The sequence below is a fragment of the Tachyglossus aculeatus genome, chromosome 26 (assembly GCF_015852505.1).
Source record: "Tachyglossus aculeatus isolate mTacAcu1 chromosome 26, mTacAcu1.pri, whole genome shotgun sequence".
NCBI lineage: Eukaryota > Metazoa > Chordata > Mammalia > Monotremata > Tachyglossidae > Tachyglossus > Tachyglossus aculeatus.
Genome location: NC_052091.1, coordinates 17,795,887 through 17,940,065, shown reverse-complemented (window position 1 = coordinate 17,940,065; position 144,179 = coordinate 17,795,887). Strand labels below are relative to the sequence as shown.

Genomic DNA, 144,179 nt, shown 5'->3' with positions numbered 1-144,179 from the left:
CACTGTTCTAAGCACTGGGGAGGTTACAAGGCGATCGGGTTGTCCCACGGGGGGCTCACAGTCTTCATCCCCATTTTACAAATGAGGTCACAGAGGCCCAGAGAAGTGAAGTGACGTGCCTAAAGTCACACAGCTAAGTGGCGGAGCTGGGATTTGAACCCATGACCTCTGACTCCAAATGATGATGATGATGATGATGGCATTTGTTAAGCGCTTACTATGTGCAAAGCACTGTTCTAAGCGCTGGGGAGGTTACAAGGCGATCGGGTTGTCCCACGGGGGGCTCACAGTCTTCATCCCCATTTTACAGATGAGGTCACTGAGGCCCAGAGAAGTCAAGTGACTTGCCCAAATTCACACAGCTGACATATCTATTCTGTTTACTTTATTTTGTTAATATGTTTGGTTTTGTTCTCTGTCTCCCCTTTCTAAACTGTGAGCCCGCTGTTGGGTAGGGACTGTCTCTATATATTGCCAACTTGGACTTCCTAAGCGCTTAGTCCAGTGCTCTGCACACAGTAAGCGCTCAATAAATACGATTGATTGATTGATTGAAGTGGCAGAGCCGGGATTTGAACCCATGACCTCTGACTCCAAAGCCCGGGCTCCTTCCACTGAGCCACGCTGCTTCTGGGAACTAACCGGTTAATTCAAGCACCCATAACTGCCCCTTTCCATCCCCCCCGGCCTTACCTCCTTCCCTTCCCCACAGCACCTGTATATATGTATATATGTTTGTACGGATTTATTACTCTATTTATTTATTTATTTTACTTGTACATATCCATTCTATTTATTGCATTTTGTTAATATGTTTTGTTTCATTCTCTGTCTCTCCCTTCTAGACTGTGAGCCCACTGTTGGGTAGGGACCGTCTCTATATGTTGCCAACTTGGACTTCCCAAGCGTTTAGTACAGTGCTCTGCACACAGTAAGTGCTCAATAAATACGATTGATTGATTGATTGATTGATTCAGCAGTTTTAGAAAGACACACAGAGCAGGACAGGGTAAAAATAAAACCATTTACCAATTGTGCAGGACACGTAGTAGACCGAAGAAGAACCAGTCTGGACATCAAATCTCCGACAATAGGCAACCAACAAGCCTTCAAAACAACAAACAACCACAACTCCAAATGACTTTTTTTGAGAAAATGCAAGTTTGGGGGTTGCAAGTGAGATCGTGGTGTGTGCTTTCAATAGCCCTTTCCCAAAGTTCTTGGGATTTGTCCTAAAAGGGTCACAGGATTAAATAACTTCCACGCAGGATCGCTTAGACTCAACGCACCTCAGACTAACGCAGTTTAAATTGACTTTTATTTATAGAAACCAATCACCACCCCATACCTCGTGATGTTCTGCCTTCCTACGGGCATTAAAGAGGATTTCAGTTTAATTAAAAAGCCACCCGCCGACGCAATGTCAAACCCACCCAGTTACAAATGCGCAGAAACCGAATTCCTCGAACAGAGGCTTAAGCTTTCCACATCTTATTAAAAACATTTTTGGTTCTTTATTCCTTTGAACAGTCTTTGGTAATTTGCGCATTAGTTCACTTTATTGGAAGGGGGACAAAAAAAAATCCTACAAGCAGGTCCTGTTTTCTCTCATTATTTTAACTGGTCCAAGAAACCAATTCACCTTACTGTCAGTTTGACTAATCTCGGTCTCTGGGTGAGTAAAAAAAATAAAACCACAAACCTTAACCTTTCCCTTTGGTTTAGGTTGTTTATTCTGAAATAATAATAATGAGGGAATGTGTTAAGTGCTTACTATGTGCAAAGCACCATTCTAAGTGCTGGGGTAATCAGTTGTCCCACGGAGGGTTCACGGCCTTAATTGCCGTTTTACAGACAAGGGAACTGAGGCACAGAGAAGTGAAGTACCTTGCCCAAGGTCACACAGCAGACATGTGGCAGGGCAGGAATTCGAACCCATGACCCCCCAAGCCGGTGCTCTTGCCACTGAGCCACACTGCTTCTCATAGCTGTACAGTGAGAGAGAATCATCCACGGGGTTTGTCCCACAGGGAAGAGCCCTTGCCACGTTTCTTTACAGCCCAAACCCTTCTTTGGCGGGGCAGGAGGGGAGCTATTTATTGAGCGCTTTTTACATTCTGGGCGCTGTACTACGCACTGGCGTAGACACGACTTAGGCTGGACACAGTCTCTTTCCCACATGAGGCTCACGGTCTTTATCCTGGTTCTAATCCTGGCTCCATCACTTGTCCGCTGTGTGACTTCGGGCAAGTCACTTCACTTCTCTGGGCCTCAGTTCCCTCATCTGGAAAATGGGGATGAAGACTGTGAGCCCCACGGGGGACAACCTGATCACCTTGTATCATCATCATCATCAATCGTATTTATTGAGCGCTCGCTGTGTGCAGAGCACTGTACTAAGCGCTTGGGAAGTACAAATTGGCAACATATAGAGACAGTCCCTACCCAACAGTGGGTTCACAGTCTAAAAGCGGGAGACAGAGAACAAAACCAAACGTACTAACAAAATAAAATAAATAGAATAGATATGCACAAATAAAATAGAGTAATAAATATGTACAAACATATATACAATATACATATATTGTATCTCCCCCAGTGCTTAGAAGAGTGCTTGGCACATAGTAAGCATTTAGCAAATACCATCATCATCATCATCATCATCATTATTATTATTATTATTATTATTATGCACTTAGTATCTCTGGATGTGGAACTTCACTTCTGAACCTGCTATTTTCTCTTTCTGAGAGAACTAAACTGTGGTTTATATGTGGTATATATGTTGCCGGTTTGTAATTCCCAAGCACAGTAAGCGCCCTCATTACCTTGTATCTCCCCCAGAGCTTCGAAGAGTGCTTGGCACATAGTAAGCATTTAACAAATACTATTATTATTATTATTATTATTATTATTATTACTATGTACTTAAATACATCCGGATGTGGAACTTCACTTTTGACCCTGCTATTTTCTCTTTCTGAGAAAACTAAACTGCGGTTTATACGTGGTATATATGTTGCCGGTTTGTACTTCCCAAGCGCTCAGTCCAGTGCTCTGCACACAGTAAGCGCTCAATAAATACAATTGAATGAACGAATGAATCCCCATTTCCCGGATGAGGAAACTGGGGCCCAGAGAAGTGAAGTGACACATCCAGGGTCACACACTGGACAGGTGGCGGAGCCGGGATTAGAACCCAGGTCCTCCCGACCCCCAGGCCCAGGCTCCAGCCACTAAGCCACGCTGCTTGTCTCGCTGCAACTACAGAAACGGGCCGGACTGATTCAGTCAATCAATCAATCGTATTTATTGAGCGCTTCCTGTGTGCAGAGCACTGTACTGAGCGCTTGGGAAGTACAAGTTGGCAACATAGAGAGACGGTCCCGACCCAACAGTGGGCTCACAGTCTGCGGCCACCCCCTCCCCTTTGTTTAAGGGATTCCTCTGGACTGGGCCACGGGGGCTCGGTGGGGAGTGGGGGAGATGCCAACATACTGGACTGTGAGCCCGCTGTTGGGTAGGGACTGTCTCTATATGTTGCCAATTTGTACTTCCCAAGCGCTTAGTACAGGGCTCTGCACATAGTAAGCGCTCAATAAATACGATTGATGATGATGATGATACTGGAGGGCTTGTGCTCTCTTTGCTCCATCCCTCGCATTCCCCTTCACCCCGGAATGCCACCTCTGAACCCACGCCCTGAGGGTCCTGGCAGATAGAGTCCCACGTATAACACTACGAATTGTGGTATTTGTTAAGCGCTTACTGTGTGCCAGGCACTGTATTAAGCGCTCGTGTGGTTCCAAGCAAATCGGGTTGGACGCAATCCCCGTCCCACATGGGGCTCGCGGTCTTAATCCCTATTTTACAGACGAGGGAACTGAGGCCCGGAGAAGTGAAGTGACTTGCCCAGCGCCCCAGAGAGGACAAGAGGAGGGGCCGGGATTAATGATGATGATGATGGTGGCATCTGTTAAGCACTTACTATGTGCAAAGCGCTGTTCTAAGCGCTGGGGAGGACACAAGGTGATCAGGTTGTCCCTCGTGGGGCTCGCAGTCTTAATCCCCATTTTCCAGATGAGGGAACTGAAGCACGGAGGAAGCGAAGTGACTTGCCCAAGGTCACACAGCTAACACGTGGCGGAGCCGGGATTCGAACCCACGACCTCTGACTCCCAAGCCCGGGCTCTTTCCACTCTCGTTAGAACATAGGTCCTTCCGGTTCCCAGGCCCACGCTCTCCCCACTAGGCCATGCTGCTTCTTCATATTTTATAGTACTTTTTTACGGCTTTTAAGTGCTTACTCCGTGCCCGGCACTGTACTGAGCGCTGAGGGCGATATGAAGGGGGATGCAATCCACGTCCCGTGTGGGGCTCGCGGCCTTAATCCCCCTTTTACAGACGAGGGGACCGAGGCCCAGAGACCGACCACCGCTGTCGGGGCGGGAGGAGGGTGACGCCCGCCCGGGTGCTCGAAAGGGTCAGCACGCGACGGGCTAAGGGGAGACGTCCGCTTACCCGGCACGATGATGTCGCCAAAGCCCAGTAACGAGAAGGGAATGACACACAGGGTTTGCGCGGAGAACACCAGCCTCGGCACCCTGATGACCACCGGCAACTGAAAGACAGAAGCCCACCGTCAGCCCCATCGGCCTCTCTCAGGCACGTCGCTCGGGAGAAGACGGGCCGACGCTGAACGCTAGTGCTCTGCACACAGTAAGCGCTCAATAAATACGACTGATGATGACTTTGACCCGTCCGAAGGGCACCGTGAGGCATTTGAAATTAGAGGACACGAACTACGTGCAGACACACACACACGGGCACATTCCCACACAAACACACCCACGGAGAGTAACCAGAGAGCTCACGAGGGCTCGGACGTGTAGCTTCGGGAAAACTCGGAGCCAACGGGGGCTCACAGAAACGGATCCGACATTCCCGCTGTCTAGCCTCAGACCCCGAAACGACCGAGTGGCTTTTTGGAACCCTTGGAGAACAGCTTCGCCTTAGAGGGTGCGATATTTTTTTTTTTTCCAAAAAAAATCCAGTGAACGTATCGGAAACACAATCCTTACTTTCTCATGGGGAGCTGAGGGCTGAGCTGTGGCATCCACCAAGTTTCCATCATTCTAGGATGAAACCCAAGTCAATAGGGATTTAATAAAGTAACTAGGAAAAAGTGGCTGTATTTGTGAGAACAACAACAACTACTAAAAAAAAATTACGCCTCAATATGCACCACGTGGAAAGACAATACTACCGACTGTGCAGGTACGTCCCCAACGGAAACGTCGGCCTGGACGCAGCCCGTGCCTACCTTTTCGCTGTTCCCGAAAGGTCCGGCCGCGACTTCAACCATGATACTCTCCCCGTTCTAACAGTCGAAGCATACGAGAGATGAGCGTCATATTTAGCGATTCGATAGGCACCGCTTAAGACCAATAACCTCTCTACGGAGGAACTCCGGAATGGAAGTACGTTACGGTCGGTTCGCAGTCAAAATATTTTTTTTTCTTTTTAAAAAAAGGGTATTTAAGTGCTTACTATGTGCCAGACAGCTCTCTTCCTCCCTTCAAAGCCCTGCTGAGAGCTCACCTCCTCCAGAAGGCCTCCCCAGACTGAGCCCCTTCCTTCCTCTCCCCCTCGTCCCCCTCTCCATCCCCCCATCTTACCTCCCTCCCTTCCCCACAGCACCTGTATATATGTATATGTTTGTACATATTTTTTTACTCTATTTATTTATTTATTTAATTTATTTGTACATATCTATTCTATTTTATTTTGTTAGTATGTTTGGTTTTGTTCTCTGTCTCCCCCTTTTAGACTGTGAGCCCACTGTTGGGTAGGGACTGTCTCTATATGTTGCCAATTTGTACTTCCCAAGCGCTTAGTACAGTGCTCTGCACATAGTAAGCGCTCAATAAATACGATTGATGATGATGATGATGACGCTTAGGCACTGCAGTAGATATGAGATAGGATCGACACGGTCTACGTCCCACGTTTGTACAGATTTATGACTCTATTTATTTTACTTGTACGTATTTACTATTTGATTTATTTTAACGATGTGCATCTAGCCTTAATTCTATTCCTTCTGACGTCTTGACACCCGTCCACTTGTTTTGTCGGCTGTCTCCCCCTTCTAGACTGTGAGCCCGTTGTTGGGTAGGAAATGTTACGTTGCCAACTTGTACTTCCCAAGCGCTTAGTACAGTGCTCTGCACACAGTAAGCGCTCAATAAATACGATTGAATGAATGAATGAACATGGGGCTCACGGTTTTCATCCCCGTTTTACAGGTGAGGGAACTGAGGGAACTCATTTGTTAAGTGCTCACTGTGTGTCAGGCACTGTACTAAGCGCTGGGGGAGATCATCAGATAAATAATAATCATGATGGCATCTGTTAAGCGCTTACTATGTGCAAAGCACTGTACTAGGCGCTGGGGAGGGTATAAGGTGATCAGGTTGCCCCACTTGGGGCTCACGGTCTTAATCCCCATTTTACAGATGAGGTAACTGAGGTACAGAGAAGTGACTTGCCCAAAGTCACACAGCTGACAACAGGCAGAGCCGGGATTCGAACCCGTGGCCTCCGACTTCCAAGCTCTTTCCACTGAGCCACGTGGCTTCTCTAGATCCCAACTAGGGCTCGCCGTCCGTGTAGGAGGGAGAACGGGGACCGAATCCCCATTCTGCAGACGAAAGAATGGAGGCCCGGGGAAGACAAGTGACTTGCCCAGGGTCACGCATCCAGCAGACAAGTGGATTAAAACTGAAGTCCTCTGATAATAATAATAATAATGATGGCATTTATTAAGCGCTTACTATGTGCAAAGCACTGTTCTAAGCGCTGGGGTAGATACAAGGTAATCAAGTTGTCCCACGTGGGGCTCACAGACTTAATCCCCATTTTCCAGATGAGGGAACTGAGGCCCAGAGAAGTGAAGCGACTTGCCCCGAGTCACCCAGCTGACAAGTGGCGGAGCCGGGATTCGAACCCACGACCTCCGACTCCAAAGCCCGGGCTCTTTCCACTGAGCCACGCTGCTTCTCTAATTCCCAAGGCCGGGCTCTTCCCACTGGGCCCCAGCGACTCCAATAAAATGGACTTGGCGGAAAGAGGCGTCCTCCTCACATAAGCCCCCTAGATGAACGAAGAAACCCGTTAAAGCATTTTTTTTTCTTATTTAGCAGCTGAAACGGCTAACTGAGGATCCCCGGAATGTCCCTGAGCTGAGTGGCTTCCCCGGGCCCACGTAGAAGATGGTGGCGGAGCCGGAATTAGAACCCAGGTCCACTTGACTCCTGGGCCCGTGCTCTTTTCACCACGCCGCTTCTCAGCCGAACACACGAATGCGGGCTAAGCTCAGAGTCTGAAAGAAACTAATTGGGGTCACCATGCCCAAAGCCCCCCGGGGAAAAAAATTAAACTGTGAAATCCCAACCCGAAGCGTTAACTCCGCGTGATTTCAGGCAGCCGTCGGGCGGAACCGAAGCGGGAGTTCCCGTGGCCGGTGTCACGGGGTGCGGATCGAAGGGAGTTTGGGCGCCTGCTTGGCATTCCCCGAAACGCTTCCGCTCTATCCCAATTCTTCGTCCCTGCCGATTTCTGCGCCGTTTCAGAGATGACGGGTAGGTAGAAGTGAGGGACCGAGGGCCGGGTGGGTGACATCGGTGGCTGGGGTAAAGTGGGAGCAGGCGGCGGGCCAAGGTGGGAAGGGAGGTGGGGCGGTAGTGCCGGGAAAATGAGGCCTAGCAAGGGAGAGGAAGAGTGGGGAGATGCGGCAAAGTCGGGGCGAAAGGAGTGGGGCAAACAGGTGGTGTTCTCTAGCGGAGAAACTATGGGCTTGGAAGTCAGAGGACCTGGGTTCTAATCCCGCGTCCGCCCCTTGTCTTCTGGGTGATCCCGAGCAAGTCACTTCCCTTCTCTGGGCCTCCGTTCCCTCACCTGCAACATGGGGATTAAGACCGGGAGCCCCACGTGGGACACGGACTGTATCCAACCCCATTAGACTGTGAGCCCACTGTTGGGTAGGGACTGCCTCTATATGTTGCCAACTTGGACTTCCCAAGCGCTTAGTACAGTGCTCTGCACACAGTAAGCGCTCAATGAATACGACTGATGATGATGATGATTAGCTTGTATCCGCCCCAGCGCTAAGTACAGTGTCTGGCACATAGTAAGCACATAAATACCATTAAAAAAAAAATCCCAGGTTTTCCTTTTCCCTTCCCTCTCTGGGAGATTTGGAGACGAAGGGAGAAAAAACCTAAACTGGTGCAACTGTAGATTGGTCCCCTGATTTCCCCAAAACATGGAACAAATGCCTTAAGCCTAAAGAGATTAAAAGAGAGGGGAAATGGAAAAACCCAGGATTTCTGAGAAATGACCTCCACTGCCTAGCGGAAAGAGCACGGGCCTGGGAATCCGAGGACCTGGGTTCCAATCCAGGCTCTTCCACACGCCTGCTGTGTTACCTTGGCAAGTCACTTCACTTCTCCGGGCCTCAGTTACCTCATCTGTAAAACGGGGATTTAATCCTACTCTCGGGTGGGACGGGCTGGCTCCAACCTGATTTACGTGTCTCTTACCCCAGTGCTCAGAACAGTGCTTGGCACACGGCAAGTGCTTAACTAGTACCGTAATTATTATTATTATTATTACCATAAAGCATTTCCATCTGGGGGCGGGGGTAGCAACCGAAAACGTGAACTAGCCGTGGGCCGGTATCAGCACTTTCCCCCGGGGTCGAAAGATCGGGGCCGTACCTTTGTGATGAATGGTGTTATGAAAACGAAAAACACATCATAGATGAGGAGAAGGCCTAGCAGAATCACGCATGACTGTGAAAAAGAAAAGCCCAAATTAAAGGCCGCATTTCCAAACCCACGAGAAGAAGTAACGGAGCGGTGACGGTGCAAATCAACTGCGGGCAAGCGTACACTGGGCATGATTTAAAGGATGTTTTTTGGGTCGTATTTGCAATATTATCCGATAAACGGAATCAATCCCTCATAGCCTTTATTGGGACCATGACGGTGAAAGAAAAAAGCCAAAATTAAAGGCCGCATTTCCAAACCCACGAGAAGAAGTAACGGAACGGTGACGGTGCAAATCAACTGCTGGCAAGCGTACACCAGGCATGATTTAAAGGATGTTTTTTGGGTCGTATTTGCAATATTATCCAATAAATGGAATCAATCCCTCATAGCCTTTATTGGGACCATGACTGTGGAAAAAAAAAAAGCCCAAATTAAAGGCGGCATTTCCAAACCCACGGGAAGAAGTAACGGAGTGGTGACGGTGCAAATCAACTGCTGGCAAGCATACACTGGGGGTGATTTAAAGGATGTTTTTTGGGTTGTATTTGCAATATTATCCGATAAACTGAATCAATCCCTCATAGCCTATATTGGGACCATGACTGTGGAAAGAAAAAGCCAACATTAAAGGCCGCATTTCCAAGCCCACGGGAAGAAGTAACGGAGCGGTGACGGTGCAAATCAACTGCTGGCAAGCATACACCGGGCATGATTTAAAGGATGTTTTCTGGGTCGTATTTGCAATATTATCCGATAAACGGAATCAATCCCTCATAGCCTTTATTGGGACCATGACTGTGGAAAGAAAAAGCCAAAATTAAAGGCCGCATTTCCAAGCCCACGAGAAGAAGTAACGGAACGGTGACAGTACAAATCAACTGCTGGCAAGCGTACACTGGGCATGATTTAAAGGATGTTTTTTGGGTCGTATCTGCAATATTATCCGCTAAACGGAATCAATCCCTCATAGCCTTTAAAGGGACCAAATAAAAGCCACTTCCTTCCTTTCGCATTTAGTCTCCCTCAGTGGGTAGCTTGAAACAATGAGATTAAAAAGCAACATACTCTACCTTAAAGTTGGGCATTTTCAGGGTTTTGATGAAATTGAGGCAGAATGCGATGCCCAGGATGTCTTGTAATACCCAAGCCCACCTGGAATAGAGATGAAAAAAAGATCCTGTTTGGAGCAACTGCGATTTTTAAAATGGTTCTGAATACATAAAACAGGCCGTGGCTAGGAATACGTGCTAACCGCTGGGAATTGGTAATTTGACAATCTACGGGCGTTTTAATGGAAAAAGAAAAAAAAGATTAAAAAAAGAGAAGTAGAAGTGATATGGACAACTGGTCTCCTTGAGAACAAAGAGCTGCAGGGGAACGCTGGTTTTGGGAGGAAGGGAACATGTCTACCGGCTCTGTTGTACTGTACTCTCCCAAGGGCTTAGTACAGTGCTCAGCGCACAGTAAGAGCTCACTGATGACGCCGACTGATTGAGCGCTTACGGTGTGGAGGGCACGGTACTAGGAGCTTGGGAGAGTACAGTACAAAACACCACAGCAGAGCAGGCCAACACAATCTCTGCCCACAAGGAGCTTACAATCTAGCGGGGAAAATGGACATTAAAATAAATGAGAGTAGAACTTTCCCCGAGAGTTCACTGCAAGTGCCAAAGATCTCCAGGGAGAGACAAAATACACTCCAAAAGCACTGCAAAATGGACTTTAAAATAAATTAAGAGTAGAACTTTCCCCAAGAGTTCACTGCAAGTGCCAAAGATCTCCAGGGAGAGACAAAATACACTCCAAAAGCACTGGAAAATGGACATTAAAATAAATTAAGAGTAGAACTTTCCCCGAGAGTTCACTGCAAGTGCCAAAGATCTCCAGGGACAGACGAAATACATTCCAAAAGCACTGGAAAATGGACATTAAAATAAATTAAGAGTAGAACTTTCCCCAAGAGTTCACTGCAAGTGCCAAAGATCTCCAGGGATAGACAAAATACATTCCAAAAGCACTGGAAAATGGACTTTAAAATAAATTAGAGTAGAACTTTCCCCGAGAGTTCACTGCAAGTGCCAAAGATCTCCAGGGATAGACAAAATACATTCCAAAAGCACTGGAAAATGGACATTAAAATAAATTAGAGTAGAACTTTCCCCGAGAGTTCACTGCAAGTGCCAAAGATCTCCAGGGAGAGACAAAATACATTCCAGAAGCACTGGAAAATAGACTTTAAAATAAATTAGAGTAGAACTTTCCCCGAGAGTTCACTGCAAGTGCCAAAGATCTCCAGGGATAGACAAAATACATTCCAAAAGCACTGGAAAATGGACATTAAAATAAATTAGAGTAGAACTTTTCCCGAGAGTTCACCGCAAGTGCCAAAGATCTCCAGGGATAGACAAAATACATTCCAAAAGCACTGGAAAACGGACTTTAAAATAAATTAGAGTAGAACTTTCCCCGAGAGTTCACTGCAAGTGCCAAAGATCTCCAGGGATAGACAAAATACATTCCAAAAGCACTGGAAAATGGACTTTAAAATAAATTAAGAGTAGAGCTTTCCCCGAGAGTTCACTGCAAGTGCCAAAGATCTCCAGGGATAGACAAAATACATTCCAAAAGCACTGGAAAACGGACTTTAAAATAAATTAGAGTAGAACTTTCCCCGAGAGTTCACTGCAAGTGCCCAAGATCTCCAGGGATGGACAAAATACATTCCAAAAGCACTGGAAAATGGACATTAAAATAAATTAAGAGTAGAACTTTCCCCGAGAGTTCACTGCAAGTGCCAGAGATCTCCAGGGATGGACAAAATACATTCCAAAAGCACTGGAAAATGGACATTAAAATAAATTAGAGTAGAACTTTTCCCGAGAGTTCACTGCAAGTGCCAAAGATCTCCAGGGAGAGACAAAATACATTCCAAAAGCACTGGAGAGGAAAACAGAGTGAGACTTGCGAAATAAATTCACTTCCCTTCCACACAAAGGGCCCCGTTCTCATATTCCCCAAGTTGGTCCCACGGGTTCAAATCGTCAGGTTTAGAATATTTTCCTCGTAGGCTAAGGGATAGACCGTTAACAGAAAGTCGGTTTACAAAGTTGGAATCCAGGGACCGTAGTTCCAAATTGATTTGATAGAGAATTCCCAGAAGGTTACACCATTTCAGAATTCCGGGGCTCTGGAATTGCTTCCCTAAACCCTTGAGTGATGGCGGGATTTATGGGAGACTTACGCGAGAAATGGATTTCACCTACCCGTTTTCATTCCGAAACACAGCCCAAACGACAGCTACAGCTATGCAAAACCCAGCGAGGATAATAAGCCTCACTTCAAGGTGTTTGTTGCAGCATGGAATTCTTTAAAAAAAAAAAAAGAAAAAGCAAGACAGAGATTTGGTTTAGCTAGAACGGCAACATGTGAGAAATTAGAAAGGCAAATGAATGATGTTAAAACAGTCGTCACCATGAAGTTCTCCATTCAAATTCATCCTCATTAAATTGTTTGAAGGTGAAGAGCACACATTGGAGTTATGGGGAGCAAAAACTTATACACAAGTCAGATCCAGGCTCGGCAAAGCCTAACACCTCCAATTGCAACGGTGCTCGTAACCCACCCCAATCTTATTGATAACATTGCTTGAAAACTAACACTTTATGATGTAAGTCCAACATCGGCCAAATATTCTTCAGAGAACTCGGGTACTGGCACCAGAGTGACAGGTGCATTCCCTGCACTGGAAACCTGGTTACCTTTTCAGGCTCGAAGTGCTCGGGTAAGATAAAATATAAGAACAGTAAAATATAAGAAAAGCAGAGCAAGGAGAAAATAAACCCAACTAACATAACCACCTTGATGGTTCTTTTAAAAGGCAGAAGTCTGCTGGAACCCCGGAGAATTTTATATTATAACCGTCCAATGTGTCATCTTTGGAAAGCTCCAGGTTTGAAACCTTTTAATCGACCTAACCCCAGATTGAGCCCCCTCCTTCCTCTCCCCTTCCTCCCCCTCCCCACAGCACCTGTATATATGTTGGTACATATTTATTACTCCATTTATTTATTTTACTTGTAAATATTTATTCTATTTATTTTATTTGGTCTATATGTTTTGTTTTATTGCCTGTCTCCCCCTTCTAGACTGTGAGCCCGCTGTTGGGTAGGGGCCGTCTCTAGATGTTGCCAACTGGTATTTCCCAAGTGTTTAGTACAGTGCTCTGCACACAGTACGCGCTCACTACAGCTGAATGAATGAATGAACCGTTGGGTCTGCCCTGCTGAAACATACCTGCATTGTCCAAACGGTACTTGTCTAATTAATGCAGCAAGGCAGTTGTACAGGCTCATCGCGGAGGCCAAGCAGAAAACGGATATGATCACGTACACTACAGGGAGGAACAGGAAACCGTGTCAAGATGTGGAAGAGGAAAGGAGAGAAGTGATGGAGAAAGAAGTGATGGGGAAACACCGCAGAGGACGATTAAGGTAACCACGGGTCGGTAACAGAGCTGTAATTTATTTAGGGATGTTAACTTCCATCTCCCCCTCTAGACTGCAAGCCCGTTGTGGGCCACCAACTCTGCTACCCTGCTCCTCTGGACTCTCCCAAGCGCTTAGCACAGTGCTCTGCACACAGTAAGCACTTAATACGACTGATTGTTAGCTCAGGAGGTGGTTTCTTAGGCCTGACCTGGGGCTGCCTTGTTTGGAATAATCAGTGTGGTGTAGTGGATACAGCACGGGCTAGGAAATCAGGAGGTCAAAAGTTTTCATCTTGGCTCTGCCACTTCATCATCATCATCATCAATCGTATTTATTGAGCGTTTACTGTGTGCAGAGCACAGTACTAAGCGCTTGGGAAGTACAAATTGTCTTCTGTGTGACCTTGGGCAAGTCAGTTCGCTCCTCTGAGCCTCAGTTATCTCAACTCTAAAATGGGGATGGAAACTGTGAGCCCCACGTGGGATAAGGACTGCGTCCAACCCTATTTGCTTGTATCCACCCCAGTGCTTTGTACAGTGCCTGGCAGATAGTAAGCGCCTTAGCAAATGCCACAGTTATTATCTACCGGTGCCCCTCTAAAATTAGGAACAGCATAGCATGGAAATGAAGACTGGACATTGCTCTAAGAAGGGGTAGAAAAAGCTAAATGCTTCCAATGCTTCCAAATACCATGATTATTATCGATCGGTGCCCCTCTAAAATTAGGAAGAGCATAGCATGGAAATGAAGACTGGACATTGCTCTAAGAAGGGGTAGAAAAAGCTAAATGCTTCCAATGCTTCAACCCCATTTCCAGATGAGGGAACTGAGGCCCAGAGAAGTGAAGGCCCTACTGAGAGCTCACCTCCTCCAGGAGGCCTTCCCAGATTGAGCCCCTTCCTTCCTCTCCCCCTCATCCCCCTCTCCATCCCCCCCATCTTACCTCCTTCCCTTCCCCACAGCACCTGTATATATGTTTGTACATATTTATTACTCTATTTTACTTGTACATATCTATTCTATTTATTTTGTTACTATGTTTGGTTTTGTTCTCTGTCTCCCCCTTTTAGACTGTGAGCCCACTGTTGGGTAGGGACTGTCTCTATGTGATGCCAACTTGTACTTCCCAAGCGCTTAGTACAGTGCTCTGCACACAGTAAGCGCTCAATAAATACGGCTGATTGATTGATTGATTGGAGTGACTTGCCCCAGGCCACCCAGCAGACTGGAAACCCCACGTCCTTCCGACCGCGGGCTCGATCCAGTAGGCCCCGTGGGGGGAGGTATCATTGTTGCATGCGGCGTCTACATGAAATATCCGCAGATAATAATAATAATAATAATAAATAATAATAATAACGTTGGCATTTGTTAAGTGCTTACTATGTGCAAAGCACTGTTCTAAGAGCTTGGGGGATACAAAGTGATCAGGTTGTCCCACGTGGGGCTCACAGTCTTAATCCCCATTTTACAGATGAGGTAACAGGCTCAGAGAAGTTAAGTGACTTGCCCAAGGTTACACAGCAGACATGTGGTAGAGCCAGGATTCGAACCCATGACCTCTGACTCCAAAGCCCGGGCTCTTTCCGCTGAGCCACGCTGCTTAAAATCACTCAGGGACCTCCTCTTTCACGACCCTGGATGGGGTCCTTTGGGGAAACTTTAAGGAAGACCCTCGCTTTGGGCCTCGGGCTACTCCAGACCGGTCACCTGGTCTCCTTCCCGGTCTTTTTTAATCTATCTCTGCATCACTAACCCAGGGTGGGAGGGCTGATGATAATAATAATGATGATAATGGCATTTATGAAGCGCTTACTATGTGCAAAGCACTGCTCTGAGTGCCGGGGAGGTGACAAGGTGATCAGGTTGTCCCACAGGGGCCCGGGGGGGGATCCAAGGAGGAGACAGTTTTCCCCCGCGTTTCCCCACGGGGAGGAGAGTGGAGGATCCTTTTCCTTACCCAACCATTTGTAGAAGAAATAAAGTAAGACCAGCATCACACAACAGATGACCACAAATATCACAACCGTGAGCGGCGTGAAAGTCACGTTTTCTTCCTTCTTTCGCCTCGTCTCTCTTTCTTCGGGGTCGGTCGCGGCTTTCATTTCCTCACTGCACAAACACACACGAGACGTCCCGGTGACGACCGAGTATAATGTTTCCTGCTTCAAATTCCCCCAAACAGCGCTGACTTTTCAACAGATATTGGAAGGGCCCCAAGTAAATGATAATTATATATATATATATATATATATATATATATATATATATATATATATATATATATATATATATATATGTACAAATAATACAAGTACAATAAATAAATTTATAATAATAGATAAATCTAGATAATAGATAAATAAATAAATAAGTACAATAAATAGAATAAGTACAAATAATATATATATGTGTGTGTATATATATATATATTTTTTTTTTTGTACTTATTCTATTTATTTTATTTTGTTAATATGTTTTGTTTTGTTGACTGTCTCCCCCTTCTAGACTGTGAGCCCACTGTTGGGTAGGGACCGTCTCTATATGTTGCCAACTTGGACTTCCCAAGCGCTTAGTACAGTGCTCTGCACACAGTAAGCGCTCAATAAATATGATTGAATGAATGATGGCATTTATTAAGTGCTTACTATGTGCCAAGCACTGGAGAGGTTACAAGGCGATCAGGTTGTCCCATGGGGGGGGCTCACAGTCTTAATCCCCATTTTACAGATGAGGTCACTGAGGCCCAGAGAAGTGAAGTGACTTGCCCACAGTCACATAGCTGACAATTGGCGGAGCCGCGATTTGAATCCAGGACCTCCAAAGCCGGGGCTCTTTCCACTGAGCCACGCTGCTTCTCGTCAGTCCATGTCCCTCGTGGGGCTCACAGTCTTAATCCCCCTTTTACAGATGAGGTAACTGAGGCACAGAGAAGTTAAGTGGCTTGCCCAAGGTCACCCTTAGTACAGTGCTCTGCACACAGTAAGTGCTCAATAAATACGACTGAATGAACGAATGAATGAATGAAAACCAGAATTTGAAAAGGCACCGGGCGGACACCCTTAGTTTCGGGGTCGCCATTCCGAAGAAAAGGCTACAAAGTAGAAGAAACCCCTGCTTCTGGTTTGCTGGTGCTGTATTTCCCCCATCAAACCGATTTCTATGCCGCAATAGGGGCTGTTTGCATAGATGTATCTGACTTCTACTTTCAATCAATCAATCAATCGTATTTATTGAGCGCTTACTGTGTGCAGAGCAGTGTACTAAGCGCATGGGAAGTACAAGTTGGCAACATATAGAGACGGTCCCTACCCAACAGTGGGCTCACAGTCTAGAAGGGGGAGACAGAGAACAAAACCAAACATATTAACAAAATAAAATAAATATAATAGACATGTACAAGTAAAATAGAGTAATAAATATGTACAATCATATATACACATATACAGGTGCTGTGGGGAAGGGAAGGAGGCAAGATGGGGGGATGGAGAGGGGGACGAGGGGGAGAGGAAGGAGGGGGTTCAGTCTGGGAAGGCCTCCTGGAGGAGGTGAGCTCTCAGTAGGGCCTTGAAGGGAGGAAGAGAGCTAGCTTAGAGGATATAGTAAGCGCTCAATAAAAATCATTGATTGATTGATTGAGAAAAATCACTAGTTAACTGAATGTGTGCACGCACGTAGACACATACACGATTTTTAAAGGCTTCCTTAGCAAACACTGCCTACGAAACATTAGGTCTCCAGGACGCGCTTAGGTCGGTCAAACTTACAATTCTGAGACGCCACTCCAATAACCTCCTAAGGCCACGGTCAGTACAGCAATTAGAAAGATGACCACCATACTGTAGTCAAATTCAGGCAACGGTGGTGAGTAAAGTTTCACGGAGATGTTATTTCCAAAAGTCTGAAAGAGATAAACCAATTAAACGGGGGCCGGGGTGGGGGGAAACGGACGGGCTTCTCTCAGCAATCGGCTGCAGATTTTGAAGGGTTTTGTTTTCCGGCTTTGTGCGAAAGACTCATTCTTCCCGATCACCTACAGAGCCCGAATTTTGGGTGCACAAACGCGCCGCTTCAAATAACTCGGTGCCCTACTTCTAACGCCAGTAAGATGCCTGTGGGTGGGAGGTTGGAATGATGATTTTTAGTACAGAAATTGCTTTAAGGGCCACTCGGGCCGTTTGGTACGGAAATTCGGTTTCGAGGAAGAAGCCGTGGAAGTCGAAATTCCCGGTGAACCGGTCACGGCGCCGGCGACAGAGGGGATTTCCGTAACAGTGTGAGGAGCAGTTGTTAGAGCTGAACGAACGGATGAGAGGCCAGAAGGAGAAAGACAGATCAGTTCGCGGAGCGACAGACCTTTCTGAGTGAATGAGCTCGGAATTAGCCGTCAGGGCAAACCAACGGGGCGAGTAAATGCCAGAATGGCAAAAACTAATACAAATAATTATAATAATTACCATTATTATTATTACGGTACTTGTTAAAAGCCATGTGCCAAGCACTGGGGTAGACACACGTTCATCAAATTGGACACAGGCCCTGTCCCCTGTCCCCCTCTCCATCCCCCCATCTTGCCTCCTTCCCTTCCCCACAGCACCTGCATATGTGGATATATGTTTGTACATATTTATTACTCTATTTCTTTATTTATTTAACTTGTACATATCTATTCTATTTATTTTATTTTGTTGGTACGTTTGGTTTTGTTCTCTGTCTCCCCCTTTTAGACTGTGAGCCCACTGTTGGGTAGGGACTGTCTCTATATGTTGCCAACTTGGACTTCCCAAGCGCTTAGTACAGTGCTCTGCACACAGTAAGTGCTCAATAAATACGATTGATGATGATGATTTTACAAATGAGGTACCTGAGGCACAGAGCAGTTAAGTGACTTGCCCAAGATCACACAGCAGACAAGTGACGGAGCCGGGATCAGAACTCCGTGACTTGCCCGAAGCCACACAGCAGGAAAGAGGCGGAGTTGGGATTAGAACCCAAGTTCTCTGACTCCATGCCCTTGTTTTTATCAATAGGCCATGACTCTATATAATAATAATAATAATAATAATGATGATGGCATTTATTAAGCACTATGTGCAAAGCACTGTTCTAAGCGCTTGGGAAGGTTACAAGGTGATCAGGTTGTCCCACGGGAGGCTCACAGTCTTAATCCCCATTTTACAGATGAGGTCACTGAGGCACAGAGAAGTTGAGCGACTTGCCCAAAGTCACACAGCTGACAGTTGGCAGAGCCGGGATTTGAACCCATGACCTCTGACTCCAAAGCCCGGGCTCTTTTCCACTGAGCCACACTGCTTCTCTATATGAATTTTAAACAGTTCTTTGCCAGGGCAACTCCAGGTTCTTCTGCTAATATAGTAACAGAGCAAAGGAATCCCAGGGTAAAGGGTTCCTTAAAATTCATTTTTTTTTTTGATGGTATTTATTCAGCGCTTACTAATGTGCAAAGCACTGTTCTAAGCGCTGGGGAGCTTATAAGGTGATCAATCAATCATATTTATTGAGCGCTTACTGTGTGCAGAGCACTGTACTAAGTGCTTGGGAAGTACAAGTTGGCAACATATAGAGACAGTCCCTGCCCAACAGTGGGCTCACAGTCTAGAAATCAGGTTGTCCCAAGGGGGGCTCACAGTCTTAATCTCCATTTTCCAGATGAGGGAACTGAGGCCCAGAGAAGTGAAGTGACTTGCCCAAAGTCACACAGCTGACAGTTGGCGGAGCCGGGATTTGAACCCATGACCTCTGACTCCAAAGCCTGGGCTCTTTTCCCCTGAACCACGCGGCTTCTCTATATGAATTTTAAACAGTTCTTTCCCAGGGCAACTCCAGGTTCTTCTGCTAATATAGTAACAGAGCAAAGGAATCCCAGGGTAAAGGGTTTCTTAAAATTCATTTTTTTTTGATGGTATTTATTAAGCACTTACTACGTGCAAAGCACTGTTCTAAGTGCTGGGGAGCTTACAAGGTGATCAATCAATCAATCATATTTATTGAGCGCTTACTGTGTGCAGAGCACTGTACTAAGCGCTTGGGAAGTACAAGTTGGCAACACATAGAGACAGTCCCTGCCCAACAGTGGGCTCACAGTCTAGAAATCAGGTTGTCCCAAGGGGGGCTCACAGTCTTAATCCCCATTTTACAGATGAGGTCACTGAGGCACAGAGAAGTTGAGCGACTTGCCCAAAGTCACACAGCTGACAGTAGGCGGAGCGGGGATTTGAACCCATGACATCTGACTCCAAAGCCCGGGCTCTTTTCCACTGAGCCACGCTGCTTCTCTATATGAATTTTAAACAGTTCTTTCCCAGGGCAACTCCAGGTCCTTCTGCTAATATAGTAACAACAGCAAAGGAATCCCAGGGTAAAGGGTTTCTTAAAATTCATTTTTTTTTTTATGGTATTTTTAAGCGCTTACTATGTGCAAAGCACTGTTTTAAGTGCTGGGGAGGTTACAAAGTGATCAGGTTGTCCCACGGGGGGCTCACAGTCTTAATCCCCATTTTACAGATGAGGTAACTGAGGCACAGAGAATAATAATAATAATAATGATGGCATTTGTTAAGTGCTTACTATGTGCAAAGCACTGTTCTAAGCGCTGGGGAGGGTACAAGCTGATCACATTGTCCCACGTGGGGCTCACTGTCTTAATCCCCATTTTACAGATGAGGTAACTGAGGCACAGAGAAGTTAAGTGACTTGCCCAAGGTCATACAGCAGATATGTGGGGGAGCTGGGATTAGAACCCATGACCTCTGAATCCCAAGCCCGTGCTCTTCCCACTGAGCCACCCAGCTTCTCTAAGTGACTTGCCCAAAGTCACCCAGCTGACAAGTGGTGGAGCCGGGATTTGAACCCATGACCTCTGACTCCAAAGCCCGGGCTCTTTCCACTGAGCCACGCTGCTTCTCCATTCTGGGCTCCCTAGCCACAGAGACCTGGGAAGTGTCTTTTAGGGGTGGGGGTATTTTTTAGCAGCCGGGAGCCCTCCCCCCGAGAAAGTCAGGGCCGCAGACACAGGAGAAGACATCAGATTAATGTCCGTCTCCTGTTCTAGACTGTAAGCTCGTTGCGGTAAAGGAAGGCGTTTGTTATACTGTTCTATTATACTCTTCCCAAGCGCTTAGTACGGCGCTCTGCACACAGCAAGCGCTCAATAAATACGGACTGAACGAATGAATGAAAGGAGAAGGCGCCTGCTGACAGCAATGTAGTCTGGGCTTCATTCTGGGCTGGGGAAAGAAGCGTGGCTCGGTGGAAAAGAGCCCGGGCTTTGGAGTCAGAGGTCATCGGTTCAAATCCCGGCTCCGCGGCTTTGGGCAAGTCACTTCACTTCTCTGGGCCTCGGTTACCTCAGCCTTAAAATTCGTCTACTGTCATTCTCTATCGGTTACTTACCTGCTGCATGTTTTCAACATCTCCGTATCTTACGAGTGCGATGGGTATCGTCACATCACTAAATTCAGTTTTGTTACCTGAGGGAGGAGACTGAGACAGAAAATTGACTTGCAACCAAAAGCCCCGTCTTCAGAACTGAAGCGCCATGTAAACACCTTTGCAAAATTCCACATTTTGAAAGTAACGAAACGATTTAAGACCAGCAACTGAAGAGAACTTGGTGAGCTGGAAAGATCATCCCCAGAAAAGTCAAAGTATATTTAAGTCAGAAAATCGTGGGATTTCATCTTTTCGCACACAAGAGGGATCGCCAAGTGCTGGCTGCCCTCTGAATTATAACTTTTTGTCTAAATGACTTTCCAGAAATGAACGGCTTTGGACACTACAAACGCAGATGGGGAAGAATTTTCTAAAAATAAGGTGGAAAAAAGGAAATGAGGGAGAAGCGGGGAAATCCATCTTACTCCAGATAAAGTCTCTTGTGTAGTGCTGATCTTGGACTACATTCTTGGAATTTCAGATTTGCCTTGTTCCCCAACAGAGGCCTTGTCTATGCAGAGCCACGGGCATGAAAGCCCCAACTGTTTTCCCATCTTGATTCCCAGAATGAAAAAGAATTCCTTTCAAACTCTGACATTCAACTCTCCAAGTCCTTAAGCACCACTCCAGGAGGGGAAAAGAAAAAAGGGGGGAAAAACTGCCCTCGTTTCCCAAGGCTCAACTATCTTATCTCCGGCAAATGTTCACTAATTATTCGGAACATTTCTCCTACAAACTTACTAGTGCGGTGTTGCTCGCAATCAGCAAGACTTTAGCTCCTCTGCTTTGGGCGATCCTTGCTTTTTCCAGAAAGAGGCAGCTCCCTCTCATTACCACCACCGCTTTGTCTTTGATGCTACCGGGAGGAACGGCGGAGGAGTTGCAGAGCTGTGTGGCCGTCAGGTTCTCCAAAGCGAAGGACGTCTGGAAAAAAGGAAACGGGATACGGTTAACTCGCTCTTTTTCAAAGACGGCACCTCACCTCTGCGGGAAACCGGCACCGATCTGACTCGACGTTCTGGCAGATCCCACCTCCGGGAAAGAGTCAGGTTTAGGGATTAGGAGCCCAACTTACGGGGCTTTAAGGCCTGGCAGCCAGGCCTTCGTCTTAAACCAAGCTGTCTTTCCCTACGGGAATAACGTTACACTCGTGTCACCCCGGAATGAGCGAATTCCAAAAAGGATCTCGAGGCTGGTCTGCTGTCAGCAGCAACAACCTTGTGTTCGTTGCCCACTTTGTCAAACGCAGTCAGTCCACCGTATTTATGGAGCCCTTACTGGGTGCAGAGCACAGAGAAGCGGCGCGGCTCAGCGGGCTTGGGAGCCGGAGGTCATGGGTTCTAATCCCGACTCCTCCACTTGTCAGCTGTGTGACTTGGGGCAAGTCACAACTTCTCTGTGTCTCAGTTACCTCATCTGCAAAATGGGGATTGAGACTGTGAGCCCCACGTGGGACAATCTGATCACCCTGTATCCCTCCCAGCACTTCGCACATAGTCAGTGCTTAACAAGTGCCATCGTCACCATTTTTACTAAGCGCCTGGGAGAGGACAATAGAATAACACAACAGATCCATGCCCTGCCCACAATGAGCTTACAAGCTAGGTACATGAAAAAATTACAAATGACAGCCTGAATCCCCACTCAAAAGGAGAATAATAATAATAATTTTGGTATTTGTTAAGCGCTTACTATGTGCAAAGCACCGTTCTAAGCGCTGGGGAGGATACAAAGTGATCAGGTTGCCCCCCGTGGGGCTCACAATCTTAATCCCCATTCTCCAGCTGAGGTAACTGAGGCCCAGAGAAGCGAAGCGGCTTGCACCAAGCCACACAGCAGACAAGCGGCAGAGCCGGGATTTGAACCCATGACCTCTGACTCCCAAGCCCATGCTCTTTCCACTGAGCCAGGCTGCTTCTATATGCTGAACTGGAATGCTAATAATCATGACGGCATTTATTAAGCGCCCACCATGTGCAAAGCACTGTTCTAAACCCTGGGGAGGACACAAGGCGGTCAGATTGTCCCACGTGGGGCTCACAGTCTTAATAATAAGTAAAATAACCCAGTTATGGCCCATTTCAATTTAACAGATTTAATAATGGCAATTAACTCCCCAAAACAGCGCTGCCAGAGCCTCTATGAAGCAGCCCCCGAGGTCCTTTCCCCACACCCAAATTATAATCCTTTATAGTGCTTCAAAAGTCCAAATTTTGAATGGCCTATTTCTGCTCCCTTTCCTGACAGGCGGGCAAAACATCCAGCAGGAGTTCATCAGTCACTGGTATTTATTGAGCGCTTGCTGTGTGCACGGCACGCTCCCTTAGGACGGGTGGGCAAAAGTGAACTCGGTGCTTGACGCCGCCAACGACAAACACGACGGCACGGCCGTTGACGATCTTTGTGAGCTCGTGGTGTGTTGTTGGAACCACAGTGACCATTTCAGACTCCTAGACTGGGTAGGGACCGTCTCTAGATGTTGCCAACTTGGACTTCCCAAGCGCTTAGTCCAGTGCTCTGCACACAGTAAGCGCTCAATAAATACGACAATGAATTTCAGTTACACCCACACACACAGGTGAATTTTACCATCACTGGATCTTCGTCAAGGACCAACGAGACAGACCTCCGTACTGGTCTTCCACCTCCAGTCGGCACTTCACACTGCTGCTTCTTGCTCACCCCACAACTACATATAGAGACGGTTCCTATTCATTCATTCAATTGCATTTATTGAGCGCTTACTGTGTGCAGAGCACTGGACTAAGTGCTTGGGAAGTACAAGTCGGCAACATATAGAGACGGTTCCTATTCATTCATTCATTCAATCGTATTTATTGAGTGCTTACAGTGTGCAGAGCACTGGACTAAGCGCTTGGGAAGTACAAGTCGGCAACATATAGAGACGGTTCCTATTCATTCATTCAATTGCATTTATTGAGCACTTACTGTGTGCAGAGCACTGTACTAAGTGCTTGGGAAGTACAAGTCGGCAACATATAGAGATGGTTCCTATTCATTCATTCAATCGTATTTATTGAGTGCTTACAGTGTGCAGAGCACTGGACTAAGCGCTTGGGAAGTACAAGTCGGCAACGTATAGAGACGGTTCCTATTCATTCATTCAATTGCATTTATTGAGCGCTTACTGTGTGCAGAGCACTGGACTAAGTGCTTGGGAAGTACAAGTCGGCAACATATAGAGACGGTTCCTATTCATTCATTCATTCAATCGTATTTATTGAGTGCTTACTGTGTGCAGAGCACTGGACTAAGCGCTTGGGAAGTACAAGTCGGCAACATATAGAGACGGTTCCTATTCATTCATTCAATTGAATTTATTGAGCGCTTACTGTGTGCAGAGCACTGGACTAAGTGCTTGGGAAGTACAAGTCGGCAACATATAGAGATGGTTCCTATTCATTCATTCAATCGTATTTATTGAGTGCTTACAGTGTGCAGAGCACTGGACTAAGCGCTTGGGAAGTACAAGTTGGCAACGTATAGAGACGGTTCCTATTCATTCATTCAATTGCATTTATTGAGCGCTTACTGTGTGCAGAGCACTGTACTAAGTGCTTGGGAAGTACAAGTCGGCAACATATAGAGATGGTTCCTATTCATTCATTCAATCGTATTTATTGAGTGCTTATAGTGTGCAGAGCACTGGACTAAGCGCTTGGGAAGTACAAGTTGGCAACGTATAGAGACGGTTCCTATTCATTCATTCAATTGCATTTATTGAGCGCTTACTGTGTGCAGAGCACTGGACTAAGTGCTTGGGAAGTCCAAGTCGGCAACATATAGAGACGGTTCCTATTCATTCATTCATTCAATCGTGTTTATTGAGTGCTTACTGTGTGCACAGCACTGGACTAAGCGCTTGGGAAGTACAAGTCGGCAACATATAGAGACAGTTCCTATTCATTCATTCAATCATATTTATTGAGCACTTACTGTGTGCAGAGCACTGTACTAAGTGCTTGGGAAGTACAAGTCGGCAACATATAGAGACGGTTCCTATTCATTCATTCAAGCGTATTTATTGAGCGTTTACTGTGTGCAGAGAACTGTACTAAGCGCTTGGGAAGTCCAAGTTGGCAACATACAGAGACGGTTCCTATTCAATCATTCATTCATTCAATCGTATTTATTGAGCGCTTACTGTGTGCAGAGCACTGTACTAAGTGCTTGGGAAGTACAACTCGGCAATATATAGAGATGGCTCCTATTCATTCATTCAATCGCATTTATTGAGCGCTTACTGTGTGCACAGCACTGTACTAAGCGCCTGGGAAGTACAAGTTTGCAACATAACATTTCCTACGCAACAACGGGCTCACAGTCTAGAAGGGGGAGACGGACGACAAAACAAAATAAGTGGACGGGTGTGAAGACATCAGATCAAACAGAATTAAAGCTAGATGCCCATCATTAACAAAATAAACAGAATAGTAAATAACGTACAAGTAAAATAAATAGAGTAAAAAATCTGTACAAATATATATAGAGGTGCTGTGGGGCGGGGAAGGAGGTAGGGCGGGGGGGATGAGGAGGAGGAGAGGAAAAAGGGGGCTCAGCCTGGGCCCCCTTATCAGCCATTATTCAAAAATCCGTTTTTTTTTTTTTTAATGGCATTTATTAAGCGCTTACTATGTGCAAAGCACTGTTCTAAGCGCTGGACAATCTTACAAGTGGACTTACTGCATTTTCCAGAGAATCGGGGAAAGTTGTCCACTGGGGATTGTAGATCATACAGTAGTTCTTCGACGGCACTGGACTACCACTTCCAAATGCACGAAGGATCCCTTCCTGAGCAGAGACCTGAAACACAAGCATGAATTTTTAGAGCGACCCTGAAATCTCGTTCTTCCAAACATCCACCAAATCAGCCAGGGAACTTTTTCTTTTTTTTTTTTTACCAAATCGTCATCATCATCTCAAGCACGCTGATAATCAAGAATACCACTATTATTATTATTGCTATTACATGATTTTAAATACCTACACAAACATTTTTTTTGAGCGTTCGCTGTGTGCACAGCACTTACATGAAAGCACGTGGGAGAGCACAACGGAACAGAGTTGGTAATAATAATAATAATAATAATGGCATTTATTAAGCGCTTACTATGTGCAAAGCACTGTTTTAAGCGCTGGGGAGGATACAGGGTGATCAGACGTTTTCTTGTCTACAAGAAGCTTACAGTCTAGAGAGGGAAGCAGACAGGTACGTCTCTTCTGGAGTCAGTGGTCATGGGTTCAAATCCTGGCTCCGCCAACTGTCAGTTGTGTGACTCTGGGCAAGTCACTTCAATCAATCAATCAATCAATTGCATTTATTGAGCGCTTACTGTGTGCAGAGCACTGTACTAAGGGCTTAGTACACTTCTCTGGGCCTCAGTTCCCTCATCTGCAAAATGGGGGTTAAGACTGTGAGCCCCATGTGGGACAACTTGATCACCTTGTATCCCCCCCACACAGCGCTTAGAACAGTGCTCCGCACATAGTAAGCACTTAACAAATGCCATCACTATTATTATTATTATTCTCTGGGCCTCAGTTACCTCTCCTGTAAAATGGGGATTGACTGTGAGCCCCCCTTGGGACAACCTGGTCACCTTGTAGCCTCCCCAGCGCTTAGAACAGTGCTCTGCACACAGTAAATGCTTAATAAATGCCATTATTATTATATATCTATAATTCTATTTATGCATATTGATGTCATGGTTGCCTGTCTACTTGTTTTGTTGTCTGTGTTCCCCCTTCTAGACTGTGAGCCTTTAGTCGAGTAGGGATTGTCTCCGTTGTCGAATTGTACTTCCCAAGCGCTTAGTACAGTGCTCTGCACACAGTAAGCGCACAATAAATACGATTGATTGATTGATTAGCTTGTAGATACAGTGCTTAGTACAGTTCCTGGCATATAATAAGAGCTTATTCATTCATTCAATCGTATTTATTGAGCGCTTACTGTGTGGAGAGCACTGGACTGAGCGCTTGGGAAGTCCAAGCTGGCAACATCTAGAGACGGTCCCTACCCAACAGTGGGCTCGCAGTCTAGAAGGGGGAGACAGAGACCAAAACAAAACATATTCACAAAATAAAATAAGCGGTCAGGATATATATAAAATATATAAATAAAATAAGCAGTCAGGATATATATATAAATAATAATAATATATATAAATAAAATAAGTGGTCAGGATATATATAATATATATATATAATAATATATATAAGCCCTTATATATATATCCTGACCACTTATTTTATTTATATATATTATTATTATTTATAAATAAATACAGATATATAGTAAGCTTATTTTATTTATATATATATATATATCACTGATTGACGGAGCTGACCCTCATGTCGCTCAGCTGATTCCAATTACAGCCCATGACTCAACACGGTTGAGGCCAGGCAAATATACAAAATATAATAAGTGGTCAGGATATATATATATATATAATATATATAAATAAAATAAGCAGTCAGGATATATATATTATATATATAATAATGTATATATAAGCCCTTATATATATATATATCCTGACCGCTTATTTTATTTATATATATCTATATCACTGATTGACGGAGCTGACCCTCATGTCACTCAGCTGATTCCAATTACAGCCCATGACTCAACACGGTTGAGGCCAGGCAAATATACAAAATATAATAAGCGGTCAGGATATATATATATATATATATATATATAATATAATATATAAATAAAATAAGCGGTCAGGATATATAGATATTATATATATAATAATATATATAAGCCCTTATATATATATCCTGACCGCTTATTTATATATATTATTATTATTTATAAATAAATACAGATATATAGTAAGCTTATTTTATATATTTATTTATATATAAATTTATATATATATCACTGATTGATGGAGCTGACCCTCATGTCGCTCAGCTGATTCCAATTACAGCCCATGACTCAACACGGTTGAGTCCCGGCAGGAGCCGGGATTGTTGAGCTATTTTTAAGACGACCGCTCTGGCCGAGAGCTCGGAGGAGGGAGAGGTGGGGTTCGATTTCAACCGTGAAATGTCCGGAGCCACAGAGAGCCGCTCTAGATTTTCCCCTCTAGCCTGTACGCTCGTTTTGGGCAGGGAATGTGTCTGTTAATTGTTATATTGTAATAATAATAATAATGATGGGATTTATTAAGCGCTTACTACATGCAAAGCACTGTTCTAAGCGCTGGGGAGGTGACAAGGTAATCAGGTTGTCCCACAGGGGGCTCACAGTCTTAATCCCCATTTTACAGATGAGGGAACTGAGGCTCAGGGAAGTTAAGTGACTTGCCCACGGTCACACAGCAGACACGTGGCGGAGCCGGGATTCGAACCCATGACCTCTGACTCGTGCTCTTTCCACTGAGCCACGTTGCTTCCCTACTGCTTGTACTCTCCCAAGTGTTTAGTACAGTGCTCTGCACACAGTAAGCGCTCACTAAATACGACGGACTGACTTCACCTCCCCACTGCAATTAATAATAATAATAATGATGGTATTTATTAAGTGCTTACTATGTGCAAAGCACTGTTCTAAGCGCTGGGGGGATACAATTCAGTTAGTTACACACCTGCAACTATGCGGCAGTTAATGTCTGCATTAAATCCCGACTCCGCCAATTGAGCTGTGTGACTTGGGGCAAGTCACTTCACTTCTCTGGGCCTCAGTTCCCTCATCTGGAAAATGGGGATGAAGACTGTGAGCCCCCCGTGGGACGACCTGATCACCTTGTATCCTCCCCAGTGCTCAGAACAGTGCTTCACTTCTCCGGGCCTCAGTTCCCTCATCTGTAAAATGGGGATGGAGACTGTGAGCCCCCCAGGGGACAACCTGATCACCTTGTAACCTCCCCAGTGCTCAGAACAGTGCTTTGCACATAGTAAGCGCTTAACAAATACTAACATTATTATACTTTCACATAACTATCTCACAACCTCTCTGTGCCTCAGCTACCTCATCTGTAAAATGGGGATTAAAATTGTGAGCCCACCATGGGACAACCTGATCACTTTGTAACCTCCCCCAGTGCTTAGAACAATGCTTTGCACATAGTAAGCACTTAATAAATGCCATCATTATTATCATTATCATATGAAGGCAAAAGATTGTTACTACAAAATAATCTATTAATAATAATAATAGTAATAATAATGGCATTTGTTAAGGGCTTACTATGTGCGAAGCACTGTTCTAAGCGCTGGGGGGGATACAAGGTCATCAGCTTGTCCCACGTGGGGCTCACAGTCTTCATCCCTATTTTACAGATGAGGGAACTGAGGCCCAGAGAAGTGAAGTGACTTGCCCAAAGTCACACAGCTGACAAGTATCGGAGCCGGAATTAGAACCCATGACCTCTGGCTCCCAAGCCCGGGCTCTTTTCCACTGAGCCACGCTGCTTCTCGAACGAGCCCGGGCAACTTGTACTTCCCAAGCCAACTTGTACTTCCCAAGCGCTTAGTCCAGTGTTCTGCACACAGTAAGCGCTCAATAAATACGACTGAATGAATGAACGAATGAAAGTGGCGGAGCCGGGATTAGAACCCATGATCTATGGCTCCCAAGCCCGGGCTCTTTTCCACTGAGCCACGCTGCTTCTCGAACAAGCCCGGGCAACTTGTACTTCCCAAGCGCTTAGTCCAGTGCTCTGCACACAGTAAGTGCTCAAAAAATATGATTGAATGAATGAATGAAAGTGGCCAAGCCGGGATTAGAACCCATGACCTCTGGCTCCCAAGCCCGGGCTCTTTTCCACTGAGCCACGCTGCTTCTCGAACGAGCCCAGGCAACTTGGCCAACTTGTACTTCCCAAGCGCTTAGTCCAATGCTCTGCACACAGTAAGCGCTCAATAAATACGATTGAATGAATGAATGAATCAATGAAAGTGGCTGAGCCGGGATTAGAACCCATGACCTCTGGCTCCCAAGCCCAGGCTCTTTTCCACTGAGCCACGCTGCTTCTCGAACGAGCCCAGGCAACTTGGCCAACTTGTACTTCCCAAGAGCTTAGTCCAGTGCTCTGCACACAGTAAGCGCTCAAAAAATACGATTGAATGAATGAATGAATGAAAGTGGCGGAGCCGGGATTAGAACCCATGACCTCTGGCTCCCAAGCCCGGGCTCTTTCCACTGAGCCACGAACAGTTTCAGAAATGAGGATCTTTCTTGGCTGGAAGACCCAACTTGAAGGTGAATCTAGAGACGAGGAATCAAAACTACAGTAAGGCTAAGGACTCCTGTATGGCCTTGGGCAATCCACTTCACTTCTCCATTAATCTCATCTGTAATAATAATAATAATAATAATAATGGCATTTATTAAGCGCTTACTATGTGCAAAGCACTGTTCTAAATGCTGGGGAGGTTACAAGGTGATCAGGTTGTCCCACGGGGGGGCTCACAGTCTTCCTCCCCATTTTCCAGATGAGGGAACTGAGGCCCAGAGAAGTTGAGTGACTTGCCCCAAGTCCCACAGCTGACAAGTGGCGGAGCCGGGATTTGAACCCATGACCTCTGACTCCAAAGCCCGGGCTCTTTCCACTGAGCCACGCTGCTGCCCCAAAATGGGGATTAAGACTGTGAGCCCCATCAATAAATCGTATTTATTGAGCGCTTACTGTGTGCAGAGGACTGTACTAAGCGCTTGGGAAGTACAAGTTGGCAACATATAGAGACAGTCCCCACCCAACAGTGGGCTCACAGTCACAGTCCCCATGGGAGACACGGACTGTGTCCCCAGACTGAGCCCCTTCCTTCCTCTCCCCCTCGCCCCCCTCTCCATCCCCCCCATCTTACCTCCTTCCCTTCCCCACAGCACCTGTATATATGTTTGTACATATTTATTACTCTATTTATTTATTTTGTTTGTACATATCTACTCTATTTATTTTATTTTGTTAGTATGTTTGGTTTTGTTCTCTGTCTCCCCCTTTTAGACTGTGAGCCCACTGTTGGGTAGGGACTGTCTCTATATGTTGCCAATTTGTACTTCCCAAGCGCTTAGTACAGTGCTCTGCACATAGTAAGCGCTCAATAAATACTATTGATGATGATGATCTGCTTACCGTATATCTACCCCAGAGCTTAGAACAGTGTCGGGCACATAGCGGGCGCTTAACAAATACCATTTAAAAAAATAATAAAAAAGACAAGGTTTGGTGGAAGAACAGCACCCGCAAATCAAATCCCTAAGGCGATGACTGTTGCGCGTCAACTCCATCCCTTGAATCTCAGATTCCATCTTCTACAACATGAAATGGGGGTTTGATTGCAGTTGAGCTCTAAGTTTCGAGTGTTTGGAAAGCTTCCGATCACACGTGAGTGAATTCCCCTTTTTGAAGAGGGAAAATTTTGCATTAAAGAGCCTGAACGCCAGTCACACGTCTCTCCCACTCCCCCAGACCTTCAGCTGGCTCCACAGTCCTTCAAGGAGAAACTCCTCAAAAAGCGGCTTCACGGCTATCCGCTAGCCTCCTAACAATAATAACGATAATAATAATGATAGCATTTATTAAGCACTTACTACGTGCTTAACCTGGGTCCTTCCGGCTCCTAATTGCTAATAATAATAATAATAATAGACTGTGAGCCCACTGTTGGGTAGGGACCGTCTCTATATGTTGCCAACTTGTACTTTCCAAGCGCTTAGTACAGTGCTCTGCACACAGTAAGCGCTCAATAAATACAATTAATTGATTTATTAAGCGCTTACTATGTGCCAAGCACTGTTCTAAGTGCTGGGGAGGTTACAAGGTGATCAGGTTGTCCCACGGGGGGCTCACAGGCTTAATCCCCATTTTCCAGATGAGGTAACTGAGGCCCAGAGAAGTGAAGTGACTTGCCTAAAGTCACACAGCTGTCAATTGGCAGAGCTGGGATTTGAATCCATCACCTCTGACTCCAAAGCCTGTGCTCTTTCCACTGAGCCACGCTGCTCCTAATGCATATAAATGCACATAAATATCTACACGCTCTGCTCTATCAACTCCCAAGCTAACTTCTAGATTCTCCCACATCCATCCATTCATTCATTCATTAAATTGTACTTATTGAGTGCTTACTGTGTGCAGAGCACTGTACTAAGTGCTTGGGAAGTACAAGTTGGCAACATATCGAGACGGTCCCTACCCAACAGTGGGCTCACAGTCTTTTATAATAATAGCATTTATTAAGCGCTTACTATGTGCAAAGCACTGTTCTAAGTGCTGGGGAGGTTACAAGGTGATCAGGTTGTCCCACATGGGGCTCACAGTCTTTTCATTCATTCATTCAATCGTATTTATTGAGCGCTTACTGTGTGCAGAGCACCGTATTAAGCGCTTGGGAAGTACAAGTTGGCATCATATAGAGACGGTTCCTACTCAACAGCAGGCTCACAGTCTAGAAGGGGGAGACAGACAACAAAACAAAACATATTAACAAAATAAAATAAGTAGAATAAATATGTACAAGTAAAATAAATACGGTAATAAATACGTACAAACATATATGCATATATACAGGTGCTGTGGGGAGGGGAAGGAGGCAAGGCCGGGGGGATGGGGAGGGGGAGGAGGGGGAGAGGAAGGAGAGGGCTCAGTGTGGGAAGGCTTCCTGGAGGAGGTGAGCTCTCAGTGGGGATTTGAAGGGAGGAAGAGAGCTAGCTTGGCGGATGTGCGGAGGGAGGGCATTCCGGGACCGGGGGAGGACGTGGGCCGGGGGTCGACGGCAGGACGGGCGAGAACGAGGTACGGTGAGGAGATTAGCGGCAGAGGAGCGGAGGGTGCGGGCTGGGCTGGAGAAGGACAGAAGGGAGGTGAGGGAGGAGGGGGCGAGGGGATGGACAGCCTTGAAGCCCAGGCTGAGGAGTTTCTGCCCGGTGCGCAGATTGATTGGTAGCCACCGGAGATTTTTGAGGAGGGGAGTAACATGCCCAGAGCGCTTCTGCACAAAGGCAATCCGGGCAGCGGCGTGAGGTATGGATTGAAGAGGGGAGAGACACGAGGATGGGAGATCGGAGAGAAGGCTGATACAGTAATCCAGACGGGATAGGATGAGCGCTTGAACGAGCAGGGTAGCGGTTTGGCTGGAGAGGAAAGGGTTCCCCAATGTCCCTGGGATCTCCCACCCGTTCACACCTGGGGTCCAGTGTGGTGGGAAGGGTCTCTCAAAGGGAAGTCAGAAGGCAGCCAGGGAGGGTCTCCCAGGGGAAGGGACCTCCTTTCACGCACACAGCCTGACGGCGGCAGCTCTCTACAACTGTCCAGTACAGCCCCCGCTGCGGTGGCCCCCGCTGGGACCCTCCCTGCCCCTTCCGTGGGGAAGGTGGCCGTCAGCTCCGAGGTCACCCCCGCGCGCTTCCGTTTCGGAGAAAAGCACGCCCTGGTGTCCCCGCGGCCGGTCGAGGTTCCCTCTTCCCCGGCCGCCACCCCCTGCTCGGGAAGTTCGGGAGCCCAGTCCATCAAGCGCGTGTACTGAGCGCTCACCCCGGGCACAGCACCGGACTGAGTGCTTGGGAGAGCGCGACACAACCGAGTTGGCAGGCACGACCCCGGCCCGCGACGAGCTCGGAGGCCGTTTGAGCTGGTAATTTAAATTGTGAAGAGCGCGGTTCTGTCGTCACCTCGTCTTGAAGGGTTTCGCCCGACAACGCTGTGTAGAGCAAAACGCAGCGGGCTGTTGGGGGACCCTTTCTTCTAGGCACGACCAGTATTCCCAACTGTTTGGAAGCTCAGCCCAAAATGATCAAGCACAAAAACTCGGGAGCAAATTGTTTGCATCTGACCTGAGGGAAAATTCCCAACGAAACATGAGGGCCTGAAAGCGATAGCCGATGGACGCGGCAAAGGACGTAGATTCGGTTCCCACTTCTGCTACCTCTTAAATGTGCGGTTTGGGTAGTTCTCTAAACCATAAGTTTATTGTTGTTTTTCTTTTTAAATGGCATTTATTAAGCGCTTACTATGTGCAAAGCACTGTTCTAAGCGCTGGGGGGATACAAAGTGATCAGGTCGCCCCACGGGGGGCTCACAGTCAATCCCCATTTTACAGATGAGGTAACTGAGGCACAGTTTGTTGTGGGCAGGGATCAGGGAACGTGACTCCCCTAAACTCGGTTGGACTGTGTTCTCCCACGCACTTAGGACCGTGCTCTGATGAGTCCTGGGTTCTAATCCCGGCTCCGCCCGGTGTCTGCTGTGTGACCTCGGACAAGTCACTTCACTTCCCTGGGCCTCGGTTACCTCATCCGTAAAATGGGGATGGTGACTGTGAGCCCCATCGGGGCTCTATTTATTTATTTTACCTGTACATATCTATTCTATTTATTTTGTTAGTATGTTTTGTTTTGTTCTCTGTCTCCCCCTTCTAGACTGTGAGCCCGCTGTTGGGTAGGGACTGTCTCTATATGTTGCCAATTTGTACTTCCCAAGCGCTTAGTACAGTGCTCTGCACATAGTAAGCGCTCAATAAATACGATTGATGATGATGTTGGGTAGGGACCGTCTCTATATGTCTCAGTGAAAAGAGCCCGGGCTTTGGAGTCAGAGGTCACGGGTTCAAATCCGGCTCCACCAACTGTCAGCTGTGTGACTTTGGGCAAGTCACTTCACTTCTCTGAGCCTCAGTTCCCTCATCTGTAAAATGGGGATTAAGACTGTGAGCCCCCCGTGGGACAACCTGATCACCTTGTAACCTCCCCAGAGCTTAGAACAGTGCTTTGCACATAGTAAGCGCTTAATAAATGTCATTATTATTATTATTATATGTTGCCAACTTGTACTTCCCAAGCGCTTAGTACAGTGCTCTGCACACAGTAAGCGCTCAATAAATACGATTGAATGAATTAATTAATGACAGGAACTGTGTCCAACCTGTTTTGCTTGTACCTACCCCCGTGCTTAGTAAAGTGCTTGGCACACAAACAAATACCACAATTATCATCACTATTATTATCATTATAGTAAGCTCTCGAGAAATACCATTTACTGACATCACGATTACCAAGACATAAAGGTTATCACCTTGGCCAGAGTTGCTGTGAATTCTAATTAAAACCTGTGCCCGAAATAACCCTAAATCAGGTCTGGCCTAAAATAGGTGTTATGACAGCCTCAAGAGGCTTTTTGCTTTTTTAGAACAGAACAGTAAGCAGCGTGGCTCAGTGGAAAGAGCCCGGGCTTTGGAGTCAGAGGTCACGGGTTCAAATCCCGGCTCCGCCAATTGTCAGCTGTGTGGCTTTGGGCAAGTCGCTTCACTTCTCTGGGCCTCAGTTCCCTCATCTGGAAAATGGGGATTAAGACTGTGAGCCCCCCGTGGGACAACCTGATCACCTTGTAACCACCCCAGCGCTTAGAACAGTGCTTTGCACATACTAAGCGCTTAATAAATACCATCATTATTATTATTAACAATAACACTAACACCTTGGATTTAAGTAGAGCTTTGTCTCTTGCGTTCTCAAAACACATTCCCTTCTTCTAGCCCGATTACCCCCACCACCACTCGACAGGTCTGTAAGATGAAGTGACCGTCAGTGACATTTACTGAGCGCTTACGGAGTGCAGGGTACTGAACTAAGCGTTTGGGAGAGTACACTATAACTGAATGAACTGTGAGCCCACTGTTGGGTAGGGACTGTCACTATATGTTGCCAACTTGTACTTCCCAAGCGCTTAGTACAGTGCTCTGCACACAGTAAGCGCTCAATAAATACGATTGATGATGATGAATGGATAGACACGTTCCCTGCCCACCATGAGCTTACAATCTGTAGGGGGGCAGGTACAATCAGAGAGCACAGAATAGGCAACGGCCATGGTGAAATCCCAGCGAGAAGCAGCCCGGCCTAATGGTTAGAGCCTGGCCCCGCAATCAATCAATCAGTTGTATTTATTGAGCGTTTACTGTGTGCAGAGCACTGTACTAAGCGCAACTCAGAAGGACCTGGGTTCTAATCCTGCTTTGCCACCTGTCTGTCGGGTGTGACCACTTTCCCCTTTTAGACTGTGAGCCCACTGTTGGGTAGGGACTGTCTCTATCTGCTGCCAACTTGTTCTTCCCAAGCACTTAGTACAGTGCTCTGCCCACAGTAAGCGCTCAATAAATACGACTGATTGATTGATTGCTTCTCTGTACATATGTATATATGCTTGTACGTTTTTATTACTCTATTTGTACATATCTATTCTATTTTATTTTGCTAATATGTTTTGTTTTGTTGTCCGTCTCCCCCTTCTAGACTGTGAGCCCGCTGTTGGGTAGGGACCGTCGCTAGATGTTGCCAACTTGGACTTCCCAAGCGCTTAGTACGGTGCTCTGCACGCAGTAAGCGCTCAATAAATGCGATTGAATGAATGAATGAATGCTTCTCTGCATCTCAGCTACCTCACCTGCAAAGTGGGGATTAAGCCTGGAAGCCCGATGTGGGACAGGGACTGTGTCCAACCTGGTTACCTCACGTCAACCCCGGCGCTTCAAACAGTGCGTGGCACATATTAAGTGCTTAAAAAGACCACAAACTAGAATCCAGGCCTCAGACTTTGGGTCTGTGCTTCCAAAACAGCTCCGGGGCCCTGCCTGGCTCCAAGCTTATGTCCTAGAAATATAAGCCGCGGCCTCCTGGCTGGCACGTCGCGAAGACTGAAAGCAAAACCGTCCAGAAATGATATCGAAAACAACTGATCGCGCCTTCCCAAGGCACACGCTGCGAAGTTTGGGGGCGAGGGAAATAAAACTACCAGCGTTACAAAAATAGGGCCTCGCTTTCCAAACTCCCGTCACGGTCAGACACTTGGAAGTAATAATAATAATAATGGCATTTATTAAGTGCTTACTACGTGCAAAGCACTGTTCTAAGCGCCGGGGTGGTTACAAAGTGATCAGGTTGCCCCTCGTGGGGCTCACAGTCTTAATCCCCATTTTCCAGATGAGGTAACTGAGGCCCAGAGAAGTTAAGTGACTTGCCCAAAGTCACACAGCTGACAATTGGCGGAGGCGGGATTTGAACCCATGACTTCTGACTCCAAAGCCTGGGCTCTTTCCTACTGAGCCACGCTGCTTCTCTAAGACAGGGAAAGACAGGGGATGTTCCCCTGCGCCTGGTGGGACGTCCCCTGTGGGTGCCTGTGATGGGGGTCCCCAGTGTCTCAGGGATTCCTGATTAACTTGTGTCTCCCCCAGAGCTTAGAACAGTGCTTGGCACATAGTAAGCGCTTAAAAAATACCACCAATTAATTAATTAATAATGGCATTTATTGAGTGCTTATGATGTGCCAAGCACTGTTCTAAGCACTGGTGAGGTTACAAAGTGATCAGCTTGTCCCACGGGGGGGGGCTCACAGTCTTAACCCCCATTTTACAGATGACGTAACTGAGGTACAGAGAAGCGAAGTGGCTTGCCCAAAGCCCGAGCTTTGGAGTCAGAGGTCACGTGTTCAAATCCCGGCTCCGCCAACTGTCAGCTGTGTGACTCTGGGCAAGTCACTTCACTTCTCTGGGCCTCAGTTCCCGCATCTGGAAAATGGGGATGAAAACTGTGAGCCCCCAGTGGTGCAACCTGGTCACCTTGTAACCTCCCCAGCACTTAGAACAGTGCTTTGCCCATAGTGAGCGCTTAACAAATGCCATTATTATTATTATTATTCTCTGGGCCTCAGTTCCCTCATCTGGAAAAGGGATGAAGGCTGTGAGCCCCCGAGGGGACAACCTGATCACCTTGTAGCCACCTCCCCAGCGCTTAGAACAGTGCTTTGCACATAGTAAGCGCTTAACAAATACAATCATTATTATTATTCTTCTCTGGGCCTCAGTTCCCTCATCTGGAAAATGGGGATGAAGACTGTAAGCTTCCTGGGGAACAACCTAGTCACCTTGTAACCATCTCCCCAGCACTTAGAACAGTGCTGTGCACATAGTAAGTGCTTAACAAATGCCATTATTATTATTATTATTATTCCCTGGGCCTCAGTTCCCTCATCTGGAAAATGGGGATGAAGACTGTGAGCCCCCCGGGGGACAACCTGGTCACCTTGTAACCTCCTCCCCAGCACTTAGAACAGTGCTTGGCCCATAGTAAGCGCTTAATAAATGCCATCATTACCACTATTATTATTATTTATGAAGTGCTTGCAGTATACAGGGCATTTTACCAAACACTTCATAAACGCTTAACAAATGCCGTCATTATTATTATCATTATTGCACATAGTAAGCACTTAACAAATGCCATTATTATTATTATTCCCTGGGCCTCAGTTACCTCATCTGTAAAATGGGGATGAAGACTGTGAGCCCCCCAGGGGACAACCTGCTCACCTTGTAAACTCCCCAGCGCTTAGAACACTGCTTTGCATATAGTAAGCGCTCAATAAATGCCATTATCACTATTATTATTACTGTTCATTCATTCATTCAATTGTATTTATTGAGCGCTTACTGTGCGCAGAGAACTATACTAAGCGCTTGGGAAGTCCAAGTTGGCGACATATAGAGACGGTCCCTAACCAACAACGGGCTCACAGTCTAGTAGGGGGAGACAGACAACAAAACAAAACATGTGGACAGGTGTCACATCATCAGAACAAATAGAATTAAAGCTAGATTCATTCATTCATTCAATCGCATTTATTGAGCACTGTGTGCAGAGCACTGTACTAAGCTCTTGGGAAGCCCAAGTTGGCAACATATAGAGATGGCCCCTACGCAACAGCGGGCTCACAGCCTAGAAGGGGGAGACAGATGACAAAACAAGTCTAGAAGGGTCACCTTGTCACCTCCCCAGCACTTAGAACAGTGCTTTGCACATAGTAAGTGCTCAATAAATGCCGTTATCACTATTATTATTACTGTAAATACGATTAAATTAATTCATTCATTCACTCAATCGTATTTATTGAACGCTTACTGTGTTCACACTCTAGACGGTCTAGAACGGGGAGACAGACAACATTTTAACAAAATAAAGTAAATAGAATAAATATGTACAAGAAAAATGAATAAATAGAGTAATAAATCCGTACAAACATATATACAAAGATCCAGGTGCTGTGGGGAGGGGAAGGAGATAAGGCGAGGGGATGGGGAGGGGGGTATTTGGTATATTCATTCATTCAATCGTATTTATTGAGCGCTTACTGTGCTCACACTCTAGACGGTCTAGAACGGGGAGACAGACAACAAAATGAAACATATTAACAAAATAAAGTAAACAGAATAAATATGTAAAAGGAAAATAAAGTAACAAATACGTACAAGCGTATACACATAGGTGCTGTGGGGAAGACAGACAACAAAACCAAACATATTGACAAAATAAAGTAAATAGAATAAATATGTACAAGTTAAATACATAGAGTAGTAAGTACGTACAAACGTATATACAGAGATACAGGTGCTGTGGGGAAGACAGACAACAAAACCAAACATATTAACAAAATAAAGTAAATAGAATAAATATGTACAAGTAAAATAGAGTAATAAATCCATACAAAGGTATATACATAGATACAGGTGCTGAGGGGAAGACAGACAACAAAACCAAACATATTAACCAAAAAAAGTAAATAGAATAAATATGTACAAGTAAAATAGAGTAATAAATCCATACAAACGTATATAGACACAGGTGCTGAGGGGAAGACAAACAACAAAACCAAACATATTAAGAAAATAAAGTAAATAGAATAAATATGTACAGGTAAAATAAATAGAATAATAAATCCGTACAAATGTCTATACATAGATACAGGTGCTGAGGGGAAGACAGACAACAAAACCAAACACATCAACAAAATAAAATGAATAGAATAAATATGTACAGGTAAAATAAATAGAATAATAAATCCGTACAAACGTCTATACATAGATACAGGTGCTGAGGGGAAGACAGACAACAAAACCAAACACATCAACAAAATAAAATGAATAGAATAAATATGTACAGGTAAAATAAATAGAATAATAAATCCGTACAAACGTCTATACATAGATACAGGTGCTGAGGGGAAGACAGACAACAAAACCAAAGATACAAACGTCTATACATAAATACAGGTGCTGAGGGGAAGATGGACAACAAAACCAAACATATTAACAAAATAAAGTAAATAAAATAAATATGTACAAATGAAATAGAGTAATAAATCCGTAAAAACGTCTATACACAGATACAGGTGCTGAGGGGAAGACAGACAACAAAACCAAACATATTAACCAAATAAAGTAAATAGAATAAATATGTAGAAGTAAAATAAATAGAGTAATAAATCCGTACAAGCGTCTATACATATACAGGTGCTGAGGGGAAGACAGACAACAAAAACAAACATATTAACCAAATAAAGTAAATAGAATAAATATGTACAAATAAAATAGAGTAATAAATCCGTACAAACGTCTATACACAGATACAGGTGCTGAGAGGAAGACAGACAACAAAACCAAACATATTAACCAAATAAAGTAAATAGAATAAATATGTAGAAGTAAAATAAATAGAGTAATAAATCCGTACAAACGACTATACATAGATACAGGTGCTGAGGGGAAGACAGACAACAAAACTGAACATATTAAGAAAATGAAGCAAATAGAATAAATATGCACAAATAAAATAGAGTAATAAATCTGCACAAACGTCTATACACAGATACAGGTGCTGAGGGGAAGACAGATAACAAAACCAAACATATTAACCAAATAAAGTAAATAGAATAAATATGTAGAAGTAAAATAAATAGAGTAATAAATCCGTACAAACATCTATAAATAGATACAGGTGCTGAGGGGAAGACAGACAACCAAACCAAACATATTAACCAAATAAATAGAATAAATACGTACAAATAAAGTAGAGTAATAAATCAGTACAAACATCTATACACAGATACAGGTGCTGAGGGGCAGACAGACAACTAAACCAAACATATTAACAAAATAAAGTAAATCTAATAAATATTTACAAGTAAAATGGAGTAATAAAATATGTACAAACGTATATACATAGATACAGGTGTTGAGGGGAAGACAGACAACAAAACCAAACATATTAACCAAATAAAGTAAATAGAATAAATATGTAGAAGTAAAAGAAATAGAGTAATAAATCCGTACAAACATCTATACATAGATACAGGTGCTGAGGGGAAAACAGACAACAAAAACAAACATATTAACCAAATAAAGTAAATAGAATAAATATGTAGAAGCAAAATGAATACAGTAATAAATCCGTACAAACATCTGTACATAGATACAGGTGCTGAAGGGAAGACAGACAACAAAACCGAACATATTAAGACTATGAAGCAAATAGAATAAATATGTACAAATAAAATAGAGTAATAAATCCGTACCAACGTCTATACACAGATACAGGTGCTGAGGGGAAGGCAGACAACAAAACCAAACATATTAACCAAATAAAGTAAACAGAATAAATATGTAGAAGTAAAATAAATAGAGTAATAAATCCGTACGAACATCTATAAATAGATACAGGTGCTGAGGGGAAGACAGACAACCAAACCAAACATATTAACCAAATAAATAGAATAAATACGTACAAATAAAACAGAGTAATAAATCAGTACAAACATCTATACACAGATACAGGTGCTGAGGGGAAGACAGACAACAAAACCAAGCATATTAACCAAATAAAGTAAATAGAATAAATATGTACAAGTAAAATAAATAGAGTAATAAGTCCGTACAAATGTCTATACATAGATACAGGTGCTGAGGGGAAGACAGACAACAAAAACAAACATATTAACCAAATAAATAGAATAAATATATACAAATAAAATAGAGTAATAAATCCGTACAAACGTCTATACACAGATACAGGTGCTGAGGGGAAGGCAGACAACAAAACCAAACGTATTAACCAAATAAAGTAAATAAAATAAATATTTACAAGTAAAATGGAGTAATAAAATATGTACAAACGTATATACATAGATACAGGTGTTGAGGGGAAGACAGACAACAAAACCAAACATATTAACCAAATAAAGTAAATAGAATAAATATGTAGAAGCAAAATAAATAGAGTAATAAATCCGTACAAACACCTATACATAGATACAGGTGCTGAGGGGAAGACAGACAACAAAACCAAACATATTAAGAAAGTGAAGTAAATAGAATAAATATGTACAAATAAAATAGAGTAATAAATCCGTGCAAACGCCTATACACAGATACAGGTGCTGAGGGGAAGACAGACAACAAAACCGAACATATTAAGAAAATGCAGTAAATAGAATAAATATGTACAAATAAAATGGAGTAATAAATCCGTACCAACGTCAATACACAGATACAGGTGCTGAGGGGAAGGCAGACAACAAAACCAAACATATTAACCAAATAAATAGAATAAACATGTAGAAGTAAAATAAATAGAGTAATAAATCCGTACAAACATCTATAAATAGATACAGGTGCTGAGGGGAAGACAGACAACCAAACCAAACACATTAACCAAATAAATAGAATAAATACGTACAAATAAAATAGAGTAATAAATCCGTACAAACGCCTATACACAGATATAGGTGCTGAGGGGAAGACAGACAACAAAACCAAACATATTAACCAAATAAAGTAAATAGAATAAATATGTACAAATAAAATAGAGTAATAAACCCGTACCAACGTCTATACACAGATACAGGTGCTGAGGGGAAGGCAGACAACAAAACCAAACATATTAACCAAATAAAGTAAATAGAATAAATATTTACAAATAAAATAGAATAATAAATCCGTACAAACGTCTATACACAGATACAGGTGTTGAGAGGAAGACAGACAACAAAACCAAACGCATTAACCAAATAAAGTAAATAGAATAAATATGTAGAAGTAAAATAAATAGAGCGATAAATCCGTACAAACGTTTATACATGGATACAGGTGCTGAGGGGAAGACAGACAACAAAACCAAACATATTAAGAAAATGAAGCAAATAGAATAAATATGTACAAATAAAATAGAGTAATAAATCCGTACCAACGACTATACACAGATACAGGTGCTGAGGGGAAGGCAGACAACAAAACCAAACATATTAACCAAATAAAGTAAATGGAATAAATATGTACAAGTAAAATAAATAGAGTAATAAATCCGTACAAACGTCTAGATATAGATCCAGGTGCTGTGGGGAGGGGGAGGAGGGAGAATAAATGAATGAATGAATGAATGAATGAGGGTGCTGAGGCGGGGGGTCAAAGGGCACGGGGGTGTTCGCGGCTTACCGGGGTCGCGAGCAGCAAGCCCCACAGCAGCAGCGGTAGCAGCGGTCCCGGCCGCCTCGGGGGCCCCATCGGGGCCGATGGGGGGGGGGGACGGGGGTCCCGGTTTTGGGGGTCCCGATTTTGGGGTCACCTCAGCGCCCACCGACCGGTCCCCGCTTCCTCTTCCGCCGCGGGGAGCAGGCCATGGCCGCCTCACCTCACCCGCTGTCAATCAGCGCCGCCCCCTCCCCCGCGCGCGCCCTGCGTCATGGCGTCACAAGGAGGCGGCGCGCCAACCACGAGACCCGGCCGGCGGCGCCCCGCAACGTCATGACGCCACGCGGGGCGGTGTGCCAGCCACGTGACCTAGCCGCGTGGCCTTCCCCCTTCCGAACGTCATGACGTCACGCGCGTCTCCTGCCCCTCCCATGCAGGGGCGGAGCATCATGGCACCCACGTGACCCGGCCGCGCGGCCTGCGGTTGTCACTCCGCGCCTCCCCACCCCCGCCCTACGTCATGACGTCACGCGGTGCGTCCTGTCAACCACGTAACCCCCTGCTTCTGTCCGCACCGCCCCCCACCCAACGTCCTGACGTCACGCGAGACTTCTGCCCCTCATCCAGGGGCGGGGCGTCCTTCTGACTACGTGACCCGGCCGGCCGCCTGCGGCTGTCACCCCGCACCGCCCCCCCCACAGACGTCATGACGTCACGAAGAGCGCCATGTCAACCACGTGCCCCCCGCGCCTCCCCTTCCCAACGTCTTGACCTCACGGGGGGGGGGGTCCTGTCAACCACGTGACCCCCTGCTTCTGTCCGCACCGCCCCCCACCCAACGTCCTGACGTCACGCGAGACTTCTGCCCCTCATCCAGGGGCGGGGCGTCCTTTCAACCACGTGACCCGGCCGGCCGCCTGCGGCTGTCACCCCGCACCGCCCCCCCAAACGTCATGACGTCACGAAGAGCGTCATGTCAACCAAGTGCCGCCCGCGCCGCCCCCCCAACGTCTTGACGTCCCGGGGGGGGGGTGTCTGTCAACCACGTGATCCCCTGCTTCTGTCCGCACCGCCCCCCACCCAACGTCCTGACGTCACGCGAGGCTTCTGCCCCTCATCCAGGGGCGGGGCGTCCTTTCAAGCACGTGACCCGGCCGGCCGCCTGCGGCTGTCACCCCGCACCGCCCCCCCAAACGTCATGACGTCACGAAGAGCGTCATGTCAACCAAGTGCCGCCCGCGCCGCCCCCCCAACGTCTTGACGTCCCGGGGGGGGGGGGGGGGTCTGTCAACCACGTGATCCCCTGCTTCTGTCCGCACCGCCCCCCACCCAATGTCCTGACGTCACGCGAGACTTCTGCCCCTCATCCAGGGGCGGGGCGTCCTTTCAAGCACGTGACCCGGCCGGCCGCCTGCGGCTGTCACCCCGCACCGCCCCACCACGAGCGTCATGACGTCACGAAGAGCGTCACGTCAACCACGTGCCCCCGCACCGCCCCCCCCAACGTCTTGACGTCACGGGGGGAAACGTCCTGTCGACCACGTGACCCTGCCGGCCGCCCGCTTCTGTCCGCGCCCCCCACGACGTCATGACGTCACGCATAGCGTCACGCCAACCACGTGCTCCGGTCGCTCCGGCCACGCCCACCCCGTGACGTCATTCAGGCCTTGCCCCCCATTCATTCAATCTATTCATTCATTACATTTGTACATATTTATTCTATTTATTTTATTTTGTTAATATGTTTGGTTTTGTTCTCTGTCTCCTCCTTTTAGACTGTGAGCCCACTGTTGGGTAGGGACTGTCTCTCTATGTTGCCAACTTGGACTTCCCAAGCGCTCAGTACAGTGCTCTGCACACTGTAAGCGCTCAATAAATCATCATCATCCATCGTATTTATTGAGCGCTTACTGTGTGCAGAGCACTGTACTAAGCGCTTGGGAAGTCCAAGTTGGCAACATAGAGAGACAGTCCCTACCCGACAGTGGGCTTACAGTCTAAAAGACTGCACACTGTAAGCGCTCAATAAATGCGATTGAATGAACGAAGGTGGGATGTTCTGAAGAGGACCTTGCCAACTTGGACTTCCCCAGCGCTCAGTACAGTGCTCCGCACACAGTAAGCGCTCAATAAATACGATTGAATGAATGAAGGTGGGATGTTCTGAAGAGGACGTTGCCAACTTGGACTTCCCCAGCGCTCAGTACAGTGCTCCGCACACTGTAAGCGCTCAATAAATGCGATTGAATGCACGAAGGTGGGATGTTCTGAAGAGGATGTTGCCCACTTGGACTTCCCCAGCGCTCAGTACAGTGCTCTGCACACAGTAAGCGCTCAATAAATGCGATTGAATGAACGAAGGTGGGATGTTCTGAAGAGGACGTTGCCAACTTGGACTTCCCAAGCGCTCAGTACGGTGCTCCGCACACAGTAAGCGCTCACTAATTGCGATTGAATGAACAAAGGTGGGATGTGCTGAAGAGGACGTTGCCAACTTGGACTTCCCAAGCGCTCAGTACAGTGCTCCGCACACTGTAAGCGCTCAATAAATGCGATTGAATAACGAAGGTGGGATATTCTGAAGAGGACGTTGCCCACTTGGACTTCCCAAGCTCTCAGTACAGTGCTCCGCACACTGTAAGCGCTCAATAAATGTGATTGAATGCACAAAGGTGGGATGTTCTGAGGAAGACGTTGCCAACTTGGACTTCCCAAGCACTCAGTACAGTGCTCTGCACACTGTAAGCGCTCAATAAATGCGATTGAATGAATGAAGGTGGGATGTTCTGAAGAGGACTTTGCCCACTTGGACTTCCCAATCGCTCAGTACAGTGCTCCGCACACTGTAAGCGCTCAATAAATGCGATTGAATGAATAAAGGTGGGATGTTCTGAAGAGGATGTGTCCATGGAATCGCTATGGGTTGGAAATGACTCGACGACATTTGAAGAAAAGAAAACAACAACCGGTAAGAGCACAATAAAACTACTGATCAATTGATATGTATTCTGCATGTGGAACACTTGCAGTAAATATGAGTGAATTATAAATTCTGTATTATAAATTATTTATTCATATTAAAGTCTGCCTCCCCCTCTACGCCATAAGGTCATTGTGGGTAGGGAGCTTGCCCGCTGTGTGACTCTGGGCTACTCACTTAACTTCTCTGTGCCTCAGTTACCTCATCTGTAAAATGGGGATTATTCATTCATTCATTGTCATATTTATTGAGCGCTTACTGTGTGCAGAGCACTGTACTAAGCGCTTGGGAAGTCCAGATCGGCGACATATAGAGACGGTCCCTACCCATCAACGGGCTCACGGTCTAGAAGGGGGAGACAGACAACAAAACACGTGGACAGGTGTCAAGTCACCAGAATAAATAAAAATAAAGCTAGATACACGGCATTAATAAAAGAAATAGAGTAATAAATCTGTGCAAACATATATCCAGGTGCTGTGGGGAGGGGAAGGAGGAGAGGAAAAAGGGGGCTCAGTCTGGGAATTGAATCTGGTTAGGAAGAATAAAGACCAGAGTCAATCAATTAATGGTATTTGAGTATTCGTGGTGTGTAGCAAACTGTGCTAAGCACTTGGGAGAGCCCAGTGCAGGGAATTTGGCAAGCATGATTCTTGGGCTCAACGCGCTTACACTCATTTGCTTAGTCCAGTGCTCTGCACACAGTAAGCGCTCAATAAATACGATTGATTGATTTGTTTTATTGGTATTTGTTAAGTGCTTCCATTGTGCCAGGCACTGTTCTAAGCCCTGATGTAGATACAAGGTAATCAAGTTGGACACAGTCCATGTCCCTTGAGGGGCTCATCTTAATCCTCATTATACAAATGTGGTAAAAGACACAGAGCATCATCATCATCATCATCAATCGTATTTATTGAGCGCTTACTATGTGCAGAGCACTGGACTAAGCGCTTGGGAAGTACAAATTGGCAACATCTAGAGACGGTCCCTACCCAACAGTGGGCTCACAGTCTAAAAGGGGGTGACAGAGAACAAAACCAAACGTACTAACAAAATAAAATAAATAGAATTGATATGTACAAGTAAAATAAATAGAGTAATAAATATGTACAAACATATATACATATATACAGGTGCTGTGGGGAAGGGAAGGAGGTAAGATGGGGGGGTTGGAGAGGGGGACGAGGGGGAGAGGAAGGAAGGGGCTCAGTCTGGGAAGGCCTCCTGGAGGAGGTGAGCTCTCAGTAGGGCCTTGAAGGGCCTTGAAGCATTTGCCCACACAGCAGACAACTGTGTGGAGAAGTGTGTAGGAGAACTATTCATTCATTCATTCATTCATTCATTCATTCAGTCCATTTATTGAGCGCTTAAGGATTAAGACTGTGAGCCCACCTGCTTACCTTGTCTGTACCCCGGTGCTCAGAAAAGTGCTCGGCACATTGTAAGCGCTTAACAAATACCATCATTATTATTATTTATTATTATTGTTGTACAGTGCTCTCTCAAGGGCTTCGTACAAGGCTCTGCATGTGGCAAATGCTCAATAAATGCCATCGATCGATTGAATGATTGAAGGAATGAATGAACGATCAATCAGTCAATCAATCGTATTTATTGAGCGCTTAAGGATTCAGACTGTGAGCCCACCTGCTTCCCTTGCCTGTACCCCAGTGCTCAGAAAAGTGCTCGGCACATTGTAAGCGCTTAACAAATACCATCATTATTATTATTTATTATTATTGTTGTTGTACAGTGTTCTCTCAAGGGCTGTAAGCGCTTAACAAATACCATCATTATTATTATTTATTATTATTGTTGTTGTACAGTGTTCTGTCAAGGGCTGTAAGCGCTTAACAAATACCATCATTATTATTATTTATTATTATTGTTGCTGTACAGTGTTCTCTCAAGGGCTTCGTACAGGGCTCCGCGTGTGGCAAATGCTCAATAAAGGCCATCGATTGATTGAATGATTGAAGGAATGAATGAACGATCAATCAGTCAATCAATCGTATTTATTGAGCGCTTAAGGATTAAGACTGTGAGCCCACCTGCTTACCTTGCCTGTACCCCAGTGCTCAGAAAAGTGCTCGGCACATTGTAAGCGCTTAACAAATATCATCATTATTATTATTTATTGTTGTTGTTGTTGTACAGTGTTCTCTCAAGGGCTGTAAGCGCTTAACAAATACCATCATTATTATTATTTATTATTGTTGTTGTTGTACAGTGTTCTCTCAAGGGCTTCGTACAGGGCTCTGCGTGTGGCAAATGCTCAATAAATGCCATCGATTGAATGATTGAAGGAATGAATGAACGATCAATCAGTTAGTCAATCGTATTTATTGAGCGCTTAAGGATTAAGACTGTGAACCCACCTGCTTCCCTTGCCTGTACCCCAGTGCTCAGAAAAGTGTTCGGCATCTTGTAAGCGCTTAACAAATACCATCATTATTATTATTTATTATTGTTGTTGTTGTTGTACAGTGTTCTCTGAAGGGCTGTAAGCGCTTAACAAATACCATCATTATTATTATTTATTATTATTGTTGTTGTACAGTGTTCTCTCAAGTGCTTCGTACAGGGCTCTGCGTGTGGCATATGCTCAATAAATGCCATCGATTGATTGAATGATTGAAGGAATGAATGAACGATCAATCAGTCAATCAATCGTATTTATTGAGCGCTTAAGGATTAAGACTGTGAGCCCACCTGCTTCCCTTGCCTGTACCCCAGTGCTCAGAAAAGTGCTCGGCACATTGTAAGCGCTTAACAAATACCATCATTATTATTATTTATTATTATTGTTGTTGTACAGTGCTCTCTCAAGGGCTTCGTACAGGGCTCGCATGTGGCAAATGCTCAATAAATGCCATTGATTGAATGATTGAAAGAATGAATGAACGATCAATCGGTCAATCAATCGTATTTATTGAGCGCTTAAGGATTAAGACTGTGAGCCCACCTGCTTACCTTGCCTGTACCCCAGTGCTCAGAAAAGTGCTCGGCACATTGTAAGCGCTTAACAAATACCATCATTATTATTATTTATTATTGTTGTTGTTGTACAGTGTTCTCTCAAGGGCTTCGTACAGGGCTCTGCGTGTGGGAAATGCTCAATAAATGCCATCGATTGAATGATTGAAGGAATGAATGAACGATCAATCAGTCAATCAATCGTATTTATTGAGCGCTTAAGGATTAAGACTGTGAGCCCACCTGCTTCCCTTGTCTGTACCCCAGTGCTCAGAAAAGTGCTCGGCACATTGTAAGCGCTTAACAAATACCATCATTATTATTATTTATTATTATTGTTGTTGTACAGTGTTCTCTCAAGGGCTGTAAGCGCTTAACAAATACCATCATTATTATTATTTATTATTATTGTTGTTGTACAGTGTTCTCTCAAGGGCTTCGTACAGGGCTCTGCGTGTGGCATATGCTCAATAAATGCCATCGATTGATTGAATGATTGAAGGAATGAATGAACGATCAATCAGTCAATCAATCGTATTTATTGAGCGCTTAAGGATTAAGACTGTGAGCCCACCTGCTTCCCTTGCCTGTACCCCAGTGCTCAGAAAAGTGCTCGGCACATTGTAAGCGCTTAACAAATACCATCATTATTATTATTTATTATTATTGTTGTTGTACAGTGCTCTCTCAAGGGCTTCGTACAGGGCTCGCATGTGGCAAATGCTCAATAAATGCCATTGATTGAATGATTGAAAGAATGAATGAACGATCAATCAGTCAATCAATCGTATTTATTGAGCGCTTAAGGATTAAGACTGTGAGCCCACCTGCTTACCTTGCCTGTACCCCAGTGCTCAGAAAAGTGCTCGGCACATTGTAAGCGCTTAACAAATACCATCATTATTATTATTTATTATTGTTGTTGTTGTACAGTGTTCTCTCAAGGGCTGTAAGCGCTTAACAAATACCATCATTATTATTATTTATTATTATTGTTGTTGTACAGTGTTCTCTCAAGGGCTTCGTACAGGGCTCCGCATGTGGCAAACGCTAAATAAATGCCATCGATTGAATGATTGAAAGAATGAATGATCAATCAGTCAATCAATTGTATTTATTGAGCGCTTAAGGATTAAGACTGTGAGTCCACCTGCTTACCTTGTCTGTACCCCAGTGCTCAGAAAAGTGCTCGGCACATTGTAAGCGCTTAACAAATATCATCATTATTATTATTTATTGTTGTTGTTGTTGTACAGTGTTCTCTCAAGGGCTGTAAGCGCTTAACAAATACCATCATTATTATTATTTATTATTGTTGTTGTTGTACAGTGTTCTCTCAAGGGCTTCGTACAGGGCTCTGCGTGTGGCAAATGCTCAATAAATGCCATCGATTGATTGAATGAAGGAATGAATGAACGATCAGTCAGTCAATCAATCGTATTTATTGAGCGCTTACTGTGTGCAGAGCACTGTACTAAGCGCTTGGGAAGTCCAAGTTGGCAACATATAGAGACAGTCCCTACCCAACAGTGGGCTCACAGTCTAGAAGGTGGGCTCACGGTCCATCCAGCAGTGCTATTTATTGGGCTATTTATTGGGCACTTGGGGTTCGGAGGACTACAATAGTGCTTTGCACATAGTAAGCGCTTAATAAATGCCATTATTATTATTATTATTATTATTACAATACAGCAGAATTAGCAGACACGTTCCCAGCCCATGATGATCTCACAGTCTAGAGCGGGAGACAGACATTAATGTGAAGTGATTCATTCATTCAGTCAGTCAATCGCATTTATTGAGCGCTTACTGTGTGCGGAGCACTGGACTAAGCGCTTGGGAAGTCCAAGTTGGCAACATCTAGAGACGGTCCCTACCCAACAGCGGGCTCACAGTCTAGAAGGGGCCGATGTCCCTTCTGGGTCCCTTACCTTCTTATCTGACCAAGAAATAAGCACAATTATCTTCTTATACTTGAGCAAGAGAGGAGCAGGTTTTCCAACAGGCCCCAGCAGGTTTGAGAACACCTGTTTGCTTTCAAATTCATTCATTCAGTCGTATTTATTGAGCGCTTACTGTGTGCGGAGCACTGTACTACTACTACTACTACTAATAATAATAATGGCATTTATTAAGCGCTTACTATCATCATCAATCGTATTTATTGAGCGCTTACTATGTGCAGAGCACTGTACTAAGCGCTTACTATGTGCAAAGCACTGTTCCAAGCGCTGGGGAATTTACAAGGTGATCAGGTTGTCCCACGGGGGGCTCACCGTCTTAGTCCCCATTTTACAGAGGAGGTCACTGAGGCCCAGAGAAGTGAAGTGACTTGCCCAAAGTCCCCCAGCTGACAAGTGGCAGAGCCGAGATTGGAACCGATGGACCTGTGACTTCAAAGCCCGGGCTCTTCCCGCTGAGCCACACTGCTTCCCGACTTCCCAAGCGCTCAGTACAGTGCTCTGCCCACAGTAAGCGCTCCGTAAATACGGCGGAATGAATGAATGAATGAAGCACTGTTCTGGGAAGTCCAAATTGGCAACATATAGAGACGGTCCCTACCCAACAGTGGGTTCACAGTCTAGAATATATATGTATATATGTTTGTATGTATTTATTACTCTATTTTACTTGAACATATTTATTCTATTTATTTTATTTTATTAATATGTTTTGTTTTGTTGCCTGTCTCCCCCTTCTCGACTGTGAGCCCGCTGCTGGGTAGGGACCGTCTCTATATGTTGCCGACTTGGACTCTCCCAAGCGCTTAGTCCAGTGCTCTGCACACAGTAAGCGCTCAATAAATACGATTGATTGATTGATTGATGGACTGTGCTGGGCTGATGTCCTCTCTGGGTCCCTTATCTTCTTATCTGGCCAGGAGAGAAGAACAATTATCTTCTTATACTTGAGCAAGAGAGGAGCAGGTTTTCCAACAGGCCCCAGCACATTTAGGACACCTGTTTGCTTTCAAATATCATCCCCTCGGGTGAAGGAGAAGGAGGAAGAGGAGGAAAACATTAGGCATTTCTCTTCCTTGTATATAGGGGTATATGTATGTATGTATGTATGTATATATATATATATATAAATATATATATATGTGTGTGTGTGTATGTATGTATATGTGTATAAATATATATATATGTATGTATAATAATAATAATAATGGCATTTATTAAGCGTTTACTATGTGCAAAGCACTGTTCTAAGCGCTGGGGAGGTGACAAGGTGATCAGGTTGTCCCACGGGGGGCTCACAATCTTAATCCCCATTTTACAGATGAGGGAACTGAGGCCCAGAGAAGTGAAGTGACTTGCCCAAAGTCACACAGCTGACAATTGGATTAAGACTTGTGAACCCCACAAGGGACAACCTGATCACTCTCTTCCTCCCTTCAAGGCCCTGCTGAGAGCTCACCTCCTCCAGGAGGCCTTCCCAGACTGAGCCCCTTCCTTCCTCTCCCCCTCGCCCCCCTCTCCATCCCCCCATCTTACCTCCTTCCCTTCCCCACAGCACCTGTATATATGTATATATGCTTGTACATATTTATTACTCTATTTCTTTATTTATTTATTTATTTTACTTGTACATTTCTATCCTATTTATTTTATTTTGTTGGTATGTTTGGTTCTGTTCTGTCTCCCCCTTTTAGACTGTGAGCCCACTGTTGGGTAGGGACTGTCTCTATGTGTTGCCAATTTGTACTTCCCAAGCGCTTAGTACAGTGCTCTGCACATAGTGAGCGCTCAATAAATACGATTGATTGATTGATTGATCACCTTGTAGCCTCCCCAGCGCCTAGAACAGTGCTTTGCACATAGTAAGCGCTTAATAAATGCCATCATTATTATTATTACATTATTATTATTGCAGGCCCTTAGAGGAGGAGGGAGTGAAGGAATGGAAGCAGCGTGGCTCAGTGGAAAGAGCGAGGGCTTTGGAGTCAGAGGTCATGGGTTCGAATCCCGGCTCTGCCACTTGTCGGCTGTGTGACCTTGGGCAAGCCACTTAACTTCTCTGTGCCTCAGTTCCCTCATCTGGAAAATGGGGATGAAGACTGTGAGCCCCCCGTGGAACAACCTGATCACCTTGTTGGAGAAGCAGCGTGGCTCAGTGGAAAGAGCCCGGGCTTTGGAGAAAGAGGTCGTGGGTTCAAATCCCAGCTCCGCCGCTTGTCAGCTGGGTGACTTTGGGCAAGTCGCCTCACTTCTCTGGGCCTCAGTTCCCTCATCTGCCCCATGGGACAACCTGATCACCTTGTATCCCCCCCCAGCGCTTAGAACAGTGCTTTGCACATAGTAAGCGCTTAACAAATACCACTATTATTATTATTATTATTGTATCCCCCAGCGCTTAGAACAGTGCTTTGCACATAGTAAGCGTTTAACAAATACCACTATTATTATTATTGTAGCCCCCCAGCGCTTAGAACAGTGCTTTGCACATAGTAAGCGCTTAACAAATACCACTATTATTATTATTATTGTAGCCCCCCCAGCGCTTAGAACAGTGCTTTGCACATAGTAAGCGCTTAACAAATACCACTATTATTATTATTATTGTAGCCCCCCCAGCGCTTAGAACAGTGCTTTGCACATAGTAAGCGCTTAACAAATACCACCATTATTATTATTGTAGCCCCCCCAGCGCTTAGAACAGTGCTTTGCACATAGTAAGTGCTTAACAAATACCACTATTATTATTATTGTAGCCCCCCCAGCACTTAGAACAGTGCTTTGCACATAGTAAGCGTTTAACAAATACCACTATTATTATTATTGTAGCCCCCCAGCGCTTAGAACAGTGCTTTGCACATAGTAAGCGCTTAACAAATACCACTATTATTATTATTATTGTAGCCCCCCCAGCGCTTAGAACAGTGCTTTGCACATAGTAAGCGCTTAACAAATACCACCATTATTATTATTGTAGCCCCCCCAGCGCTTAGAACAGTGCTTTGCACATAGTAAGCGCTTAACAAATACCACCTTTATTATTATTGTATCCCCCCAGCACTTAGAACAGTGCTTTGCACATAGTAAGCATTTAACAAATACCACTATTATTATTATTGTAGCCCCCCAGCGCTTAGAACAGTGCTTTGCACATAGTAAGCGCTTAACAAATACCACCTTCATTATTATTGTATCCCCCCAGCGCTTAGAACAGTGCTTTGCACATAGTAAGCGTTTAACAAATACCACTATTATTATTATTGTAGCCCCCCCAGCGCTTAGAACAGTGCTTTGCACATAGTAAGCGCTTAACAAATACCACCATTATTATTATTGTAGCCCCCCCAGCGCTTAGAACAGTGCTTTGCACATAGTAAGCGCTTAACAAATACCACTATTATTATTATTATTGTAGTCCCCCAGCGCTTAGAACAGTGCTTTGCACATAGTAAGCGTTTAACAAATACCACTATTATTATTATTATTATTGTAGCCCCCCAGCGCTTAGAACAGTGCTTTGCACATAGTAAGCGCTTAACAAATACCACCATTATTATTATTATTATTGTTATTATTAAATGACTTGTTTGCCTTTCCTTCGGGAGCCCCCTGCCATGTATTCTAGGCTTCCCTAGCCAACAGGAGTCACTACAATTCCACCAGTCAAGACACCCTTGGAAGAGGACCAGAGTACAGAAGGGAGGGATGGGGCCTTTCCATTCATTCATTCCGTCGTATATGTTGCCAATTTGTCCTTCCCAAGCGCTTAGTCCAGTGCTCTGCACATAGTAAGCGCTCAATAAATACGATTGATGATGATGATGATGATTTATTGAGCGCTTACTGTGTGCAGAGCACTGGACTGAGCGCTTGGGAAGTCCAAGTCGGCAACATAGAGAGACGGTCCCTACCCAACAGCGGGCTCGCAGTCTAGAAGGGGGGGGACAGAGAACAAAACATAGAAACCAAATAAAATAAATAGAATAAATATGTACAAGTAAAATAGAGTAATAAATACGTACAAATATACATATATATATATATATATATATATATATATATATATATACAGGTGCTGTGGGGAGGGGAAGGAGGTAAGGCGGGGGGGATGGAGAGGGGGAGAGGAAGGAGGCGGCTCAGTCTGGGAAGGCCTTGGGTCAGCTGTGTGACTTTGGGCAAGTCACTTCACTCCTCTGTGCCTCAGTTCCCTCATCTGTAAAAAAGGGATTAAGACTGTGAGCCCCATGCGGGACAACCTTGATCACCTTGTATCCCCCCCAGCGCTTAGAACAGTGCTTGGCACATGGTAAGCGCTTAACAAATACCAACATTATTATTATCTTCAGCTACTTATTTTTTTATCATATTTTATGATCCCCTTGCCCCCTCCTACCTCACTTCCCTGCTCTCCTACTATAATGATAATGATGGTATTTGTTACGCGCTTACTATGTGCAAAGCATCATCATCATCGTCAATCGTATTTACTGAGCGCTTACTATGTGCAGAGCACTGTACTAAGCGCTTGGGAAGTACAAGTTGGCAGCACATAGAGACAGTCCCTACCCAACAGTGGGCTCACAGTCTAAAAGGGGGAGACAGAGAACAAAACCAAACATACTAACAAAATAAAATAAATAGAATAGATATGTACAAGTAAAATAAATAGAGTAACAAATATGTACAAACATATATACATATAGACAGGTGCTGTGGGGAAGGGAAGGCACTGTTCTAAGCACAAGGTGATCAGGTTGTCCCACTTGGGGCTCCCAGTCTTAATCCCCATTTGACAGATGAGGTCACTGAGGCCCAGAGAAGTGAAGTGACTTGCCCAAAGTCACCCAGCTGACAATTGGCGGAGCCGGGATTTGAACCCATGACCTCTGACTCCAAAGTCCGGGCTCTTTCCACTGAGCCAAATTGATTAGATTAGATTAGATTAGATGAGATTAGATTAGAGGCTGATTAGATTTGCCTCCCTTGCCCTCCCTCCCACGGGAGAAGCAGCATGGCCTAGTGGATAGAGCCCATTCCTGGGAGCTGGAAGGACCTGGGTTCTAATCCCGCCCCCGCCACTTGTCAGCTGTGTGACTTTGGGCAAGTCATTTCACTTCTCTGTGCCTCAGTTCCCTCATCTGGAAAATGGGGATTAAGACTGTGAGCTCCACGTGGGACAACCTTATAATAATCATGATGGCATTTATAATAATAATAATAATGGCATTTATTAAGCGCTTACTATGTGCAAAGCACGGTTCTAAGCGCTGGGCGGGTTACAAGGTGATCAGGTTGTCCCACAGGGGGCTCACAGTCTTCATCCCCATTTTCCAGATGAGGGAACTGAGGCCCAGAGAAGTGAAGTGACTTGCCCAAAGTCACACAGCTGACAACTGGCAGAGTCGAGTTTTGAACCCACGACCTCTGACTCCAAAGCCCGGGCTCTTTCCGCTGAGCCACGGTGAAGCGCTTACTATGTGCTTTGCACTGTTCTAAGCGCTGGTTTTTAATTACGGCATTTATTAAGCGCTTCCTATGTGCCAGGCACTGTACCAAGCGCTGGGGTGGATACAAGCAGCGTGGCTCAGTGGAAAAGAGCAGGGGCTTTGGAGTCAGAGGTCATGGGTTCAAATCCCGGCTCCGCCGCTTGTCAGCTGTGTGACTTTGGGCAAGTCACTTCACTTCTCTGGGCCTCAGTTCCCTCGTCTGTAAAATGGGGATGAAGACTGTGAGCCCCACGTGGGCCATCCTCATGACCTTGTATCCCCCCAGCGCTTAGAACAGTGCTTTGCACATAGTAAGTGCTTAATAAATGTCAAAAAAAAAAAAAACCAAGCCAATCGGAGTGGACACAGTCCCTGTCCCGCATAGGGCTCACAGTCTTATTCCTCATTTTACAGATGAGGGAACTGAGGCACACGAGCCCAGCAGACAAGTGATGGAGCCGGATTCGAACCCATCACCTTCAGACACCCAAGCCCACTACGCCATGCTCATCCTTGATCACCTCGTATCCTCCCCAGCGCTTAGAACAGTGCTTGGCACCCCCTTCTAGACTGAGAGCCCGCTGTTGGGTCGGGACCGTCTCTATATGTTGCCAACCTGGACTTCCCAAGCGCTTAGTACAGTGCTCTGCACACAGTAAGCGCTCAATAAATACGACTGAACGAATGAATGAAAGTAAGCGCTCAACAACTGCCAACATTATTATTATTATTATTAATCCAGGTTCCGCCGCTTCTGCCATGTGACCTTAGGCACTTCTCTGGGCCTCAGTTACCTCATCTGGAAAAGGGGGATTAAGATTGTGAGCCCCCCGTGGGACCACCTGATCACCTTGTATCCTCCCCAGCGCTTAGAACTAGTGCTTTGCGCATAGTAAGCGCTTAATAAATACCAAAATTATTATTATTCTAAGGGAAGGATGCGACGCAGGCAGTGGTGACCTCTCCCTCACCCACCTGCTCGCACTCGCTTCCCGGCTGGTTGCTGCACCCTGCAATAACCATAACGAGGGACGAGGGCAGCTGTTAATTAACTTTATTTAGGGTTTGATTGGGTCCAGAAGTCAGGCGTCCCAGTTAGCGTCAGGGAAGGAAGTCTGTTTGCCAACCTCGCCCTGAGTGGATTCCCACCCTCCCGGGGCGTTTCAGCCGGAGAGAGGTGGCTTATTCCCACTGCTCGTCTTTGCTGAAAAAGGAAAATTTGCAGGGCACACCAGAATCCGGGGTGGGCACATTCACTGATTCATTCGTCCAATCGTATTTATTGAGCGCTTACTGTGTGCAGAGCACCATAGTAAGCGCTTGGGAAGTCCAAGTTGGCCACATCTAGAGACAGCCCCTACCCAACAGCGGGCTCACAGGCTAGAAGGGGGAGACAGAGAACAAAACAAAGCATATTAACAAAATAAAATAGAATAGGTAAATATGTACAAGTAAAATAAATAAATATTCATTCATTCAATAGTATTTACTGAGCGCTTACTGTGTGCAGAGCACCGTAGTAAGCGCTTGGGAAGTCCAAGTTGGCCACATCGAGAGCCGGTCCCTACCCAACAGCGGGCTCACAGGCTAGAAGGGGGAGACAGAAAACAAAACAAAGCATATTAACAAAATAAAATAGAATTGGTAAATATGTACAAGTAAAATAAATAAATATTCATTCATTCAGTAGTATTTACTGAGCGCTTACTGTGTGCAGAGCACCATAGTAAGCGCTTGGGAAGTCCAAGTTGGCCACATCTAGAGACAGCCCCTACCCAACAGCGGGCTCACAGGCTAGAAGGGGGAGACAGAGAACAAAACAAAGCATATTAACAAAATAAAATAGAATAGGTAAATATGTACAAGTAAAATAAATAAATATTCATTCATTCAATAGTATTTACTGAGCGCTTACTGTGTGCAGAGCACCGTAGTAAGCGCTTGGGAAGTCCAAGTTGGCCACATCGAGAGCCGGTCCCTACCCAACAGCGGGCTCACAGGCTAGAAGGGGGAGACAGAAAACAAAACAAAGCATATTAACAAAATAAAATAGAATTGGTAAATATGTACAAGTAAAATAAATAAATATTCATTCAGTCAGTAGTATTTACTGAGCGCTTACTGTGTGCAGAGCACCGTAGTAAGCGCTTGGGAAGTCCAAGTTGGCCACATCTAGAGACGGTCCCTACCCAACAGCGGGCTCACAGGCTAGAAGGGGGAGACAGAGAACAAAACAGAACAGATTGACAAAATAAAATAGAATAGGTAAATATGTACAAGTAAAATAAATAAATAAATATTCATTCATTCATTCAATAGTCTTTATTGAGCGCTTACTGTGTGCAGAGCACCGTAGTAAGCGCTTGGGAAGTCCAAGTTGGCCACATCGAGAGACGGTCCCTACCCAACAGCAGGCTCACAGGCTAGAAGGGGGAGACAGAACAAAACAAAGCATGTTAACAAAATGAAATAGAATAGGTAAATATGTACAAGTAAAATAAATAAATATTCATTCATTCAATAGTATTTATTGAGCGCTTACTGTGTGCAGAGCACCGTAGTAAGTGCTTGGGAAGTCCAAGTTGGCCACATCTAGAGACGGTCCCTACCCAACAGCGGGCTCACAGGCTAGAAGGGGGAGACAGACAACAAAACAGAACAGATTGACAAAATAAGTAGAATAAATATGTACAAGTAAAATAAATAAATAGGGTAATAAATGCGTACAAACATACACAGGTGCTGTGGGGAGGGGAAGGAGGTAAGGCGGGGAGGAGGGCACATCATGCCCAGAGCCTCTGGGTAGGCACGCGGGGGCCGTTTTAGGGCGTGGCTCAGTGGAATGAGCCCGGGCTTTGGAGTCAGAGGTCATGGGTTCAAATCCCGGCTCCGCCAATTGTCAGCTGGGTGACTCTGGGCAAGCCACTTCACTTCTCTGGGCCTCAGTTGCCTCATCTGGAAAATGGGGATTAAGCCTGGGAGCCCCCTGCGGGACAACCTGGTCACCTTGTATCCTCCCGAGCGCTTAGAACAGTGCTTTGCACATAGTAAGCGCTTAATGCCATTATTATTATTATTATTATTATCATCATCATCATTATTATTATTATTATTCGGGCCTCAGTTGCCTCATCTGTAAAATCAGGATTAAGACCGTGAGCCTTGTTTGGGACATGGACCGTGTCCCACCTGATTACCTTGTATCTACCCTAGCGCTTAGAACGGTGCCTGGAACATAGTAAGCGCTTAACAAATACCATTAAAAAAAAAAGGAGGCAGAACTGGGATTAGAACCCAGGTCCTTCTAACTCCCAAGCCTCTGCCCCGTCCCCTAGACCACGCTGTTTCTCAAGGGTGATGCCTAAGTTCATCTCTGCTTCGCAGAGAAGCAGCGTGGCTCAGTGGAAAGAGCCCGGGCTTTGGAGTCAGAGGTCAATCAATCAATCATATTGAGCGCTTACTGTGTGCAGAGCACTGTACTAAGCGCTTGGGAAGTCCAAGTTGGCAACATATAGAGACAGCCCCTACCCAACAACGGGCTCCCAATCTAGAAGGGGGTGACAGACAACAAAACAAAACATGTAGACGGGTGTCAAAATTGTCAGAACAAATAGAATTAAAGTTATATGCGCATCATTAACAAAATAAATGGAATAGTAAATATGTACAAGCAAAATAGAGTAATAAATCTGTACAAATATCAATCAATCGTATTTATTGAGCGCTTATTGTGTGCAGAGCACTGTACTAAGCGCTTGGGAAGTACAAGTTGGCAACATATCAATCAATCAATCGTATTTATTGAGCGTTCATGGGTTCGAATCCCGGCTCCGCCACATGTCTGCTGTGTGACCTTGGGCAAGTCACTTAAATTCTCTGAGCCTCAGTTCCCTCATCTGTAAAATGGGGATGATGACTGTGAACCCCGCGTGGGACAACCTGATCACCTTGTATCCCCCCCAGCGCTTAGAACAGCGCTTTTCACGTAGTAAGTGCTTAACAAATGCCATCATTATTATTATTATTATCTCCCGTCTGCTTCGAATGTGAACAGCAACGATTATGTGATAAGGAGTCACAAAAGAAACACACACCTGCTCAGAAATTTGTTCACGCCCTTTAATGTGCTCAAAGAAATATTGACATTGGTTTGATTAGACAATAGCTTTCTCCCTGCCCATGAGCTAAGGGCATAAATTTTTTTCCAGTTTGGTTCTGGACATCCCCGTTGTCCAAATAAGACTCGGCGGGTGAAGGATCTGGGCTTGGCACGCCACATAAAGACAGGAATTTGGGGTTCAGCTTTAAAGACTGAAACGTGTGATTTCTGGGAAAAAATTACGACGATTATGACGATGGTTTCGCTCTGGAAAAAAATTATAACAACCATGACGATGGTTTCGCTCTGGAAAAAAATTATAACAACTATGACGATGGTTTCGCTCTGGGAAAAAATCATAACAACTATGATGATGGTTTCGCTCTGGGAAAAATGACGATGGTTTCGCTCTGGGAAAAAATTATAACAACTATGACGATGGTTTCGCTCTGGGAAAAAATTATAACAACTATGACGGTGGTTTCGCTCTGGGAAAAAGTTATAACAACTATGACGATGGTTTCGCTCTGGAAAAACGTTATAATTATGATGATGGTTTCGCTCTGGAAAAAAGTTATAACAACTATGACGATGGTTTTGCTCTGGGAAAAAGTTATAACAACTATGACGATGGTTTCACTCCGGAAAAAAATTATAACAATTATGACGATGGTTTCACTCCGGAAAAAAGTTATAACAACTATGACGGTTTCACTCTGGGAAAAAGTTATAACTATGATGATGGTTTTGCTTCGGGAAAAAGTTATAACAACTATGACGATGGTTTCGCTCTGGGAAAAAATCATAACAACTATGACGATGGTTTCGCTCTGGGAAAAATGACGATGGTTTCGCTCTGGGAAAAAATTATAACAACTATGACGATGGTTTCGCTCTGGGAAAAAATTATAACAACTATGACGGTGGTTTCGCTCTGGGAAAAAGTTATAACAACTATGACGATGGTTTCGCTCTGGAAAAACGTTATAATTATGATGATGGTTTCGCTCTGGAAAAAAGTTATAACAACTATGACGATGGTTTTGCTCTGGGAAAAAGTTATAACAACTATGACGATGGTTTCACTCCGGAAAAAAATTATAACAATTATGACGATGGTTTCACTCCGGAAAAAAGTTATAACAACTATGACGGTTTCACTCTGGGAAAAAGTTATAACTATGATGATGGTTTTGCTTCGGGAAAAAGTTATAACAACTATGACGATGGTTTCGCTCTGGGAAAAAATCATAACAACTATGACGATGGTTTCGCTCTGGGAAAAATGACGATGGTTTCGCTCTGGGAAAAAATTATAACAACTATGACGATGGTTTCGCTCTGGGAAAAAATTATAACAACTATGACGGTGGTTTCGCTCTGGGAAAAAGTTATAACAACTATGACGATGGTTTCGCTCTGGAAAAACGTTATAATTATGATGATGGTTTCGCTCTGGAAAAAAGTTATAACAACTATGACGATGGTTTTGCTCTGGGAAAAAGTTATAACAACTATGACGATGGTTTCACTCCGGAAAAAAATTATAACAATTATGACGATGGTTTCACTCCGGAAAAAAGTTATAACAACTATGACGGTTTCACTCTGGGAAAAAGTTATAACTATGATGATGGTTTTGCTTCGGGAAAAAGTTATAACAACTATGACGATGGTTTCGCTCTGGGAAAAAATCATAACAACTATGACGATGGTTTCGCTCTGGGAAAAATGACGATGGTTTCGCTCTGGGAAAAAATTATAACAACTATGACGATGGTTTCGCTCTGGGAAAAAATTATAACAACTATGACGGTGGTTTCGCTCTGGGAAAAAGTTATAACAACTATGACGATGGTTTCGCTCTGGAAAAACGTTATAATTATGATGATGGTTTCGCTCTGGAAAAAAGTTATAACAACTATGACGATGGTTTTGCTCTGGGAAAAAGTTATAACAACTATGACGATGGTTTCACTCCGGAAAAAAATTATAACAATTATGACGATGGTTTCACTCCGGAAAAAAGTTATAACAACTATGACGGTTTCACTCTGGGAAAAAGTTATAACTATGATGATGGTTTTGCTTCGGGAAAAAGTTATAACAACTATGACGATGGTTTCGCTCTGGGAAAAAATCATAACAACTATGACGATGGTTTCGCTCTGGGAAAAATGACGATGGTTTCGCTCTGGGAAAAAATTATAACAACTATGACGATGGTTTCGCTCTGGGAAAAAATTATAACAACTATGACGGTGGTTTCGCTCTGGGAAAAAGTTATAACAACTATGACGATGGTTTCGCTCTGGAAAAACGTTATAATTATGATGATGGTTTCGCTCTGGAAAAAAGTTATAACAACTATGACGATGGTTTTGCTCTGGGAAAAAGTTATAACAACTATGACGATGGTTTCACTCCGGAAAAAAATTATAACAATTATGACGATGGTTTCACTCCGGAAAAAAGTTATAACAACTATGACGGTTTCACTCTGGGAAAAAGTTATAACTATGATGATGGTTTTGCTTCGGGAAAAAGTTATAACAACTATGACGATGGTTTCGCTCTGGGAAAAAATCATAACAACTATGACGATGGTTTCGCTCTGGGAAAAATGACGATGGTTTCGCTCTGGGAAAAAATTATAACAACTATGACGATGGTTTCGCTCTGGGAAAAAATTATAACAACTATGACGGTGGTTTCGCTCTGGGAAAAAGTTATAACAACTATGACGATGGTTTCGCTCTGGAAAAACGTTATAATTATGATGATGGTTTCGCTCTGGAAAAAAGTTATAACAACTATGACGATGGTTTTGCTCTGGGAAAAAGTTATAACAACTATGACGATGGTTTCACTCCGGAAAAAAATTATAACAATTATGACGATGGTTTCACTCCGGAAAAAAGTTATAACAACTATGACGGTTTCACTCTGGGAAAAAGTTATAACTATGATGATGGTTTTGCTTCGGGAAAAAGTTATAACAACTATGACGATGGTTTCGCTCTGGGAAAAAATCATAACAACTATGACGATGGTTTCGCTCTGGGAAAAATGACGATGGTTTCGCTCTGGGAAAAAATTATAACAACTATGACGATGGTTTCGCTCTGGGAAAAAATTATAACAACTATGACGGTGGTTTCGCTCTGGGAAAAAGTTATAACAACTATGACGATGGTTTCGCTCTGGAAAAACGTTATAATTATGATGATGGTTTCGCTCTGGAAAAAAGTTATAACAACTATGACGATGGTTTTGCTCTGGGAAAAAGTTATAACAACTATGACGATGGTTTCACTCCGGAAAAAAATTATAACAATTATGACGATGGTTTCACTCCGGAAAAAAGTTATAACAACTATGACGGTTTCACTCTGGGAAAAAGTTATAACTATGATGATGGTTTTGCTTCGGGAAAAAGTTATAACAACTATGACGATGGTTTCGCTCCGGACAAAAGTTATAACAATTATGACGATGGTCTGGAAAAAAATTATAAAAATGGTTCGAGGGACCCCCGTGGGGAACACCCCCTCAGAGAGCTTTTTCCTCTGCTCTCCGGGCCACGCTCCCCGCCAGCGGAATGGACGTGGGAAAAACTTTTGCGGGGAAGAGGACTGGAGCAACATAGTAACAACTATGACGATGGTTTTGCTCTGGAAAAAAGTTATAACAACTATGACGATGGTTTCGCTTGGGGAAAAAATTATAACTATGATGATGGTTTTGCTCTGGGAAAAAATTATAACAACTAAGACGGTTTCGCTCTGGGAAAAAGTTATAACAACTATGATGATGGTTTCGCTCTGAGAAAAACGTTATAACAACTGTGACGATGGTTTCGCTCCGGAAAAAAGTTATAACAACTGTGACGGTTTTGCTCTGGGAAAAAGTTATAACAACTGTGACGATGGTTTCGCTCTGGGAAAAAATTATAACTATGACGATGGTTTTGCTCCGGGAAAAAAGTTATAACAACTATGACGATGGTTTCGCTCTGGAAAAAAGTTATAACAACTGTGACGGTTTTGCTCTGGGAAAAAGTTATAACAACTGTGACGATGGTTTCGCTCTGGGAAAAAATTATAACTATGACGATGGTTTTGCTCCGGGAAAAAAGTTATAACAACTATGACGATGGTTTCGCTCTGGAAAAAAGTTATAACAATTATGACGATGGTCTGGAAAAAAATTATAAAAATGGTTCGAGGGCCCCCCGTGGGGAACACCCCCTCAGAGAGCTTTTTCCTCTGCTCTCGGGGCCACGCTCCCCGCCAGCGGAATGGACGTGGGAAAAACTTTTGCGGGGAAGAGGACTGGAGCAGAGGGGGTTGTCAGAGACCCTCTGACGTTGGGTTCTCCTGTTGGGCTAAACGTTCCGCGCGGGGTTGGACGTCGGCAATTTCGAGCTGTGGCCCAGAGTCGGCGGGAAGGGCGCGAAGCACGGGCCGTCTAGCTCATCCCGAGGTGGAACAGCTTCCGGAGGGGAGCGGGGCCTCCCCAAAATCCCCTGTGAGGAAAGAGAGAGTCGTCAGGGGCCGAGACTCCATCCCTTCGGGGGTCACGGGCCGGGGGACGGCCACCGCAGGCCCGGCCGGGGCCCGCCACTCACTTGAGCAAACCGTTCCAGTAGAGGAAAGGCATGAGATCGGCCTTCATGAGGAACATGCTGAGGCGTTCCTTGCTCTGGTCGAAGGGGAAGGTCTCCAGAGGCTGAGCCGCGTAGTCGAACTCGGCCAGTATCACCTTGTTGTAGCCCGTAACGAGGGGACAGGACGTGTAGCCGTCGTACTGAAATGCACGGCCGGGAAAGGAAGCATTAGACGCGATCCCCCCTCGCCCGCAAGCAAATCCCACTTGGAAACCAATAAGATCGGTTAATAGTATTTCTTGAGTGCTTATTCAATCAATCAATCCATCAGTCGTATTTATTGAGCGCCTACTGTGTGCAGAGCACTCTACTAATCGCTTGGCTTTGAGTGCTTATTCAATCAATCAATCAGTCGTATTTACTGAGCACCATCTGTATGCAGAGCACTATTCTAAGCGCTTGGTTTTGAGTGCTTATTCAATCAATCAATCAATCCATCAATCGTATTTATTGAGCGCCTACTGTGTGCAGAGCACTCTACTAATCGCTTGGTTTTGAGTGCTTATTCAATCAATCAATCAGTCGTATTTATTGAGCACCATCTGTATGCAGAGCACTATTCTAAGCGCTTGGTTTTGAGTGCTTATTCAACCAATCAATCCATCAATTGTATTTATTGAGCACCTACTGTGTGCAGAGCACTCTACTAATCGCTTGGTTTTGAGTGCTTATTCAATCAATCGATCGTATTTACTGAGCACCATCTGTATGCAGAGCACTATTCTAAGCGCTTGGTTTTGAGTGCTTATTCAATCAATCAATCCATCAATTGTATTTATTGAGCGCCTACTGTGTGCAGAGCACTATTCTAAGCGCTTGGTTTTGAGTGCTTATTCAATCAATCAATCCATCAGTCGTATTTATTGAGCACCTACTGTGTGCACAGCACTCTACTAATAGCTTGGTTTTGAGTGCTTATTCAATCAATCAATCGATCATATTTATTGAACGCCATCTGTATGCAGAGCACTGTTCTAAGCGCTTGGTTTTGAGTGCTTATTCAATCAATCAATCATATTTATTGAGCGCCTGTTTGCAGAGCACTGTTCTAAGCACTTGGTTTTGAGTGCTCATTCAATCAATCAATCCATCAATCATATTTACTGAGCGCCTACTGTGTGCACAGCACTCTACTAACCGCTTGGTTTTGAGTGCTTATTCAATCAATCAATCATATTTATCGAGCGCCTTCTGTGTGCAGAGCACTGTTCTAAGCGCTTGGTTTTGAGTGCTTATTCAATCAATCAATCAATCGTATTTATTGAGCGCTTTCTGTGTGCAGAGCACTGGACTAAGCGCTTGGGAAGTCCAAGTTGGCAACATCGAGAGACCCAACAGCAGGTTCACAGTCTAGAAGGGGGAGACGGACGACAGAACAAAACATATTGACAAAATGAAATGAATAAATGGAATAGATATGCACAAGTAAAATATTGTGTTGTGGCGCGAAGCACTTGGGAGGGTACAACGTAATAGAGTTATATTGTACTAACTATATATATATATATACTAACTCTATATATACTATATAGTATACTATATACACTATAGTACTATATTGTACTATATAACAATATAATAGAGGGCAATTTTAACAGAGTTGGTAGGCATAGGCTCCTTATCCATGAGGATCTAGAGGGGTGGCGCTTACTTGTAAAACTTGTAAAACTAGGTCAACAACGGGGAAGCAGGGCACTGGACAAGAGAGGACAGATTAACAAAATCAATTAAGAAAATTAACGAATAAATTAAATTAACAAAATAAATAGATTTTATTATAAATGAAATAAAATAAATAAATAAAAACAAAATAAATAAAATAAAATAAATCAAACCACAATGGGGTAGAAAAGGCATTTTGTGATGCTGAAGCAGAGCGGACATTAGACGAAGGGGGAAGACGTCCTATCTGTTTTCGCTCCACAATATTTCTCAGATCCACCCTTCCTCACCACCTGGACCATAATAATACTATTATTATTATTATTAATAATAATAATAATGGCATTTATTAAGTGCTTACTATGTGCAAAGCACTGTTCTAAAGCGCTGGGGAGGTTACAAAGTGATCAGGTTGTCCCACGGGGGGCTCACAGTCTTAATCCCCATTTTTACAGATGAGGGAACTGAGGCTCAGAGAAGTGAAGTGACTTGCCCAAGGTCACACAGCAGACTTGTGGTGGAGCTGGGATTCGAACCCATGACCTCTGACTCCAAAGCCCGCGCTCTTTCCACTGAGCCACGCTGCTTCTCTATTATTACTATTAATAATATTATTTACTATTCCAGTAAGCCCTTAATAAATACGACTGACCGATTGATTGGACTCTTCAACTCTGGTTTCTAAAAAAAAAAAAAGGCTCGTGTTTCATTTCTAATAATAATAATAATGGCATTTGTTAAACACTTACTATGTGCAAAGCACTGTTCCAAGCGCCGGGGAGGTTACAAAGTGACCCAGTTGTCCCATGGGGGGCTCACAGTCTTCATCCCCATTTTCCAGATGAGGGAACTGAGGCCCAGAGAAGTGAAGTGACTTGCCCAAAGTCACCCAGCTGACAATGGGTGGAGCCGGGATTTGAACCCATGACCTCTGACTCCAAAGCCCGCACTCTTTCCACTGTGCCACGCCGCTTTTCTATTATTACTATTAATAATACTATTTACTATTCCAGTAAGCCCTTAATAAATACGACTGACCAATTGATTGAACTCTTCAACTACGGTTTCTAAAAAAAAAAAAAAAGGGCTTGTGTTTCATTTCTAATAGTAATAATAATAATAATAATGATGGCATTTGTTAAACGCTTACAACGTGCAAAGCACTGTTCTAAGCGCCGGGAGGTTACAAAGTGACCCGGTTGTCCCATGGGGGGCTCACAATCTTCATCCCCATTTTACAGATGAGGGAACTGAGGCCCAGAGAAGGGAAGTGACTTGACCAAAGTCACACAGCTGACAATGGGCGGAGCTGGGATTTGAACCCATGACCTCTGACTCCAAAGCCCGCGCTCTTTCCACTGAGCCACGCTGCTTCTCTGTTATTACTATTAATAATACTATTTACTATTCCAATAAGCCCTTAATAAATACGACTGACCGATTGATTGGACTGTTCAACTACGGTTTCTAAAAAAAAAAAAGGGCTCTTGTTTCATTTCTAATAATAATAACAATAATAATAATAATAATAATGGCATTTGATAAACGCTTACTATGTGCAAAGCACTGTTCTAAGCGCCGGGGAGGTTACAAAGTGACCCAGTTGTCCCATGGGGGGCTCACAATCTTCATCCCCATTTTACAGATGAGGGAATTGAGGCCCAGAGAAGGGAAGTGACTTGCCCAAAGTCACACAGCTGACAATGGGTGGAGCCGGGATTCGAACCCACGCCCTCTGACTCCAAAGCCCGCGCTCTTTCCACTGAGCCACGCTGCTTCTCTATTATTAGTATTAATAATACTATTTACTATTCCAGTAAGCCCTTAATAAATACGACTGACCGATTGATTGAACTCCTCAACTACGGTTGCACTTCCCAAGCGCTTAGTACAGTGCTCTGCCCACAGTAAGTGCTCAATAAATACGATTGAATGAACATCCGTGACAATTCCACCTCTCCAGCCGGACGGTCCGCTCTTGGATCGGACCAGCCACGGTTTCCTTGGCCGGGAATTTTCCACCGCGTCCAGTACGCCGTTCCGCCCACCGAAAGCGCTCAATAAGTACAGGAGCCACGGGGAACGGAGAGACCTGCCTTTCGCCCTGAGGTCTGGCTCTTCATCACCGAAGAGATGGTTGCATCAAGGACTCCAGACTGGGCGGCTGGATGAGAAATAGGAAAAACAATAAAACGAGTCACGTTAATAATAAAATAAATGAATAAAATAAGGAAGACGTACAAAGAAAGGGCAGCACTTTGGTCGCCCCAGCAACTGAAGCCCGACTGATCATCGTCATCATCGATCGTATTTATTGAGCGCTTACTGTGTGCAGAGCACTGTACTAAGCGCTTGGGAAGTACAAATTGGCAACATATAGAGACAGCCCCTACCCAACAGTGGGCTCACAGTAAGCACTTATTCTTCCTATTCCCAAGCGCTTAGTACAGTGCTCTGCACACAGTAAGGACTTATTCTTCCTATTCCCAAGCGCTTAGTACAGTGCTCGGCACACAGTAAGGACTTATTCTTCCTATTCCCAAGCGCTTAGTACCGTGCTCGGCACCCAGTAAGTACTTAGTCTTCCTATTCCCAAGCGCTAAGTACAGTGCTCTGCACACAGTAAGTACTTAGTCTTACTATTCCCAAGCACTTAGTACAGTGCTCTGCACACAGTAAGCACTTATTCTTACTGTTCCCAAGCGCTTAGTACAGTGCTCTGCACACAGAAAGTACTTATTCTTCCTATTCCCAAGCGCTTAGTACAGTGCTCTGCACAAAGTAAGCACTTATTCTTCCTATTCCCAAGCACTTAGTACAGTGCTCTGCACACAGTAAGCACTTATTCTTACTGTTCCCAAGCGCTTAGTACAGTGCTCTGCACACAGAAAGTACTTATTCTTCCTATTCCCAAGCGCTTAGTACAGTGCTCTGCACAAAGTAAGCACTTATTCTTCCTATTCCCAAGCGCTTAGTACAGTGCTCTGCACACAGTAAGTAGTCTTACTATTCCCAAGCGCTTAGTACAGTGCTCTGCACACAGTAAGGACTTATCCTTCCTATTCCCAAGCGCTTAGTACAGTGCTCTGCACACAGTAAGTACTTATTCTTCCTATTCCCAAGCGCTTAGTACAGTGCTCTGCACACAGTAAGTACTTAGTCTTCCTATTCCCAAGCGCTTAGTACAGTGCTCTGCACACAGTAAGTACTTTTTCTTCCTATTCCCAAGCGCTTAGTACAGTGCTCTGCACACAGTAAGTACTTAGTCTTCCTATTCCCAAGCGCTTAGTACAGTGCTCTGCACACAGTAAGTCCTTACCCTTCCTGTTCCCAAGCGCTTAGTACAGTGCTCTGCACTCAGTAAGCGTGCAATAAATACAATTGAATGAATGAATGAATAATGGTGAGAATCACTGTGGTCTGTCAGAAGCAGCATGGAGTAATAATAATAATAGTAATAATGATGATGGTATTTGTTAAGCGCTTACTATGTGCAAAGCACTGTTCTAAGCGCTGGGGGATACAGGTTGTCCCACGTGGGGCTCACAGTCTTAATCCCCATTTTACAGGTGAGGAAACTGAGGCACAGAGAAGTGAAGTGACTTGCTCAGTACACGGCGTGGCACATAATAGCGCTTAAATACCCCAATTATTATCATTTATAATAATAATCATTCATTCTTTCATATTTATTGAGCGCTTACTAAGCGCTTAGCACTGTACTAATAATAAAGTATTCTAAAGAAAGATCTTATCTGTCTTTACTAGAGGGACTTAGAACTATTAACTATTAGAGAAGCAGCGTGGCTCAGTGGAAAGAGCCCGGGCTTTGGAGTCAGAGGTCACGGGTTCAAATCCCGGCTCCAGCACTTGTCAGCTGTGTGACTTTGGACAAGTCACTTCACTTCTCTGGGCCTCAGTTCCCTCATCTGTAAAGTGGGGATGAAGACTGTGAGCCCCCCGTGGCACACCCTGATCGCCTTGTAACCTCCCCAGCGCTTAGAACGGCGCTTTGCCCATAATCAGCGCTTAATAAATACCATCATTATTCAGAGAAGCAGTGTGGCTCAGTGGAAAGAGCCCGGGCTTTGGGGTCAGAGGTCACAGGTTCAAATCCCGGCTTTGCCAATTGTCAGCTGTGTGACTTTGGGCAAGTCACTTCACTTCTCTGGGCCTCAGTTCCCTCATCTGTAAAGTGGGGATGAAGACTGTGAGCCTCCTGTGGGACAACCTGATCAGCTTCATTCATTCATTCATTCAACTGCATTTATTGGGTGCTTACTGTGTGCAGAGCACTGTACTAAGCGCTTGGGAAGTACAAGTCAGCAACATATAGAGACGGTCCCTACCCAATAACCTCCCCAGCACTTAGAACAGTGCTTTGCCCATAGTCAGTGCTTAATAAATGCCATCATTATTCAGAGAAGCAGCGTGGCTCAGTGGAAAGAGCCTGGGCTTTGGAGTCAGAGGTCATGGGTTCAAATGCCGGCTCCGCCAATTGTCAGCTGTGTGACTTTGGGCAAGTCGCTTCACTTCTCTGGGCCTCAGTTCCCTCATCTGTAAAGTGGGGATTAAGACTGTGGGCCCCCCGTGGGACAACCTGATCGCCTTGTAACCTCCCCAGCGCATAGAACAGGGCTTTGCCCATAGCCAGCGCTTAATAAATGCCATCATTATTCAGAGAAGCAGCGTGGCTCAGTGGAAAGAGCCCGGGCTTTGGAGTCAGAGGTCACGGGTTCAAATCCCGGCTTTGCCAATTGTCAGCTGTGTGACTTTGGGCAAGTCACTTCAGTGGGCCTCAGTTCCATCTGTAAAGTGGGGATGAAGACTGTGAGCCCCCCGTGGGACACCCTGATCGCCTTGTAACCTCCCCAGCGCTTAGAACGGCGCTTTGCCCATAGTCAGCCTTAATAAATGCCATCATTATTCAGAGAAGCAGCGTGGCTCAGTGGAAAGAGCCCGGGCTTTGGAGTCAGAGGTCACGGGTTCAAATCCCGGCTCCGCCAATTGTCAGCTGTGTGACTTTGGGCAAGTCACTTCAGTGGGCCTCAGTTCCATCTGTAAAGTGGGGATGAAGACTGTGAGCCCCCCGTGGGACACCCTGATCGCCTTGAAACCTCCCCAGCGCTTAGAACGGCGCTTTGCCCATAGTCAGCCTTAATAAATGCCATCATTATTCAGAGAAGCAGCGTGGCTCAGTGGAAAGAGCCCGGGCTTTGGAGTCAGAGGTCACGGGTTCAAATCCCGGCTCCGCCAATTGTCAGCTGTGTGACTTTGGGCAAGTCACTTCAGTGGGCCTCAGTTCCATCTGTAAAGTGGGGCTGAAGACTGTGAGCCCCCCGTGGGACACCCTGATCGCCTTGTAACCTCCCCAGAGCTTAGAACGGCGCTTTGCCCATAGTAAGCGCTTAATAAATGCCATCATTAAGTACACTAAAGGTAATAAATCCGTACAAACAGGACTCACCCACGGCTGCGGCCGTCTTGGACGTGGGCAGGTTGGTGCAGTCTCCGATGCCGAAGACGTTGGGGTATTTCGTGTGCCGCAGGGTCTCCCTGTCGACGTCCAGCCAGCCCCCGGCGTCCGCGAGGGGACTCCTCCTGATCACGTCTGGGGGTCCCATGGGAGGCGTCACGTGAAGCATTTCGTACTAAAGGAACGAAAGACCACCGCAGCTTCGGTCATTAATTCCATCATATTTACTGAGCGGAACAAAACAAGGCATAGTAACACAATAAACAGAATAAATATTTTGTATCATAAGAATAATAGTTCGTACTTCCCAAGCGCTCAGTACAGTGCTCTGCACATAGTAAGCGCTCAATAGATACGACTGATGATGATGAAATGTGTCCGAGCAAAATAAATAAATAAATAAGTGCGGCTGAATGAATGAATAATTCCAGGGAAAGCACTTCTGGGGGCTGAAAACGCCGTTTTAGATTCAGGGCGCTTAACAGATGCCATCGTTATTATCATTATTATTATCATTATTCTCTGAGCCTCAGTTCCCTTCATCTGGAAAATGGGGATGAAGACTGTGAGCCCCCCGTGGGACAACTTGATCACCTTATATCCTCCTCAGCGCTTAGTACAGTGCTTTGCACATAGTAAGCACTTAACAAATGCCATCATTATTATTATTATTATTATTATCATTATTCTCTGAGCCTCAGTTCCCTCATCTGTAAAATGGGGATTAAGATTGTGAGCCCCACGTGGGACAACTTGATCACCTTGCATCCCCCCAGCGCTTAGAACAGTGCTCTGCACATAGTAAGCGCTTAACAAATGCCATCATTATTATTATTATTATTGTTATTATTATTCTCTGAGCCTCAGTACCCTCATCTGGAAAATGGGGATGAAGACTGTGAGCCCCCCATGGGACAACCTGATCACCTTGTATTCCCCCCCCAGCACTTAGAACAGTGCTCAGCACATAGTAAGCGCTTAACAAATGCCATCATTATTATTACTGTGGGACCTTGGGTAAGTCACTTCACTTCTCTGTGCCCCTTCTCAATCAATCAATCAATCGTATTTATTGAGCGCTTACTGTGTGCAGAGCACTGTACTAAGCGCTTGGGAAGTACAAGTTGGCAACATATAGAGACAGTCCCTACTCCCTCCCTCACCATCTATGAACTCCATTCCTTGACCTTTGGACACTTGGTACTCACCCCACCTCCAACGGCACAGCACTTATGTAAACATCTTTAAATTCTACATTATAAACGATTTATCGACTCCTTTGAGTGTCCGCCTCCCCCTCTAGACTGTAATCTTGGTTTTTTGTTTGTTTTTTTTTAATGGTATTTGTTAAGCGCTTACTATGTGCCAAGCACTGTTCTAAGCGCTGGGGGGGATACAAGGTGATCAGGTTGTCCCACGGGGGGCTCACAGTCTTCATCCCCATTTTCCAGATGAGGGAACTGAGGCCCAGAGAAGTGAAGTGACTCGCCCCAAGTCACCCAGCTGACAAGTGGCGGGGCCGGGATTTGAACCCATGACCTCTGACTCCAAAGCCCGGGCTCTTTCCACTGAGCCACGCTGCTTCTATGTGCATATGATGGGCAGTGAAAGCGTCTGCTAATTCTGTTGTATTGGACGGTGCTCTAAATACAGTAAGCACTCAATACGGTCATTTATTCATTCATTCAATCGTATTTATTGAGCGCTTACTGTGTGCAGAGCACTGCAGCGTGGCTCAGTGGAAAGAGCCCGGGCTTTGGAGTCAGAGGTTGTGGGTTTGAATCCCGGCTCTGCCAATTGTCAGCTGTGGGACTTCGGGCAAGTCACTTCACTTCTCTGGGCCTCAGTTCCCTCTTCTGGAAAATGGAGATGAAGACTGTGAGCCCCCCCGAAGGGACAACCTGATCACCTTGTAACCTCCGCAGCACTTAGAACAGTGCTTTGCAAATAGTAAGCATTTAAATGCCATTATTATTAATCAGTCAATCAATCGTATTTATTGAGCGCTTACTGTGTGCAGAGCACTGTACTAAGAGCTTGGTAAGTCCAAGTTGGCAACATCTAGAGACAGTCCCTACCCAACAGTGGGCTTACAGTCTAGAAGGGGGAGACAGAGAACAAAACAAAACATATTAACAAAATAAAGTAAATAGAATAGATATGTGCAAGTAAAATAAATAGAGTAATAAATCCGTACAAACATATATACATATATACATATATACAGGTGCTGTGGGGAGGGGAAGGAGGTGAGGCAGGGGGGGATGGAGAGGGGAAGAAGGGGGAGAGGAAGGAGAGGGCTCAGTGTGGGAAGGCCTCCTGGAGGAGGTGAGCTCTCAGTGGGGCCTTGAAGGAAAGAAGAGAGCGAGCTTGGCGGATGTGGGGAGGGACGGCATTCCAGAAAAATATGGAACACTTCACAGATTTCCGTGTCTTATTATTATCGTCCTCTCCCAAGAACTCAGTACAGCGCTCCGCACAGAGCAAGCACTGATCGATTGACCGGTTCACCCCGATCCCGGATTCCGGCCCTTATTATTATTATTATCGTCCTCTCCCAAGCATTCAGTACAGTGCTCTGCACAGAGCAAGCATTCATTCATTCATTCATTCAATCGTATTTATTGAGCGCTTACTGTGTGCAGAGCATTGTACTAAGTGCTTGGGAAGTACAAGGTGGCAACATATAGAGAGAGACGGACCCTACCCAACAGTGGGCTCACAGTCTAGAAGGGGGAGACAGACAACAAAACAAAACCTGTGGACAGGTGTCAAGTCATCAGAATAAATAGAAATAAAGCTAGATGCACATCATTAACAAAATAAATAGAATAGTAAATATGTGCAAGTAAAATAAATGGAGTAATAAATTCGTATACAAACATATATACAGGTGCTGTGGGGAGGGGAGCACTGTCTGATTGACCGGTTCACCCCGATCCCGGATTCCGGCCCTTATTATTATTATCGTCCTCTCCCAAGCATTCAGTACAGTGCTCCGCACAGAGCAAGCACCGATCGATTGACTGGTTCACCCCGATCCCGGCCCTTATTATTATTATTATTATTGTCCTCTCCCAAGCATTCAGCACAGTGCTCCGCACAGAGCAAGCACCGATCGATTGATCGGTTCACCCCAATCCCGGATTCCGGCCCTTATTACTATTATTATCATCCTCTCCCAAGCATTCAGTACAGTGCTCCGCACAGAGCAGGCACCGATCGATTGACTGGTTCACCCCGATCCCGGATTCCGGCCCTTATTATTATTATTGTTGTTATTATTATCGTCCTCTCCCAAGCATTCAGCACAGTGCTCCGCACAGAGCAAGCACCGATCGATTGATCGGTTCACCCCAATCCCGGATTCCGGCCCTTATTACTATTATTATCATCCTCTCCCAAGCATTCAGTACAGTGCTCTGCACAGAGCAGGCACCGATCGATTGACCGGTTCACCCCGATCCCGGATTCCGGCCCTTATTATTATTATTGTTGTTATTATCGTCCTCTCCCAAGCATTCAGCACAGTGCTCCGCACAGAGCAAGCACCGATCGATTGATCGGTTCACCCCAATCCCGGATTCCGGCCCTTATTACTATTATTATCATCCTCTCCCAAGCATTCAGTACCGTGCTCCGCACAGAGCAGGCACCGATCGATTGACTGGTTCACCCCGATCCCGGATTCCGGCCCTTATTATTATTATTATTGTTATTATTATCGTCCTCTCCCAAGCATTCAGCACAGTGCTCTGCACAGAGCAAGCACCGATCGATTGTTCGGTTCACCCCAATCCCGGATTCCGGCCCTTATTACTATTATTATCATCCTCTCCCAAGCATTCAGTACAGTGCTCCGCACAGAGCAGGCACCGATCGATTGACCGGTTCACCCCGATCCCGGATTCCGGCCCTTATTATTATTATTATTGTTATTATTATTGTCCTCTCCCAAGCATTCAGCACAGTGCTCCGCACAGAGCAAGCACAGATCGATTGACCAGTTCACCCCGATCCCGGATTCCGGCCCTTATTATTATTATTGTCCTCTCCCAAGCGTTCAGTACAGCGCTCCGCACAGAGCAACCACCGATCGATTGACCGGTTCACCCCGATCCCAGATTCCGGCCCTTATTATTATTATCGTCCTCTCCCAAGCATTCAGTACAGTGCTCCACACAGAGCAAGCATTCATTCATTCATTCATTCAATCGTATTTATTGAGCGCTTACTGTGTGCAGAGCACTGTACTAAGCTCTTGGGAAGTACAAGGTGGCAACATATAGAGATGGTCCCTACCCAACAATGGGCTCACAGTCTAGAAGGGGGAGACAGACAACAAAACAAAACCTGTGGACAGGTGTCAAGTCATCAGAATAAATAGAAATAAAGCTAGATGCACATCATTAACAAAATAAATAGAATAGTAAATATGTGCAAGTAAAATAAATGGAGTAATAAATTCGTATACAAACATATATACAGGTGCTGTGGGGAGGGGAGCACTGTCTGATTGACCGGTTCACCCCGATCCCGGATTCCGGCCCTTATTATTATTATCGTCCTCTCCCAAGCATTCAGTACAGTGCTCCGCACAGAGCAAGCACCGATCGATTGACTGGTTCACCCCGATCCCGGCCCTTATTATTATTATTATTATTGTCCTCTCCCAAGCATTCAGCACAGTGCTCCGCACAGAGCAAGCACCGATCGATTGATCGGTTCACCCCAATCCCGGATTCCGGCCCTTATTACTATTATTATCATCCTCTCCCAAGCATTCAGTACAGTGCTCCGCACAGAGCAGGCACCGATCGATTGACTGGTTCACCCCGATCCCGGATTCCGGCCCTTATTATTATTATTGTTGTTATTATTATCGTCCTCTCCCAAGCATTCAGCACAGTGCTCCGCACAGAGCAAGCACCGATCGATTGATCGGTTCACCCCAATCCCGGATTCCGGCCCTTATTACTATTATTATCATCCTCTCCCAAGCATTCAGTACAGTGCTCCGCACAGAGCAGGCACCGATCGATTGACTGGTTCACCCCGATCCCGGATTCCGGCCCTTATTATTATTATTGTTGTTATTATTATCGTCCTCTCCCAAGCATTCAGCACAGTGCTCCGCACAGAGCAAGCACCGATCGATTGATCGGTTCACCCCAATCCCGGATTCCGGCCCTTATTACTATTATTATCATCCTCTCCCAAGCATTCAGTACAGTGCTCCGCACAGAGCAGGCACCGATCGATTGACTGGTTCACCCCGATCCCGGATTCCGGCCCTTATTATTATTATTGTTGTTATTATTATCGTCCTCTCCCAAGCATTCAGCACAGTGCTCCGCACAGAGCAAGCACCGATCGATTGATCGGTTCACCCCAATCCCGGATTCCGGCCCTTATTACTATTATTATCATCCTCTCCCAAGCATTCAGTACAGTGCTCCGCACAGAGCAGGCACCGATCGATTGACCGGTTCACCCCGATCCCGGATTCCGGCCCTTATTATTATTATTGTTGTTATTATTATCGTCCTCTCCCAAGCATTCAGCACAGTGCTCCGCACAGAGCAAGCACCGATCGATTGATCGGTTCACCCCAATCCCGGATTCCGGCCCTTATTACTATTATTATCATCCTCTCCCAAGCATTCAGTACAGTGCTCCGCACAGAGCAGGCACCGATCGATTGACTGGTTCACCCCGATCCCGGATTCCGGCCCTTATTATTATTATTGTTGTTATTATTATCGTCCTCTCCCAAGCATTCAGCACAGTGCTCCGCACAGAGCAAGCACCGATCGATTGATCGGTTCACCCCAATCCCGGATTCCGGCCCTTATTACTATTATTATCATCCTCTCCCAAGCATTCAGTACAGTGCTCCGCACAGAGCAGGCACCGATCGATTGACCGGTTCACCCCGATCCCGGATTCCGGCCCTTATTATTATTATTATTGTTATTATTATCGTCCTCTCCCAAGCATTCAGCACAGTGCTCCACACAGAGCAAGCACTGATCGATGGACCGGTTCACCCCGATCCCGGATTCCGGCCCTTACCATTATTATTATTATTATCGTCCTCTCCCAAGCATTCAGTACAGCGCTCCGCACAGAGCAAGTACCGATCGATTGACCGGTTCACCCTGATCCCAGATTCCGGCCCTTATTACTATTATTATCGTCCCCTCCCAAGCGTTCAGTACAGTGCTCCCAAGCACCGATCGATTGACCGGTTCCCCCCGATCCCGGATTCCGGCCCCATCGCCCCCCAACCCCATCTTACCTCCTTCCCTTCCCTACAGCACCTGTATATATGTTTCTACATATTTATTCCTCTATTTATTTTACTTGTACATATCTATTCTATTTATTTTATTTTGTTAGTATGTTTGGTTTTGTCCTCCGTCTCCCACTTTTAGACCGTGAGCCCACTTTTGGGTAGGGACCGGCTCTAGATGTTGCCAACTTGGACTTCCCAAGCGCTTCGTCCAGTGCTCTGCACACAGTAAGCGCTCCATAAATACGATTGATGATGATGATCCCAATTCTGGAGCGAGGGGGAAGACTCACCGGGAACACCGCGGTGTCCCCGGGTTTATCCAGGTTCTCGAACACGGCTTCCTGACGGTCGGCCTTGACCTCGACGAGGTTGTGCCTGTAGTTCACGGTGAGTTCCCTCTCCCGGATGATCTTCAGCAGGGCGTCCGCGTACTTCTGCACGCCGAAAATCCCTCCCAGTGAGGTATTGAAAATGATATTGCTCTTGTTTCGCTTCCCTGTCTGAGGGGGAAAAAAAAAAGGAACAATAATCGTGATGTCCGTGAAGCGCTTACTACGTGCCAGGCACCGTACTAAGCGCCGGGGAAGCAGCGTGCCTCAATGGAACGAGCCCGGGCTTTGGAGTCAGAGGTCAGGGGTTCAAATCCCGGCTCTGCCAACTGTCGGCTGGGTGACCTTGGACCTCCCCGGCGCTTAGAACAGTGCTTTGCACATAGTAAGCGCTTAATAAATGCCATCATTATTATTATTCTCTGGGCCTCAGTTCTCTCATCTGTAAAATGGGGATGAAGACTGTGAGCCCCCCATGGGACACCCTGATCACCTTGTAACCTCCCCAGCGCTTAGAACAGTGCTTTGCATATAGTAAGCGCTTAATAAATGCCATCATTATTATTATTCTCTGGGCCTCAGTTACCTCATCTGTAAAATGGGGATTCAGACTGGGAGCCCCCCGTTGGGACACCCTGATCACTCTGTAACCTCCCCAGCGCTTAGAACAGTGCTTTGCACATAGTAAGCGCTTAATAAATGCCATCATTATTATTATTCTCTGGGCCTCAGTTCTCTCATCTGTAAAATGGGGATGAAGACTGTGAGCCCCCCATGGGACACCCTGATCACCTTGTAACCTCCCCAGCGCTTAGAACAGTGCTTTGCATATAGTAAGCGCTTAATAAATGCCATCATTATTATTATTCTCTGGGCCTCAGTTACCTCATCTGTAAAATGGGGATTCAGACTGGGAGCCCCCCGTGGGACACCCTGATCACCTTGTAACCTCCCCAGCGCTTAGAACGGTGCTTTGCATATAGTAAGTGCTTAATAAATGCCATCATTATTATTATTCTCTGGGCCTCAGTTACCTCATCTGTAAAATGGAGATTCAGATCGGGAGCCCCCCGTGGGACACCCTGATCACCTTGTAACCTCCCCAGCGCTTAGAACAGTGCTTTGCACATAGTAAGCGCTTAATAAATGCCATCATTATTATTATTCTCTGGGCCTCAGTTACCTCATCTGTAAAATGGGGATTCAGACTGGGAGCCCCCCGTGGGACACCCTGATCACCTTGTAACCTCCCCAGCGCTTAGAACGGTGCTTTGCATATAGTAAGCGCTTAATAAATGCCATCATTATTATTATTCTCTGGGCCTCAGTTACCTCATCTGTAAAATGGAGATTCAGATCGGGAGCCCCCCGTGGGACACCCTGATCACCTTGTAACCTCCCCAGCGCTTAGAACAGTGCTTTGCACATAGTAAGCGCTTAATAAATGCCATCATTATTATTATTCTCTGGGCCTCAGTTACCTCATCTGTAAAATGGGGATTCAGACTGGGAGCCCCCCGTTGGGACACCCTGATCACTCTGTAACCTCCCCAGCGCTTAGAACAGTGCTTTGCATATAGTAAGCGCTTAATAAATGCCATCATTATTATTATTCTCTGGGCCTCAGTTCCCTCATCTGTAAAATGGGGATGAAGACTGTGAGCCCCCCGTGGGACACCCTGATCACCTTGTAACCTCCCCAGCGCTTAGAACAGTGCTTTGCATATAGTAAGCGCTTAATAAATGCCATCATTGTTATTATTCTCTGGGCCTCAGTTCCCTCATCTGTAAAATGGGGATGAAGACTGTGAGCCCCCCGTGGGACACCCTGATCACCTTGTAACCTCCCCAGCGCTTAGAACGGTGCTTTGCATATAGTAAGCGCTTAATAAATGCCATCATTATTATTATTCTCTGGGCCTCAGGTACCTCATCTGTAAAATGGGGATTCAGACTGGGAGCCCCCCGTTGGGACCCCCTGATCACTCTGTAACCCCCCCAGCGCTTAGAACAGTGCTTTGCACATAGTAAGCGCTTAATAAATGCCATCATTGTTATTATAAATCCTAGGGATAGCGGGAGGATGAAAGAGAAGCCGCAGTGTGACTCTGGGCAAGTCACTTCACTTCTCTCTGTGCCTCAGTTCCCTCATCTGGAAAATGGGGATGAAGACTGTGAGCCCCCCGTGGGACAACCTGATCACCTTGTATCTCCCCCAGTGCTTAGAACAGTGCTTGGCACATAGTAAGCACCTAATACCAAAGTTATTATTAGTGGTAGTAGATAGAGCACGGGCCTCGGAGTCAGATGGACTTGGGTTCTAATCATGACTCCACCACTTGACTGCTGGGCGTGACCATGGGCAAGCTGCTTCACTTCTCTGGGCCTCAGTTCCCTCATCTGGAAAATGGGGATGAAGTCTGGGAGCCCCATGTTGGACCGGGACTGTGAGCTCGTTACGGGCAGGGGATGAGTCTGCTAATTCTGTTACGCTCTCCCAAGTGCTTAGTACACTGCTCTGCACATAGCAAGCGTTTAATAGATACCACTGATTGCAGTGGTATTTATTAGAGAAGCAGCGTGGCTCAGTGGAAAGAGCCCGGGCTTTGGAGTCAGAGGTCATGGGTTCAAATCCCAGCTCTGCCAACTGTCAGCTGTGTGACTTGGGGCAAGTCACTTCACTTCTCTGGGCCTCAGTTCCCTCATCTGTAAAATGGGGATTAAGACTGTGAGCTCCCTATGGAACAACCTGATCACCTTGTAATAATAATAATGATCAATCAATCAATCATATTTATTGAGTGCTTACTGTGTGCAGAGCACTAGACTAAGCGCTTGGGAAGTACAAGTTGGCAACACATAGAGACAGTCCCTACCCAACAGTGGGCTCACAGTCTAAAAGTTGGGGGGACAGAGAACGAAACCAAACATACTAACAAAATAAAATAAATAGAATAGATATGTACAAGTAAAATAAATAGAGTAATGAATATGTACAAACATATATACATATATACAGGTGCTGTGGGGAAGGGAAGGAGGTAAGATGTGGGGGTGGAGAGGGGGACGAGGGGGAGAGGAAGGAAGGGGCTCGGTCTGGGAAGGCCTCCTGGAGGAGGTGAGCTCTCAGTAGGGCCTTGAAGGGAGGAAGAGAGCGAGCTTGGCGGATGGGCAGAGGGAGGGCATTCCAGGCCAGGGGGTGCATGGCGGATGTGTAGCGGGTCAAAAGCGGGTAAAATTGAGGAGCTGGATGTTCCCCAATACTGCAGGTGCCAGATCCAATTTTTCTTCATAAAACCGAGTAACTAAGCAGAAGCCATCATGAGGCCAAAATGAAAGGCTGCTGCTGAAGCGGTAGCAAGCCGAGACTAGATGACTCCATCTTCACGCCTCCTAAAGCTGATTTCTTACTTTGTCATTGGCAGGCATTGACTTAAAACGTTTGTCTGTGGGGTGTGATGAAACCAATCCAATAATCTGGTTTTAACGCCCAACTCCTCCTCTAAACTCCTTGTGGGCAGGGGTCACATCAACCAACTCTGTTGGAGTGTACCCTCCCCAGCGTTTTGTACGGGGCTCTCCACAAAGCAAGCGAGCGCTCAGTACGTAGCAGAGATCAATCGATAACCATCGACAGATAAGCAGTATGGCATGGGGTTAGGGCACGGGCCTGGGAGTCAGAAGGTCTGCTGCGTGACCTTGGGCGAGTCGCTTAACTCCTCTGTGCCTCAGTTCCCTCACCTGCAAAATGGGGATGGAGACTGTGAGCCCCACGTGGGATGGGGAGAGGGGCCACCACAATTTGCTGGTTTCCACCCCAGCTCTTAGAATGGTGCCTGGCACATGGTAAGTGCCTAGCAAACATTTATTAAGCGCTTACTATGTGCCAAGCACTGTTCTAAGCGCTGGGGAGGTTACAAGGTGATCAGGTTGTCCCGCTGGGGGCTCACAGTCTTAATCCCCATTTGACAGATGAGGGAACTGAGGCCCAGAGAATAATAATAATAATAATGATGGTATTTGTTAAGTGCTTACTATGTGCAAAGCACTGTTCTAAGCGCTGGGGAGGTTACAAGGTGATCGGGTTGTCCCGGAGGGGCTCACAGTCTTAATCCCCATTTGACAGATGAGGGAACTGAAGCACAGAGAATAATAATAATAATAATGATGACGGTATTTGTTAAGCGCTTACTGTGTGCAAAGCACTGTTCTAAGCACTGGGGAGGTTACAAGGTGATTGGGTTGTCCCAGGGGGGCTCACAGTCTTCATCCCCATTTGACAGATGAGGGAACGGAGGCCCAGAGAAGTGAAGTGACCTGCCCAAAGTCACACGGCTGACAATTGGCGGAGCTGGGATTTGAACCCGTGACCTCTGACTCCAAAGCCCGGGCTCTTTCCACTGAGCCACGCTGCTTCCCCGGCGCTTAGTACGGCGCTTTGCACATAGTAAGCGCTTAATAAATGCCATTATTATTATTATTGTTATTAATAAATACGATTGAATGAATGAATTTGCACCCACTAAGCACTCCATAAATAAGATTGAATGAACTGAACGCACAAGGCTGAACACACAGGGTCGGGGGGAGACGGGTGGAGAACTCACCTTCCGAAAATAGGCATCTGATAAATACATGATCTTCTGCGGTGCCCCCGCGCATTTGACCGGCGTGTTGGGGAACGTAAAGATAGCGTTGCCTTCCTTGAAGTCCTGCAGACTCTTCCACGTCTTCTCCACCGTCTTCACCGAGTAATTGGACCCAATCTTCGGGTAGGAGAAGCCCTCTGGCAGCCCTTTAATCTAATATTAATAACAGTTATAATTCTTGTACCTGTTAAGCGCTTACTATGTGCCGGCACTGTGGTGGATACAACAAATGGGATAGGAGAAGCCCTTGGGCAGCCCTTTAATCTAATAATAATAATAATCACAGTTATAATTTGTGTACCTGTTGAGCGCTTACTATGTGCCGGCACTGTGATGGATGCAACAAATGGGAAAGGAGAAGCCCTCGGGCAGCCCTTTAATCTAATAATTATAATTCGTGTACCTGTTAAGCACTTACTATGTGCCGGCACTGTGGTGGAAACAACAGATGGGAAAGGAGAAGCCCTCAGGCAGCCCTTTAATCTAATAATAATCACAGTTATAATTCGTGTACCTGTTGTGCGCTTACTATGTGCCGGCACTGTGGTGGATACAACAAATAGGGATAGGAGAAGCCCTCGGGCAGCCCTTTAATCTAATAATAATCACAGTTATAATTTGTGTACCTGTTGTGCGCTTACTATGTGCCGGCACTGTGGTGGATACAACAAATAGGGATAGGAGAAGCCCTCGGGCAGCCCTTTAATCTAATAATAATCACAGTTATAATTCGTGTACCTGTTGAGCGCTTACTATGTGCCGGCACTGTGGTGGATACAACCAATGGGATAGGAGAAGCCCTCGGGCAGCCCTTTAATCTAATAATTATAATTCGTGTACCTGTTAAGTACTTACTATGTGCCGGCACTGTGGTGGATACAACAAATGGGATAGGAGAAGCCCTCGGGCAGCCCTTTAATCTAATAATAATCACAATTATAATTCATGTACCGGTTGAGTGCTTACTATGTGCCGGCACTGTGGTGGATACAACAAATGGGATAGGAGAAGCCCTCGGGCAGCCTTTTAATCTAATAATAATCACAGTTATAATTTGTGTACCTGTTGAGCGCTTACTATGTGCCGGCACTGTGGTGGCTACAACAAATGGGATAGGAGAAGCCCTCGGGCAGCCCTTTAATCTAATAATAATCACAATTATAATTTGTGTACCTGTTGAGCGCTTACTATGTGCCGGCACTGTGGTGGATACAACCAATGGGATAGGAGAAGCCCTCGGGCAGCCCTTTAATCTAATAATTATAATTCGTGTACCTGTTAAGTACTTACTATGTGCCGGCACTGTGGTGGATACAACAAATGGGATAGGAGAAGCCCTCGGGCAGACCTTTAATCTAATAATAATCACAATTATAATTCGTGTACCGGTTGAGTGCTTACTATGTGCCGGCACTGTGGTGGATACAACAAATGGGATAGGAGAAGCCCTCGGGCAGCCTTTTAATCTAATAATAATCACAGTTATAATTTGTGTACCTGTTGAGCGCTTACTATGTGCCGGCACTGTGGTGGATACAACCAATGGGATAGGAGAAGCCCTCGGGCAGCCCTTTAATCTAATAATTATAATTCGTGTACCTGTTAAGTACTTACTATGTGCCGGCACTGTGGTGGATACAACAAATGGGATAGGAGAAGCCCTCGGGCAGACCTTTAATCTAATAATAATCACAATTATAATTCGTGTACCGGTTGAGTGCTTACTATGTGCCGGCACTGTGGTGGATACAACAAATGGGATAGGAGAAGCCCTCGGGCAGCCTTTTAATCTAATAATAATCACAGTTATAATTTGTGTACCTGTTGAGCGCTTACTATGTGCCGGCACTGTGGTGGATACAACCAATGGGATAGGAGAAGCCCTCGGGCAGCCCTTTAATCTAATAATTATAATTCGTGTACCTGTTAAGTACTTACTATGTGCCGGCACTGTGGTGGATACAACAAATGGGATAGGAGAAGCCCTCGGGCAGCCCTTTAATCTAATAATAATCACAATTATAATTCGTGTACCGGTTGAGTGCTTACTATGTGCCGGCACTGTGGTGGATACAACAAATGGGATAGGAGAAGCCCTCGGGCAGCCTTTTAATCTAATAATAATCACAGTTATAATTTGTGTACCTGTTGAGCGCTTACTATGTGCCGGCACTGTGGTGGCTACAACAAATGGGATAGGAGAAGCCCTCGGGCAGCCCTTTAATCTAATAATAATCACAATTATAATTCGTGTACCTGTTGAGCGCTTACTATGTGCCGGCACTGTGGTGGATACAACAAATGGGATAGAAGAAGCCCTCGGGCAGCCCTTTAATCTAATAATTATAATTCGTGTACCTGTTAAGCACTTACTATGTGCCGGCACTGTGGTGGGTACAACAAATGGGATAGGAGAAGCCCTCGGGCAGCCCTTTAATCTAATAATAATCACAATTATAATTTGTGTACCTGTTGAGTGCTTACTATGTGTCGGCACTGTGATGGATACAACAAGTCAGGTTGGTCCCAGGCCCTATCCCACCTGGAATTCCCAGTCTCAATCCCCATTTTATACAGGAGGAGACCAAGGCCCAAAGAATAGAAGTCTTCTAGACTGAGCCCACTTTTGTGTCGGGACCGTCTCTATATGTTGCCAACTTGGACTTCCCAAGCGCTTAGTACAGTGCTCTGCACACAGTAAGTGCTCAATAAATACGATTGAATGAATGACGAATAATAATAATAATAATAATGGCCTTTGTTAAGTGCTTACCTAATGCTTAACAAGGAGGAGCCAAGTGTGCGGGCTGGGTCATAATAGGAGAGTAACGAGGTTTCACTCATTCAGTCGCATTTATTCATTCATCCATTCAATCGTATTTATTGAGCGCTTACTGTGGGCAGAGCACTGTTCTAAGCGCTTGGGAAGTACAAGTTGGCAACATATAGAGATGGTCCCGACCCAACAGTGGGCTCACAGTCTAGAAGAGCATTTATTGAGCACTTACTGTGTGCAAAGCATTCATTCATTCAATCGTATTTATTGAGCGCTTCCTGTGTGCAGAGCACTGCACTAAGCGCTTGGGAAGTCCAAGTTGGCAACATATAGAGATGGTCCCTACCCAACAGTGGGCTCACAGTCTAGAAGAGCATTTATTGAGCACTTACTGTGTGCAAAGCATTCATTCATTCATTCAATCGTATTTATTGAGCACTTACTGTGTGCAGAGCACTGTTCTAATCAATCAATCAATCGTATTTATTGAGCACTTACTGTGTGCAGAGCACTGTACTAAGCTCTTGGAAAGTACAAGTTGGCAACATATAGAGACGGTCCCTACCCAACAGTGGGCTCACAGTCTAGAAGAGCATTTATTGAGCACTTACTGTGTGCAAAGCATTCATTCAATCGTATTTATTGAGCACTTCCTATGTGCAGAGCACTGTACTAAGCGCTTGGGAAGTACAAGTTGGCAACATATAGAGACGGTCCCTACCCAACAGTGGGCTCACGGTCTAGAAGAGCATTTATTGAGCACTTACTGTGTGCAAAGCATTCATTCATTCATTCAATCGTATTTATTGAGCGCTTCCTGTGTGCACAGCACTGTACTAAGCGCTTGGGAAGTACAAGTCGGCAACATCTAGAGACGGTCCCTACCCAACCGCGGGTCTAGAAGGAGGGGGGGGACAGAAAACAAAACAAAACATATTAACCAAATAAAACAAATAGATGTACAAATAAAATAGAGTAATAAATACGTACAAACATATATACAGGTGCTGTGGGGAGGGGAAATGCATCCGACAGACCGCTTAGTACAGTGCTTTGCACACAGTAAGCGCTCCGTAAATCCCGTCGATTGGAAGTGTAACGGGGGATTGGGGCCGTACCTTCTCGAATTCCAGCTGGATTCCCAGAGCGACAACCAGGTACTTGTAAGAGATCTACAACACGAGAAGATGTTATTTCAGACACAGTTTAATCGCGCCGGTGGGGGTTCAGGTATTGCCAGGAAGCGGGGCGCACCCTATCAACTCAGAAGCCGACCAACTGATGGCAATTAATAATAATAATAATAATAATAATAATAATGGTATTTGTTAAGCGCTTACTATGTGCAAAGCACGGTTCTTAGCGCCGGGGAGGTTACAAGGTTGTCCCACGGCGGGCTCACAGTCTTCATCCCCATTTTTCCAGATGAGGGAACTGAGGCCCAGAGAAGTGCAGTGACTTGCCCAAAGCCACCCAGCTGACAAGTGGCGGAGCCGGGATTCGAACCCATGACCTCGGACTCCAAAGCCCGGGCTCTTTCCACTGGGCCACGCTGCTTCTCCGCAAAACGCTGCATGTTCCAGCCGACGAGGGGGAGGTTCCCCTAGGGAGAATCAGGGTGGCCTAGGGGGGAGAGCACAGGCCTCGCAGTCAGAAGGACCTGGGTTCTAATCAGGCGTTGGCTCAGTGGAAAGAGCCCGGGCTTTGGAGTCAGAGGTCACGGGTTCAAATCCCGACTCCGCCACTTGTCAGCTGGGTGACCTTGGGCAAGTCACTTCACTTGTCTGGGCCCCAGTTCCCTCATCTGGAAAATGGGGATGAAGACTGGGAGCCCCCCGTGGGACAACCTGATGACCTTGTAACCTCCCCAGTGCTTAGAACAGTGCTTTGCGCATAGTAAGCGCTTAATAAATGCCATCATTATTATTATTATTATTATAGATGGGGTAACTGAGGCTCAGAGAAGTAAAGTGACTTGCCCAAGGTCACACACAGCGGACAGGTGGCGGCGCCGGGATCAGAACCCAGGCCCGGGCTCTACTCACTCCACCACGGGACCGGGCCTGTGTCCAACCCAATTGGCTTGTATACCAATAATTATGGCATCTATTAAGCGCTTACTATGTGCAAAGCACTGTTCTAAGCGCTCCACCCCAGCGCTTAGAACAGCAGCTGGCACATAGTAATAATAATAATAATGATGGCATTCATTAAGCACTTACTATGTGCAAAGCACTGTTCTAAGCGCTGGGGAGGTTACAAGGTGATCAGGTTGTCCCACTTGGGGCTCCCAGTCTTCATCCCCATTTTCCAGATGAGGTCACTGAGGCCCAGAGAAGTGAAAGTCACACAGCTGACAAGTGGCGGAGCCGGGATTCGAACCCATGCCCTCAGACTCTGGAATCAATCAGTTGTATTTATTATTAATAATAACAATAATAATGGCATTTATTAAGCGCTTACTATGTGCAAAGCCCTGTTCTAAGCGCGGGGAGGTTACAAGGTGAACAGGTTGTCCCGCGGGGGGGCTCACAGTCTTCATCCCCATTTTCCAGATGAAGTAACCGAGGCCCAGAGAAGTGAAGTACTTGTGCTTCCCAAGCGCTTAGTACAGTGCTCTGCACACAAAAATACGATTGACTGATTGATTAAAGTGACTTGCCCAAAGTCACACGGCCGACAACTGGCGGAGTCGGGATTTGAACCCGTGACCTCTGACTCCAAAGCCCGGGCTCTTTCCGCTGAGCCATGCTGCTTCTCTGTAAGCGCTTAACAGATCCCATCATTATTATTATGATGGTGTAATATAATATAATATATATATTATATATTATTATTATATTATATATATTATTATACATCATAATACAATATATTATATATCATATATAATATATTGTATTATAATGCATAATAATATGTATAATATAATAATATAATAATTACTATAATTAATTATACAATTAATTATGATTATTATATGATTATAATAATAATTATAATATAATATATTATACATCATATACATAATATATTGTATTATAATGTATAATAATATATATAATATAATAATGATATGATAATTATCACAATTAATTATATAATTAATTATAATTATTATGTAGTTATAATAATAATTATGATGTAATATATTATATATCATATATATAAAATATTGTATTATAATGTATAATAATATACATAATATAATAATTATATATAATATATATTATATTATATTGCACCATCATTATTATTGTGATGGTGGAATATAAGATAATATATTATATATATTATATATTATTATATATCATTATATAATATATTATATATTATTATTATATTATATATATTATATATTATAATATATTATATTATATTACACCATCATAATAATGATGATGGTATCTGTTAAGCGCTTACAGATGCTGTTAAGCGCTTATAATATAATATATTATATATATATATGATAGATATCTATAATATTATATTATAATATATATATAATATATATTCTATTATATTACATATATTATATAATATATATAATATAATATGATGGTTCCTCCCCATCCCCACTCCCGGAGCGGGGGGGAAGGCGGACAGCATTCATTCATTCATCCAATCGTAGCGACTGAGCGCCTGCTGAGTGCAGAGCACTGTACTAAGCGCTTGAGCAGGTACCTGTTGGCCGTTGTCCAGGCGGACGCGGTTCCGGTCGGGATCCAGCTCGCTCACGCTGGACCGGATCCACTCGACGCCCGAGGGGATCACGCTGGCCGTGGACCGGCCGGACGGGCCCAGCGCCTTGGCTCCGGCACCCACCAGGGTCCAGATGGGTTGGTAGTAGTGTCTCTGCGGACCCACAACACGTCAATCCATCAACTATTTACTGAGCGCTTACTGCGGGCAGGGCGGCGTACTGAGCGCCGAAGCTGGGGCGGGCTGACTCGGTTTCCCCGTGGGGGAACCCGGGGAAAGCTAAGAGGAAGACTCGGATGCCACCACGCTCACCCGCGGGCCAGGCGGCCCCAAGCCTTGTCCCCATCATCATCATCAATCATATTTATTGAGCACTGTACTAAGCGCTAAGGTGCCCTCCTCCACGCTACGACCCAGCTCGCACGCTTCGCTCCTCTAACGCCCGCCTTCTCACTATAATAATAATAATAATAATGACAGCATTTATGAATTCATTCAGTCGTATTTATTGAGCTTCTGGACTGTGAGCCCACTGTTGGGTAGGGACCGTCTCTATATGTTGCCACCTTGTACTTCCCAAGCGCTTAGTACACTGCTCTGCACACAGTAAGTGCTCAATAAATACGATTGCTGATGATGATGATGATGATTGATTGAGCACTGTACTAAGCGCTAAGGTGCCCTCCTCCACGCTACGACCCAGCTCGCACGCTTCGCTCCTCTAATGCCCGCCTTCTCACTATAATAATAATAATAATAATGGTGGCATTTATGAATTCATTCAGTCGTATTTATTGAGCTTCTAGACTGTGAGCCCACTGTTGGGTAGGGACTGTCTCTATATGTTGCCAACTTGTACTTCCCAAGCGCTTAGTACAGTGCTCTGCACACGGTAAGCGCTCAATAAATACGATTGATTGATTGAGCACTGTACTAAGCGCTAAGGTGCCCTCCTCCACGCTACAACCCAGCTCGCATGCTTCGCTCCTCTAATGCCCGCCTTCTCACTATGATAATAATAATAATAATAATGACGGCATTTATGAATTCATTCAGTCATATTTATTGAGCTTCTAGACTGTGAGCCCACTGCTGGGTAGGGACTGTCTCTATATGTTGCCAACTTGTACTTCCCGAGCGCTTAGTACAGTGCTCTGCACACAGTAAGCGCTCAATAAATACGATTGATTGATTGAGCACTGTACTAAGCGCTAAGGTGCCCTCTTCCACGCTACGACCCAGCTCACATGCTTCGCTCCTCTAATGCCCGCCTTCTCACTATAATAATAATAATAATAATAATAATAATGATAATAATAATGACAGCATTTATGAATTCATTCAGTCGTATTTATTGAGCTTCTAGACTGTGAGCCCACTGTTGGGTAGGGACTGTCTCTATATGTTGCCAACTTGTACTTCCTAAGCGCTTAGTACAGTGCTCTGCACACAGTAAGCGCTCAATAAATACAATTCATTGATTGATTGAGCACCGTACTAAGCGCTAAGGTGCCCGCCTCCACGCTACAACCCAGCTCGCATGCTTCGCTCCTCTAATGCCCGCCTTCTCACTATAATAATAATAATAATAATGATGGCATTTATGAATTCATTCAGTTGTATTTATTGAGCTTCTAGACTGCGAGCCCACTGTTGGGTAGGGACCGTCTCTATATGTTGCCAACTTGTACTTCCCAAGCGCTTAGTACAGTGCTCTGCACACAGTAAGCGCTCAATAAATACGATTAATTGATTGATTGATTGATTGAGCACCGTACTAAGCGCTAAGGTGCCCGCCTCCACGCTACAACCCAGCTCGCACGCTTTGCTCCTCTAATGCCCGCCTTCTCACTATAATAATAATAATAATAATGATGGCATTTATGAATTCATTCAGTCGTATTTATTGAGCTTCTAGACTGTGAGCCCACTGTTGGGTAGGGACCGTCTCTATATGTTGCCACCTTGTACTTCCCAAGCGCTTAGTATACTGCTCTGCACACAGTAAGTGCTCAATAAATACGATTGATGATGATGATGATGATTGATTGAGCACCGTACTAAGCGCTAAGGTGCCCTCCTCCACGCTACAACCCAGCTCGCACGCTTCGCTCCTCTAATGCCCGCCTTCTCACTATAATAATAATAATAATAATAATAATAATAATAATAATAATAATAATGGTGGCATTTATGAATTCATTCAGTCGTATTTATTGAGCTTCTAGACTGTGAGCCCACTGTTGGGTAGGGACTGTCTCTATATGTTGCCAACTTGTACTTCCCAAGCGCTTAGTACAGTGCTCTGCACACAGTAAGCGCTCAATAAATACGATTGATTGATGGATTGAGCACCGTACTAAGCGCTAAGGTGCCCTCCTCCACTCTACAACCCAGCTCCAATGCTTCGCTCCTCTAATGCCCGCCTTCTCACTATAATAATAATAATAATGATGACGGCATTTATGAATTCATTCAGTCATATTTATTGAGCTTCTAGACTGTGAGCCCACTGTTGGGTAGGGACAGTCTCTACATGTTGCCAACTTGTACTTCCCAAGCGCTTAGTCCAGTGCTCTGCACACAGTAAGCGCTCAATAAATACGATTCATTGATTGATTGAGCACCGTACTAAGCGCTAAGGTGCCCTCCTCCACGCTACAACCCAGCTCACACGCTTCGCTCCTCTAATGCCCGCCTTCTCACTATAATAATAATAATAATAATGACGGCATTTATGAAGCGCTTACTACGTGCACGGCACTGTTCTAAGCGCTGGGGAGGTTACAAAGTGATCAGGTTGGCCCACGGGGGGGGCTCACATTAATCCCCATTTTACAGATGAGGAAACTGAGGCCCAGAGAAGTGAAGTGACTTGCCCAGAGTCACACAGCTGACAGTTGGAGGAGCCGGGATTTGAACCCGTGACCTCTGACTCCAAAGCCCGGGCTCTTTCCACTGAGCCACGCTGCTTCTCTAGATCTCGATCTCGTCTATCTCACCGCCGGCCTCTCGCCCACATCCTGCCTCGGGCCTGGAACGCCCTCCCTCTTCCTATCCGACACTGACTCTCCCCCTCTTATTCATTCAGTCGTACTTATTGAGCGCTTCCTGTGTGCAGAGCACTGTACTAAGCGCTTGGGAAGTTCAATTCAGCAACAGAGACAATCCCTGCCCACAACGGGCTCACAGTCTTGAAGGGTACAGAGCACTGTACTGAGCGCTTGGGGGACTATGATACAACAGAGTCGGTAGACACGATCCCTGCCCACAGTGAGCTGACAGTCTAGAAGATGAGGTTGCAACTTGCTAAATAAAATCCGGTTATTTATTTGTGCCCTGAAATTGCTTCTGTGCAGGACGGGAGTCAGAGTTTTACAATTCATTCAGTCGTACTTATTGAGCGCTTACTGTGTGCAGAGCACTGTATTGAGCGCTTAGGAAGTCCAAGTCGGCAACATATAGAGACAGTCCCTGCCCAACAACGGGCTCACAGTCTAGAAATTCACTGAAGGCACACCTCCTCCAAGAGGCCTTCCTCGACTTCCCTTTTAGACTGTGAGCCCACTGTTGGGTAGGGACCGTCTCTATATGTTGCCAATTTGGACTTCCCAAGCGCTTAGTACAGTGCTCTGCACATAGTAAGCGCTCAATAAATACGACTGATGATGACGATGACTAAATCCTCCTTTTCTCTTCTCCCACTCCCATCTGCGTTGTCCCGACTTGCTCCCTTTATCCATCCCCTTATTCATTCAAGCGCTTAGTCCAGTGCTCTGCATCATCATCATCAATTGTATTTATTGAGTGCTTACTATGTGCAGAGCACTGTACTAAGCGCTTGGGAAGTACAAATTGGCAACATATAGAGACAGTCCCTACCCAACAGTGGGCTCACAGTCGAAAATGGGGAGACAGAGAACAAAACCCAACATACTAACAAAATAAAATAAATAGAATAGATATGTACAAATAAATTAAATAGAGTAAAAAAATATGTACAAATATATATACATATATACAGGTGCTGCACACAGTAAGCGCTCAATAAATACGACTGAGTGAATGAATCCCCTGCCCCAGTTCAACAGCACTTATGTCCATCTCTCTTATGGCATCTCTCTTACTAAGCGCTTAGTACAGTGCTCTGCACATAGTAAGCGCTCAATAAATACGATTGATGATGATCTCTCTGTCATTTAATGTCCGTCTCCCCCTCTAGACTGTAAGCTCACCGTAGGGAGGGAGTGGGTCTGTTTCTTGTTCATTCATTCAGTCGTATTTATTGAGCGCTGACTGTGTGCGCAGTACTATACTAAGCGCTTGGGAAGTCCAAGTCGGTGACATAGAGAGACGGTCCCTACCCGACAGCGGGCTCACAGTCTAGAAGGGGGACTAAACAAAACATATTAAAAAAATAAAATAAATAGAATATTCATTCATTCATTCATTCAATCGCATTTATCGAGCGCTTACCGTGTGCAGAGCACTGTACTAAGCGCTTGGGGAGTGCAAGTTGGCACCATCTAGAGACGGTCCCTACCCAACGGTGGGCTTACAGTCTAGAAGGGGGGGGACGGACAACAACAGGAAAGAGTCCTCACCTCACTGGGCTCCACGACGGCCACGTTGTCGGCTCCCACCTTCCTCTTCATCCGCGCCCCCATGGTGATGCCGCCGCTGCCCCCTCCAAGGACGAGCACCTGGTAGTGGTCTTTGGCGTGATAGACGCCCGTGTGCAGCTGCCCCGTGCCCGCTGGAGGGGAGCTCGGCCGACGGAAGCCCCCGAGCAGCGCCAGGCGGGAAAAGGACGACGCCATGCCCAGATGGGCCATCTCTGCTCCTCCTCCGTCTGGAAAGAAACCAGGGGCAACCTGTCTCCATGTCTTCTTTTATTCTAAGCGCTGGAGTACAGCGCAGTAAGCGCTCAATAAATACCACGGAATGAATGAATGAATTGTTGCCTGTCTCCCCCTTCGAGACCGTGAGCCCGCTGTTGGGGAGGGACCGTCTCCATCTGGTGCCGACTTGGACTTCCCAAGCGCGTAGTAATAATAATAATGATGGCATTTGTTAAGCGCTTACTATGGGCAAAGCACTGTTCTAAGCGCTGGAGTACAGCGCAGTAAGCGCTCAATAAATACCACTGAATGAATGAATGAATTGTTACCTGTCTCCCCCTTCGAGACCGTGAGCCCGCTGTTGGGGAGGGACCGTCTCCATCTGGTGCCGACTTGGACTTCCCAAGCGCGTAGTAATAATAATAATGATGGCATTTGTTAAGCGCTTACTATGGGCAAAGCACTGTTCTAAGCGCTGGAGTACAGCGCAGTAAGCGCTCAATAAATACCACTGAATGAATGAATGAATTGTTACCTGTCTCCCCCTTCGAGACCGTGAGCCCGCTGTTGGGGAGGGACCGTCTCCATCTGGTGCCAACTTGGACTTCCCAAGTGTGTAGTAATAATAATGATGGCATTTGTTAAGCGCTTACTATGTGCAAAGCACTGTTCTAAGTGCTGGAGTACAGCGCAGTAAGCGCTCAATAAATACCACTGAATGAATGAATGAATTGTTGCCTGTCTCCCCCTTCTAGGCCGTGAGGCTGCTGTTGGGAAGGGACCGTCTCCATCTGGTGCCAACTTGGACTTCCCAAGTGTGTAGTAATAATAATGATGGCATTTGTTAAGCGCTTACTATGTGCAAAGCACTGTTCTAAGTGCTGGAGTACAGCGCAGTAAGCGCTCAATAAATACCACTGAATGAGTGAATGAATTGTTGCCTGTCTCCCCCTTCTAGGCCGTGAGGCTGCTGTTGGGAAGGGACCGTCTCCATCTGGTGCCAACTTGGACTTCCCAAGTGTGTAGTAATAATAATGATGGCATTTGTTAAGCGCTTACTATGTGCAAAGCACTGTTCTAAGTGCTGGAGTACAGCGCAGTAAGCGCTCAATAAATACCACTGAATGAATGAATGAATTGTTGCCTGTCTCCCCCTTCTAGGCCGTGAGGCTGCTGTTGGGAAGGGACCGTCTCCATCTGGTGCCAACTTGGACTTCCCAAGTGTGTAGTAATAATAATGATGGCATTTGTTAAGCGCTTACTATGTGCAAAGCACTGTTCTAAGTGCTGGAGTACAGCGCAGTAAGCGCTCAATAAATACCACTGAATGAATGAATGAATTGTTGCCTGTCTCCCCCTTCTAGGCCGTGAGGCTGCTGTTGGGAAGGGACCGTCTCCATCTGGTGCCAACTTGGACTTCCCAAGCGCGTAGTAATAATAATAATGATGGCATTTGTTAAGCGCTTACTATGTGCAAAGCACTATTGTAAGCGCTGGAGAACAGTGCAGTAAGCGCTCAATAAATACGACTGAATGAATGAATGAATTGTTGCCTGTCTCCCCCTTCTAGGCCGTGAGCCCGCTGTTGGGGAGGGACCGTCTCCATCTGGTGCCGACTTGGACTTCCCAAGCGCGTAGTAATAATAATAATGATGGCATTTGTTAAGCGCTTACTATGTGCAAAGCACTGTTCTAAGCGCTGGAGTACAGCGCAGTAAGCGCTCAATAAATACCACTGAATGAATGAATGAATTGTTACCTGTCTCCCCCTTCGAGACCGTGAGCCCGCTGTTGGGGAGGGACCGTCTCCATCTGGTGCCGACTTGGACTTCCCAAGCGCGTAGTAATAATAATAATGATGGCATTTGTTAAGCGCTTACTATGGGCAAAGCACTGTTCTAAGCGCTGGAGTACAGCGCAGTAAGCGCTCAATAAATACCCCGGAATGAATGAATGAATTGTCGCCTGTCTCCCCCTTCTAGGCCGTGAGCCCGCTGTTGGGGAGGGACCGTCTCCATCTGGTGCCGACTTGGACTTCCCAAGTGCGTAGTAATAATAATAATGATGGCATTTGTTAAGCGCCTACTATGTGCAAAGCACTGTTCTAAGCGCTGGAGTACAGCGCAGTAAGCACTCAATAATACGACTGACTGAATGAATGAATTATTGTCTGTCTCCCCCTTGTAGACCGTGAGCCCGTTGTTGGGGAGGAACCAGCTCTATATGTTGCCAACTTGTACTTCCCAAGCGCTTAGTACAGTGCTCTGCACACAGTAAGCACTCAATAAATATGACTGACTGAATGAATATTTATTCATTTATTTTACTTGTACATATTTACCTATTCTATTTTGTTAGTATGTTTTGTTTTGTTGTCTGTCTCCCCCTTCGAGACCGTCTTGCCAACTTGTACTTCCCAAGCGCTTAGTCCAGTGCTCTGCACACAGTAAGCACTCAATAAATACGACTGAATGAATGAATGAATGAAGTAAAAAGAGCCCGGGCTTGGGAGTCAGAGGTCATGGGTTCGAATCCCGACTGCCAATTAGCTGTGTGATTTTGGGCAAGTCACTTCACTTCTCTGGGCCTCAGTTCCCTCATCTGTAAAATGGGGATGAAGACTGTGAGCCCCCCGTGGGACAACTTGATCACCTTGTTACCGCCCTAGCGCTTAGAACAGTGCTTTGCACATAGTAAGCGCTTAATAAATGCCATCATTATTATATATACAGGTGCCGTGGGGAGCGGAAGGAGGTAAGGCGGGGTGGGGCAGGGAGTGACTTGCCCAAGGTCACACAGCTGACAAGTGGCAAGGCGAGCACTGAACACTTCACTCACTAGCAGGTCACCCAAACAACTAACCCGTTGTTGGGTAGGGACCATCTCCATTCATTCATTCATTCAATCGTATTTATTGAGCGCTTACTGTGTGCAGAGCACTGTACTAAGCGCTTGGGAAGCCCAAGTCAGCAACCTACAGAGACGGTCCCTACCCAACAGCGGGCTCACAGTCTAGAAGGTATAGACGGACGACAAAACAAAACATAGTAACAAAACAAAATAAATAGAATAGTAAAAATGTACAAGTAAAATCGAGTAATAAATCTGTACAAACATATACAGGTGTTGGGTAAGGACCGTCTCCATTCATTTATTCGGTCGTATTTATTGAGCAACTACTGTGTGCAGAGCACTGTACTAAGCCCTTGGGAAGTCCAGGTTGGCAACATCTGGAGACGGTCCCTACCCAACAGCGGGCTCACAGTCTAGAAGGGGGAGACAGACAACAAAACAAAACATATTAAAATAAAATGAATAGAATAGTAAAAATGTGCAAGTAAAATCGAGTAATAAATCTGTACAAACATATATACAGGTGTTGGGTAAGGACCATCTCCATTCATTCATTCAATCATATTTATTGAGCGCTTACTGTGTGCAGAGCACTGGACTAAGCGCTTGGGAAGTCCAAGTTGGCAACATATAGAGACGGTACCTACCCAACAGCGGGCTCACAGTCTAGAAGGGGGAGACAGACAACAAAGCCAAACATACTAACAAAATAAAATAAATAGAATAATAAAAATGTACAAGTAAAATCGAGTAATAAATCTGTACAAACATATATACAGGTGTTGGGTAAAGACCGTCTCCATTCATTCATTCAGTCGTATTTATTGAGCGCTTACTGTGTGCAGAGCACTGGACTAAGCGCTTGGGAAGTATAAGTTGGCAACATATAGAGACAGTCCCTACCCAACAGCGGGCTCACAGTCTAGAAGGGGTAAACAGACAACAAAACAAAACATATTAAAATAAAATGAATAGAATAGTAAAAATGTACAAGTAAAATCGAGTAATAAATCTGTACAAACATATATACAGGTGTTGGGTAAGGACCGTCTCCATTCATTCATTCAATCATATTTATTGAGCGCTTACTGTGTGCAGAGCACTGGACTAAGCGCTTGGGAAGTCCAAGTTGGCAACATATAGAGACGGTACCTACCCAACAGCGGGCTCACAGTCTAGAAGGGGGAGACGGACAACAAAGCCAAACATACTAACAAAATAAAATAAATAGAATAATAAAAATGTACAAGTAAAATCGAGTAATAAATCTGTACAAACATATATACAGGTGTTGGGTAAAGACCGTCTCCATTCATTCATTCAGTCGTATTTATTGAGCGCTTACTGTGTGCAGAGCACTGGACTAAGCGCTTGGGAAGTATAAGTTGGCAACATATAGAGACAGTCCCTACCCAACAGCGGGCTCACAGTCTAGAAGGGGTAAACAGACAACAAAACAAAACATATTAAAATAAAATGAATAGAATAGTAAAAATGTACAAGTAAAATCGAGTAATAAATCTGTACAAACATATATACAGGTGTTGGGTAAGGACCGTCTCCATTCATTCATTCAATCATATTTATTGAGCGCTTACTGTGTGCAGAGCACTGGACTAAGCGCTTGGGAAGTCCAAGTTGGCAACATATAGAGACGGTACCTACCCAACAGCGGGCTCACAGTCTAGAAGGGGGAGACAGACAACAAAGCCAAACATACTAACAAAATAAAATAAATAGAATAATAAAAATGTACAAGTAAAATCGAGTAATAAATCTGTACAAACATATATACAGGTGTTGGGTAAAGACCGTCTCCATTCATTCATTCGGTCGTATTTATTGAGCGCTTACTGTGTGCAGAGCACTGGACTAAGCGCTTGGGAAGTATAAGTTGGCAACATATAGAGACAGTCCCTACCCAACAGCGGGCTCACAGTCTAGAAGGGGTAAACAGACAACAAAACAAAACATATTAAAATAAAATGAATAGAATAGTAAAAATGTACAAGTAAAATCGAGTAATAAATCTGTACAAACATATATACAGGTGTTGGGTAAGGACCATCTCCATTCATTCATTCAATCATATTTATTGAGCGCTTACTGTGTGCAGAGCACTGGACTAAGCGCTTGGGAAGTCCAAGTTGGCAACATATAGAGACGGTACCTACCCAACAGCGGGCTCACAGTCTAGAAGGGGGAGACGGACAACAAAACCAAACATATTAACAAAATAAAATAAATAGAATAGTAAAAATGTACAAGTAAAATCGGGTAATAAATCTGTACAAACATATATACAGGGGTTGGGTAAGGACCGTCTCCATTCATTCATTCGGTCGTATTTATTGAGCAATTACTGTGTGCAGAGCACTGGACTAAGCGCTTGGGAAGTCCAAGTTGGCAACATAGAGAGACGGTCCCTCCCCAACAGTGGGAGAAATGTTCATTCATTCAATTGTATTTATTGAGCACTTACTGTGTGCAGAGCACTGTACTAAGCGCTTGGGAAGTCCAGGTTGGCAACATCGAGAGATGGTCCCTACCCAACAGCGGGCTCCCAGTCTACAAGGGGGAGACGGACGACAGAACAAAACATATTAACAAAATAAAATAAATAGAATAAATATGTACAAGTAAAATAAATAGAATAATAAATCTGCAGAAACATATATACAGGTGCTGTGGGGAGGGGAAGGAGGTAAGGAAGGGGGGGAGTGACTTGCCCAAGGTCACACAGCTGACAAGTGGCAGGGCGAGCAGTGAACACTTCACTCACCAGCAGGACACCCAATCAATCAATCAATCGTATTTATTGAGCGCCTACTGTGTGCAGAGCACTGTACTAAGCGCTTGGGAAGGACAAGTTGGCAACATATAGAGACAGTCCCTAACCAACAGCGGGCTCACAGTCTAAAAGGGGGAGACAGACAACAAAACAGAACATACTAACAAAATAAAATAAATAGAATAGATATGTACAAGTAGAATAAATAAATAGAGTAATAAATATGTACAAATATATATACAGGTGCTGTGGGGAAGGGAAGGAGGTAAGATGAGGGGGATGGAGAGGGGGACGAGGGGGAGAGGAAAACAACTAACCCGTTGTTGGGGAGGGACTGCTCTATATATTGCCGACTTGTACTTCCCAAGCGCTCAGTACAGTGCTCTGCACACCGTAAACGCTCAATAAATACGACCGAATGAACGAACTAACCGAAAATGCGGAAGCTGAAGGCAAAGAGGGCAGAAGAAACGTTTGAAAATGTTTTCAAAACAAGGCCTCACCCAATGCTCAGCTGGGAATGAAGAGCCAAGGATGATCCAGGGTGGCGCCCCGCTAATTTGCAAAATCCCGGAGGGGAGAGTCCAGTCTACTAACTCTTTTGCGCTCTCCCGAGAGCTTATTGAACAATATGGATCGATTGCTATCAAGAAAAGCTCTTTTCAAGCAAATAGAGAGACAAGGAGGAAAACCAGATTACAGCTCCAGGGACTGTAAACATTAAAGGCAACACAACAAAGGGCAGTCTTTTGGTGTGTACAATTTGCCCCAGGGTCTCCACCCCACATACATTCCTTCATTCAGTCGTCTTTATCCACTCAATCGTATTTATTGAGCGCTTACTGTGTGCAGAGCACTGTAATAAGCGCTTGGGAAGTCCAAGTTGGCAACAGATAGAGATGGTCCCTACCCAACAGTGGGCTCACATTGTAGAAGGGGGAGACAGACAGCTAAACCAAACAGGTGGACAGGTGTCATCAGAATAAATAGAAGTAAAGCTAGATTTATTCAATCGTATTTATTGAGCGACTACTGTGTGCAGAGCACTGTACTAAGCGCTTGGGAAGTCCAAGTTTGGCAACATATAGAGACGGTCCCTCCCCAACAACGGGCTCACAGTCTAGAAGTGGGAGACGGACGACAAAATAAAACGTGCGGACGGGTGTCAAGTCATCATAATAAATAGAAGTAAAGCTAGATTTATTCAATCGTATTTATTGAGCGCTTACTGTGTGCAGAGCACTGGACTAAGCGCTTGGGAAGTCCAAGTTGGCAACATATAGAGACGGTCCCTACCCAACAGTGGGCTCACGTAGTAAGAACTGAACAAACACCAATATCCCGCTGTGGGGATATTGAATAATGAATGAATTATCCATTCATTCAATCGTATTTATTGAGCGCTTACTGTGTGCAGAGCACTGTGCTAAGCGCTTGGGAAATACAAGTGGGCAACGTATAGAGATGGTTCCTATTCATTCAATCGTATTTATTGAGCGCTTACTGTGTGCAGAGCACTGGACTAAGCACTTGGGAAGTACAAGTAGGCAACATATAGAGTTCCTATTCATTCATTCAATCGTATTTATTGAGCGCTTACTGTGTGCAGAGCACTGTACTAAGCGCTTGGGAAATACAAGTGGGCAACGTATAGAGATGGTTCCCATTCATTCAATCGTATTTATTGAGCGCTTACTGTGTGCAGAGCACTGGACTAAGCACTTGGGAAGTACAAGTTGGCAACATATAGAGACAGTTCCTATTCATTCATTCAATCGTATTTATTGAGCCATTACTGTGTGCAGAGCACTGTGCTAAGCGCTTGGGAAGTACAAGTCGGCAACATAGAGAGACGGTGTCCACTTGTAAGATTGTCAAGAAATGGATTTTTGAAAAATGGCTGATAAGGGGGCCCAGACTGAGCCCCCTTTTTCCGCTCCTCCTCCCCATCCCCCCCACAGCACCTGTATATATATTTGTACAGATTTATTATTCTATTTATTTTACTTGTACCTATTTACTATTCTGTTTATTTTGTTAATGATGGGCATCTAGCTTTAATTCTGTTTGTCCTGACGTCTTCACACCCGTCCACTTATTTTGTCTTGTCGTCTGTCTCCCCCCTTCTAGACTGTGAGCCCGTTGTTGGGTAGGAAATGTTATGTTGCAAACTTGTCCTTCCCAAGCGCTTAGTACAGTGCTCGGCACACAGAAAGCGCTCAATAAATACGATTGAATGAATGAATGAATAGGAGCCATCTCTAGATATTGCCGAGTTATTTCTTGGAGTCCAAAAGACATCATCATCATCATCAATCGTACTTATTGAGCGCTTACTATGTGCAGAGCACTGTACTAAGCGCTTGGGAAGTACAAATTGACAATTAACCTATCCCCTGGGTAGAAGAGGGGAACCTCCTCTGTCTGTTCAGAGCGTAACAAGGAGAGACCTTGTATCCCCACCAGTGCTTAGGACAGTGCTTCGCACATAGTAAGTGCTTAACAAATATAATTATTATTATTATTATCATTATAAAACCAGTCAGAGAGGATCAGCTTCCTGCCCTCTTTCAGCCCGGAACATCATCATCATCATCAATCGTATTTATTGAGCGCTTACTGTGTGCAGAGCACTGTACTAAGCACTTGGGAAGTACAAATTGGCAACATAGAGAGACAGTCCCTACCCAACAGTGGGCTCACAGTCTAAAAGGGGGAAGACAGAAAACAAAACCAAACATACTACCAAAATAAAAGAAATAGAATAGATATGTACAAATAAAATAAATAGAGTAATAAATATGTACAAACATATATACAGGTGCTGTGGGGAAGGGAAGGAGGTAAGATGGGGGATTATAATAATAATAAAAATATTATTATTATTATCATTATTATTATTATTATTATTATAAAACCAGTCAGAGAGGATCAGCTTCCTGCCCTCTTTCAGCCCGGAGCAGTAATCAGTTTCCGGATATTTGAAAACCGGACTCGAGTTCGCCCAAGACCTCACTGGCGGAGTTCACAAAGACGCAGCCCTACCCCCAAGCAGGGAGAAATGGATTTAAAAATAGAAGGGAAAAAAAAAAACACAAAACATTCCGAAAGAGCCAAGTAATTCATTTGGAAAACTTCTGCTTTCAAACTTTGGCTTTCAGTGGAGGGTTCAGCAACAAATCCACTCCGAACTGAAGCCAAAATCACCCTATGGCCTCCCTTTCCTCCCCCTAAAAATAATAATAATAATGGTATTTGTTAGGCGCTTACTATGTGCAAAGCACTGTTCTAAGCGCTGGGGGGATACAAGGTGATCAGGTTGTCCCACGTGGGGCTCACAGTCTTCATCCCCATTTTACAGATGAGGGAACTGAGGCCCAGAGCAGTCCAAAGTCGCACAGCTGACAATTGGCGGAGCCGGGATTCGAACCCATGACCTCTGACTCCCAAGCCCGGGCTCTTTCCACTGAGTGTACGCAGCCTCCTACGTGCTAGACACTGTTCTAAGCGCTGAGGTGAGATACGGGATAATCGGGTTGGGCACAGTCCCATTTTCCGGATGAGGCAACGGAGGCCCAGAGGAGTGAGGTGACTTGCCCAAGGTCACACAGCAGACAAGTGGAGATTATTCACTCATTCATTCGTATTTATTGAGCGCCTACTGTGTGCAGAGCACTGTACTAAGCGCTCGGGAAAGTGCAGTACAACGATAAAGAGGGACAATCCCTCCCCTCAACAAACTCACTGACTAGGGGGCCGGTGAAGGCAGACATCAATACAAATTAAGAGACATCAATAGAAATAAATATAATTACAGACATATATACAATAGACATATTATATATATCTGTAATTATATAATTATATGTTATAATTATATATATAACTAGAAATAAATATAATTACATACATATATTTATATATAATATACATATTATACAGATTATATACATCTGTAATTATATAATTATAATTACATGCTATAATTATAATTATATATATATATATATATGTGTATATATATATATATATATATATATATATATATATATATATATATATATATATATATATAAAAGGGCTGTGGGGTAAAGAGCAAAGTCAGCGAATCAGAGTGATGTGGGAGTGGGTAATTAGAACTCAGGTCCTTCTGACTCCCACTGGTCAGCTGTGTGACCCTGGGCAAGTCACTTCACCTCTTGCTGCCTCAGTTTCCTCATCTGGAAAATGGGGATTGAGACTGTGTGGCCCCCGTGGAACAGTGACTGGGTTCAACCTGATTACCTTGTATCTACCCCAGCGCTTAGTACAGTGCCTGGCACATACTAAGCGCTTAACAAATACCATCATTATTAATTACTATTGGTAAGGAGAGTAAGATTGTGGCTCAGTGGAAAGAGCCTGGGCTTGGGAGTCAGAGGTCATGGGTTCTAATGCCGGCTCCGCCGCTTGTCAGCTGTGTGACCTTGGGCGAGTCACTTCACTTCTCTGGGCCTCAGTTACCTCACCTGTAAAATGGGGATGAAGACTGTGAGCCCCATGTGGGACAACCTGAGTACCTTGTATCTCCCCCAGCGCTTAGCACATAGTAAGGGCTTAACAAATACCATCATCATCATCATCGTCAGCTGTGTGACTCTGGGCAAATTCTCTGTGCCTCAGTTCCCTCATCTGTCAAATGGGGATAAGACTTGGAGCCCCATGTGGGACAACCTGAATACCTTGTATCTCCCCCAGCGCTTAGAACAGTGCTTGGCACATAGTAAGCATTTATCAAATACCATCATCATCATCATCATCGTCAGCTGTGTGACTCTGGGCAAGTCACTTCACTTCTCTGTGCCTCAGTTCCCTCATCTGTCAAATGGGGATAAGACTGTGAGCCCCACGTGGGGCAACCTGATTACCTTGTATCTCCCCCAGCGCTTAGAACAGTGCTTGGCACATAGTAAGCGCTTAACAGATACCATCATCATCATTGTCAGCTGTGTGACTTTGGGCAAGTCACTTCACTTCTCTGTGCCTCAGTTCCCTCCTCTGTAAAATGGGGATGAAGACTGTGAGCCCCCCGTGGGACAACCTGATCACCTTGCAACCTCCCCAGCGCTTAGAACAGTGCTTGGCACATAGTAAGCGCTTAACAAACACCACCATTATTATTCTCTGGGCCTCAGTGACCTCATCTGTCAAATGGGGATGAAGACTGCGAGCCCCCCGTGGGACAACCTGATCACCTTGAATCCCCCCCAGCGCTTAGAACAGAGCTAGGCACATAGTAAGCGCTTAACAAATACCACCATTATTATTGTCTGGGCCTCAGTGGCCTCATCTGTAAAATGGGGATGAAGACTGTGAGCCCCCCGTGGGGCAACCTGATCACCTTGTAGCCTCCCCAGCGCCTAGAACAGAGCTAGGCACATAGTAAGCACTTAATACCAACATTATTTTTGTCTGTGCCTCAGTGATCTCATCTGTCAAATGGGAATGAAGACTGTGAGCCCCCCGTGGGACAACCTGATCACCTTGCAACCTCCCCAGGACTTAGAACAGTGCTTGGCACATAGTAAGCGCTTAATAAATACCGCCATTATTATTCTCTGGGCCTCAGTGACCTCATCTGTCAAATGGGGATAAAGACTGTGAGCCCGCCATGGGACAACCTGATCAACTTGTAGCCTCCCCAGCGCTTAGAACAGTGCTTGGCACATAGTAAGCACTTAACAAATACTACCATTATTATTCTCTGGGCCTCAGTGACCTCATCTGTCAAATGGGGATGAAGACTGTGAGCCCCCCGTGGGACAACCTGATCACCTTGCAACCTCCCCAGCGCTTAGAACAGAGCTAGGCACATAGTAAGTGCTTAACAAACACCACCATTATTATTCTCTGGGCCTCAGTGGCCTCATCTGTAAAATGGGGATGAAGACTGCGAGCCCCCCGTGGGACAACCTGATCACCGTGTAGCCTCCCCAGCGCCTAGAACAGAGCTAGGCACATAGTAAGCACTTAATACCAACATTATTTTTGTCTGTGCCTCAGTGATCTCATCTGTCAAATGGGAATGAAGACTGTGAGCCCCCCGTGGGACAACCTGATCACCTTGCAACCTCCCCAGCGCTTAGAACAGAGCTAGGCACATAGTAAGCGCTTAACAAATACCACCATTATTATTGTCTGGGCCTCAGTGACCTCATCTGTCAAATGGGGATGAAGACTGTGAGCCCCCCGTGGGACAACCTGATCACCTTGTAACCTCCCCAGCGCTTAGAACAGAGCTAGGTACATAGTAAGCGCTTAACAAATACCACCATTATTATTCTCTGGGCCTCAGTGGCCTCATCTGTCAAATGGGGATGAAGACTGTGAGCCCCCCGTGGGACAACCTGATCACCTTGCAACCTCCCCAGCGCTTAGAACAGTGCTTGGCACATAGTAAGCGCTTAACAAACACCACCATTATTATTGTCTGTGCCTCAGTGACCTCATCTGTAAAATGGGGATGAAGACTGTGAGCCCCCCATGGGACAACCTGATCAACTTGTAGCCTCCCCAGCGCTTAGAACAGTGCTTGGCACATAGTAAGCGCTTAACAAACACCACCATTATTATTGTCTGGGCCTCAGTGACCTCATCTGTCAAATGGGGATGAAGACTGTGAGCCCCCCGTGGGACAACCCGATCACCCAGCGCTTAGAACAGTGCTTGGCACATAGTAAGCGCTTACCAGACACTATTTTTATGATTGTGTCCCGTCTTTAAATGCCCACCTGTCGGTTTTGCGCCCCAAAGGAAGAGAAAGTTTTTCCCCCCACCTGCTGCGGGAAAGGGGGAGCCTTTTCCCGGCGGGGCGGGGCCCGAGGGGCAACACCTGCTGCTACACGTGCTGCTCCCCCGACGACAGGTCCGTTCGGGCTCCGCTCGGCTCCGTTCGGGCTCCGCTCGGGTTCCGTTCGGGCTCCGCTCGGGCTCGGCTCCGTTCGGGCTCCGCTCGGCTCCGTTCGGACTCCGCTCGGCTCGGGCTCGGCTCCGTTCGGGCTCCGCTCGGCTCGGGCTCGGCTCCGTTCGGGCTCCGCTCGGCTCCGTTCGGGCTCGGCTCCCTTCGGGCTCGGCTCCCTTCGGGCTCCGCTCGGCTCCGTTCGGGCTCGGCTCGGCTCGGACTCGGCTCCGTTCGGGCTCGGCTCGGATTTGCTCCTTGTCCGTCCGGGAGTCACGTGACGGCGGGCGCGCACCGCCCCCTGCCGGCAGGGCGCGTCGGCCACCTCGGCCCTCCAGCGGCCCCGCCAGCCTGCCCGACGCCGTTCATTCATTCATCCATAATAATAATAATAATAATAATAATAATGGCATTTGTTAAGCGCTTACTATGTGCAAAGCACTGTTCTAAGTACTGGGGAGGACACAAGGTGATCAGGTTGTCCCATGGGGGGCTCACAATCTTAATCCCCATTTTACAGATGAGGGAACTGAGGCCCAGAGAAGTTAACTGACTTGCCCGAAGTCACCCAGCTGGCAATTGGTCACCCAGCTGACAATTGGCGGAGGTGGGATTTGAACCCATGACCTCTGACTCCAAAGCCCGGGCTCTTTCCACTGAGCCACACTGCTTCTGCTGGATCCATCTGTTCTCTGTCTCCCCCTTTTAGACTGTGAGCCCACTGTTGGGTAGGGACTGTCTCTATGTGATGCCAATTTGTACTTCCCAAGCGCTTAGTACAGTGCTCTGCACATAGTAAGTGCTCAATAAATACGATTGATTGATTGATCCATCCATCCATCCACTCATCCATCCATTCATCCATTCATCCATCCATCCATCCATCCACTCATCCAACCACTCATCCATCTATCCACTCATTCATCCATCCATCCACTCATCCATCCATCCAATCAATCAATCAATCGTATTTATTGAGCGCTTACTGTGTGCAGAGCACTGTACTAAGCGCTTGGGAAGTCCAAGTTGGCAACATATAGAGACAGTCCCTACCCAACAGTGGGCTCACAGTCTAAAAATTCATCCATCCATCCATCCATCCAATAATAATGTTGGTATTTGTTAAGCACTTACTATGTGCAAGGCACTGTTCTAAGTGCTGGGGTAGATACGAGGTAATCAGGTTGTCCCACGTGGGACTCACAGTCTTCATCCCCATTTTCCAGATGAGGGAACTGAGGCCCAGAGAAGTGAAGTGACTTGCCCAAAGTCGCACAGCTGACAAGTGGCAGAGCTGGGATTTGAACCCATGACCTCCGACTCCAAAGCCCGGGCTCTTTCCACTGAGCCACGCTGCTTCTCCTCTCATCCACTCATCCATCTATCCACTCATCCATCCATCCATCCATCCATCCATCCATCCATCCATCCATCAGTGGACCCCGATGTGGAAGGAAAGAGTTTGGAAAAAAGATGAAAGAGAAAAGCTTCTAGACTGTGAGCCCACTGTTGGGTGGGGACCGTCTCTATATGTTGCCGATTTGGACTTCCCAAGCGGTTAGTACAGTGCTCTGCACACAGTAAGCGCTAAATAAATACGATTGAATGAACGCATGAATGAAAAAGCTGCTACGGCTTTGCAGGAGGAAACCGGACAAACCCGGAAAAACCTGCCCGAGACAGGAGGACAAAAGTCACAGGGTGGGCGGTCCGGTGGCCTAGTGGGTAGAGCCCGGCTCTGGGGGTCAGAAGGACCTGGGTTCTAAACCCACCCTGCCCCTCGTCTGCTGGGTGACCTTGGGTGGGTCACTTCACTTGCCTGGGCCTCAGTTATCTCAGCTGTAAAATGGGGATAAAGACGGTGAGCCCCCCGTGGGACAACCTGACTTCTCTGCATCCACCCTAGTGCTTAGTACAGTGCCTGGCACAGAGTAAGCACTTAACAAGCGCCACAATCATCATTATTATTCCCCAGGCCTCCCAGCCTCCTCCGGACCTTGTTCCCTGCCGCCTGGGTAACTTTTCCAGCGCGGCTCAGTGGAAAGGGCCCGGGCTTTGGAGTCCGAGGTCGTGGGTTCAAATCCCGGCTCCCCCACTTGTCAGCTGGGTGACTTTGGGCAAGTCACTTCACTTCTCTGGGCCTCAGTTCCCTCATCTGGAAAATGGGGATGAAGACTGTGAGCCCCCCGTGGGACAACCTGATCTCCTTGTAACCTGCCCAGCGCTTAGAACGGTGCTTTGCACATAGTAAGCGCTTAACAAATGCCATTATTATTATTATCACTAAGCGCTTACTATGTGCAAAACACTGTTCTAAGCGCCAGGGGGGACACAAGGTCATCATGACCTCTGAGCCCCGGCCTTCCTCTCCCCCTCCTCCCCCTCTCCATCCCCCCCGCCTTACCTCCTTCCCTTCCCCACAGCACCTGTATATATGTATATATGTTTGTACGGATTTATTACTCTATTTATGTATTTATTTTACTTGTATGTATTTATTCTATTTATTTTATTTTGTTAACATGTTTTGTTTTGTTCTCTGTCTCCCCCTTCTAGACCGTGAGCCCACTGTTGGGTAGGGACCGTCTCTAGATGTTGCCGACTTGGACTTCCCAAGCGCTTAGTCCAGTGCTCTGCACACAGTAAGCGCTCAATAAATACGATTGAATGAATGACTGAAAAGACTGTGAGACCCATGTGGGACAACCTGATCACCTTGTAACCTCCCCAGCGCTTACAACGGTGCTTTGCGCATAGTAAGCACTTAATAAATGCTATTATTATTATTATTATTATTTTTCCAAGGCTATCAGCCTGCAAAGGTCACTAGCCAAAGTCCAGGGGCCAGGATGGGGAATTCCAGGACCGGAAAGTAGGAGGAAGAAGCCGTCTTGATTCCGGCTCTGCCAATCTGCTTTCATTCATTCATTCATTCAATCATATTTATTCATTCATTCATTCAATCGTATTGATTGAGTGCTTACTGTGTGCAGAGCACTGGACTAAGCGCTTGGGAAGTCCAAGTTGGCAACATATAGAGACGGTCCCCACCCAACAGTGGGCTCACAGTCACTCATTCATTCATTCAATCGTATTTATTCATTCATTCAATCGCATTTATTGAGCACTTACTATGTGCAAAGCACTGTTCTAAGCGCTGAGCACTGTTCTAAGATGAATGAAGGACCCCAGCGCTTAAAAGAGTGCCTGGCGCATAATGACCGCTTGTGCACACAGTAAGCGCTCAATAAATAATAATAATAATAATAATGGCATTTGTTAAGCGCTTACTATGTGCAAAGCACTGTTCTAAGCGCTGAGCACTGGTCTAAGATGAATGAATGACCCCAGCGCTTAATAGAGTGCCCGGCACATAATGACCGCTTGACAAATACCATTTTTGGCATTCATTCATTCAGTCAATCGTCTTTATTGAGCGCTTACTGTGTGCACTGGACTCAGCGCTCGGGAAGTCCAAGTTGGGAACACCTAGAGACGGTCCCTACCCAACGGCGGGCTCCCAGTCGAGTTATTTTAAGAAAATAACAATCAATCAATCAATCAATCGCATTTATTGAGCGCTGACTGTATGCAGAGCACTGTACTAAGCGCTTGGGAAGTACAAGTTGGCAACATGTAGAGACGGTCCCTACCCAACAGTGGGCTCACGGTCTAAAAGGGGGAGACAGAGAACAAAACCAAGCATACTAACAAAATAAAATAAATAGAATAGCTACGTACAAGTAAAATAAATAAATAACTAGAGTAATAAATGTGTACAAACATATATACATATATCATCATCAATCGTATTTATTGAACGCTTACTGTGTGCAGAGCACTGGACTAAGTGCTTGGGAAGTACAAATTGGCATCATATAGAGATGATGTATATGTATATATGAGACAAACATATATCATCATCATCAATCGTATTTATTGAGCGCTTACTATGTGCAGAGCACTGTACTAAGCGCTTGGGAAGTCCAGATTGGCAACATATAGAGACGGTCCCTACCCAACAGTGGGCTCACAGTCTAAAAGGGGGAGACAGAGAACAAAACCAAACATACTAACAAAATAAAATAAATAGAATAGATATGTACAAGTAAAATAAATAACTAGAGTAATAAATGTGTACAAACATATATACATGTATCATCATCAATCGTATTTATTGAGCGCTTACTGTGTGCAGAGCACTGGACTAAGCGCTTGGGAAGTCCACGTTGGCAACATCTAGAGACAGTCCCTACCCAACAGTGGGCTCACGGTCTAAAAGGGGGAGACAGAGAACAAAACCAAACATACTAACAAAATAAAATAAATAGAATAGATATGTACAAGTAAAATAAATAAATAACTAGAGTAATAAATGTGTACAAACATATATACATGTATCATCATCAATCGTATTTATTGAGCGCTTACTGTGTGCAGAGCACTGGACTAAGCGCTTGGGAAGTACAAATTGGCATCATATAGAGATGATGTATATGTATATATGAGACAAACATATATCATCATCAATCGTATTTATTGAGCACTTACTATGTGCAGAGCACTGTACTAAGCGCTTGGGAAGTCCAAATTGGCAACATATAGAGACAGTCCCTACCCAACAGTGGGCTCACAGTCTAAAAGGGGGAGACAGAGAACAAAACCATCTCAGATGTGTCTACTGACTCTGTTGTATAATAATAATAATAAAGATGATGGTATAACAGGGTCCTGGGCCCGAGCTCCCAGAGGTGACTTCTTCCTGCAGGGAAAAAGTCGGGCGGGGGGGTCAAACCTCTCACCTGGTTTTTCCAGAAGCTCGGCAGGAAAATCGGCCGGAAAATCTTAAATCTGCGGAAGGTCCGAGGATGAGACGGGAGGTTGGGGTCGACCGCCCCGGCGGCTTGCCCGCTTTCTGGAAATGAGGATGATGGTGTTGCCAATTGTTGCCAATTTGTACTTCCCAAGCGCTTAGTCCAGTGCTCCGCACATAGTAAGCGCTCAATAAATACGATTGATGATGCTGCTGATGATGGTATTTCTCGAGCGCTTCCTACATGCAGAGCAAATCGCCGCTCGCTTCTCAAGTAGAGGCCCGGATCCAGGAGAGACGCGTGGAGGAGAGGCTGAGGAGGGGGTACACGCTGGTCCACACCACTGGTGCACACCACCGGTACACACTTTCTGATCCAAACAGGCCCAGTTCGGTGAGTGGAGGAAAACCAGCGGATCCGAGGATGGCCCTCTCCCTCCGGGCCTCGCCCTGGCCCCAACCCAGCCTTTTCCTGTGTTGCAACACAGTTCCCGGCAGATTGTGTTAGTCAGGATGGGCTGAGCCGAAATAGCCTTTTTTTTAATCAGAGTGCAGTGCTCTGCACACAGTAAGCGCTCCCTAAATATGATTGATTGATTGATTGATGAAGAGCCAGGAGGCCCGGGCCGGGCCGAGTGACGGAGGGCCGGGCCAGGCCCCGGAGAAGAGCCTGGGGAGTCCCGAGGGGAAAAAATAATGATGATAGGGGTGGTATTTTATTCAATCAGTCGTATTTACTGCGTGCGGAGAGCTGGACTAAGCGCTGGGGAAGACCAAGTCGGCAGCATCTAGAGGCGGTCCCTACCCGACAGTGGGCTCGCAGTGGAGAAGGGGGAGACAGACGACAAAACGAAACATATTAACAAAATAAAATAGAATCAATATGTACAAGTAAAGTAGAGTAATAAATATGTACAAACACATATACATATATTCATTCAATCGTATTTATGGAGAGCTTACTGCGTGCAGAGCACTGGACTAAGCGCTTGGGAAGTCCAAGTTGGCAACATATAGAGGCGGCCTGTACCCAACAGCGGGCTCGCAGTCGAGAAGGGGGAGACAGTCGACAAAACGAAACATATTAACAAAATAAAATAGAATCGATATGTACAAGTAAAATAGAGTAATAAATATGTACAAACATATATACATATATTCATTCAATCATATTTATGGAGAGCTTACTGTGTGCAGAGCACTGGACTAAGCGCTTGGGAAGTACAAGTTGGCAACATATAGAGACGGTCCCTGCCCAACAGCGGGCTCACAGGCTAGAAGGGGGAGACAGTCGACAAAACAAATTAACAAAATAAAATAGAATCAATATGTACAAGTAAAATAGAGTAATAAATATGTACAAACATATATACATATATTCATTCAATCGTATTTATTGAGCGCTTAGCGCGTGCAGAGCGCTGGACTAAGCGCTTGGGAAGCCTAAGTTGGCAACATCTAGAGACGGTCCCTACCCAACAGCGGGCTCGCAGTCGAGAAGGGGGAGACCGTCGACAAAACGAAACATATTAACAAAATAAAATAGAATCGATATGTACAAGTAAAATAGAGTAATAAATATGTACAAACATATATACATATATCCATTCAATAGTATTTATTGAGCGCTTACTGTGTGCAGAGCACTGGACTAAGCGCTTGGGAAGTACAAGTTGGCAACATATTCATTCATTCATTCAGTCGTATTTATTGAGGGCTTACTGTGTGCAGAGCACTGTACTAAGCGCCTGGGAAGTACAAGTTGGCAACATATTCATTCATTCATTCGTATTTATTAATAATGATGGCATTTATTAAGCGCTTACTGTGTGCAAAGCACTGTTTTAAGCGCTGAGCACTGTTCTATTTATTGAGCGCTTACTGTGTGCAGAGCACTGGACTAAGCGCCTGGGAAGTACAAGTTGGTAACATATTCATTCATTCAATCGTATTTATTGAGCGCTTACTGCGTGCAGAGCACTGGACTAAGCGCTTGGGAAGCCCAAGTTGGCAACATAGAGAGACGGTCCCTACCCAACAGCGGGCTCACAGTCTAGAAGGGGGAGACAGACGACAAAACAAAACATATTAACAAAATAAAATAAATAGAATCAGTATGTACAAGTAAAATGAATAAACACATAGAGTAATAAATATGTACAAACATATCTACACATATTCATTCAATCGTATTTATTGAGCGCTTAGTGCGTGCAGAGAGCTGGACTAAGCGCTTGGGAAGTCCAAGTTGGCAACATATAGAGATGGTCCCTACCCAACAGCGGGCTCACAGTCGAGAAGGGGGAGACAGTCGACAAAACATATTAACAAAATAAAATAAATAGAATCAATATGTACAAGTAAAATAGAGTAATAAATATGTACAAACATATATACATATATTCATTCAATCGTATTTATTGAGCGCTTACTGCATGCAGAGCACTGGACTAAGTGTTTGGGAAGTCCAAGTTGGCAACATAGAGAGACAGTCCCTACCCAACATGGGCTCACAGGCTAGAAGGGGAAGACAGACGATAAAACAAAACATATTAACAAAATAAAATAAATAGAATATGTACGAGTAAAATAGAGTAATAAATCTGTACAAACATATGTACATATATACAGGTGTTGGGAGGGGAAGGAGGTAAGGCGGGGGGATGGAGAGGCGGGTATTTGGTACGTTCATTCATTCATTCAGTCGTATTTATTGAGCACTTACTGAGTGCAGAGCACTGTACTAAGCGCTTGGGAGTGCTTCTCCCACTCCCTTCAGCCTCACCCTGACTTGCTCCCTTTATTCATCCCCTTTCCCAGCCCCACACCACTTGTGTCCATACCTGTCCTTTGTTTATTTCTATTATCAGTTATTTCTTTTTCATTAATGTCTGTCTCCCCCTCTAGACTGGAAGCTCGCTGTGGGCAGGGAATGTGTCTATTTGCTGTTATACTGTTCTCTCCCAAACAGTACAGTGCCCCGCACACAGTAAGCGCTCAATAAATACAATTGAATGAGTGAATGAATGAATGGATAGATGGCTGAATGAATGAATGAATGAATGAATGGTGGGACCAGGAAGCTACCCTAAGTGGCCACTGTGGGGCAGTGTAGCATGCAAGATTCCTTAATAATAATAATAATAATAATAATAATGATAATAATAATAATAATAATAATAGCATTTGTACAGTGCTCTGCACACAGTAAGCGCTCAATAAATACAATTGATTGATTGATTCAGCGCTTACTTATAATAATGATGATGGCATTTGTTAAGCGCTTATTAATAATAATAATGATGGCATTTGTTAAGCGCTTACTATGTGCAAAGCACTGTTCTAAGCGCTGGGAAGGATACAAGGTGATCAGGTTGTCTCACCAGCATGTCTTCTCCAGCATGAATGAATGAGTAAAATGGGGATGAAGGCCCCCCGTGGGACAACCTGATCCCCTTGTAACCTCCCCAGCGCTTAGAGAAGCAGCGTGGCTCAGTGGAAAGAGCCCGGGCTTCGGAGTCAGAGGTCGTGGGTTCCAATCCCGGCTCTGCCAACTGTCAGCTGGGTGATTTTGGGCGAGTCACTTCACTTCTCTGGGCCTCAGTCACCTCATCTGTAAAACGGGGATTAAGACTGTGAGTCCCACATGGGACAAACTGATCACCTTGTAACCTCCCCAGCGCTTAGAACGGTGCTTTGCACATAGTAAGCGCTTAATAAATGCCATTATTATTATTAACAAATGCTGTTGTTATTATTCTTATCATACGGCGGCGCTCTGAAAGACACATGCGGTGATTTCGGAGCTCTTTTTTTTTTATTAAACACTTAAGGATTTTTCGATTTATAAGTGCAAAACAGAGCGAAATGCAAGGACTCTACCAAGCCTAAGTTCCCCTCAACTGAGAGTCCCACGCTATTAAATCCTCCGTTCCTGAAGCCCCCCTGCCCCGCATTCAGGGCTTGCCTAACCGGCTGCAGATTATGACAGGATTTCAGAGTCGAGAAGGAGGGTTTTCCCAGTAGAAATCCGTCAAGGACAGATTGCTAGGAATCCCGGCGTTCTGCCATGGCAGGGGAACTGTGATTTAAAGATGTCATGATCCTTCTTCGTCTACGAAGTGCACGACTTCGGAACTACCTGAAGCTTTGGCCGTATTTCCAGACTCTAAATTGATCGCTTTTCCGATGGAGAGGATGCAAGTTACGTTTCTTTAACAGCGTAAAAGGCGATACCGAAAGCGTAGTATTTCAAGCGGGAATTCGGGTCACGGGGAGACTTCCGATCCCAGAATCCCACTAATTCCCGCCTCTGCTCCGGGCTGCGGTTAACGGAGCTTCCCCGAGGGATTTCTCCGGGTGACACCGACGACCTCAACACAAAAACAACGCTGGATGTTCCTTACACCACACGGAGGGAATGATCTACCGTAAAAACGAGTTCAACAACTACTTCGGGTTCCCAAAGAGGACGGCGCGGAGTCGCCATTCGAACGAAAACACAACGGCCAAGCGTGCTCCGTGCTTCCTGGAGGCGCCGCTTTTGGCTTATCCGTGTGTTTGGTTGCCCATGTGTCTTTATTTATTATCTCCCCCTCCTGCTACGGGGCGGGCCGATTCCCTAAGCGATCGGCATTTTAGGCTTGGATTTCCACGCAGCGCTGACCGTCCCAAGCCTACGGGGCCCGGGTTAGGCTGAGACCGACCCGAAGGGATGCTCTTCGGCGGATTGTCTGTTGGAAGCATTGCTTCCGGAGAGTCCGGTGGTCAACGCTGAGGCGGAGGCAAAGAAGGGGCCGGAGAAGGAGGGAGACTGGACTGCCAGAGAATGGGTCTTCCAATTGGTACTGCCCTCTCCCAAGCGCTCAGTACAGCGCCCTGCACCCAGTAACTGCTCAGTACCACTGACCGATCGACTGAAACACCAAAGACCGACCTCCCTTCGCTCTCCCCGCGTCACCAACCGGGCCACGGTCCCTGGACTCCTTCGGTCTCAATCGTTGGTATTTACTGAGCGCTTTTCGCGCGCAGAGCACCGTACTGAGCCCGGGAGACACAGTTGGAAGACACGTTCCCTGCCCGTAACGAGCTCACCTCCCACTCCGGCCCGCGCCGCCGTTCAGGCTCACGTCCAATCCCGCTCCCGACTCTACTGTACTCCACCGAGGCCTACTCCGCACACAGTAAGCGCTCAGTAAGTACCACCGGACGATGGACGGCTCGCTCTGCGCCTGAAGCCAAACCCCGATCTGAACCAGGCGGGGCGACGATCCACTTAGCTAAGGAAGATTTCCGCTCAACGGGAGGCCTCGGAACGGCGGTCTGCTGGATTTCAGGCCGACCTTTTTTATTAGGTCTCCTCCCCGGCTGAAGAAACTTCTAAATTCCATTTGTTTTTTAGGGCATGCATTAAGGGCTTACTATGGAACGAACACTTTTCTACGTGTTGGGGGGGAGGTACAAATCAATCAGGACGGACACGGTCCCCGTCCCGCGTGGGGCTCACGGTCTCAGTTTACACTGGCCGAGGGAGAGACTTCAGTCCAGCCAAACTCCAACGGCGGAAGGGGTGCGACTGAATACGTGCCAATCGTATATTTTCCCTGTACACTCACTGTGTCCAAAATCCCAGCGACCCGCCCTCGGCACCGCGACGGTCGCTGGAAATCCTCCGGATTTACAGGAAGCTCGCTGTGGGCGGGCAACGTGTCTACCGACTATTACACTGTACTAAGCGCTCGGCCCGTAGTAAGCGCTCAGCAAATACGGTCGGATGATCGACTGACGACGGCTCCCAGTTCTGATAATACGAGGCTCCTCGGTTGAACGTTCCTAGGAAGCCCCACCTGAGGAAACCTGAAGATGGTCCAGTGCCGATAATCCAGTCATTTTCCCTTGAGGAATTCAACCTGTGTTTTTCCAGCTTTCCATCTGTCCTCACCTCCCCACGGGGGGAGGCGGGGAGAGAGGGAAAAGGGAGGGATGGGTTCACCTCAATTTCACGAGGAACCGACGAAAGCCTGGTCTCCGTCGGGACTCCTCGACTCCCACCGACTTTAAAGTCGGCTCCCCGGATCCCCTCCCCAAATCTGGCTCGGGGCTAAGTCCTCGGCTGTGTAAGTAAAGAAGATTCTGCAGGAACTGAGCCTTCAAGGCTGCAACATACTAAATCCACCCCGGCGAACCCCGGTTTTCCCAACAAGGGCAGGGGGTGGGAATTTTTCCGTGCCGCTGCCTCAGACGGTGCCGTTTCCCGGCTCCGATTTCACCCCGATACCACGACAGTTTCACGCGGAAGGGTGGCCGGCAAACCCTCTTGTCTCTCTTTAACTGCAGGGTGTCGCTCGCCTGGGCTATGGGATGAAGCTGCTCTAATTCGGAAGCCCAAAGTCGGCACTGGCTCGCCCAAACACAAAGGCCAAGGGCGGCTTTTCAAACGGGGACGCGGAAACAGACGCGGTGACTTTCAACCCGTAGACGCTCGGGATATCAGCGGCGGCAAACTCCGGGCGACGCGGCGGAGATCGAAGCCGGGCGAGCGCTTGACTTCGTTCTCCTTTGCCCTCCGGAGTTCCGCAGAAAAGAAATACTGAACGGAAAAAAAAGAAGCTATTTTTTTTAGGTCTCCTCCCCGGCTGAAGAAACTCCTAAATTCCGGCAAAAGCTTCAACGTCCAACCTGCTCATTAAGACGTCGGAGGCCCAGAGGGTCCGGGGCGGGGACGGGGAAAGACGTGGGGGAAGAACAAAGGAAAAAGAGGCGGACGTCATTATTTTGGCTCATCTTTTGGCCAGTTTGGCTGTTAGTTGCTTCTCTCTTTCAAACTCCTTCTCCCTCTGCTGCTCTCGCTCCAGTTCTTCTTTCTGCCTTCTCTGCTGCAGCTTGAGGGCTCGTTTCTGCGCCGGGAAAATAAAAGGGAGGATGTGGTGAAGCTTTGCTAATCGTCTACCTTCACCTGACGGGCAACGATGCTTGATTTTTTTTTTTTAAATGGTATTTGTTAAGCGCTTCCTATGGGCCGGGTGCTGTCCGAAGCACTGGGGGAGATACAGGTTAATCAGGATGGACGCGGTCCCTGTCCCACAGGGGGTGCCCAGTCTTCATCCCCATTTTGCGGATGAGGGAACTGAGGCCCAGAGAAGTGACTTGCCCAAAGCCACACAGCTGACAAGCGGCGGAGTCGGGATTTGAACCCATGACCTCCGACTCCAAAGCCCGGGCTCTTTCCACTGAGCCACGCTGCTTCCGTCTATCGGACAGACCGTCACTCTCCCCTCCTTCAAAGCGTTTAAAATATCTCCTCCAAGAGGCCCTTCCCCAGCGCTTATTTCCTTTTTTCCCCACTCCGTCCTGTGTCACCCTAATTTGCTCCCTTTATTCACCCCCACCCAACCCCACGGCACTTAGGTCCATCTGTCATTTACTTATTTCTATTAACACGTCTCCCTCAATATAATCATAATGATGATGATGGTATTTGTTAAGCGCTTATTACACGTCCATCTGTCATTTACTTATTTCTAGTAACACGTCTCCCCCTATATAATCCTAATGATGATGATGGTATTTGTTAAGCGCTTATTACACGTCCATCTGTCATTTACTTATTTCTATTAACACGTCTCCCCCTGTATAATCCTAATGATGATGATGGTATTTGTTAAGCGCTTATTACACGTCCATCTGTCATTTACTTATTTCTACTAACACATATCCCCCATATAATCATAATGATGATATTTGTTAAGCGCTTATTACATGTCCACCTGTCATTTACTTATTTCTATTAATACGTCTCCCCCTATATAATCATAATGATGACGATGGTATTTGTTAAGCGCTTATTACATGTCTATCTGTCATTTACTTATTTCTATTAACACGTCTCCCCCTATATAATCATAATGATGATGATGGTATTTGTTCAGCGCTTATCACATGTCCATCTGTCATTTACTTATTTCTATTAACACGTCTCCCCCATGTAATCATAATGATGATGATGGTATTTGTTAAGCGCTTATTACATGTCCATCTGTCATTTACTTATTTCTATTAACACGTCTCCCCCTATATAATCGCAATGATGATGATGGTATTTGTTAAGTGCTTATTACATGCCCATCTGTTATTTACTTATTTCTATTAACACGTCTCCCCCTGTATAATCCTAATGATGATGATGGTATTTGTTAAGCGCTTATTACACGTCCATCTGTCATTGACTTATTTCTATTAACACGTCTCCCCCTATATAATCATAATGATGATGATGGTATTTGTTAAGCGCTTATCACATGACCATCTGTCATTTACTGATTTCTATTAAAAATAATCATAATGATGATGGTATTTGTTAAGCGCTTATCACATGTCCATCTGTCATTGACTTATTTCTATTAACACGTCTCCCCCTATATAATCATAATGATGATGATGGTATTTGTTAAGCGCTTACCACATGTCCACCTGTCATTGACTTATTTGTATTAACACGTCTCCCCCTATATAATCATAATGATGATGATGGTATTTGTTAAGCGCTTATCACACGTCCACCTGTCATTTACTTATTTCTATTAACGTCTCTCCCTGTATAATCATAATGATGATGATGGTATTTGTTAAACGCTTATCACATGTCCATCTGTCATTTACTTATTTCTATTAACACGTCTCCCCCTATATAATCATAATGATGATGATGGTATTTGTTAAGTGCTTATTACATGACCATCTGTCATTTACTTATTTCTATTAAAAATAATCATAATGATGATGATGGTATTTGTTAAGCGCTTATCACACGTCCATCTGTCATTTACTTACTTCTATTACCACGTCTCCCCCTATATAATCATACTGATGATGATGGTATTTGTTAAGCGCTTATTACATGTCCATCTGTCATTTACTTATTTCTATTAACACGTCTCCCCCTATATAATCGCAATGATGATGATGATGGTATTTGTTAAGCGCTTATTATACATCCATCTGTCATTTACTTATTTCTATTAACACGTCTCCCCCTGTATAATCATAATGATGATGATGGTATTTGTTAAGCGCTTATTATACGTCCATCTGTCATTTACTTATTTCTATTAACACGTCTCCCCCTATATAATCATAATGATGATGATGATGGTATTTAAGCGCTTATTACCTGTCCATTTGTCATTTACTTATTTCTATTAACACGTCTCCCCCTATATAATCATAATGATGACGATGGTATTTGTTAAGTGCTTATTACATGTCTATCTGTCATTTACTTATTTCTATTAACATGTCTCCCCCTGTATAATCATAATGATGATGATGATATTTGTTAAGCGCTTATTACATGTCCATGTGTCATTTACTTATTTCTATTAACACGTCTCCCCCTATATAATCATAATGATGATGATGGTATTTGTTCAGCGCTTATTACATGCCCATCTGTCATTTACTTATTTCTATTAACACGTCTCCCCCTGTATAATCCTAATGATGATGATGGTATTTGTTAAGCGCTTATCACATGTCCATCTGTCATTTACTTATTTCTATTAAAAATAATCATAATGATGATGATGGTATTATTTGTTAAGCGCTTATTACATGTCCACCTGTCATTTACTTATTTCTATTAACACATCTCCCCCTAGTCATAATGATGATGATGGTATTTGTTGAGCGCTTATTACATGTCCACCTGTCATTTACTTATTTCTATTAACTCGTCTCCCACTATATAGTCATAATGATGACGATGGTATTTGTTAAGCGCTTATTACATGTCCATCTGTCTTATTTCTATTAACACGTCTCCCCCCATATAATCATAATGATGATGGTATTTGTTAAGCGCTTATTATACGTCCATCTGTCATTTACTTATTTCTATTAACACATCTCTCCCTATATAATCATAATGATGATGATGGTATTTGTTAAGCGCTTATTATACGTCCATCTGTCATTTACTTATTTCTACTAACACGTCTCCCCCTGTATAATCATACTGATGATGATGGTATTTGTTAAGCGCTTATTATACGCAAAGCACCGTTCTAAGCGCTGGGGAGGTTACAAGATGATCAGGTTGTCCCACGGGGGGCTCACAGTCTTCACCCCCATTTTCCAGATGAGGGAACTGAGGCCCAGAGAAGTGACTTGCCCCAAGTCACCCAGCTGACAGCTGACGGAGCCTGGATTCGAACCCATGGCCTCTGACTCCAAAGCCCGGGCTCTTCCCACTGAGCCACGCTGCTTTTCCAGCTCGCTGTGGGCGGAGAATTTGTCTGTTCTTCTGTACTCTCCCGAGCCCTTAGTACAGTGCTCTGCACACAGCAAGCGCTCAATAAATACATGGGTATTTCTTGATCTACCTGAAACAAATTTGTTCGGGTCATTGCATAATTGTTGGATGAATGGCAGTGAATTCTGCAGCAGGTAGAATAAAAGAAGTGAATTCCCACAACCCAAAAAAAGATTCTGTTTGTGAAAAGTTCAGCAGAGTGAACCTCTCAGAGGTAATTATTCTAGTGACCCAATCGTGCTCCTCCAAATGTGCACATTTCATTAGAAATGTCCTCATTCCTGTAGACTAGACACGCTCCGTAGAAGCGTGGAGTACCAGGAGACACTGAGAGGGCAATTGTGGACTTGAGATTCCAGTTTACGCAGCCTCCTCTTCTCCTTAGACAATTCCCGAGCTTAGTACAGTGGCTGGAACATAGTAAGCGCTTAACAAACACCCTAACGATCATGATAATGATCATTTAAAGTGTACAGTTGTTTTGTAGTAACAAGCAGACCTTATGCAAATGCCTAGTCCCATGCAAAATCACAGCACCTGTATATAGGTATATATGTTTGTCCATCCCCCCCATCTTACCTCCTTCCCTTCCCCACGGCACCTGTATATATGTTTGTACATATTTATTACTCTATTTATCTATTTATTTTACTTGTACATATCTATTCTATTTATTTTATTTTGTTAGTATGTTTGGTTTTGTTCTCTGTCTCCCCCTTGTAGACTGTGAGCCCACTGTTGGGTAGGGACTGTCTCTATATGTTGCCAATCTGTACTTCCCAAGCGCTTAGTACAGTGCTCTGCACATAGTAAGCGCTCAATAAATACGATTGATGATGATTGATGATAAATACGACTGACAGACTGGTCTTCCATGAGAGCGTGGGCAAGTCACCGCCTACCTGGGCCTTAATTCCCCCACCTGAAAAATGGGGAGAATACTAGCCTCTCCTCCTTTACCAGGAAACTGGTTTGAAACTGTTTTGGAAAAATAATTTCTCGGTTCAAGGTGCTGCTGTGGAAGATTGTTTTATTCATTCACTCAATCGTATTTATTGAGCGCTTACTGTGTGCACAGCACTGGACTAAGCGCTTGGGAAGTCCAAGTTGGCCACATCTAGAGACGGTCCCTACCCAACAGCGGGCTCACAGTCTAGAAGGGGGAGACGGAGAACAAAGCGAAACAGATTAACAAAATAAAATAAACGGAATAGATATGTACAAATAAAATCGAGTAATAAATAAAATAAATAAATACATAGAGTAATACATAAATAAATAGAGTAGCCAGCGTGGCTCAGTGGAAAGAGCCCGGGCTTTCGAGTCGGCGGTCAGGGGTTCAAATCCGGGCTCCGCCAATTGTCAGCTGTGTGACCTTGGGTGAGTCACTTCACTTCTCTGGGCCTCAGTTCCCTCATCTGTAAAATGGGGATGAAGACTGTGAGCCCCCCGCGGGACAACCTGATCACCTTGTAACCTCCCCAGCGCTTAGACCAGTGCTTTGCACACAGTAAGGGCTTAATAAATGCCATCATTATTATTAACAAATCAATCAATAAAATAATAGGTTCTAATCCCGGCTCCGCCACTTGTTGGCTGTGTGACCTTGGGCGAGTCATTTTACTTCTCTGGGCCTCAGTTCCCTCATCTGTCAAATGGGGATTAAGACTGTGAGCCCCTCGTGGGACAACCTGATCACCTTGTAACCTCCCCAGCGCTTAGAACAGTGCTTTGCACATAGTAAGCGCTTAATAAATGCCATTATTATTATTAATAAATAAATCAATGGAATAATAGGTTCGAATCCCGGCTCCGCCACTTGTTGGCTGTGTGACCTTGGGCGAGTCATTTTACTTCTCTGGGCCTCAGTTCCCTCATCTGTCAAATGGGGATTAAGACTGTGAGCCCCTCGTGGGACAACCTGATCACCTTGTAACCTCCCCAGCGCTTAGAACAGTGCTTTGCACATAGTAAGCGCTTAATAAATGCCATTATTATTATTAATAAATAAATCAATGGAATAATAGGTTCGAATCCCGGCTCCGCCACTTGTTGGCTGTGTGACCTTGGGCGAGTCATTTTACTTCTCTGGGCCTCAGTTCCCTCATCTGTCAAATGGGGATTAAGACTGTGAGCGCCCCCGTGGGACAACCTGATCACCTTGCAACCTCCCCTGCGCTTAGAACAGTGCTTTGCACATAGTAAGCACTTAATAAATGCCATTATTATTATTAATAAATAAATCAATGGAATAATAGGTTCTAATCCCGGCTCCGCCACTTGCTGGCTGTGTGACCTTGGGTGAGTCATTTTACTTCTCTGGGCCTCAGTTCCCTCACCTGTCAAATGGGGATTAAGACTGTGAGCCCGCCGTGGGACAACCTGATCACCACGCAACCTCCCCAGCGCTTAGAACAGTGCTTGGCACATAGTAAGCACTTAATAAATGCCATTATTATTATTATTATTAAATAAATCAATAGAATAATCAGTCAATCGTATTTATTGAGCGCTTACTGTGTGCAGAGCACTGGACTAAGCGCTTGGGAAGTCCAAGTTGGCAACATCTAGAGACCGTCCCTACCCAACAGTGGGCTCACAGTCTAAAAGGGGGGAGACAGAGAACAAAACCAAACGTACTAACAAAATAAAATAAATAGAATAGATATGTACAAGTAAAATAAATAGAGTAATAAATATGTACAAACATCTATACAGGTGCTGTGGGGAAGGGAAGGAGGTAAGGCGGGGGGATGGAGAGGGGGACGAGGGGGAGAGGAGGGAGGGGGCTCAGTGTGGGAAGGCCTCCTGGAGGAGGTGAGGAAGGTCATGGGTTCAAATCCCAGCTCTGCCAACTTGTCAGCTGTGTGACTTTGGGCAAGTCACTTAACGTCTCTGGGCCTCAGCTTAGTCCAGTGCTCTGCACGCCGCAAGCGCTCAATAAACGCGACTGATTGATTGATTGACTGATTGATCGATGAGATCCCCAAATTCCCGCCCGCTCCGCTTCGCCCCGCGCGGGGCGGGATCCTCCTCACCTTTAACTTGGCCGCCTTTTCGTGGAGCAGAAGCATCTCCTTCCTGACGTTCACTAGCTTGCTGTGGTAGTACTTGGCCTCGGAAAACTGCAGGGAAAAGGGAAATTGAGAGGCCGACTGGAGCAGAGCGCAGACACGACAGGCGGTAGACGCCCCCCCAACCACTCCAGTTGCAAACCCATTACTCGGATTGATAAGAACAACAGTTGTTCAGCACTGACCGGGCGCCAAATACTGTTCTAAGCACTGGGGTAAGAATAATAATAATAACGATGGGGCCCAGACTGAGCCCCTTCCTTCCTCTCCCCCTCGTCCCCCTCTCCATCCCCCCCATCTTACCTCCTTCCCTTCCCCACAGCACCTGTATATATGTTTATACATATTTTTTACTCTATTTATTTCTTTTACTTGTACATATCTATTCTATTTATTTTACTTTGTTAGTATGTTTGGTTTTGTTCTCCGTCTCCCCCTTTTAGACTGTGAGCCCACTGTTGGGTAGGCACCGTCTCTATGTGTTGCCAATTTGTACTTCCCAAGCGCTTAGTACAGTGCTCTGCACATAGTAAGCGCTCAATAAATACGATTGATGATGATGATGATGGCATTTGTCCCTACCCAACAGTGGGCTCACACTGTCTAAAAGGGGGAGACGGAGAACCAAACCAAACATACTAACAAAATAAAATAAATAGAATAGATAGGTACAAGCAAAATAAATAGAGTAATAAAAATAAAAATAATTTCTCGGTTCAAGGTGCTGCTGCGGAAGATTGTTTTATTCATTCATTCAATCGTATTTACTGAGCGCTTACTGTGTGCAGAGCACTGGACTGAGCGCTTGGGAAGGCCAAGTTGGCAACGGATAGAGACGGTTGGGTAGGGACCGTCCCTATATGTTGCCAATTTGGACTTCCCAAGCGCTTAGTACAGTGCTCTGCACATAGTAAGCGCTCAATAAATACGACTGATGATGATGATGACGATTTGTTAAGCGCTTACTATGTGCAAAGCATTCATTCTTTCATATTTATTGAGCGCTTACTGTGTGCGGAGCACTGGACTAAGCGCTTGGGAAGGACAACATATTTATTACTCTATTTATTTATTTATTTTACTTGTACCTATCTATTCTATTTATTTTATTTTGTTAGTATGTTTGGTTTTGTTCTCTGTCTCCCCCTTTTAGACTGTGAGCCCACTGTTAGGTAGGGACCATCTCTATATGTTGCCAATTGGTACTTCCCAAGCGCTTAGTCCAGTGCTCCGCACACAGTAAGTGCTCAATAAATACGATTGATGATGATGATGATATTTATTGAGCGCTTACTGTGTGCGGAGCACTGGACTAAGCGCTTGGGAAGTACAACATATTTATTACTCTATTTACTTATTTTACTTGTACATATCTATTCTATTTATTTTATTTTGTTAGTATGTTTGGTTTTGTTCCCTGTCTCCCCCTTCTAGACTGTGAGCCCACTGTTGGGTAGGGACTGTCTCTATATGTTGCCAATTTGTACTTCCCAAGCGCTTAGTACAGTGCTCTGCACATAGTAAGCGCTCAATAAATACGATTGATGATGAAGTTGGGCACGGCTCGAAGCACTGGGGAGGATACATAGTGAGCGCTTAACAAATGTCATCATTTGTTTTTAGACTTTTAGACTGTGAGCCCACTGTTGGGTAGGGACTGTCTCTATATGTTGCCAACTTGTACTTCCCAAGCGCTTAGTACAGTGCTCTGCACACAGCAAGCGCTCAATACATACGATTGATTGATTGATTGGTTGATCATCATCATTATTATTATAAAGACCACGGGCTGTGGAGTCAGAGGTCGTGGGTTCAAATCCCGGCTCCGCCAACTGGCAGCTGGGTGACCTTGGGCAAGTCACTTCTCTGGGCCTCAGTTCCCTCATCTGGAAAATGGGGATGAAGACTGTGGGCCCCCCGGGGGACAATCTGATTACCCTGTAACCTCCCCAGCGCTTAGAACAGTGCTTTGCACATAGTAAGCGCTTAAAAAATACCATCATCATCATACATCATGCTTAAGAGAAGCAGCGTGGCTCAGTGGAAAGAGCCCAGGCTTTGGAGTCAGAGGTTGTGGGTTCAAATCCTGGCTCTGCCAACTGTCAGCTGTGTGACTTTGGGCAAGTCACTTCACTTCTCTGGGCCTCAGTTCCCTCATCTGGAAAATGGGGATGAAGACTGTGAGCCCCCCGTGGGACAACCTGATCACCTTGTAACCTCCCCAGGCCTTGGAACAGTGCTTTGCACATAGTAAGGGCGTAATAAATACCATTATTATTATTATTCTCTGGGCCTCAGTGACCTCATCTGTAAAATGGGGATGAAGACTGTGAGCCCACCGTGGGACAACCTGATCACCTTGGAACCTCCCCAGGCCTTGGAACAGTGCTTTGCACATAGTAAGGACGTAATAAATACCATTATTATTATTATTCTCTGGGCCTCAGTGACCTCATCTGTAAAATGGGGATGAAGACTGTGAGCCCACCGTGGGACAACCTGATCACCTTGGAACCTCCCCAGCGCTTAGAACGGTGTTTTGCACATAGTAGGCGCTTAATAAATGCCATTATTCTCATCATTCTCTGCGCCTCAGTTCCCTCATCTGTAAAATGGGGATGAAGACTGTGAGCCCCCCGTGGGACAACCTGATCACCTTGTCACCTCCCCAGCGCTTAGAACGGTACTTTGCACATAATAAACGCTTAACAAATACCATCATCATCATTATGATTATATAGGGGGAGATGTGTTAATAGAAATAAGTCAATGACAGATGGACCTAAGTGCTGTGGGGTTGGGTGGGGGTGCTTAATAAATGCCATCATTATTATTATTCTCTGTGCCTCAGTGACCTCATCTGTAAAATGGGGATGAAGACTGTGAGCCGCCCCGTGGGACAACCTACTCACCTTGTAACCTCCCCAGCGCCTAGAACAGTGCTTTGCCCATAGTAAGCGCTTAATAAATGCCATCATTATTATTATTATTCTCTGAGCCTCAGTTACCTCATCTGTAAAATGGGGATGAAGACTGTGAGCCCCACGTGGGACAACTTCCTCACCTTGTATCCCCCCCCAGCGCTTAGAACAGTGCCCTGCACATCCCGCCCCACCACACATCTGCTGTGTGACCTTGGGCAAGTCACTTCACTTCTCTGAGCCTCAGTGACCTCATCTGTAAAATGGGGATGAAGACTGTGAGCCCCACGTGGGACAACTTCCTCACCTTGTATCCCCCCCAGCGCTTAGAACAGTGCTTTGCACATAGTAAGTGCTTAATAAATGCCTTTATTATAGTAAGCGCTTTACAAATGCCACCATTATTATTGAGATGGTGAGCACCACGTGGGACAGGGACTGTGTCCAACCTGACGACCTTGTATTCATTCAATCGTATTTACTGAGCGCTTTCTGTGTGCAGAGCACTGTACTAAGCGCTTGGGAAGTACAAGTTGGCAACATATAGAGAGCCGGTCCCTTCCCAACAACGGGCTCACGCTACCCCAGCGCTTAGTACAGTGCCTGGCACTTAGTAAGTGCTTAAAAAATACCATTTTTTCTTCTTTTCTAGGCTGGAAAACGGCAATAGAGGAGTTTCAAGGTAAGCGGGTGGGAAAACGTGAACTTGACGAAGGATGAGCGTTGGGGTTACACGTACCAGAGCGTTAATGTCCAGGATGGCATGGCATTCCTTGAATTTGGAAATCTCCTGCTCTAGCGTGTCCAGTAACACCACTTGGTTCTGTCTGAAACCAAAGCAAAACCACCTCGATCATTCATTTATTCATTCAATCGTATTTATTAAGCGCTTACTGCACGCAGAGCACTGGGCTAAGCGCTTGGGAAGTCCAAGTTGGCAACATCTAGAGACGGTCCCTACCCTACAGTGGGCTCCCGGTCTAGAAGGGGGACACAGACAACAAAACAAAACATATTAACAAAATAAAATAGGTAAATATGTACAAGTAAAATAAATAAATAAATATTCATTCATTCATTCAATCGTATTGATTGAGCGCTTACTGCGCGCAGAGCACTGGACTAAGCGCTTGGGAAGTCCAAGTTGGCAACATAGAGGGACGGTCCCTACCCAACAGCGGGCTCACGGTCTAGAAGGGGGAGACAGAGAACAAAACAAAGCATACTAACAAAATAAAATAGAATAAGTAAATATGCACAAGTAAAATAAATAAATAAATATTCATTCATTCATTCAATCGTATTTATTGAGCGCTTACTGCACGCAGAGAACTGGACTAAGCGCTTGGGAAGTACAAGTTGGCAACAGCGGGCTCCCGGTCTAGAAGGGGGAGACAGTCGACAAAACCAAACATACTAACAAAATAAAACAGAATAGGTAAACATGTACAAGTAAAATAAATAAATAAATATTCATTCATTCATTCAATCGTATTGATTGAGCGCTTACTGCGCGCACAGCACTGGACTAAGCGCTTGGGAAGTCCAAGTTGGCAACATCTAGAGACGGTCCCTACCCTACGGCGGGCTCACGGTCTAGCAGGGGGGAGACAGACAACAAAACCAGACTAACAAAATAAAATAAATAGAATAAATATGCACAAATAAAATAGAGTAATAAATACGTACAAACATACGTATATGAACTGATTGACCCTGGCTCCAGGGTGGACGTGTTTCCAACGAGGTATAGACACACACACACACGTATATAAATATACATATATGTGAGCCCACTGTTGGGTAGGGACTGTATATGTTGCCAATTTGTACTTCCCAAGCGCTTAGTCCAGTGCTCTGCACATAGTAAGCGCTCAATAAATACGATTGATGATGCTGATCTGTGTGTGTGTGTGTATACATGTGTATATATAGCGCTTGGTCCAGTGCTCTGCACATAGTAAGTGCTCAATAAATACGATTGATGATGATGATATATGTGTGTGCATATACATGTGTATATATAGCGCTTAGTCCAGTGCTCTGCCCATAGTAAGCGCTCAATAAATACGATTGATGATCTGTGTGTGTGTATATACATGTGTATATATAGCGCTTAGTCCAGTGCTCTGCACATAGTAAGCGCTCAATAAATACGATTGATGATGCTGATCTATGTGTGTGTGTATATACATGTGTATATATAGCACTTAGTCCAGTGCTCTGCACATAGTAAGCGCTCAATAAATACGATTGATGATGCTGATCTATGTGTGTGTGTGTGTATATACATGTGTATATATAGCGCTTAGTCCAGTGCTCTGCACATAGTGAGCGCTCAATAAATACGACTGATGATGCTGATCTATGTGTGTGTGTATATACATGTGTATATATAGCGCTTAGTCTAGTGCTCTGCCCATAGTAAGCGCTCAATAAATACGATTGATGATGCTGATCTATGTGTGTGTGTGTATATACATGTGTACATATAGCGCTTAGTCCAGTGCTCTGCACATAGTAAGCGCTCAATAAATACGATTGATGATGCTGATCTATGTGTGTGTGTATATACATGTTTATATATAGCGCTTAGTACAGTGCTCTGCCCATAGTAAGCGCTCAATAAATACGATTGATGATGATATATGTGTGTGTATATACATGTGTATATATAGCGCTTAGTACAGTGCTCTGCAAATAGTAAGTGCTCAATAAATACGATTGATGCTGATCTATGTGTGTGTATACACGTGTATATATAGCGCTTAGTACAGTGCTCTGCACATAGTAAGCGCTCAATAAATACGACTGATGATGCTGATCTATGTGTGTGTGTATATACATGTGTATATATAGCGCTTAGTCCAGTGCTCTGCCCATAGTAAGCGCTCAATAAATACGATTGATGATGCTGATCTATGTGTGTGTGTGTATATACATGTGTATATATAGCGCTTAGTCCAGTGCTCTGCACATAGTAAGCGCTCAATAAATACGATTGATGATGCTGATCTATGTGTGTGTGTGTATATACATGTGTATATATAGCGCTTAGTCCAGTGCTCTGCACATAGTAAGCGCTCAAGAAATACGATTGATGATGCTGATCTATGTGTGTGTGTATATGCATGTGTATATATAGCGCTTAGTCCAGTGCTCTGCAAATAGTAAGTGCTCAATAAATACGATTGATGCTGATCTGTGTGTATACACGTGTATATATAGCGCTTAGTCCAGTGCTCTGCACATAGTAAGCGCTCAATAAATACGACTGATGATGCTGATCTATGTGTGTGTGTATATACATGTGTATATATAGCGCTTAGTCCAGTGCTCTGCCCATAGTAAGCGCTCAATAAATACGATTGATGATGCTGATCTATGTGTGTGTGTATATACATGTGTACATATAGCGCTTAGTACAGTGCTCTGCACATAGTAAGCGCTCAATACGATTGATGATGATCTATGTGTGTGTGTATATACATGTGTATATATAGCGCTTAGTACAGTGCTCTGCACATAGTAAGCGCTCAATACGATTGATGATGATGATCTATGTGTGTGTATATACATGTGTACATATAGCGCTTAGTACAGTGCTCTGCACATAGTAAGCGCTCAATACGATTGATGATGATGATCTATGTGTGTGTGTATATACATGTGTATATATAGCGCTTAGTACAGTGCTCTGCACATAGTAAGCGCTCAATACGATTGATGATGATGATCTATGTGTGTGTGTATATACATGTGTATATATAGCGCTTAGTCCAGTGCTCTGCACATAGTAAGCGCTCATTAAATACGACTGATGATGCTGATCTATGTGTGTGTGTATATACATGTGCATATATAGCGCTTAGTCCAGTGCTCTGCCCATAGTAAGCGCTCAATAAATACGATTGATGATGATACACACGCACACACACATATATATATATATATATATATGTATATTTATATACTGTACTGAGCGCTTGGGAAGTACACGTCGGGGGAAGTAGATGTACTGAGCGCCGCGCGGCGCTTTCTTCGCTTACGTCAGCTCCTGCAGGGCCTGCTTGGACCTGTGCAGATCGGGGAGGTAGTGGGCAATCAACCCCTCCGCTAGCAGCTCCACCGCTTTGTCCCTCACCCCCGCGGCGTCCTCTTCCACTCCTTCGTCGGGGGACGCCTCGCCGGAACCTGGGCCACACAACGATCATCGTGACGATCCCCGGCGGCGCTTGGGCCGAGCGCTTTTATGTATATATGTCTGTACATATTTTTTATTCTACTTATTTATTTATTTATTTATTTTATTTGTACCTATCTATTCTATTTATATTATTTTGTTAGTATGTTTGGTTTGGTTCTCTGTCTCCCCCTTTTAGACTGGGAGCCCGCTGTTGGTTAGGGACCGTCTCTATATGTTGCCAATTTGGACTTCCCAAGCGCTTAGTACAGTGCTCTGCACATTTTAAGCGCTCAATAAATACGATTGATTGATTGATTTTAGACTGTGAGCCCACTGTTGGGTAGGGACCGTCTCTATATGTTGCCAATTTGGACTTCCCAAGCGCTTGGTACAGTGCTCTGCACATAGTAAGCGCTCAATAAATACGATTGATTGACTGATTGATTGATTTTAGACTGTGAGCCCACTGTTGGGTAGGGACTGCCTCTAGATGTTGCCAATTTGGACTTCCCAAGCGCTTGGTACAGTGCTCTGCACATAGTAAGCGCTCAATAAATACGATTGATGATGATGATGGGGTGGACACCAGATAACAACAAGGACGGCATTTGGTTTTGTTCTCCGTCTCCCCCTTTTAGACTCCCCCTTTTTTTCATGCCCTCCCTCTGCCCATCCGCCAAGCTGGCTCTCTTCCTCCCTTCAAGGCCCTGCTGAGAGCTCACCTCCTCCAGGAGGCCTTCCCACACTCAGCCCCTTCCTTCCTCTCCCCCTCGTCCCCCTCTCCATCCCCTCCATCTTACCTCCTTCCCTTTCCCACAGCACCTGTATATATGTATATATGTTTGTACATATTTATTACTCTATTTATTTATTTTGTACATGTCTATTCTATTTATTTTATTTTGTTAGTATGTTTGGTTTATTTATTTATTTATTTTACTTGTACATATCTATTCTATTTATTTTATTTTGTTATTATGTTTGGTTTTGTTCTGTCTCCCCCTTTTAGACTGGGAGCCCACTGTTGGGTAGGGACTGTCTCTATACATTGCCAATTTGGACTTCCCAAGCGCTTAGTACAGTGCTCTGCACATAGTCAGCGCTCAATAAATACGATTGATTGATTGATTGATTTTAGACTGTGAGCCCACTGTTGGGTAGGGACTGTCTCTATATGTTGCCAATTTGGACTTCCCAAGCGCTTGGTCCAGTGCTCTGCACATAGTAAGCGCTCAATAAATACGATTGATGATGATGATGATGATGGGGTGGACACCAGATAACAACAAGGACGGCATTTGGTTTTGTTCTCTGTCTCCCCCTTTTAGACTCCCCCTTTTTTTCATGCCCTCCCTCTGCCCATCCGCCAAGCTCGCTCTCTTCCTCCCTTCAAGGCCCTGCTGAGAGCTCACCTCCTCCAGGAGGCCTTCCCACAGTCAGCCCCTTCCTTCCTCTCCCCCTCGCCCCCCTCTCCATCCCCTCCATCTTACCTCCTTCCCTTCCCCACAGCACCTGTATATATGTATATATGTTTGTACATATTTATTACTCTATTTATTTATTTATTTTGTACATGTCTATTCTATTTATTTTGTTAGTATGTTTGGTTTATTTATTTATTTATTTTACTTGTACATATCTATTCTATTTATTTTATTTTGTTACTATGTTTGGTTTTGTTCTCTGTCTCCCCCTTTTAGACTGGGAGCCCACTGTTGGGTAGGGACTGTCTCTATATGTTGCCAATTTGTACTTCCCAAGCGCTTAGCACAGTGCTCTGCACATAGTAAGCGCTCAATAAATACGATTGATTGATTGATTGACTGTGAGCCCACTGTTGGGTAGGGACTGTCTCTAGATGTTCCCAACTTGGACTTCCCAAGCGCTTAGTACAGTGCTCTGCACACAGTAAGCTCTCAATAAATACGATTAATTGATTGGTTAAGTGCTTACTATGAGCCAAGCACTGTTCTAAGCGCTGGGGGGGATACAAGGTGATCAGGTTGGCCCACGGGGGGCTCACAGTCTTCACCCCCGTTTTACAGATGAAGGAACTGAGGCCCAGAGAATTCCTCATCTGGAAAATGGGAATTAAAACTGTGAGCCCCCCCGGGGGACAACCTGATCACCTTGTAACCTCCCCAGCGCTTGGAACAGTGCTTTGCACAGAGTAAGCGCTTACTATGTGCAAAGCACTGTTCTTATCAAATACCATCATTATTAGTAAGTGGCCGAGGCGGGATTCGAACCCATGGCCTCTAACTCTCTGCACACAGTAATTGCTCAATAAACACGATTGATTGATTGATTAACTCCCCAGCCCGGGCTCTTTCCGCTGAGCCCCGCTGCTTTAAGCGCTTCAGTGGGAAAGAGCCCGGGCTTTGGAGTCAGAGATCATGGGTTCAAATCCCAGCTCCGCCAATTAGCTGTGTGACTTCGGGCACGTCACTTAACTTCTCTGGGCCTCAGTGACCTCATCTGTCAAATGGGGATGAAGACTGTGAGCCCCCCCGTGGGACAACCTGATCACCTTGTAACCTCTCCAGCGCTTAGCACAGTGCTTGGCACATAGTAAGCGCTTAATAAATGCCATTATTATTATTATTACTATGTGCTAGGCGCTGGGCACTGTTGATGGGATTGGGATGGGGATCCCACTGTTGGATAGGGACTGTCTCTATATGTTGCCAACTTGGACTTCCCAAGCGCTTAGTACAGTGCTCTGCACACAGTAGGCGCTCAATAAATACGATTGATTGATTGATTGATTGATGGGAATGGGGGAAGTGTACGTACTGCGGGGGGCGGAGAGGCTCATGATGGCGACGGCGGGACCGGAAGTGGCCGGAGCCGGACCGGAAGTGGCCCAGCATCCCCCGACAGGAAGGGGCCGGGAGGGGGCGTGACCATGACAACGAGAGGGGCAGGACCACGACGCAAGCGTGACCATGGCAACTAGAGGGGCGTAACCCTGACGTAAAAGGGGCGGAGCCATTGCACCCAAAAAGGGCGAGGGTATGACGTCACACGACTGCTGCCGCAGCAACGAGCATGCGCCGACCAAGGCGCAGAGGGGCGGGCCAAAGCGGTGTTGCCACGACAACGGAAAGGGGGCGGGACGTAGGAGGGGGCGTGACCAGATGCTTTTTAAAGTCTATAATAATAATAATAATGGCATTTATTAAGCGCTTACTATGTGCAAAGCACTGTTCTAAGCGCTGGCACTGTTCTAAGCGCTGACAATCCATCGTATTTATTGAGCGCTCACTGTGTGCAGAGCGCTGTACTAAGCGCTTGGGAAGTCCAAGTTGGCAACATCTAGAGACGGTCCCTACCCAACAGGGGGCTCACGGTCTAGAAGGGGGAGCCAGAGAACAAAAAAAAAACCACATTAACAAAATAAAATAAATAGAATAGATATGTACAAGTAAAATAAATAAATAAATAAATTGTCATATTTATTGAGCACTTACTGGGTAATAATAATAATAATAATAAGCGCTCCATAAATACGATTGATTGATTGATTGATTGAGGGTCTACCCTCGGCGCATGCGCGATGCCTGGGGGGGGGGAGGGAGGAGGAGGAGGATCCTCCCCCGCCCGCACGGGTCCTCCGGCGCATGCGCGCTGCCTGGGCGTCGGGGGGAGGAGGAGGATCCTCCCCCGTCCGCACGGGTCCCCTGGCGCATGCGCACGGCCTCTGCTTGGGGGGGGGGGGAAGAGGACGATCCTCCCCCGCCCGCCCGGAGCTCCCCGGCGCATGCGCGCTGCCTGGGCGGGGGGGAGAGGAGGAGGATGGCCCTCCCCCGCCCGCAGGGCTCCCCCGACGCATGCGCGCTACCTGGGCGGAGGGGGAAGAGGAGGAGGAATCTCCCCCTCCCGCGCGGCTTCCCCCGGCGCATGCGCGCTGCCTGGGCGGGGTGGAAGGAGGACGATGATCCTGCCCCGCCCGCACGGGGCCCCGGCGCATGCGCGTTTCCTGGGCGGTGGGGTGGGGGAGAGGAGGATCCTCGCCTTGCCTGCACGGGGCCGCCAGGCGCATGCGCGCTGCCTGGGCGGTGGGGGAGGAGGAGGATAGTCCTCCACCTGTAGGGCTCCTCCGGCGCATGCGCGGTGCTGGGCTGGGGGGGGGGGGAGGAGGAGGAGGGTCCTTCCCCGCCCGCGCGGCTTCCCCCGGCGCATGCGCGCTGCTTGGGCGCGGTGGGAGGAGGACGATGATTCCCCCCCGCCCGCACGGGTCCCCGGCGCATGCGCGCTGCCTGTGCGCGGGGTGGGGGGAGGGAGGAGAAGGCGGGTCATCCCCCGCCCGCGCGGCTTCCCCCGACGCATGCGCACTGCCAGGGCGGGGGGGGAGGGGGAGGAGGGTCCTCCCCCGCCCGCACGGTTTCCCCCGGCGCATGCGCGCTGCCTGGGCTGGGTGGAAGGAGGACGATGATCCTGCCCCGCCCGCACGCGTCCCTGGCGCATGCGCGCTGCCTCTCGTGAGAGGAGGCGGGGGGGAAGGACCATCCTCCCCAGCCCGGCCGGCCGTGCCTGCCCGGCGCATGCGCACTGCCTGGGAGGGGGGGAGGAGGGTCCTTCCCCCGCCCGCACGGCTTCCCCCGGCGCATGCGCGCTACCTGGGCGCGGTGGAAGGAGGACGATGATCCTCCCCCGCCCGCACGGGTCCCCCGGCGCATGCGCGCTGCCCCTGCTCGGGGTGTGGGGGGGAAGAGGACGATCCTCTCCCGCCCGGCCGGCCCTGTCTCCCCGGCGCATGCGCACTGCCTGGGAGGGGGGGGGGAGGAGGAGAGTCCTCCCCCCGCCCGCACGGCTTCCCCCGGCGCATGCGCGCTGCCTGGGCGGGGTGGAAGGAGGACGATGATCCTCCCCCGCCCGCACGGGTCCCCCGGCGCATGCGCGCTGCCCCTGCTCGGGGTGTGGGGGGACGAAGACGATCCTCTCCCGCCCGGCCGGCCGTGTCTCCCCGGCGCATGCGCACTGCCTGGGAGGGAGGGAGGAGGAGGGTCCTCCCCCCGCCCGCACGGCTTCCCCCGGCGCATGCGCGCTGCCCGGGCGCGGTGGAAGGAGGACGATGATCCTCCCCCCCCGCACGGGTCCCCCGGCGCATGCGCGCTGCCCCTGCTCGGGGTGTGGGGGGGAAGAGGACGATCCTCTCCCGCCCGGCCGGCCCTGTCTCCCCGGCGCATGCGCACTGCCTGGGAGGGAGGGAGGAGGAGGGTCCTCCCCCCGCCCGCACGGCTTCCCTCGGCGCATGCGCGCTACCCGGGCGCGGTGGAAGGAGGACGATGATCCTCCCCCGCCCGCACGGGTCCCCCGGCGCATGCGCGCTGCCCCTGCTGGGGGTGTGGGGGGACGAGGACGATCCTCTCCCGCCCGGCCGGCCGTGTCTCCCCGGCGCATGCGCACTGCCTGGGCTGGGGGGGGGGAAATCCTCCCCCCCCCGGGTGTCTCCCCGGCGCATGCGCAGTTCCCGTGCAGGGCGTGTTTGCTGTCAGAGGCGGCGGCTCATCCCGATCCCAATCCCGATCCCAATCCCGATCCCAATCCCGGCGCTCCCCGGCCGAGGCGGCAATGTGAGCGGCCACCAGGTAGGGAGCCGGGCCGGACCCCCCCCTCAGTGATAACCGTATGGATGATGGCATGGATTAGGCGCTTACTACGTGCCAAGCACTGTTCTAAGCGCTGGGGGAGCTTACAAGGGGATGGGGGATGGGGGGGGGGGCTCCCAGCCTTCATCCCCATTTGACAGATGAGGGAACTGAGGCCCAGAGGAGTGAAGCGACTTGCCCGGAGCCACACAGCTGACGAGTGGCGGGGCCGGGATTCGAAACCAATCAATCAATCAATCAATCAAGTGTATTTATTCATTCATTCAGCCGTATTTATTGAGCGCTTACTGTGTGCAGAGCACTGTGCTAAGCGCTTGGAAACAAGGCAGCAACATCTAGAGGCGGTCCCCACCCAACAGCGGGCTACTTACTATGCGCCAGGCACTGTGTGGATAGATGCTTATCATTCATTCATTCATTTAAGTGGATTTATTGAGCGCTTACTGTGTGCAGAGCACTGTGCTAAGCGCTTGGGAACAAGTTAGCAACATATAGAGACGGTCCCTACCCAGCAGCGGGCTACTTATTGGGTGCCAGGCACTGTACTAAGCTCTGGGATAGATAGATGCATATCATTCATTCATTCATTCATTTAAGTGGATTTATTGAGCGCTTACTGTGTGCAGAGCACTGTGCTAAGCGCTTGGGAACAAATTAGCAATATATCGAGACGGTCCCTACCCAGCAGCGGGCTACTTATTGGGTGCCAGGCACTGTACTAAGCTCTGGGATGGATAGATGCATATCATTCATTCATTCAATCGGATTTATTGAGCGCTTACTGTGTGCAGAGCACTGTGCTAAGCGCTTGGGAACAAGTTAGCAACATCTAGAGACGGTCCCTACCCAACAGCGGGCTACTTATTGGGTGCCAGGCACTGTACTAAGCTCTGAGGTAGATAGATGCATATCATTCATTCATTCATTTAAGTGGATTTATTGAGCCCTTAATGTGTGCAGAGCACTGTGCTAAGCGCTTGGGAACAAGTTAGCAACATCTAGAGACGGTCCCTACCCAGCAGCGGGCTACTTATTGGGTGCCAGGCACTGTACTAAGCTCTGGGATAGATAGATGCATATCATTCATTCATTCATTTAAGTGGATTTATTGAGCGCTTACTGTGTGCAGAGCACTGTGCTAAGCGCTTGGGAACAAGTTAGCAACATCTAGAGACGGTCCCTACCCAGCAGCGGGCTACTTATTGGGTGCCAGGCACTGTACTAAGCTCTGGGATAGATAGATGCATATCATTCATTCATTCATTTAAGTGGATTTATTGAGCGCTTACTGTGTGCAGAGCACTGTGCTAAGCGCTTGGGAACAAGTTAGCAACATCTAGAGACGGTCCCTACCCAGCAGCGGGCTACTTATTGGGTGCCAGGCACTGTACTAAGCTCTGGGGTGGATAGATGCATATCATTCATTCAGTCATTCAATCGGATTTATTGAGCGCTTACTGTGTGCAGAGCACTGTGCTAAGCGCTTGGAAACAAGTTAGCAACATATAGGGATTTATTGAGCGCTTACTGTGTGCAGAGCACTGTGCTAAGCGCTTGGGAACAAATTAGCAACATATCGAGACGGTCCCTACCCAACAGCGGGCTACTTATTGGGTGCCAGGCACTGTACTAAGCTCTGGGATAGATAGATGCATATCATTCATTCATTCATTTAATTGGATTTATTGAGCGCTTACTGTGTGCAGAGCACTGTGCTAAGCGCTTGGGAACAAGTTAGCAACATCTAGAGACGGTCCCTACCCAGCAGCGGGCTACTTATTGGGCGCCAGGCACTGTACTAAGCTCTGGGATAGATGCATATCATTCATTTATTCATTCAATCGGATTTATTGAGCGCTTACTGTGTGCAGAGCACTGTGCTAAGCGCTTGGAAACAAGGCAGCAACATCTAGAGACGGTCCCCACCCAACAGCGGGCTACTTACTATGCGCCAGGCACTGTATGGATAGATGCTTGTCATTCATTCATTCATTTAAGTGGATTTATTGAGCGCTAACTGTGTGCAGAGCACTGTGCTAAGCGCTTGGGAACAAGTTAGCAACATCTAGAGACGGTCCCTACCCGGCAGCGGGCTACTTATTGGGTGCCAGGCACCGTACTAAGCTCTGGGATAGATAGATGCATATCATTCATTTATTCATTCAATCGGATTTATTGAGCGCTTACTGTGTGCAGAGCACTGTGCTAAGCGCTTGGGAAGGACAAGTTGGCGACATAGAGAGACGGTCCGTACCCAACAGTGGGCTCACAGTCTAGAAGGGGGAGACAGAGAACAAAACCAAACATGTTAACAAAATAAAATAAATAGAATAGATATGTACAAGTAAAATAAGTTGGCAACATATAGAGACGGTCATTTATTCGTCATTTAAGCGCTTGGGAAGTACAAGTTGGCAACATAGAGAGACGGTCCCTACCCAACAGCGGGCTACTTACTATGCGCCAGGCACTGTATAGATAGATGCATATCATTCATTCATTCATTCAGTCGGATTTACTGAGCGATTACTGTGTGCAGAGCACTGTGCTAAGCGATTGGGAAGGACAGGTTGGCAACATCTAGAGACGGTCCCTACCCAACAGCGGGCTACTTATTGGGTGCCAGGCACTGTACTAAGCTCTGGGATAGATAGATGCATATCATTCATTCATTCATCCAATCGGATTCATTGAGCGCTTACTGTGTGCAGAGCACTGGACTAAGCGCTTGGGAAGTACAAGTTGGCAACATCCAGAGACGGTCCCTACACAACAGCGGGCTACTTACTAGGTGCCAGGCACTGTACTAAGCTCTGGAGTAGATATAGATGCATATCATTCATTCATTCATCCAATCGGATTTATTAAGCGCTTACTGTGTGCAGAGCACTGTACTAAGCGCTTGGGAAGTCCAAGTTGGCAACATCTAGAGACGGTCCCTACCCAACAGCAGGCTACTTACTAGGCGCCAGACAATGTACTAAGCTCTGGGATAGATAGATGCATATCATTCATTCATTCATGATAAATACGATTGATGATGATGATGATGATGATGATTCATCCAGTCGGATTCATTGAGCACTTACTGTGTGCAGAGCACTGTACTAAGCGCTTGGGAAGTACAAGTTGGCAACATATAGAGACAGTCCCTACCCAACAGTGGGCTCACAGTCTAGAAGGGGGGAGACAGAGAACAAAACCAAACATATTAACAAAATGAAATAAATAGAATAGATATGTACAAGTAAAATAAATAAATAGATAGAGTAATAAATATGTACAAACATATATACATATATACAGGTGCTGTGGAGAAGGGAAGGAGGTAAGGCGGGAGGGATGGAGGGGGGAAGAGGGGGAGAGGAAGGAGGGGGCTGAGTGTGGGAAGGCCTCCTGGAGGAGGTGAGCTCTCAGTAGGGCCTTGAAGGGAGGAAGAGAGCTAGCTTGGCGGATGGGCAGAGGGAGGCCATTCCAGGCCATTTTCCAGATGAGGGAACTGAGGCCCAGAGAAGTGAAGTGACTTGCCCAAAGTCGCCCAGCTGACAATTGGCGGAGCCGGGATTTGAACCCACGACCTCTGACTCCAAAGCCCGGGCTCTTTCCACTGAGCCACGCTGGTCAAGCGGATAGAGTCCGGGCCTCGGAGTCCGAGGGACCGGGACTGTAAACCCGGCTCTGCCACTTGTCTGCTGTCCTCTTCCCCTCCCCACAGCACCCGTGTATACGTTTGTGCAGATTTATTACTCTATTTTACGTCTCCATATTTACTCTTCTATTTATTTTGTTCATGATGGGCATTTAGCTTTAATTCTATTTGTTCTGAGGACTTGACACCCGTCCACCTGTTTTGTTTTGTCGTCCGTCTCCCCCTTCTAGACCGTGAGCCCGTTGTTGGGTAGGGACTGTCCCTATATGTTGCCGACTTGGACTTCCCAAGTGCTTAGTCCAGTGCTCTGCACACAGTAAGCGCTCAATAAATACGATTGATTGATTGATTGAAGTGACTTGCCCCAAGTCACACAACTGACAAGTGGCAGAGGCGGGATTTGAACCCGTGACCTCTGACTCCAAAGCCCGGGCTCTTTCCACTGAGCCACGCTGCTTTTCTTTTGACCCCTTCCCTGTGTTCCATCGATGCCCTTTGACCCCTGCCCTTTGTAGCACCCCTGTTCTGCCCATGCCCTTTGACCCCCGCTCTGCTAACACCCCTGGTCCTCCCATGCCCTTTGACCCCCGCTCTGCGTAGAGAAGCAGCGTGGCTCAGTGGAAAGAGCCCGGGCTTTGGTGTCAGGGGTCATGGGTTCGAATCCCGGCTCCACCCATTGTCAGCTGGGTGACTTTGGGCAAGTCACTTCACTTCTCTGGGCCTCAGTTACCCCATCTGGAAAATGGGGATTAGGACTGTGAGCCCCACGTGGGACAACCTGATCACTTTGTAACCTCCCCAGCGCTTAGAACAGTGCTTTGCACATAGTAAGCACTTAATAGATGCTATTATTATTATTATTATTGTTATTATCATCCATGCCCTTTGACCCCTGCCCTGTGTATGACCCCATTCTGCCCATGCCCTTTGATCCCTGCTCTGCTAGCTCCCCTGTTCTGCCCATTCATTCATTCATTCATTCATTCAATCGTATTTATTGAGCGCTTACTGTGTGCAGAGCACTGTACTAAGCGCTTGGGAAGTACAAGTTGGCAACATATGGAGATGGTCCCTACCCAACAACGGGATGCCCCTTGACCCCTGCTCTGCTAGCACCCCTGTTCTGTCTATGCCCTTTGACCCCTGCCCTGTGTAGCACCCCTGTTCTGCCCATTCATTCATTCATTCATTCATTCATTCATTCAATCAATCGTATTTATTGAGCGCTTACTGTGTGCAGAGCACTGTACTAAGCGCTTGGGAAGTACAAGTTGGCAACATATGGAGATGGTCCCTACCCAACAACGGGATGTCCCTTGACCCCTGCCCTGTGTAGCACCCCTGTTCTGCCCATTCATTCATTCATTCAATCGTATTTATTGAGCGCTTACTGTGTGCAGAGCACTGTACTAAGCGCTTGGGAAGTACAAATTGGCAACATATGGAGATGGTCCCTACCCAACAATGGGATGCCCTTTGACCCCTGCTCTGGAAGGACCCCTGTTCTGTCTATGCCCTTTGACCCCTGCCCTGTGTAGCACCCCTGTTCTGCCCATTCATCCATTAATTCAATCGTATTTATTGAGCGCTTACTGTGTGCAGAGCACTGTACTAAGCGCTTGGGAAGTACAAGTTGGCAACATATAGAGACGGTCCCTACCCAACAGTGGGCTCACAGTCTAAATGGGGGAGACAGAGAACAAAACCAAACATACTAACAAAATAAAATAAATAGGGTAGATATGTACAAGTAAAATAAATAAATAAATAGAGTAATCATCATCAATCGTATTTATTGAGCGCTTACTATGTGCACAGCACTGTACTAAGCGCTTGGGAAGTACAGATTGGCAACATATAGAGACAGTCCCTACCCAACAGTGGGCTCACAGTCTAAAAGGGGGAGACAGAGAACAAAACCAAACATACCAACAAAATAAAATAAATAGGATAGATATGTACAAGTAAAATAAATAAATAAATAAATAGAGTAATCATCATCAATCGTATTTATTGAGCGCTTACTATGTGCAGAGCACTGGACTAAGCGCTTGGGAAGTACAGATTGGCAACATATAGAGA

General features: G+C 45.8%; 4 protein-coding genes across 7 annotated transcripts in view; all 4 read right to left on the bottom strand.

Annotated features, from left to right (window-relative positions):
- The window catches only part of SPPL2A (signal peptide peptidase like 2A), a 56,348-nt gene extending 13,071 nt beyond the window's left edge, over nt 1-43,277 (bottom strand). The window contains exons 1-14 of one of the 2 annotated variants that reach the window (XM_038766945.1): nt 43,070-43,277; nt 25,478-25,597; nt 21,515-21,697; nt 20,735-20,824; nt 17,089-17,222; nt 15,282-15,433; nt 13,128-13,224; nt 12,098-12,199; nt 9,905-9,986; nt 8,781-8,855; nt 5,324-5,380; nt 5,082-5,135; nt 4,522-4,621; nt 1,030-1,107 (exon numbers count right to left, since the gene is read on the bottom strand). In XM_038766945.1, the coding sequence (XP_038622873.1) occupies nt 1,030-1,107; nt 4,522-4,621; nt 5,082-5,135; nt 5,324-5,380; nt 8,781-8,855; nt 9,905-9,986; nt 12,098-12,199; nt 13,128-13,224; nt 15,282-15,433; nt 17,089-17,222; nt 20,735-20,824; nt 21,515-21,697; nt 25,478-25,597; nt 43,070-43,138 (1,393 nt within the window). In that variant the 5' untranslated portion in view covers nt 43,139-43,277. The remainder of the gene's footprint in view (nt 1-1,029; nt 1,108-4,521; nt 4,622-5,081; nt 5,136-5,323; nt 5,381-8,780; nt 8,856-9,904; nt 9,987-12,097; nt 12,200-13,127; nt 13,225-15,281; nt 15,434-17,088; nt 17,223-20,734; nt 20,825-21,514; nt 21,698-25,477; nt 25,598-43,069) is intronic. The other variant, XM_038766946.1, reaches the window with a different exon arrangement.
- A 17,276-nt stretch (nt 43,278-60,553) lies between these two features.
- LOC119945862 lies at nt 60,554-65,069 on the bottom strand. The gene is made up of 7 exons (XM_038767079.1): nt 63,617-65,069; nt 63,171-63,401; nt 62,725-62,955; nt 62,279-62,509; nt 61,833-62,063; nt 61,387-61,617; nt 60,554-61,171 (listed from the first exon to the last, which is right to left on the bottom strand). Exons 1-7 carry the CDS (start codon nt 64,192-64,194, stop codon nt 60,913-60,915), a joined length of 1,992 nt encoding a protein of 663 aa, XP_038623007.1. The 5' UTR covers nt 64,195-65,069; the 3' UTR covers nt 60,554-60,912.
- Nucleotides 65,070-65,085: 16 nt separating this feature from the next.
- Nucleotides 65,086-112,518, bottom strand: SQOR (sulfide quinone oxidoreductase). Of its 3 annotated transcripts, none has more exons than XM_038767080.1 (9): nt 112,333-112,518; nt 94,713-94,960; nt 90,091-90,261; nt 87,525-87,578; nt 83,589-83,783; nt 78,943-79,152; nt 72,346-72,529; nt 68,975-69,042; nt 65,086-65,356 (listed from the first exon to the last, which is right to left on the bottom strand). In XM_038767080.1, the coding sequence occupies exons 2-9, from the start codon at nt 94,941-94,943 to the stop codon at nt 65,174-65,176; spliced, it is 1,296 nt and encodes a 431-aa protein (XP_038623008.1). In that variant the 5' UTR covers nt 94,944-94,960; nt 112,333-112,518; the 3' UTR covers nt 65,086-65,173. The 3 variants fall into 3 exon arrangements, with proteins under 3 accessions (XP_038623008.1, XP_038623010.1, XP_038623009.1); XM_038767082.1 differs by lacking the exon at nt 112,333-112,518 and adding an exon at nt 107,465-107,541; XM_038767081.1 differs by lacking the exon at nt 112,333-112,518 and adding an exon at nt 107,409-107,491.
- A 6,421-nt stretch (nt 112,519-118,939) lies between these two features.
- BLOC1S6 (biogenesis of lysosomal organelles complex 1 subunit 6) lies at nt 118,940-135,701 on the bottom strand. Its single transcript, XM_038767427.1, has 5 exons — nt 135,630-135,701; nt 132,697-132,841; nt 129,387-129,474; nt 125,691-125,777; nt 118,940-119,239 (listed from the first exon to the last, which is right to left on the bottom strand). The coding sequence occupies exons 1-5, from the start codon at nt 135,649-135,651 to the stop codon at nt 119,123-119,125; spliced, it is 459 nt and encodes a 152-aa protein (XP_038623355.1). The 5' UTR covers nt 135,652-135,701; the 3' UTR covers nt 118,940-119,122.
- Nucleotides 135,702-144,179: the final 8,478 nt, after the last annotated feature.

Excerpts from the sequence above, each read along its gene's own strand:
- LOC119945862 (XM_038767079.1), bottom strand. The coding sequence starts at position 64,194 with ATGTTGCTCCAGTCCTCTTCCCCGCAAAAGTTTTTCCCACGTCCATTC. Across the intron at positions 61,618-61,832 it reads CAGAGCGAAACCATCGTCAT|AGTTGTTATAACTTTTTCCC; the intron begins TTTTCCCAGAGC and ends AACCATCGTCAT. Across the intron at positions 61,172-61,386 it reads CAGAGCGAAACCATCGTCAT|AGTTGTTATAACTTTTTCCC; the intron begins TTTTCCCAGAGC and ends AACCATCGTCAT.
- SQOR (XM_038767080.1), bottom strand. The coding sequence starts at position 94,943 with ATGGCCCATCTGGGCATGGCGTCGTCCTTTTCCCGCCTGGCGCTGCTC. Across the intron at positions 87,579-90,090 it reads GCCTGGACAACGGCCAACAG|ATCTCTTACAAGTACCTGGT; the intron begins GTACCTGCTCAA and ends CTCGTGTTGTAG. Across the intron at positions 79,153-83,588 it reads CAGATGCCTATTTTCGGAAG|ACAGGGAAGCGAAACAAGAG; the intron begins GTGAGTTCTCCA and ends TTTCCCCCTCAG.
- BLOC1S6 (XM_038767427.1), bottom strand. The coding sequence starts at position 135,651 with ATGAGCCTCTCCGCCCCCCGCA. Across the intron at positions 125,778-129,386 it reads TCCTGGACATTAACGCTCTG|TTTTCCGAGGCCAAGTACTA; the intron begins GTACGTGTAACC and ends TTTTCCCTGCAG. Across the intron at positions 119,240-125,690 it reads AAAAGGCGGCCAAGTTAAAG|AAACGAGCCCTCAAGCTGCA; the intron begins GTGAGGAGGATC and ends TTCCCGGCGCAG.